This window comes from Oenanthe melanoleuca, chromosome 1 (assembly GCF_029582105.1).
Source record: "Oenanthe melanoleuca isolate GR-GAL-2019-014 chromosome 1, OMel1.0, whole genome shotgun sequence".
NCBI lineage: Eukaryota > Metazoa > Chordata > Aves > Passeriformes > Muscicapidae > Oenanthe > Oenanthe melanoleuca.
The window spans coordinates 103,801,442-103,905,422 of record NC_079333.1 but is presented as its reverse complement, the minus strand read 5'-3'; the positions used below and the strand labels follow the sequence as shown (position 1 = coordinate 103,905,422).

Sequence of the window (103,981 nt, the reverse complement as noted above, 5' to 3'; positions counted from 1 at the left end):
GGGTAAGTGCTGCTGGACAGAGTAAGGCTGTATATGCTGTATATGGATAATGTGGAAGAAGAGCTACATGGATAGACTTGCCTTTGCCATGTTAGGCAGGCTTTTCTTTGGAGTGCTCTAACCTAACCAGCTCAGTAGCCTTTTTTATATCATTTATACAACTGAATAATAGAGCAAACATAAATTGAAAGCAAGCATGCTATTTAGTTTATTTACAAAGCTAATAAAAATGCAAAAAATACAGTAATCAAATTATGTTCTCAAGTAAAAAATGAATCAATAGATTAATAGCTTCAAAGTGCTTCCATACCAAATTAACACAATAAGCAATCAAATCAAATGATGAGGCTGTCACTTTCACTCTCAGTCCTTGTCACTAATGAAGTTAGGCTAAGAGAATCAGAGGAAGAGTTGTTTTCAGCCCACAAGTGTGGTCTGAAACCAAACTCATCCAAGCCAAAACACTCCTTTCACTTGTCTGGGCACCAGCATAGGTCACACCACCTGTTTGGTCTGGACTTCAACCCTTACCAAACAAGAATGAGAGAGGTGAGCAATATTCCTCTTTCAACATAAGTAGTGCTCAGCTATCCAGGTGTAAGCAGTGATTCTTGCCATAACATTTTTTTAAAGTCCTGTGGCTGTTTCAGGGAGATGGTGTCATTACCAGTTCCCCTTCCATGAAGACAGTTTGTGGGATAGTAGGTCCACCCTCTAGCACAGGTGGGATTTCTAAATGCTGCATGATGGCAGCTTTAGAACAGCTTTTGTCCTCAGCAGAACTTCCTGACTAACTCAGCAGCAGGCTGACATAATTTATTTTTATGAAGCTGTGAAAGGTGTTTCTCCTTGAGCTGTACACAAACATTCATTTGTAACTGGGGGAGGAGGGTGGCAGGTGGAAGAGAGAAAATACATGGACTAAAGTCAACCTGGAAGTGGAGCAATTCAGTGTCTGCAGCTGTGTCTAGGAGCTGAGCAAGTGCTGAGCATGTGCTGGACCATCCCCAGAAGGCAGGGAAGTGCCCACTGGCCCAGGCTGGATCATGCTGAATCCCTGGAGTAGAACTGCTCAGATGCCCCTGGATTCACTGCTACTGACACACAAATTAACAGGAGACAGTATGGGGGAAAATAGAGAGAACTTTCTCAACAATCCCCAGGTGACTGTGCACTGGGGGAGGCTGTGTTTTCTGATGACCACAGTATTCCCCTACAAACAAAACTGAAACACAGTGAGTGCTGGAGACAAGAAGGGCTGGGTTTATTCTCTGTAGGGCAATGCTGAGAAAAACATTTCTGGATGTTTCTGTCACTAAAATATCTCACTAGGAGAGTACAAAGGCAGATACTAGTGACTTTATCAAAAGAAAGAGCTTTCAACCCATCAGGGAGCAACAATGTGCTGTCCAAGGAATATGAAGATAAGCTACTCTAATTTCATGCTGTGTTATTTTATTCCATAAGACAAACTATTACTTGCTTTCATAAATTTATAACGATGACCATACAAATTATGGTTTGATATCACAGTCAGTCTCTTGGCTTAGCTAGCAGGGGAGAGGAAAAGGTAATTGCAAAATGTACAATGACAATAAAACAGTAAAGCTAGGTGGTTATGTTAGCCATTATTTCTGATGTGTGAATGTTTCCACTACAGCTAATTTTCGAGAGGAAATTGGAAATTTATTTTAAAGAAAAATCCTTCCTGGAATCCTAATAAGGGCCAGAGGAAATGGTAAAGCCTCGTGGCAAGCTGGGTGAGCAGCACGAGCGAGCAGTAGCAGGGAAGTTTGCTGGGATGTCACTTGTTCCTTCCTGGCAGCTTCAAGGAGAGGATGACAGTCAAGGATCCACTGTGACAAGAGCAGGCTGCAGCCTGGTGGTCCTTGCTGGGGGAGTAGTTGGAGTGTTGCAGTCTTCAGATATGCAGTAAATGAACAATGCAAGAAATCAGTTCAACTCCTCTGAGCAGATCAGCACCAGCAACAGGAAATTTCTAGCAGATAGTGAGAGGAAAGCCCCCACATCAAATCTGTGTGGGTGGTCAGCAGGAGTGCAGTGACCTGCTTCTTTTGGGGATTGTTCTAAAATGTTGGGAAAACCTATCCAGGACAATGGCATTGACTTAGTAATTCTTTAAAGTGAAGATGAGCCAACAGAAGGTGGGTTGTGGTACTAAATAAAATGTTCTAGGGCATTCTGACTATTGGAGTAGGTGCTTGTTTAACATGGCTGGGAATACTGTTATTAAAATAAATATTTGTTGCTAAGATACCCTGTTAGTTCAATAGCCTTGAAATCTAGTTTGTGTCATCAGACTGGAGGTGCAGATATTTTATGGATATGTCATTGCAGGGATTGCAGGCAGACCTAGGAGGCAGGGAGGGAACTCCTCAAATACTAATAAGAAATAAAACAGCTGCTAGCAGCAGCTCTGGCCTTAAGGGCAAAGCTATCCTTGGAAAGCAAGCAGCTTGCTGAGTGAGAGGAAGAGCAAGAAGGAAAACAGTGGTAAGAGAGGAGGGAGAAAAGGAGCAGGATGAGCCAGGAGGGAAGGCAGCAAACTGCCTGATAAATGCCACCTCATTCAGGCTTTGTTCAAATCAGCCTGTGAGGAGGAGCAGCAGAGGCAGAACCTGGAAACAGAGGGGTGATCTTCTGGCAGCCAGAATTCCTCACCCTTACCACAGGACATTGAGTCTGCCCCTGGACTTGTCCCATGAGCTGAGGTCCAGTCAGCAGCTGGAGCACCACAGATGTAACCCTACACTGTGTCTTCCAGAGTGGGTGTTGTGCAAGCATAAACAAGCACCCAGATATTGGGTTCTTCCCCCAGAGGGTGCTTGGGCACTGGCACTGGGCAGTGGTCAGAGCTCCAAGCCTGACAGAGCTCAAGAAGTGTTTGAACATGCTGTCAGACACGGGGGGGATGCTTGGAGCTGTCCTGTGTGGGGCCAGGAGCTGGATTTTGATGATCCTTGTGGGTCCCTTCCAACTCAGAATGTTCTATGATTCTATGATCCAATTTAGGTCACCTCCAGCCTGCTTCTAAGGTCTCTAGCCCATGGTATAGAAGCTTTTATTCCAGCCTTCCTAAAGAAAATTCTCTCTAGAGAGGGCAGAAGGCATCCCTAGAAGCTTCCAGATATTAATTCAGCATCTTTAATTGAGCATCTCTCTTTCTCTCCATTGATAATTTAAGAAAGGAGTAGGAAATGCTGGATGACTCATTCCACCAGAGGTACTGCTTTTCTGAGGAGCATCAGCAGCTTTTTAAAGAAAAGGCAGTGGCATTAGCTCATGTTTTTCTTCATCTTCCATCTCACCATGTAATAAGACTAGGGGGTGGAAAATGTGCCTTGAATGAAAACAGCTTTGGCTCTGTGCTTTCCTCAGCCCCAGAAGATCTGGTTTTGTCTGATATGAGAGGATGCCAACCTCAGCATGGAGGGGAGCCAGGGAGGGAGCATGAGGAATCCTCTGTCCCTCCTGCTGGCAGGGGATGCCTTGCAATCCTTAAAGGGGTCTAGTTCCCAAAGCTCACAGGAAAGTCAGCAAGAGGGAGTCTGAGTCTCATCTGGGAAGCAGCAGAGGCTCAGTTCCCTGCAGGGTGTCAGTAATAACAAAAGTAGCCACTGAGCAGGACTTGGTGTTTTGGGACAAGTCCCTGACTGCCCTTTACTGGGGCAGTTTTGCTCTTGCCCTTTCTGATTCTGCTTCCATCACTCTCACCTTCCAACCAGAGGCTGCTCAGGGTAATCAGAGACATTCTTTGCATGTTCAGGTATCTACCAGAGCAGGTCCCAGGGCTGTACTGTTCCTGCTCAGGTGAGCACCAGAAAAGCCCCAGTCTGCAGATCTCCTTAACAGCAAGCCCAAGAAAGCTTGGAAAAACACCACATTGCTAGAGACTGGCTAAAAAGGGAAAGCACAAAAGAGAAAGCACCAGGGCTGAGTCCTGGTTTCAGCCACAGAAGTTCTGGGGCAATGCTGGCCCACAGAAGAAATTTACCACATATTCTCTCCATTTTTTGGTGCTTTAGCAGATGATATTAACATCTGTATTTCTCAAGTCAACATGTACAGTTTAATTGCAAAGGGTTTTTTCAGATAGTAACCCTTGCTGTGGCAGTTTAAGATGTTATTGCCTCCAGCTGTCTGCTCTGTCCCTCTGTTCAATCACAGCCTTTTAAGAGTCAGCAGAAGGAGACATGCACCCACCTACATCTGCTCCCATTCCAAATCCTGCATGTTAAAGCCTTCAACTAATGCCATGGATCAAAATTTGGAGCCACCAAAGAAGAAGTGACATTTCATTCACCTCACATTGCTAAGGGGGTGATAACCTTTGCAACTGGGAGTGAGTGACAGCTGGATCTGGTCACACATTAAAGCAGCTGCTCAAGTTTCTCATGTGTGGCAGTCGGAAGCTGTGCTGGCCCTAGAAGGATTTTTATTGCACAGTAATTCAGGTACAATGACTTGAACAACTCAGCTTGTTCTTGGGTGTGTAGCTGTATCACCATTTCTGCTCTTTGTGCTCCTAAAGAAAGCAAAGCCATATTTTATGAGCAAGCCAAACTATCCCAGAAAACACAAACTCTCGCCAGTGGAGCTGGATCTGCACCGGAGGCATCTGCTGACACACTTTAAGACAGTCCAGGATTATTCTGCTTTTCTCTCCTATCAACCCAACAGGCTAGAAAATATCTGTTGTAGGGAGTGGAATAAAAGCAGTCACAACAGTTTGTCTTGTCTGTGGTGCTCCAATTTAAACAGGATCACATGGGCAGCATCCGTGGGTGCAGCTTTACTGCAGAGATCGATTTCAGCACCCTGAAGAATTTGACCAGTGGTAATGTAGTGTGGCTTTAAAATTAGAAAGCCCAATTACAGCCAGGCTCTGTCTGCACAGCTTCTGCCTTGATGGTTGGGGCCACCAGCCTGTTCACATGAGGGTGGAAAGCTGCCACAGATGTCCCATGCCATCCTTTGAAAACAGAATATTGGGCGTGCACATGAAGAGGAGCACCCAGTTACACGTAGCTGCTGTGCTGTCTGCTTGTACAACCATTTTTACTCACAGAGAAATGATTCTGGCAGAGTATAAATGCTGCCATAACAGTTCTGAGAGCACTGCTGAAGGAGAAATATGTGGTTTAGCAAGGATGGCTAGTGAAGCACTTATGTTACCTCCTCACAGGCTGATGGAAATATTGTATTATTACCAACCTATCCTAGGAAATGGAAGCTCTCCATCATTTTCCTTGTCACTGTGCTTTACTAAGAAGAGTGGTGGACCATATGGTGTCCTCTACAGGCTAAGAATCTTTGGACAAATTACTAAATTCATTAAAGCCAAGCAGATAAAATCTTGATCCTACTACCTTCAGTGGGGCCTGGATTTTACTTTATATTCACAAACTTTTCCCTGTGTATAAAGTCCTTTTGTACTATGTTCTGCTCTTGTGTAATAGTTAACTTTTTTCCCCGTATTAATGTTTAACATAGATTTTTTTTTTTTTCCCAAAAAAATGTCTTTTTTAACATAGAGCTAATTGATTCCAGCTCTGCCTGAGTTGCTGGTAACTGAACCATACTTCCTTTGCAGAGGGGTGATGCATGGGGATCTTATTATCTGACTCTGGGACTGGGGGGCAAAGAATCCACTGTGTCACTGCCCACCATTCCTGCAGCAGTTTGAAGGAGCCAGCAGCAGTGGAAAGTTCTCCCACTCCCCCCTGGTGGCTGTGCTCACCTCCCAGGGGAGTGAAGAACAGCCCATTCTGCTGACCAGTGGAGATGTTCAAAGACAGCCACTTTCTCATCTTGCTTCTTCTATAACTCCTCAGTAGCCTTGGGCCCTTCACTTATTGTCCCTCCCCCTTTTCTCATATTTATAAAAGAGGGATATTTATACAGTCTTTCAGCTGTTGTGATGGTTATTAATTACTGTTCAGGCAGTGCTCTGAAACTAATGTACAGTGCAAGTACTACATATAATTTAATTATTGAATTTCAGAATTATTTGACTCTATGGGTTATTTTTAATTCTTGTTTTTTAGTCTTTATAGAAAACATATCTTTTTCTTTCAGTCTGCAAAAGTCTGTGTTAATGGCAAGAGGTGTCTATGACTTGAAGCTGGGTGTTACAGAAATATGAGACTTTTTGGATGCCTAGAAACCAGAGTAATGTTTGCACCATCTTCTATATCCACTCCTGCACCTTCTTTCTTCCTGTCTCTTCCTTTCTTTGCACTGAATGGTGTGGTTTTCCCACCAGTTGCTACATTAAACCTACCTGGAGATTCTGCCTATCTGGAAACAGCTTGGTCTTAAGATTGAACTGCCCCTAATCTTACCTTCAAAACTCATTCAATTCCTATCTTCTAAACCCTTGACAATTTATTAATTTCTTTTCAAGCTAAGAAAAATAAATTCTGGGTTTTTTTAATGATTTATGACTGAAAATCTTTGGGGATTTGGCTGAACTCCATGTGGAGGGCTCAAATAGAGGGTTTTATATTGCCAGATATGTCAGTCATGGTTGGATTGAATGAATGTTGCTTGGTCTGTGCCTGTCTTCACTGATTCATGGCATGGATTTTGTGTGTGTGTGTGCTTGAGAAAGAGGCAGAGAGCTGCACTTCTCTCAGTTTTGTCCTGGTCCCTCAGGAGCATGCTGAAAAAGCAGTGCCTGTGCTGCAGGGACCATGGGGACCTGTATTTGCTGGATTCCCCATGAATTTGCTGTATTCCCCATTGTCATTATCATACATCCTCTGCCTGATGTGTGCTGGGTTGTTTCCATAGTCTAGAGAAGAGCAGCCCTTACTCTGTGTAGAATTCAAAAGGACCTCATTCCCAATGTCTCCAGCAGACAGAGACAACAAGGTCCTAATATTTGTAGCCAGCTAAAAGGAAAAAATAAAAACCAACAAAAAAACAACTCCTATTCCAAAAGCCATAGCAAGGATTTAGGGGAATGGATGAGAGTTGCATGCTCAGCTGCTCATCTTTAAAACCTGATGGGATCAATGTTCAGACAGCAAAAGGTTGCAATAAATTTCTCTACTGGGTATTTCTCTTCTACAAACAGTTTTGGTGAGTCTACAGAGGCTAACTGAAGAAATGCCCATAATTTCTCAAATTCTCAAATCTGTGCACTGCCAATAACTATTCAGGGAGCACTGGGTAATATCTGAAAGGTTCAGTGAGCACCTCTGACACACAAATAGCACAGTTGCTGCAAAAGAATCTGAGGAAAAGGAGACCAGTGTGTTTACACCAGAGTGGAGGGAGAACCAGGAGTTTCCTCAGGCTCTCCTAACCCAGCTGCTGCCCCTGAGATCCCCCTGCCTCAGGGGAGAAACGATTTAGGATGCTGTAAAGCCATGGCCTCAGGCAGGATCTTTTTCCAGAGGAGATGTAGGAAGAAATTATTATTGTAGAAACTTAGGGACCAGAGCTGTCAACAGGTTCCTCTGACCTAGTGCCTGAAGAAGAGGCCAGAGAGGCAAACCCAGACAAATGACAAATTGCTCCACCCTTGTCTTGATTTATGCACAAAGCCAAAAGTTAGTTATTTTTCTGTGAAAAAAAAACCAAAACAAAAAAAAACAACCAAAAAAAAAAAAAAATAAACAAAAAAAACAAACAACAAGCAAACAAACAAACAAAAAAAAAACTAAACAAAAAAAAAACTGTACAATACTTTTTGTTCCAGAAAAGCCAAAATACCTGGAAAGGGCTTTCTTCTCTCCACTAGAGGGGTGGTTCTGAGCAGGCTGAGAATGGCAGGACTGGGGAAAGGAAAAGCCTTCAACTATATAGGAGCAAAAATGAGGAGAACTGATGGCTCTAAGCTTGTTAAGAGAAAGGCATGGAAAAGACAAGAACAAAATAGGAGACAAAAATAGCTGTATACTGTATGCAGTAGCTGCAGAAAAAAACCTCCTATACTTTGAAACAGTAAAGCTTCTGTCTTGCTGGCAAGATAAAACCAAGCAAAAGGGTTTTATACTAGAAAATGAAGGGATGGCCAGTTGAGAAGGGGGTGTCTTGGATGGCATCATGTTTTTTTCTTGGTATGACAGTTACTGTGTTGAGTCTTGAGGTATGAATCAGGCTGCAGCAGGACAAATAGTTAAATGGGTCTGAATAATTAAGCACATCTGAACAGAAAGGAAGGAGTGCTGGAGACTGAAAAACGGGAAATTGTCATTCCACACAGAAAAGGGTTTGAGTAACAGTGAGAGTGACTCTTTATACATTCCCAGCATGTCCATGCAGCAGCCACAGCAGTAATGTAGTAATCAGTTAGAGTCAGGCTGCATTTGAGCTGTTACAAAATACATGGTTTGATTTGGTTCCATACCACAGCTCTTCTATTGCTGTTATGGTTTCCCATCAGTATATAATATTCTGCCTAACTGTATTTTAATAGCACACTATGGGCAGCTCTGTGCTCTGCTGAAAACAAAATATTTAAACAAAGGACTGTGAATTTTTAACCCGTTCATATTTTATGGCTAAGTTTATTGAATTTTTTTATAGCACTCCAATAGTTTTCTGCAGAGGTCACAGTGGCCTTTTGCTAATGGGCAGTATAACAAGTTGGTCCCAACTTATAATATGGCCCATCTCCCAAAATCTGAAATATGGCAGCTGAGAAGTAGAAAGGTAGATAACACCAGGGATTTTCCCAGAGAGTTTTTGAGGGGTCAGACATTAATTATTTGTAACACAGGCAGGAATGTGCAGAGGTTATTGCTTCAGCTTCATACTGGTGCCTGAGTGGACTCATTCACTGTTTGGCCTCAGCCCCAGCAGAGTTCAGACCACACAGAGATGAATTAATGGGTCACTCCAGCTGGAGCACACTGCCCAACCCACTTCCCACACACCTCTGAGCTGCCTTCCAGCCCTGAGCTTGTAGAGGCTACACATGAAGAAAAATAAAGCCATTCATAGCTGGCATGCTGGGGAAGCTTGGAAGAGAAGAACTGTGGCTCTGGCTGCTGTGGCACTGCCATGGCAGAGCCACGAGCCTGTTCCAGCCCCTGCACAGCTGCTGTCAAATGCCCAGCAACAAGGTACCAAAAGCTGTCATTAGCAGCACTTAAACACAGCAGTTGGGAAGCAGCATAGGGAAACATAAAACCTCTGATTGCAGGAGGCTGGGATAAAGTCCTAGCACCCTGGGAGAAAGCAAAACCTGTGTTCTAATATCCCCTTTCAGCTCAAGTCAGGCTTTCAGCTGCTGTGGTGGCATGTGGCTGAGGATGCCATTAATGGAGAGGGTGTGACATCTCACTGCAGTGTCATCTCCAGGCTGAGCAGAGCTGGGTGAGCATGTCAGCTGCAGTTAAACAGGACACAAGCAGGAGTCTGTGTCAGAGTGTCTTCCTGGATGGCACAGTCAGGGAAGTGACCACCTGTCAGCTGTGCACATTTTGGGAATGTCGAAGGACACGTGACAGAGCATCAATCTGTGATGCTGCAGACATGCCTGTGGCATGACTAAGAAGGGATGTCCATAGACAAACTTGGCACATTCTAATTCAGGACAGGGCCAGACTTGAATCAAATCATGTGATGCCCCATTTAAGATAATTTTAAACCAATTTTTTAGGTCTTCTGATTTATGTGGATGTAGCTATATTTTTGCAAGACAGCAATTGTTCCTTCTATCTCCTTTGGGCTTTCCATTTTGTACTGATAAATGCAAAGCAAAATCTCGTTAGTGCCTTCTGAAAATAGTTCACAGACTTGCAGTTTCCATCAGAGAAGCTGATTTTGCATTCCAGGCTCTGTGAGCATCACACAAACCAGCACAGGGGCTTGGCACAGCAATACTCACCACTTCCAAGATGATTTGCCTGTCAGGCACCCATGTAAATGGCATAGTGTTCATGATAAGAAACTCTGTCCTCATTATCCTCTCTTAAAAGCCCAAACCACTTCCTGATTAATTCAGGAGGAGCAGATAAGGGCCCTGTCATTTTACATTGCTTAATGCTTTCCATGACAAAAGACCATCATGAGGTTTCACCAGGAACTTTCATATATTCAGTGTTTTGCCGTGGGGTGAGGGGAGCTGGATTTTCAGCAGCAGCAAAGCCTTTTGGCTGAAAGAGTGAAATTCTTGTTAGGTTTTTGTGAAGAGGTATATTGTCCCCAAAATATCACCCTTAATTTTAATCTTTGGGAAAGACTTGCTTCCTCTCCAGCCATCAGCTTTCTGAGGATAGGCTGTGGCTGTAGCAAAACCACTCATCTTACTCCTCCTGGGATGCCTCAGTATCTCTGCTGAAGCAATCAGTGATGGAAAGAGAAGCAGGCCAGGGGCCTGTACAATCATACATTATTCTGAACCCTGTGCACAGCACAGAATACCTTCTTTTCTGGGGCACCCTGTTAAACAGCAGTATTCCCCCTCCTCCCTCCCCACACTGCAGGGACCTCCTGTGTCCAGAGGTAAGCAAGGAGCAAGCTGGGCATGGCAGTGCTGGGGATATCCATTCCCCAGCCTGGAGGGGACACTTGGGACTCAGTTCTGCTCAAAGACAACTTGTGCTGTTTCAAATACCTTCTTCTATCTGGGTTTGAAAGACAGGTGTTTGTTAAAAAAGGCAGGAGCCTCTCTTGAAATGGAAAATGTGAACCCCCTCCCTCCAAATTGTTATAATTTTGAAATTAAGGGGCTCTCAGGCAAAAATATGGGAATAGGAATAACAGTTCTTTACTATGAAAATTAAGATAAAAATACAGTAATACAAAACAACAAAAACACTGACAGAGTCAGAATACAACCTGACACCCTGTCAGTCAGTCAGGGTGTTGGCAGCAGTGCCATTAAATGGTGGCTGCATCCTCCTGCAGTGGCAGATGTGGTTCAGCTGGAGCAGTGCTGCTGTAGAAGGTGCAGTTTTCCTCTAAAGGTCCAAAGATGATGTGGAAAGGTCTGGCTTTCCTCTAGAATCCAGTGGAAAAAGGCTGCTTTGGTGTTCCAAATCTCAGTTTTTATCTAGGTAGGAAATGTTTGGCTCCTCCCCTCGGCTGGAGCATCTCCCAGTGGGATGATGGAATTTTATCAGTCACACAGTGGGACACAATGGCCCATTAACAGAGGATATCCCCCTGGAGGAAGGATGGGCTGTGGAAAAGATAAAGAACACTGTCCCACCTGGTTTTTAACAGATGATGATTGAATACATACTTTTGGTCACATCCTGCTTTGGTCACATCTTCTCTCCTGCAGATCTCTCTGGGCTGAAGGAAAAGCAGGAGACCCACAATCTTCTGGAGAGGTGGCTGGAGAGTAAGTGGGGCTCCCTAGAGTGTGTAATACAGCACCAGAAGTCCATGATTCGGGAGCAGGTTCAGAGGCTCCTCTTTATCTCCACTTTCAGACACTTAAATATGCCTATCCCACTACAGGTGGAGCAAATGTCTCAGCTCCTGGAGCTGTCACTGGAGAGCCATCCAGCAGGACCTGGGGAGCTGTGAATTCACCAGACGTCCCATTTTAGGGAAGTCCTGTACACCTCAGTGACTACAGTGGCAGGATAGGTAAGTGTTTCTCATGTAGACAGGTATTCCAGCAGCACCCAAATTTTGGGGTCTGGGTCTGGAGGCAAGTCCCATGCTCTTTGTCTGTGTCTGGAGTTCAAGTCCTTCTCACAATGACAGCAGGTTGCTACAGTTACATATAATTCATTGTTCATAATTTTCCACTCCAGGGGAAAAAACAGAAAATTACATTTAAAAACAGAAACATGCAAAAAAATTATGTTACAAAACAAGTTGCAAAGTCAGACACTTGAAAATTAAAAGTTCTATATGTAGAATTCATTCTGCAAAACCTAATTCAGTTTTTTGTGAATATATTGCAATTTTCTGCACTTTACAGCATTATAATTTTTTGGTATCCACCTCTCTCTTCATTTTGCATTTCAATTTACTTTCCTCCAATGTGTAATGATACATTATTAATATAAATATAGCAATACAAATGTATTACAGATATCTCAGTACAAAACCTGTATTTATTTAGGCTGCATAGTCAAGCACTTGAAAGCCAGGAAATGCCAGATGTACACACTGCAAGCACAGTGAGATACATTCTCTATCCCAGAAATCTTATGAATCAAATTAACACAAGGTGAACCATCTGCCACAGGGATAGGATGGGAAGACAAAAATAATAGTGACTGGGACATGTTATATAACCTAGGTATGAGCACTGAGAGAAAATGAGTGATTGCCTTTGTTTTCTTCTAAGTGGTTTCAGGAGACCTCTCGGCCCTGGTGCTGTTGGCATTCCTGGAATAATGTTCTGCATATTGCACATATCCCTGGATCTTCTGAAATGGCATCATCAGGAGCAGTGTGCCTGTGGGGGCTCAGAGATGCCTCCCTCCAACACTTGTCAACAGACAAACTCCTGGTGTTAGGAATTTGTGACTCTAGCAGCAGAGAGTGACACTGACACTGCCTGTTGTCCCCACATGGGATACTTGAGACATGGACAGAAAAACAAGGAGATAAAACAGAATTAGGTTTCAATTTGATCTCCTTGCCAGTTGTTCCACCAGATCATTACCTCTGATGCAATTCCTGGTCTCTGTGTGATGCCTCTGTTTTTATGCTCATGCCAAAATACCTCAGCAGTGTGAATGTAGAAAGAGGCAGTAATGTGATTCCATGTCCCTTCTGCCAGACTGGCTGCAGGCCACTCCTTTGCCACAAGTGCATCTTTCTCCAGCAGGCTCTGCAGAGCATCCCCAGCTGCTCTGTGCTGCAGATTCCTGGTGAAGGTACTGGTGGAAAAGTAGGCTCCTGAAGAGCACTGTCTTTTCAAAAGCTGTCTGGACTACTGGCTCACCAATCCATCTGCTAATTTCAGATTCAGATTCGTGCCTTTTCTGTGGGATCCAGGGATTTCCCAGCTCCTGGATCTGTGTGTGTGCCTTCTTCCCACTTCCAGACCTGAATCACGACTTGGATGTTTGTCAGCCCCCTGTCCCCACATTCCAGAAGCCTGTGTGAGCTCCCAGAGAAGGAGCAGTGTACACTTTCCTGTACTTTGTCTGAAAGGAGAGGGGAGCCAGCCTGCAGAGCTCACCACAGCCAGCATGCCCTGTGCTCCCTGAGTAGCACCCTGTCATGGGCACTTCAAACTCTGCACAACCTGTTCTCAGCTTCTGCTGTGTCAGATGATTCATAACACAGAGGAGAAGAATAACTAAATATAAATGGCAGCTCTCACCATGCTGCTATTAATCATCTCAGAGTGTTGTTGTCCCACCACACTCCTCCCACTGGCTGATGCCCCTGCAGAGTGTTTGTGTCTCATGGGTTTGTGCAGCAAGGGGTAAACACGGGTGAAGCCATGTCCCTGCACATTTGCAGCTCTAATAATCAGAGTTCTCCCTTGTTACTCCTCCAAACTCCACAATCCACTCCCCACCCACGTGCCTGCCATCTGCTTCAGGCTTTTTGGTGGTGTTGCTGTACCCGTGTGAGAACAACTGCTCACAGCTCAGAGATGTGACAAATGCTGCTTTCTTTCCAGCCTAGGAGGAGGAACTGTGGGAAGGCTGTGGAGATCTTCCCTTTACTGGTTTCTGAAACTTCTGAAAGAGTATCTTTTCTCTAATGATCACAACAAAATGCTCTTTTTTCTTCTCTTTTATGTACACTTAAAAGCACACCCCTTGCCCTGATCTTTCTTTGGAGCATGCAGTTTGCTCCTAGTACTCTTTGCTGTTAGTATTGATCATTTTAATGTTTCCCAAGTTTCCTTGGTCCAGTAGGTGGAAAAACCCACCACTTCTCTGACCTTGAGAAATGTTTTTCTTAGCTCTCAGCATAACTCAATGTGCAAGATGTAAAAAGGGGTGGAAGAAGAAAAATCTGTGCTGGTTTGTAAAAGTGGAGTCATATGTCTGGAAGAAAGAAATTATATGAATAGAGAGGTGTGAATTTATCTTCTTTATGCTGTTTATTGTATGCATTCCACCCTGTCTTTTGGCCTGCACAGGAGCAGGCAGGTTCACACTTATCCTACATGGTGCCATTAGCACTAGAATATTCTCTGAAAACTTTAATTACACTAATGACTTCAACCCAAGCTGCCAAACAGAGAGTTCTGTAACTGCAGAATTTTTGTCTAACTTAATTGGCACTACTTTTAAAACCACCCCTAAGCCACCCCAAAATGCCATTAGTTAAAAATGGGATTTTTCTGTGTTTGGCACAAGAATGGAGGAAGGCATGTTCTCACTGCAGGTGTATTGGAGCTCCCCTGTGGTACCTTCCATTGCATCACTCACCAGGAAACTGCACATTTCCACAGCAAAAGGCCACATCAGTGTCAGTGCTGAAGCAGGGTGAGAAGGGAAGGAAGAAACAGCTTTCTTTTTAAACATGTGTATAGCTCAACTGGCTAAAATGGCTTTAGAAAAAAATACAGAAAAATTCTCTTCTTTATGAGGCTGAGTCAGAGGAATTGCTAAGAGAATTAGTCTGAAAGTTCAGAATTGAAATTACAAAATGAATAGAATATGTCCTGGACACTTCACAATGGAAATATTGTGCTATAAGTGCTAATTTACCATTGCTTTCTATCCAGGCCAAAGAAAAGTGAAGGGAGCAAAAAGAGAGTGTGAGAATAGAAGGATAAATTCTTCTGTGTGATGCAATGTTGTGATGTCTCTCTTAGCTGCCAACAAAAGCAACACTTTGAGTTTTGGCTGATAATTCAGCTGGGAGAATTTCAAAGCCATTTACTGATTAGCAGAAGAACAACTGTAGCATAAATACTAACACAGACTAAGCAGAACAATAGAGGGAGAAAACACAAGATCTCAATTAAAAAAACACTGTGCATCTCACTGGAAGACAATTAAGAGTCTGGAGTACAACAGTCTGTCCCTTACTTTGCATCCACCTCACCCAGGAAACACAAGCTTCACAAAAATGAAAGATGTGACCTGGGCAGATGGTTCACATCCCATCTTTTCTGGGGCTGCTTGGAAGGGGAGTTTTCTCTGCATCCTCAGCTGATGTTGGAAAGCAGCAAAGCATGTTGTTATCCTTTTGTGGAATCTCCTCATTATACACTTGTGATGCCTCACATGTCTGTTGAGATATCCTTTCTGCATTAATTAATTTATACCTGTATTTTTCTGCTCACATCATCCTCATCCTTGGTTGTTTCTACCTACAAACATAATGTCCCCATGGCTCCCTGGCTGCCTGGCTACCTACAAGTCTTCAGGTGCAATTTGTGAGAAATGCTTTTGTGGAGAAAATCCATCCTGCATGGGAGGGGAGGAGGGAGGAAGGACAATGTCATGTATTTCCTCTTTTGTTGCTCTTGCAACCCATTGATCATTGTTAAGATAAGTGATTTTGTTTCCCTTGATACAAGTTGACAGTGTCCAGGATAGAATGTGTGTTTTTCATAAACCTGGAGTTGCTGGAGACATAAGGGGCTAAGTGGTTTCCAAGACTGTCTCTTGAGACAGCATTCTTAAAAATCCATTACTCTTTCCAGGTATCTGTAACAGCTAGTGAGCCTTCAGCTCTTAAAAAAAAAAAAAAAAAAAAAAAAAAAAAAAAGCCTTAACAAAAACTATGATTTTCTTTGCTTCCCTTCCTAGAAGTAAAAGTGGCAATAGGAGACCCAGGCTGCTTTCAGCTCGTGCCTAATATGGGAAAAATCAGACAGCTCCAGAGGATTCACCAGAGCAGTTTTCTCTCAGCTCTAATAAGTAAGAATGAAAAAATAAGATATTTGCTGTTGCCTTCTGGGTCCATCGTTTTTCTTTGTTAGTGGACTACAATATCTGTGTTCATAGCACAAGAATGCAGCCAACAGATCCTAGACATACCATATATTTCTGGGGTTTAGCAACCCATAAAAGTGGAGTGTAGCATCTGATTTATCTCAGCAAATGGCTCCAACTGTTCTCAGAACATATTTTTTTCATCAAAGGAGGTGTTTCCTAGTTTAAGTCTTGATTTGAATCTCCTTGCCCAGGGATATATTTACAGACTAGTTATAAAATATTACCCACTTCAAAAAGCATTTTGAATGCTTTGTTCATGCAGTGACTCTCCCAAAATCACTGTTTCTTCCCAAAGGAAACTAGCAGGGTTATTAGTAATTGCTGGTTTATCAAACAATGCACAACCTCATTTTCTATCCTAAGCAAGTTATTGGAGTTTCATAAATGCTCAGTCACATGCATTATTCTACTGTGCTGACCTGAAGAGACCACCAAGGGGAAGGAAAATGACCCAGAGAGGGACGGAAAAATATTCACATTCCTGAATGATCTGGGACTTGCTTGCTGCCTGTGCTGTTGTGTGTGAATGCAAGGGATACCTGACCCCTGTGTCCCACAACATATTGATAAGAGAATGATGACAAGCAATGATGTTATAAATACCTGACATTTATCTTGGCTTGGTTTTAAATACTGGATTTAACCTTTACTCATCTGCATCCACTGAGCATGGCTGTTTTATGATCCCTCCCTTCTTCCTCTCCCACTTTCTCTACTTTGCCTCTGAAGCCTAAATCATGTATGACACAGAGATGAAAAACCTTCAGGCTGGTCTCCATCAGTAAACAAAATTCTACTGGTCTTCATAGGCCTCCATAAATCACTGGATGGCCTTCTTCCTTCCAGAAAGGGAATCGAAAGAGGAGTGTGGCAGATACATATTTTTGATTGTTTAACACTTAGTTTTAACCATTAGGTGAATGTACTGGAAAGACAAGGCAGAGATACATTAGAGGGATTCTTTTTCTGCAGGTAAGAATGCTGGTTTGACAAAACTGAATTTTTTTACTGGTACATATGGCTTTCATTAAAATATTTGCAAAATATGTTGAAGTATTCAGTTCTTACCTTTTTACTGCAGCTTTTATATTACACTGTTAGTTTACATAAATGCAAATTGAAGTCTAATTTAATGAGCCCGAAGGAAACAATTTGCCTTAAGTGTTTGAATGTTTGCCCCCATGAAAAAAAAAATAAAATCATTGCAAGTCACTTCTATTTATGATTCAGAATGAAACCAAATTGTGAAGCCTTGCAGCTTTCCTGAGGATGGGACTTCTGGTTTCTGGCTGCCCTAGTCCTGGTGCAGCTGTGAGACACCAGTGCTGATCATGGCACAGAAATGGGGCTGAAGGGATGCAGCACAGGCCATGGCCTGAGCTCTCTGCTCTGGACCACAGCATCCAAGTGCCACAAAATCTTCATTCAGCAGCAGCCCTGGAAAACTTTCTAACTCACATTAGCTGCTTTTTCTTTTCTTATTTACTGTTGATGGGGCTTTTTTTTTCCTTTTATTTTTTCCTCTTTTTCTTTTTCCACAGTCTTGTCTTGCTTTTTATTTTTTCTCTCTTAAATGGTTTGGTGAATATGATGCTCTCTGTTGGCAGTCCATGTGTGGGTTAAGGAATGAGGAGAGATGCTTTGCCCATGCCTAGGGGTGGGTAAATTGTCTAAATTTCTTCCTGGGAGACTGACTTGAATCCCTGCAGGAAGGTGGAAACATGGATGATATATGACTAAACTATTTCATGGCTTATGACTTTTACCAGCATGTAAATGAAAGACAGTGAGTGGCTCTTTCAAACATTCACAGTGAAAGTGTTCATTTGGACACATTATCAAAAAATGAGCAATGAGAAAGAGATGGGAACATGGCAGAGAGAGGCAGAGACTGGGATGTGACCAGTGTAGGAATGAGTCATCTGAAGCTTCACAAGGGATGTGGTACAGACTCACTTTGTGACCCAGGGAAAGCAATTTATACACATTCAAAGCAGCCATTAACTCCAGGAGAACAAATTGAAACAGTGTGAGAGGAATTTCTCTCACTGGAGATGTCCATGTGGGCTGGTCACAAATCCCCTGCTTACAGCCAGCAGAAAGCAGTAGCTGGGTTTAAGATATTTACCTCTTGCACTGCTTTGGGTGTTCACACCAGGACAAAAATGCATCTCTCAGAAATGCCTGTTTCTGCCCCAGCCTACACAGGGAGCCAGCCTGGCTCACCCATGCCCAGCTATCAGCACTGCAGGTGATGCCTTGGGTTTTAGCTTTTATATTTTTCAGAATCTCTGCTGCTTACTGTGTAACTCTGAAACTTCATATTAGGTGTTAGGAAGTTCTCTTCACAGGGTGGTTAGACAAAACAATTCCTATCTAACTAGAGAATCAAGGATAACTGGTACCCAAAAAGCAAAAACAATGGTGAGGGAAAGGGGTTAAGCCAGGGGGCTGATACTTCATAGCCTGGGAATATGGTTGGACAATTGACCCCAATATGTAAATGAACCAAAACTCATAAAAGTGCAAAAACTCGTGACCAGGATCCATCTTGGATTTGATTTGGGTGTAGCCCCACTCAGGCTCTGGCACTGCCCAGGGTGTATCCTTTCAATAAACACCTATTTTATCCCTTTTGCTCTGTCTTGCCTCTGTTCCAGCTCAGCCTTTCCAGGCAGCACAGGGGTCTGGAGTCAGGTGAGAAGCTGCAGCACCTGCCCTGCTGAGTGGTTGCAAACCCCCTAAGCTCAGCTGACACCTGTACAACGGGTGTTTTGGAAGCAAAACCATTTTCTTGTGATCTAGTACATGGATCTTGTAAAAAAAAAAAATCTAACAGCCTGTAATTTTTTTTTTTTCTTGAGGGGAAATATCCTCTCAGGATCATGCTGCTTCTGCTTCAAGATTCTTGAGTGTCAGACCCAAATTAAAAAAAAAAAAATGGAAGTGGGAAATGTGCTATTAGGAAATCACAGATACTGTTAAGGGCCTCAGCCATTCTGCTGTTCCTTTCAAACCATAATTCCTTAATCAAAAACTGCCTGGTTTTTAGAATTACAGCAAGGGAAAGGTAAGATCAGCATCTAATGGATGTGTTCAGTCTGGCAGTTTCTGTGTCATCCAAGTTATTATTTCTTATATTCATGCATAGCCATAAAACTGTTACAGGTCTTAAATAAGAAACAAGAATCCCTAGAACATTATAAGGTGTCAGAACAGAGAAATGGAGGATAGAGAAAATTCAGACTACCTTCCCTACCCATTCTACTTATCTTTCCTGGAATATAAGAATCTTGAAAAAATTAAAGAGAAACTTCTTAGTTTTCAAACAGCAACCCAGTGTCCTAAATGTGCATCCCAGGCCAAATTCAGCTTTCATGTGAGTGATTGGAACACTCCTGAAGTCAGGAAATTCATGGAGTCAGGCTTATGCCTGAATTTGACTTCCTATGTTAAATTGGGGAGCTCATTTTTTTTCCCTAGGAGTGAAAATACAGTTTACAAGCAAGATGTGATACATCTCTTCACAAATAATAAACAAATTCCCCATGACAGAAGCTCGGCCTCACCAAACTGAGCTCTGTGCAGCACTCAGAAGAAAAAGAATAAAGAACTGCTACAGCCTTACTCAAGCTGGGATGAACATGATGTGTACCTGACTTCTGGTTTGAATTCAGCAGGCTCCTCTCTTCTAACAGAACAAACAGATCTTGCTTCCCCAAGCATATGGTAGCAACACATGCAATTTACATCCCATATGGGATCTTTTCCAGGCAATGTCCGACTATAAAAAGTCACAAGAAGTCACTTTAGATCCCCATTATTGAGTGCAGACACTTAGCATTCCCTTTTGTGGCACTGTCCACAGCTCCAGGAGAGGTGCTTTTATTATAATTTTTATTTGTGCTGCATTAGTACCTGCAAGTTAGAGAGCACTGCAACGCCTCTGCCATCATGTTGTGGAAAATGAAAAATGTAGGATTCCTTCAGATGCCCACGGACTAATTTAGCCTCAGATGAAACCAGTTGGATTGACACATAATGAGAAAGAATGGGACAGGAAAAACAGCAGTGCATGGTTATTGCATAGCATATTTTATCACTTGGTCTCAAAGCACTTGGAAAACAGGGTAAGCAAAATGATCCCTGTTTCAAAGGTGGGCAAACAGAGGCAGGAGCAGGTGACTTGTCAGAGCATGCCAAAGCAGTGACAGAGCTGGCACCAAACCCCAGCCACAGCCAGCCCTTCACACTGCCTCCTCCTCTCCCTCTGGGGTCCCATTTACAGAGATCACGTCATGCCTATGAATAGCTGAGCCACACATGTCAGTGTGGGGGCTAAACACCACTCAGAATAGGCCTTTTCATCTCCCTGGCTGCCTGTGCCAGCTGAACTGGCACTGCTGGGGAGGCAGCACAGTGGAAATGCCTGCAAAACGCAGATTTTAAAGACTGGTATCCCTTCCTTCCACAATGAGGAAAGCATGTGTGCACTCAGTGGGAAACTGGGTATCCAGGCAAATGGGGCTGGGATTCCTGGCACTGCAGAAGATGGAAATCAACAGGGCATCAAAGTAAATAAATGGACAGAAGTCTGGAATGGGAAAAAAGAATATTTGTGCTTGATATATTTATAAGGAAGACAGAAGCAAAAAGGGATAGAGCAGGGAAGGAAATTGCTTTATCAGTGCACATGCATTAGATTTAATGGTTTTCATACTAGGAAGGCCAAGAGGGAAAGGGTTCAGAAATTCCCCTCACAGTGGACTATTACAAATACCATGTTGGGCACAGCAAGTAACTCAGGCTGTGGAAATTCATCTTACAGTGGACCTGAAAGACAGGGAGAGTGGTCAATGAGAGACTTCTGAGGTCAAGAAGAATGGTGATGACTAAGAGAAGGGAAGGAAGATGCAAAGCATGTTGATGTTTTAGCCTAGAAATATTACTTCCAGGTTAATGAATGGCTCTTATAAGCTCATAAGAGTATGCAGCTGGAATGCAGAGAGGATGAGCAATGTACTGTAGGATTCTTGTTTCAAAGGAAGAAGGAGAAGAGCACAGGAAGCCACTGATGAGAAGCATTAAAGGAATAAAGAGAGAAATAAAAAGAGCTCTTGAGAGGGACAGAACTGTCAAAGCCACAGAAGGAAAAGGTTTCAGCAAGGGGATAAAACTCCTGTCCCCAAAGCCAGTAAGGAGGATTAGGACCTAAAGATATGGACTAGCTGGGAAAGAAGAGATAACACAATGGTGTATGTTCCACCCACCAAAAAATGCACAAGCAGTGGACCACTGTTCATCCATTTCACTTACCCTTGCCAAGAGCATGGGAGAGAATTTTAGTTGTGTGGCAAAAACCTTGTCTGAAGGATCTTACCTCTTTTCACTGACCTACCTTACATCATGTTCCTCATCCACGCTGACAGTGCCACCACTGTTAACACCACTGGTTGGCATGGTAGTGCCATGAAATCCAGATAATTAAAAAATAAATGAAAATCCAAGTATTTCACAGCACATCACATAGCCAGTCTCCAGCCAGTAATTTGCCTGCAATAGTGTCCTCTTAGTAAGAATTTTAAAAATTCAGAAAACTTGGTCTGGGCAAGAAAATGTTCAGTGTAACCCTTGAATTTCCTGCAGTCATTAATCTGATGTTTTTCTTTTTTCCCTTCTAGTTATTCTGGTCCTTTTTAATGAGACTGTATATCAAGTCATCCTATGCTTTACCTTTAAGTTTGCATGTAGCAATATTTTGATGAATGTTTTTAATAAAATTTCTTTGGTTTAGTCAGGCAACAACTTCCCCAGTGCCAAACACCTACGCCCAGCCTGCTGTCTTTCCATTTAGTCCAGTGAACCAGGTCAAGCCCCAGTCAAAGCCTCATTCCTGGGAGGCTCACACTGGGCTATAAAACTGATAATGACATGAGGACAGTGAGCCCAGTGCTCAGACACAGTAATTGCTCAACAGTCCATAAGAGAAATAATCACAGTGTATAGAGAGCAGCCAGCACAGGGAGACCAGAGTCCAGAAAAACAAACATATTGTTCTCCAAATAAGACCTCTAGTTAACTCCTCTCTGCCTTTGTCTAGACTGGAATTAACCTTATGAATTCAGGTAATTATTCTCTGCCCTGACTCTTGTGTCAGTGGCTTCAGAGCCATCTCCCTGCTGCCTCCAGAAGCAGCAGCCCACAAGGACATTTCAGATATTAATTGGAAGGGAAATGTTTGCCAAAGGTCAGTCCAAGCAGAAGAAAAGCCCCTTTCATTGTGGCTGGGGGAAGAGCAGAAAAAATAAGAATCTCAAGGGAGGCACAGCCAGCCTTTGTGATTTATTTGGTAGAAGGCAGGTGAGAACCAGTGAATCATTCCCCTCTTATTTATTTTTGCCCAGCCTTTACCAACTTAACACATTTCTAGCCAGGACATAGATCACCTCTGCACAGTTCTCAAGACTGTCCCTGTTTTTCCCCCTAAACTTATGCACACACATGACAAATCACTCTGTTTATGCCTTTGTGTGGATTAGTGAACAGGAATGTTTAAATCAATGTTTGGAGTGGCTCATCTTACTTGCTGATGGCCAGCACCCAGTTTAATGCAAAATGGCATTCAGAGACCAGAAGGGCATTCTCTTGTATTTCCCATCAGATCCCAATGCCATTGGGGATGCAGGGACTGAAGTTTAAGAAGAAAAAGGATGGGAAATTATGAAGGACATATTGAAGATCTCCTGACAGTTCAAGGCAGATGCAGGAAATGCATCATAAATTATTTCAGCAAGGTCTTCTGCCACACTGGACATCTACTCTGCTGTGCAGGCATTTCTCTGTGGATCCAGACATCTCTGGCAGTTCTCATTCTGTTCCAGAATTTTTTCTCTCTGACAAATACAGGATTGCTTTGCTCTTATTTTTATGCTTACAGACAATATATGACATAAATGGAGCATCACATTGCATTCATTATTTAAGAGTGGGTGTGTCTTTTTGTAAAAAAAAATTTCTCATCTCAGGCCTTTGTTCCTCACTGTCTTCCATTCCTGGGTCCTGGTAAGCTGGGAGATGCATTGGGGATTCTAGGACTGAGAGAAGGGAATGGGCAGCTGGATTTGAGAATTCTGGCTGTGCTGAAAGTCTCTGAAAAACAGAATAAAGATCCTGGCTACAGGACAATCACTTGCCAAGCACTTCAGTGCCAAACACTGGAGGTGGCTCCAGGGTGCTCAGAACAGGTTTTCAGGAGTCAGAGGCTTGGGATAGGAGGATCCCCAAAGCTGGCAGGCACTTGGGTCTCTGTCCTCTCACCAGATAAATACTTGGGTTAAATCACACATATTCTCTTCAGCAACCTGTGGAAAACATCAAAGACAAGTAAAATTTCTTGGAAAAAACAGAGCTCTATTGTGAAAAACTGGCTTGGTAAAGTGTTTTAATATGGTCAGAACTGGAGGTGGAAAAATTGCCCCCAGTTTTTGCAGAAGTTTTGCTGCAAAGAGTGTTCTCCTGCTTAAGCATTTGCTTAAGCATGTCCTGTGTTTGCTTCTGCAAACAGCCCCTGTAATGCAAGTTCTGCATCTTCATCCTGGTATCAGACAACCAGGAATCTGTGAGCAATGGCTCTCCAACAACTGGTTGGCAAAAAGGGCTGCTGCAAGGAAAGGCACTTGCTACCTCCTCTGGAGACAGTCCAGACATTTAGGATGCAGAGGCTAATCCAGTTAAGCCATGTAAGGCAAATACCCTGCAGATTTCCTTTTTAGCTGCTTAGCTAACAACCTGCAAGGACTGCCTTTATTTTTTGTGTAACAGCCTCTGACACCTGTTTCTCACAGGCAGCAGTAATCTTGAGAAAGCAGTGTGAGCTTGCTGTCAGAGACAGTGAGTGCTTAAGGTCCATGCAATTCCTGTGAATTTATTTCTCCCAAGGGCTAGGGCCCATGTCTATAAATTAACCTTGCTAGTCAGCAGGACCCTGATTATTGTTACTTGCAATATACAGTGTTCAGAACAGTTTGTGATCCTTCTTCTGTCCATCTCAGCAATGGGGAAGAGTAGGAAAATGCACTGTGGGTCTGAGCATCAGAAGTGAGCACTAGGGAACAGCTTTGTCCCTTTGCAGAATGGGGCAAGTCCTAAAAGTTACAGGTGAAACAACTGCCCTGCCTAATCATGGCAATCTCAGAGGGTCACCTCTGTGGGAGGGAGGCTCCCATAGTCACCCACAGTGAAACAGTGAAGTTCTGTCCAGCTGCAGGGACAAGAACAAGGAACTGGTGACTTTTTCCTACAGTCAGAGCTAAATCCCTCCAAGTGGCAATAACTGACTGTCCCCACAATTCAGAATCCATCCTGCCTTTAGAAACCTCTAATGCAGGATGGACATACTGTCCTCTCAGAACATCAGAAAAGCTTTTCCTTGGCAGACCCACTTCTTCCTGCTATATGGACACCTAGAAGCAATTTGTGCATAGTCACTACAGTAGTTTTTCAGAGGAATTTATTTAACAGGCTTTCCTGAGTCCTTAGTTGCAGTCTTGTGAATCCTAGTTACTACCCTGAGCAAATCAACAGTATTGCTGGGAGAATAACTATAATCTCCTGGTTTCCTTTTCCCAGGAAGACAACTAGTAAAATAGATAGTTCTGCTGTACTGCAACTTCCTATAGCTGTTTTTGATTGCATTGTCCTTCCTAGTGTTACAATAAGAATTAAACTTTTCTCTCTGGTGTAGTTTTTGGATTCTCTCCTGCTGGGAAGATGCTCTGTAATGCCTAGTGATTCACAGCTCTGATATTTCATGTCTAATGGAATTATTTCTGGATGGAATTGCTACCTGTCCTGAGAGAGAGACATTCATAAAGCTGATAGGAGACAAATTATACACATCTTCCCCATCTCCTCAGCAGTGCTTCTCAAAATCAAATTATTTGGCTACACTTTTAAAAGTTCCTCCCATTGCAAGAATATGTGAGAAATTTAAAGAAAAATATGGGCCATTGAAATGACACAAAACACAGGAAATGTAAGGTTACAAATGGACTTAAGAAAGACCCAGCTGTGTCACAGCACAGAGGATTAAGACAGGGGGATCTGAAAGCTCTCTCTTCTTTCTCTGTAGACCATATTATCAATAGCTCTCTATTATAGGATTATATGCCTGTAAGGCATGTATATAGATCACCACATGAGGTGTGTTGTGTAATTGTTGGATTTGGGATTAAGACACTTTATTGCCTGAAATCACTGTGAGTTTAAAGTGTTTTAGACATCCTGCCTGTGCTCCCTTCAGAGGTAGCTGTGTCCTGTCACAGGTGGCAGTGCCCAGAGGAGCCCACAGGACTCTGCCACAAGGGAAATGTCCTGGAAAGGTGCTTGTGCCATTCCCCCCAGCACCCTGTGCTCAGGAATTCCCCTGAATTCTGACTGAAGTCAGAAATCTGAGCTGTGGGGTGGGTCTCCTAAGCCTGCTGATGAATCATGCAGGGATCCTGTGGTGCTGGCAGACATTTATTTTCAATTAGTTGGATTCCTAAAGTAAGCAGATATATTTCAAGTGCTATCAATTACAGACATTCCAGTCTGCCCCAGGACAAGAGCAGTGCACCATGTGTGGGGTTTCAGTCCTGGGGTTTGCAGGACAGGGACAAACCTGCCCCACTGAGGCTGCAGTTCAGCCCCAGGGCACAGGGCAGGGGCCTCAGGAGGGCAAGAGGTCACTGGATGGGATCACCCATCCCTGGGACAGAGCTTTGCAGAAACCCCAAGGGCTCTGCTGTGGCTGCAGCCCATCCATGGGGAGAGCACAGCCCAGACAAGCAGGAGAGCCTTTTGTGCAACCAGAGCAGGGCAGATCCCATCCTTACACCACCAGAGAGCACAGCAGGTGCCCTGCAGTAGGGACATGCCAGGAGAGCACTCTGACACCCTCATTTCTATCCTGGCACTATTTCTGTGTTTCTTGTTTCAGGTGCTCAAAGTTTTCCTTCTCTGTTACCCAGACAAGAACAGCAGCCACGAGCACTGTGTGTGGCACAGAACCCTGGCATTTGTGGCTGGTGGTCTGGCTAACACAGCCCTTTGGCACAGAGACATCCAGGCCAAGTTCACCTGGGCACAGCATCAGGAACAGGATGGGAAAGTTGCCCTCCATTTCGGGCCACAAACAGAATTTGGTTTGTGCCACCCAAAAGAGGTGTTTTAACACCACTGATCTGGCATTGCTGTCATCAGCCTCATTTTTACCTTCTAGACAAGGGTCCTACACTGGGGCTGCAGGGGGCTGTGGAGCACATGGGCCAAACCTGGGGGCATGGGGGGTATCCTGGTTTGAAGGACAGGTGTCTGCCAATAAAGGCAGGAGCTTCTCTTTGAAATGGAGAATGTAAACCCCCTTCCTCCAAATTATTATAATTTTGAAATTAAGGGGCTCTCAGGCAAAGATATGGGAATTAGGAATAACAGTTCTTTACTAGGAAAATTAAAAATAAAAATACAGTATTACAGAAAGCAATCCCAAAACACTGACAGAGTCAGAATACAACTTGACACCCTGTCAGTCAGTCAGGGTGTTCAGTCCCATTCAATGGTGGATCCATTCTCCTGCAGTGGCAGACGTGGTTCAGCTGGAGCAGTGCTCCTGTAGAAGGTGCAGGTTCCTCTGAAGGTCCAGAGATGATGTGGAAAGGTCTGGTGTTCCTCTGGAATCCAGTGAAAAAAAGGTATCTTGGTGTCCAAAATCTCAGTTTTTTTATCTAGGTAGGAAAGGTTTGGCTCCTCCCCCTGGCTGGAGCATCTCCCAGTGGGATGATGTAATTTTATCAGTCATACAGTGGGACTCAATGGCCCAGTAGCAGAGGATATCTTCCTGGAGGGAGGATGGGCTGTGGAAAGGATAAAGATGATTGCCCCAACTGGTTTAAAGTTGGCCCATTAGCAGATAATATGTGCCATGGAGATAAGGAAATCACTACCCCACCTGGTTTTAACAGATGGTGACAGAATACACATTTCTGGTCACATCCTGTATTGCAACCCAAGAGAGGAGTTGGGTTCCCAGCTCTCAGGGTTCCCACCCCACACAGCCACCAGCAGGGAATTGGCCACATGAGCAGCAAGGCAGCCACAGAAGGCTCCTCCAAGAGCCAAACAGGCCAGGAGTGGAACCAGGGAGAGCACTGACCTCACCCACAGGTGGTGGGTGGCATAAGTCAGTCAGGGACATTGGTCTCGCTGACTGTGGGATGGAGAGGGGCCTGTGAAATCTCACAGCTTCAGGGGTGGTGAGGCATGGGAACAGGTTGTCCAGGGAAGGTCTGGGTGCCCCATCCCAGGGAGAGTTCAAGGCCAGGTTGGATCAGGCTTTGGGCAGCCTGGCCTAGGGGAAGGAGTCCCTGCCTGAGGCAGGGTGGTTGGAACAAGAGGATCTTTAAGGTCCCTTTCAATCCAAACCATTCTGTGGCTCTGTGATTCTATAACCTGTGGGTAGTTTAGCTTTATCCCTTCAATCAATATTGTTTTGCACTTAAATCACTAAGCATGACCTGCATTTGCCCTGCCAACTCTTGAGCTGTTCTCCAGCTCACTGCTGTTCCTTACAGCTGGAATTAAGTTTTGGCTCAACGAAGTCAACTGATCAGCAAAGATTGAGGATCTTGGTGCTTGTCCCTCTTTCTAGACAGATTATGCTTGTGTTGGAGCCTACTTTGCATGAGTGCCAATCCCCTGAAAATAGGCCCATTAAAGAGCAACAGCATTCATTAATCCTCTAGCATATAATGCAGACCACAAGGAACTTTCCAAGGGATTTGGCAAGGGCAGGCAATGCTTTGACTGTGGCTGTGAAGGATCTGTTGTCTGAATGGAGGCACCTCAGATTTCCTGCCCCTAGAGAAAAATCCTCAGTATACATACACATGGAAGGGATCATCAGCCTTTACAGAGGCCACAAAGGTTTGGGATTTCTTCAAAAAGCTGGTAACAAGATTGTGTAAGAATCAAATAACCTTTCAAATAGTTGTATCCCATTAGTCATGAGAGCAAATGCTGGGCTGAATTAAATGTTGATTGTGGCTTATGAAGTGTCTCTGTACACATAACCTTGGGCAAGACCCAGAAATTCTGGGCTTTGCATTTGAAAGGCAGCTGGCTAAATAGCCATGGCAAAATAATCCAAAAAGCACTGTTTATTTTCTCAATACATTAACCAAGTGATTAGACGAGGAATGGGAGACACAGAAGAAAGAAGAAACTTTTCCCTTTGTGTGAAATCTGTTTTTCAGGCTTTCCACCAGTATTACACTTTCTTGGAAAACAAAACTAAGCTCAATGTATCTCAGCTCAGCCATGAAATCTTTCCCCAGACTGAATGATCAGTTCAGCGCATTGCTCAGACCTTCATGCAGCTCTTGTTCCTTCTCTCACAAAATTTGAAAGGCAGCAAGATAATTATGGATTACTTACAGCTCTGTCTTATGAGAGGCAAACATTAATTCAGGAGTTCTAGAGGACTTGAGGCAACCAAACCTTGGTGTTTCCTCTCTATTTAGTTATTCCTGTATTTCTCTTTTAGCACTCAGGCTTTCACAGGCGACTGCTTCTGCTACGAGACAATGAGTAAATCTGCTGTACGTGGTGTCATTCCTGCTGTAAGCTGGCTCAAATAACATATTTAATTCTGTTTGCAAATTTTTACTTTATTCTCTCCTGGTTGTCAAGTCTTCCCTCTCGGTCCTTCCTAAATTACACTAATCATTTGCAAATTCTTTCTGCAGGCCTCTTACCTGCTGTGGTTACTGTGCCCTCTTCCTGTAGTACACAGGAAAAAATGCTGTTCTTTCTCCTTGAGAAAATTATTAAGAAGATCTTTGTCTACCAAATCTCTAGTTAATGTTAGATAATTTTTGGAAGATCATGCACAGATAATCGAAGAATCCCCCCTCTGCTGTTAATGTGCTGCAGAACATGTATTTACAGAGTCTGTGAACTGCTAATAAGCATTGCTGCACTTTTCTTTCTAGGTGTAGAATAGGAGTAATCCTCTAGTGGCCATGAATACAGTGAGGGAGTGGTTGCCAAAGCACTGGATTTGGGGCCATCTGAGGTGCTGTAGGATGCCCTTGCTGGCCACCAGTTTCTGCTCTCAATGCCCCATCATCTGAGTCACATCTGCCAGATCTGTGCAGATGTTTCCAAGACTCTCAGCTGTCTAAAATGACATTAAGGTACCTCTGGGCTCCCCTGGCCCCCCATGGCCTCAGCTGGGATCAGAGCCAGATTTAGTACTGACTTTGCATCTCGGCACCAAATTCAGCATGAATATTCCCTCTTGGGACACAGCACAACCCCAGTGCCTGCCTGTGTGTGAGGTCTGGATGTGCCTGGCCAAGCAGGAGCACACAGCCAGCCCTGCAGGAAGAGGAGCAGGACAGGGGGTCAGTCCAGTCCTTGTGCCTCTGAGCAGGAGATGGATGAGGGTGGCAGCTGCCCCCACCAGTGCAGGGTCCTGGAGAGAGGGCAGAGCACAGCCACGTGCAGATGTGTGGGGTGAGATACTGGATCAGGGGATTATTGAATGGGTCAGGTGTGAGTAAGACTTGATAGACCTGAACTGACCCAGGGCTGTTCTCTGGGTCAAACAGAAGAGCAGGACTTTTGTGGAAAGAAAAGTCTAGGTTATCAGGAGCCAGGAAGGAGAATTTCTGTAAAAACACAGAGAAAACAACACCCTATCCTTCAAGTACACTCAGCAATGAAAACAGCACTCCTACTGATTAAAGCATAATAAATGCAGTGAAAAACATGGTAAGGTATTAGTGACTGCTACCTGTTATGCATTTGGTTTAAGCCCTTTGAATGCTGATAAACTGTTCTCCCCTATAGAAAATCTCCCTCCATTAATGCTGTTTCTCTTATTCATCACATTTGCAGTCATCACCAGTAAATTCAAGTAATGAATTAATGAGAAGTCTGGGTGGCATCATAATGATGTCTTGCACACCACCACAGCTACCACCCAGCAATCCCAGGATGCTTAACCTGCCCAAGTGTTTTAATCCTTGCAGTGCTGTTCTGCTGTATGTCAAGACAGTGAAAGTCCCTACAGGCACAACAGAAACCCTTCAGGGCACCATATTTCAGGGTCCACAGGGCAGAAAGTCTATTTGGTACAGATCCAATACCTCTAGGAAATGTCAGATCTGCTCTGTGAGCGCTGTGCAGACAGTCTACACATGTTCCATAAATCTGCCTGCTGGGATGCTTCTGGCTCCCAGCACACAGGCTGGGTACTGCACATGCAGGAGGGTGGAGGAGGCTTGGTGATTCCACACAGTGGAATCCAGTGCTCCAGTATTTGTATAAAGCACCAGAACAGCTCATGGTGTGAGCAGCTTGTGCAAAACAGAGCAGGGACTGTCATCCTCTGCTGTATATGCTCACAGAGGAATAGAATGGGGTGAAATTACCCTCCTGGAAGAGCTGGAGCCTCTTAGATACTGTGCAGCAGCTCTATGCATGTGTTATAAAAATGTCAAGGGGATTCAGCTGTCTGGCATCCTGCTCAGATTCCTGAGTACAAAAAGGGTCAGCAATAACCAAAATCCACATTAGCTCTAATCAGAGCACTGAGAATCAAAAGAGGAGCAGGATTGTTAAACTGTTCACCATGAAACATTTAACAGCACAGCTTTGGTATTATAAATGTGCATGACTTCACTGACAGTACATTGAGCAACACCATAAAACTGATATTACTGTGGTTTTTATGAAAGGACTAGCAAAGTGAGATGTCTTTCTCTCAGGCAGCACTAAAATCAGGTCAATAAGGACATCTTCAATTCTGAGCACATGAGCAGCTCACCAGGTCCAAGAGGTCCAAACATACTTCTACATAACTTGCTGAACTAATTCAAAAAACAGGACTTAGTGCAATATACTGTATTCCCTGAATTTCCCTCCAGAAGCTGAACTGGGAAGTAAAACATTGATTTCTAGCACATACCCTATTCCTACATCATTGATGCAGCTATATCTCTGCTGAAGTGTAAATGTTCACTGAATTATTGAAACCCTTGTAATGTTGCAAAGGAAAATGTTAATCTTAACAAGACATACACAAATGCCTGCAAAACCAAGAAAGCAATTGTAAATAGATAGACAGAAAAAAAAAAGTATCTTTATTTTCATTTCAATGATGTGTGGCCCTGCAGTGAACTCCAAATTAGAAAGGAACTGAATAATGCTTTGCAGCTGGTCAGAAAATGCAAACCTATTTGTAGATTTTTTTTTAACTATTGCAGACATTGTCCCAGTATTACAGTGGGAAAAAAAATAAACTATTTAGAAACAACAAAGAAGATGTTTGCTAATAGTTCACTCAAAGCTTTACCCAAAATTTGAAATGCACGTACCCAGATATCACAAAAACTACAAATGTCATGAATTTGTTTACTACTAAGAAGGATTAGCTGTGTTACAGTGCCAGGCAAAATGCAGAAAGTTCTGCAAAGAAGCTGTACAAGTTTCATCATGTTTGCTTAGGGAAAAAAAAAAAAAAAAGAATATTCACTTCTTTAGCCAAAATTCTGTTTGAAGAATTAAGGTCCTGGGGAGATAAGCACATAATTAACCAGTTCCTTCTGGCTGTCTCTCTTTGCTGCATCCAACTCTGTGGAAATGTCTCTATTCCAATTCCACAGCAAATCCCCCTGCACCAGCCCACAGGAATGCCATGGAGGAGGATAATGCTCACAAGGTCTCTGTAGTTTTGGTGTCAAACAGGAGTGGGATTTGGAGGTTGGCTGGAGAACAGAAACAGGAGCCAGGGTGCCCAGGAAGTGCAGGCAGCCAAGGCAAAATGCAGCACTGCTTCTCCATGCACACTTCCCAAAATCAGCAATTTAAGGGACAGTTTATGTCTGTCATATTCCTGCCTGGAATCAAAAGACAAAACTTTCCAAACAGTGTTAAGAGTGGTAAAATAAAAAGCAATTCTTTAATGGAAGCTTTTTTTTTTTTTTTTTTTTTTTTTTTTTTAATGGATGTGCAAATATGGCTCTGCTCATGCATGATACAGGATTTCTTTGATTTTTATAAAGTTAATTTATTAGTATATCTAGCAGGTACATCCACTCAGAGATCAGTTGCCCCAGTAACCCACCCTTGGGTCTGCCCCTCTGGAGCTGCTCCAGGGGATTGTTTGTCCTATATGTTGTTATGTCTCCAAAATTCTGGTGAAAAACAAGGTGTCCTTGTTAGAAATTCCCTTCTTGAGAATAAGACTAAAGAGAATTTCAAGAATGTGTTAGAAAGGGTTAGCTTATTGTTCTAAAATGTGAGTGAGGGCAGGGGAAGCACTAGAAATTATAAAACTATATATTAAAAATCTACAATGCCACAAATACATGAAAAAGCTAAAAATCTTTAGGCATCAATGTCCCAGAGTGCAAGCCCCACCACACCCACATCAGATTACACCATGCCTATGCTGCTGGTAGACCAACCATTAATGTACAACCTTGGAATGTTTTCCATGGTGCTGATCCCTAAACAGCAGGGCCAGCTTGGAGCATCCAGATGAAAAGCAGCTTCTGCAATGGTGTTTATTGTCTTGAACATTTTCACGGGTGTAATGCAATATTATACAGCTAACTATATGGTTTTATTAAAAAATCACTCATTGCCATGGTCCTTTCTGAAGAAGATCTATGTGTTTGCAGACCAGAATATTCTGCTGATGAGGAATATTTTTCTTCTGGCAGGAATCCAAGCATTAAAATGTGGGTTTTTGTAGCTGTGGTGAGTAATCAGTCAGCAGGGAAACCATGACAGCCTAGAGGAGGAAGAGAAGAAAAAATCCAATCACATTGGAAACAGATACTCCATAAAAATAAATAAGGGGGAAATATTTTCCAGTTCTGAAGCTTTGTGTTGAAAGTTATTATCCTGACAAAAAACGGCACACTTAGATTTATTTGCTAGAATTTCTGATGATGAATCAGGCAAGAGATGAAAATCAGTTAGGATGTTCTGTATTGTAGCTGATAGATTTTCTCAGTGTGGACAAAATATATTAATGGAGAGTTTAGGAGCAATTCACACAAGCATTTAGATCAAATGCTGAGGCCTTTTTGGCATGTTGTGATGTATTCTCAGCTACTTCTAGGAGATGCTGAAGGTACCCAGACATCACATGGGCTGGCTTGTGGATTCCAGCAGTTTCCATCAGCATCAGTGCCAGAGAATAAGGACTCTGAAATTTATCCCAGTTTAGCTATATAGTGAAACATGGAAAATCCTCACTGTGGCTAATAGTGTGCCATCTGCCCCTCCTGCCCTGCCTGCCCAGCCCTAGGCAGAGCTGTGACATGGCAGTGATGGGACTTCAGCCCAATAAAATGTGGTGCTGCTGTCCCTCCCACCCTGCGCCCACAACAAACCTCACACTGCCTTGGCAAGGCTTTCCCTGGTTCACACTGCTGTGATTTCACAGCAGGGTCTGACTGCTGTGGTGATTTTGGCCAGCCCTGGATTTGTGAGGTTTCTCCAGGGGCTGTGGTCTTGCTGCCTGTCCTTCTTTTCCCCCCACCAGTGCCCAGTGTGATGTGACAGGGTCACCCCAGGCACACAGAGGTGGCTGAATTCCAGCTCTGCAGCCCCTCAGTGCTGCCCAGTCGTGGTTGAACTCAGCCCTGCTTGGACCTACAGCTGAGCAAATGATCTGTTCTTCAGGAATGCTCTCTGTGCTGAAAGTGGTAGAAATTACTATATAAACAAGACCCATACATTCATTATTTTTATAGTTTGATAAAATACAAATATGGCATTTTCCTTTCCCCCCCCATCCCCCTCAAAAAATCTGGAACCCAAAGTAAAGGGCTTCTTTTCTTTTCTTTTTCTTTTTTTTTTTTTTTTTTAGTAATATTTAGGGCAATTAGAAACATTGCAAAATTGAAAAATCAGAGAATTTTGTTGAATTTTAAGAATAAAACTATGAATTTAACACAAATTTATTAGTAATTTTGACTGTGTCCAGTATCTGAGGTTTTAGCAAACACAACACTCAACCCTTTATTTATTCATTTGGAACACATCTAGACTTCATCTCAGAACTATGACAATGTCATCTCTGTTTTTCTTTTCACCTCTGAAAGTTTTCTCTAGCTTTTTGCAACTTGGTAGATCTCAAGCCAAAAATAAATAATAGGCTACTGAGATCTGGCAGTAATTTTTGAAATTCTAGGAATGCTGAGAGGGCAGTTATGGTTTATGTTAAATGCCAAGTGTCCTCTCATGGTTCCCATGGATCACACAGTGTTACCCACACCATGACTTTTCAGGATCTTTCAAATCTTTGCTCCTCGAGGATTTTCCCAAGGAAAGTTCCCATTAGTGTCAGCAGCAGCTTTTCTTGAGAGAAAATAACTGGTTTTAAGTGTTTGGGAAATGATATTTTCTAAGACTAGACCCTGGGACCTCAGCATTTAACAAGTTTTAATTGAGTAGCTGAGTTAATGATTAGAGTAAATCCAGTGATTTAATTACCAAAAAAAAAAAAAAAAAAAAAAAAAAGACAGTTTATATCATAGATTTCACTTAGTGATATAACCTGGGTCAAGCAACAGCAGATTATCACCAAGATAGATCACATTTGTATCCAGAAGTATTCATGCTACAATGTTATATAGTTAAAATCGTGATGTAATCTAGGGTAAATTTGAAACATATGTTTTAACATTCACTATTTATTGTGGAACCTGGTTGAATTCAAGCCTGTTATGTATGGCAGGACACAATTGACCCTAACCTCCAAATACTGTTATCTTCTTTTCTTTTTTTCTTACCATAATTGTCCATTTTCTGTTTTCAGCCTCCTGGAAAACCAATGATTGTGGAGAATAAAACACTTCATCATCAACTTCTTCAGGTTTTCTGGGTAAACAATGCAAAAAAGTCCAGTTGGAAGCAGCAGATTTTGCAGTCTGTAGATTAAAAAGAATAGAAAATAAAGACACATGTGAGGACATTAGTAAAATCCTTAACTAGTAAAAAGGTTAACAAATTTTATATTAACTCCCACTCTGGTTACTTGGATGATGAACTCAGAAGAATTCCACAGACTTCAAAAGAATTCCTCATCTGTGAATAAGATGGGAATATCTCCATGCAAGTCTGTAAGAGTTCAATGCTGACTTCACAAAAGTCAAAAAGTCACTCCAATTTCTCTGACTTTAGAAGGGGAGTGAAAACCCCTCTGCTGCACATGTTCTGGAGCTGGATCTCATTGGGAAGCTCTGAAAGGGGCCAAGCCATGTGGAGTGTATGACATAATTAAAACTTTATTATCTCTGTGAGTTTTTAAGCTGGAGGGAGCTTTGCATGTGGCTTTTCCATGGCCCCACTCAAACCCCCCCAAACTCATGCTTCGTTGATTCTTATAAATGCAAACTGCAAAAACATAAATAACCCCCAGAATCTCAGTTTTTACCTGCATTGTAATCTGATAACCTTGAAAGGCCTTCAGTCTTTCTTTCTTCTCCTCTTCTTGTCCCATGCTTATCCATGTGTCTGTGACTAAGACATTGGCACTGTCTGCAGCTTCCAAAGGGTCTGTTGTGAGAAGGAACTTGGTGCCATACTAACGTGAATAAAATAAGGAAGATCACTAAGACAAGGAACTTCAACTTCATTTATAATGAGAATAAACTCTATTCAAACTATTCTACTAGGCTGACTCTTTGGCTCCTACCTCTTTGGAGTTCTGTTCAGTCATTTTAGTTATCCTGAGGTCTGGTTCAAAGCCCTGACAAAAGAGATGACAGGTAAGACATCATGGAACTTGTATGAGATCTTCACTAATAATAAGAATGGTTAGAAAAATACTTATTGAACCATTGGCCATGGAAGAAGAATATCTTTCAGAACTGTAAAACTTGAGGAAATTAGGTTGATTGTGTTGAAAGTTTATTTTGGAGTTAAAGTGGTGGAAAATGTTCTAAAACATAAGAAAAAGGCAGTTTGACATCTACAGGATTAAATGCATATACAACATTTAATTTTTTTGTTATAAACTAATTTTTAAAAATATTTTATATTGTATTCTAATGCAACATTCTAAAATGCTGTGCCACAAATTTAAATGAAACAAGATGCAAGACTTCCACCCATTTGAAAAAGGCTTAATTTTACTTTTTATTTTGATGGGGAGAGTGCATTGGATGACTTTGTAAGGCTTTATCACATGGAACTGTGATCCTTCATGAGCTATACTCCTGTCATGTATTCCCATTTCTGATGCTGGACTCAGTAGAATCACTCCTGCTTGGTATTCAAATAGCTGGATTGGGATTTTGTTGCTTGGTTCTGCAAACAGGCACTCAGGATAGGTGCAGCTGGGGCCCTTGCCCAATGCCTGAGTGTGTGAGACAAGGCTGGGTGGTTTTGCCTTCCTTCCCCACGCAGGTTTCTCTTACCCTGGGAGTGGCAATCCTCAGGTGCACCCCCAGCTTGGCTGCACTGGCCATGAGGGACTGCAGGACGTTGTTGCCATCACCAATCCAGGCCATGGTGAGCCCCTTCAGCCCTCCATAGTGCTCCTGCCAAGGCAAGCACAGGCTCTGGGGTTGCATTTCCTCTGATGGACAGGAGGGAATGATCAGGAGGGTCTGTGCAAAGGCAGCTGGCTGTCTTCAAGTGCTGCCTGCATGGACCACACCTGGAATTACTTCTCCTACAGGATGATCACTGAGGGAATGCCTCCATGTGATACAAGAATGCCCAGGTGCTGCTGCTTCCCCTGGAGAAGTCACATTGGCACAGGTGCCATGAGGTGAGGCTCAGGCTGAGAGATTCAGCACCAGACACAAAGTGATTTTAACATCACTGATGTGCAGCTGTTCTTTGGGCCTCATAAGCATCAGTGAATGTTAGAAATCCTTAATTTACAGACAGTCCTAATGCCTGGAATAGAACTCCTTCCAGCTCTCCCCCAAATTGTGAAAATATCCCTACTGAGGTCTGGCTTGGTTGCCTGTGGCCATGGCTGTGGGTTCTTTCTGAGCCCTGGTGCTCTAAGGCACAAAACTCCAGAGCTCTAGGCTCCTACACTGAGCTCTTGGCTCTTACTTCCTTGGGTTATCTTAAATAAGCAAAGCAGCTAATAGTTAAAAAGGTTATTTGTTACAAAGCACATCTTATTACAAAGCACATCAGTCTCAGCAGGCAAGCAGACAAGCAATGGCAAAAAGCAATGGCAAAGCAGCTTCCAATAAGTGAATGGCTTGAAGCCCTGGCAAAAGCCAATGGCTAAAAGCAAGTGGCTAAAAGCCACAATGGCTAAAGCAACAACTCTCCCCAATACATACTCTTATATAGGATTTTTCCAACAAGCTAAGATGCAAGCTCAGACCACCAGTCTTTAACCTATTATGCTAATTTCTTAGCACACCAGGTTATGTATAACACTATGCATACACCCTATCTTGTTATATATAAGAAATGTAAGCAATATTCTTACTATAACTCTATTATGTCTAAGTCCTGTCTACAGCTGTGGTCCTGGAGCCTCTGCTGAAGATATCAGTATGTTTGCAACCTTCACTAGAACACTCACTGCTACTGTGGCATTTGAGACCTTTTACTTACTAAAAGCACTAGAACTCACTCTAAAACTTATTCAATCCCTGCACTCTGATTTCCCCTAACTCACTAACTCCAACCCATGGCAGTGGCCATGTCCTGGGAGTGCATCTTCACCCACAGCTGCACAGGACAGCAAAGAGCAGCACTCTGAAAGCAGCTGTGCCACCCATGGCCTGCAGCATTTGTTCTCATTGTTCAGACAAAGAGGGCAGGGATTTTTTATTTTTTTTTTAAATGTGGATTACACAGACTTGAAACAGCATTACAGAGTTAACTGTGGCTTTGCCTGATGGCACTTACAGCCTGGCCATGTGCAGTTACTCTGTCCTTCCACCCCAGCAGATAAGGCCTAAGGAGGAACAAGAGTAACAGGGGTTACATATTTACAGAGCAGGGCAATTTGAAGCTCCTTAATGAGCCTTGTTTTAAATATACATGTTTGTAGGCACTCAAACTGATACCAAAATTTTTACAAAGATATAACCAAATTCTCCTGCTCTGCAAAACTACCTCATGACTTGAAACAGTTTCTGGAGAGCCTTTTATTCTTAGTTCAAATCTGGGCCGTGCTACAATTGTACTGTAGTAGCTGGAAGCCAGACAGAGTTTCAACACTTTGTGTGACATGATTCAATGCTTGTCAGAGAGGATAAGCATCCCCATTGTACTAAGTGGCAACCTTGCAGGCAGTTGCAGAAAAGATGCCAAAAGACTGAACAGGGAAAGGGCTGGGACTACCCCTCCTCTCCTGGCAGCAGCTTCTCCTAAACAAATAGATTGTGAAGTTGTTCCAGAGCAAAGTTATTAGCATTTCTTCCAGTGACCACAGTTTTGAGTCAAAAATAGTAGTATTTGAAATATTGAAAGACATTAAAATGCTGTAAACATCTAAATCTGATGGAGTCCCAGACTGTTCAGGTTTAAGGGCTAAAACTACAGTATTGCAAAAATGCTTTTTCAGCCAAAGTTTGTTAACAACAGGCTCATTGGCAGAGGTTGGATGCAAGGGCATTTACAGGAGAACAAATCAGGACTTGGTGGACATGGAAGTTATTTCAGGATAACCATTCTGCAGGTCTCCAAGGATCTTTCAAAGTACTTCCACATCTCCTAGCAATGCTGCTCCTAGGAGAAGGCCAAACTGAAGCATTTATTTAAGGTGTTGTTTCCATTTAGGGCTTAGTGATAGCTGAGACCAGAACCCACAGCCAGAAGCAAGTGAGGCAGTCCTGAGTTCTTTTCATCTCACTGTTTAAAAATAGACATCTCAGCCCTAATACTCAGAGTATTGACTAGAGTCACAAATATACTGCTATGTTAAACAACTTCACCTTATTTCCAGTTGCTACCCTGCATTAAAAGAAGCTAAGTGCTTTCCTCTATTTTCCCAAGCTACAAGCTGTTACAGATAAAATATGGAGCACTGGATGTGTCTGCATAATGATCCCTGTTACACACTTCAAATTGCAAACCACATCTGCAGTGACTACTGTACAGAGTGGACATAGCTGAACTGATTTAATGAAGATGTTTTGCTAATGGAGGGAGTCACAGCAAGGCAGAATCAAGCTGTGTGTGTGCTAGTGGAGCCTGTTTTGTATCCTGTGCTAGGCTTTATGCTGCCACTGGTGCACTGCTGCTGTAATTCAAACCTCTTCATCTAAAGCCAGACCACTGTGACTGTGACTGTACTGCTTACAAGCAAACACACACACTCAGCTTCCAGCAAAGATGAGGGGACTGTTAGTCAGAGCCAGACAGCTTGGAGGAAATACAAAAGCTACAGTAAATGAGACACACTTCCCCTCCTGCCCACTCTCTCTTTTATAGTATGTGCTTATGCAATTGCACAGGTGAAATCCTGCTAAAAGTGTTTTGCCATGACAGTAACAGTAAATTAAATGAGAGGCTTTACAATATCTGCTGATCACCAGAACCCCTGAAGATATTTCCCCTTTGCATCTCTCCCCAGTTTTATGTTCTATTGATGTAGGCTTTACTCCTGCATGGGTGTTCTGCAGTTTCACTCTGCATTTGGAACATGACTCTTGGTAAAGCCACACATAAAAACCAATGTATTTAGAAAGTCAAGCCCTTCTCCCTTATGAAACCTGTTTGACAAACTAGTAAATGCTGCTGTAGTACCATAAAACTTGCCTGTGCTATTCTCATGAAAAAATCCCAGCTAAACAAGTAATACCAATTTTACATTAAATTTTCTCACCCTCATATTACTTTTACAGTATTTCATTCTGTTCTTATCCATGGCTGCAGTGTATCAGGATAGGCAACCCAGGATAAAAATAAGTATGCTCAGTGATTTGACCCTGCTGTATGAGTGGAAAAGACTGAGCTAACTAATTAGGGACATTTGTGTCTGCCTCTGCCTGGACTTGCTTCCAGTGAGACTGAAACTCTGACACCATTATAGATTAATTCTGAAATGTTTGACCACAACTGTCATAACAGCCCTCAATTAAAACAAGCTTTTGAATAATGAATCAATAATCTGTCAAATTTTAAAATCAAATGCCAGGGACTAATCAAAGCTTTAGCCCTTTGGGAGACAGTGCAATCCAGTAAATGAGAAACTGGGCAAACTTGGATCTTCCTGCTCTCAAACTGGGCTTAAGGCAGATGCTGGGCCAGTTATCTTTCTTACTCCCATGCTGGTTGTTGTCATGGTTATTGATACAGTATATTTTAGAGGATGGGGACAGATAATAGTTGGGATTTATAATTGTTAGAATAATAAAGGTTATAATGGTGATGAATTTAAAAACTAATAATTTGAGGTCTTGGGGTAACACAGCAAGGAGAAGTTGAGAATATATTGCAGACCTATTCAAGTTGGGCAACATTATTTGTTATGCTGTTTAAAAAGAAATCACCAATGTATTTCTTATGCCAACCATTGCTTTCTGAAAAAGAAAGTTCCCCCCAGAGCAGTGACATAAAAAGCTAGTGGCATATGGATCCACTCTAATTACCAGCCTGGCCATCCTGCAGTCAGCTACAAGTGAGCTGATTTGGCCAGTGACATTAATATCAATTGAATCAATGTCAATACCCAGGCTGTCTCTGGAATACAAATTGTGTGATGCTGCCCTCCAGCCACGCTGAGCAGAGCAGAGCTGAGCACAGCTCCTGCCCAGGACACCGAGAGGCACTGGCTGGACTCAGCTCATGGCTGTCAGCACAAGCTGGGCAGTAAAGGGGCTCAGTGTGTGCCCACAAACTCACACTCCATAAAGGCCAAATCCCCAAATCCCCAAAATAGAGTTCTTTATATGTTTGCAGACATTTTGAGTGGGTTATGGCTCAAGCACACTCAATTCAACACCCTCATTAAGATGGAAGGTAGTGTGTATATATGCCTAGGAAAATGTTTATCATGCCATAATAGAGGGGATTAACCCTGAGCACAATACTAGAGGACAGAGCCAGCTTAGACTTCAAACATGTGAGGGGATCCAGGAAGAAGGCTCTGGGCAGGAGGATGCTGAACCTGAGGAATCCCATCCCAATATTCATAGCAAGAGCACACTGCATGATCTGAAAAGAACACCCTGAACATTTGCCCTGAATACAGAATGAGAATTGACAGCCCTGAAAATAAACCAGCTGCATTGTTTGGTAGATGGAATGTACTATACTAAAATAACAGTGCAATAAAATAACAGTAAAATGCACCTGTGAAAAGGGAAACAGAAGCTATAAGCAAGAAAAGATTTTTCCAAAACAAACCATGCAATTATGTAGTTTCAGACCAAAGAGAAAGTACTTGAGGAGGGTTCAAGAAGGCACTCAACAAAATTAATAGGATATAGAAAATGGAAGAAGAAAAATGTGCTAAGCATGAAGAAGGCCAGAGTGCATGTAGAGCTCCACTGGAAAAAGGAGAAGGAGAAAAAAAGAAAACAAAAAAAGGTACATTTTGGGTATGTACTGACAGCAGGGAGGAACAGATCCAAGTAGGAAAATATTTATGGGGATAGGGAAGAGACATTTTTTAAAGAGAAATAAGCTGCACAAAATCTGTAGTTACATTTAAATATTAGGCTAGCAGTCTGTGCCACTACTGTAGTTTGCATATATGTATAAATCAAATAAATTGCCTTTGCATTGCACAGAAACAGTCTAAATGTTATATATGGACTTTCAACTCATTTAAAGAATCAGTGGCACCATTCCACATCCCTGTATTAATCTTCTTGCAGGCAGTACTTGGATGACATCTTGCTGAAAATCACACGAGAAACTTGATTAGGGGTAAGCAGCAACTAGACCCTGTGGCTCACACCTCTTCAAGAGTTAATCTCACTTCTGTGGCCTGGTAAAGTTCACTACATGATTAAAACGTTGTTTTATTATATGCCACTCCAGCCTTCTCCAACCCACTGTACAGTGCCAAGAGGAAGCCAAGGGAGCAGAGGAGCAAGTCAGAAAGGGAGAGTTCAGGCAGTGCCATCACCCACAGGAGCTGCTGAGAGTTCCCCTGCCTGCCCTTCTCTTGGATAAGAAAGCAGGAATGGAAAGTGAGTCAGCAACCAGCACTGCAACCTGCCCTTGGCATAGCAGGGTGGCCACCCAGCTGCCCTATAAAGATCTGACAAATTATGAGCTAAGGAACATGTTGGGAAGAGTCAGGGAGAGATGGCCAGATGGAGAAAATGGTGCTCTGTTTATTGGGCTGAGTGTGAAAGTGCTGCAAATTTTAAAAAACTTCCATGTCTGTCTGAAAGCTGAGCCATTCCTGTGATCTCTGTAAGTGCTCACTTTGTCATGACAGCTCTCTGTGTCAAACACATCTTCTGTTTGAGCACCAACTGCTATGGACCTGTTTCTCCATCACCAAAGATCCTCCCTGGTGTTTGGAGCAGCAAGGACAGCCCCAGCTGTTGGTGCTGCCCTTGGTATTCTACCAGGGAAGAGTGCAGCCTGTGGGCTCATTCAGCTGGAGCTTCTGGAGCAGCTGCCCTACAGGATGATGCAGAGGAGGAGGAGCAGAGGGTGATCTCACCCTGCTGATTCCATAGGCTTTCCCCTAAGGTCAGGGGAGAAAGAGGTGCATCTGCAGAAGGTGACTGAGATGCTCATTGATCTCTTTTCATTAACTGGAGGTGGAGTAGAGGGCAACAGCACTGAGATCCTGGGTACTGGAGTCAGTGGCCTGGATAAAACCAGGCTTAGGGGCAGAGATATCCATGGTTGTGCAGGCTGGGAGTCACAGATTGTTCCTGAAGAGTGCTACTCACAAGTGATAAAATGCTAATTAATAAGGTGTTTGCAAGACAGAACACTGCACAAAACACAACCAGAAGTTTCTTCTGACTTATATTAGCACACACTGTTTACAATGGAATTATGACATTCTCATTACAGCTTACTGTCTAATGCAATTTGAACACTGAGGCTGGCTCAATGTGATCTCACAAACCTCCCTTATCCTGAGGTCTGTAACCATTTTAGTCTGATGTTCATCAATTTTTGCTGGTCTCTTCACTGTGAATATAAAAAAATTACAAAAAACTTAAAATAAAAAGGTGATTTTCACTGAACACGAGTCTTTCAGTATTTAAGGTTTAAAGTATGACTAATTTAATACTGCTCTCACTAGATCTTTCCCACACACTGAATGTCCCATAGCAAAGTCCCCAACAGCTGAGAAACATAGCTGAATGAATCAGGAAATTATTCTGCCCTACCATTTTCAAGCAGTGTGGTTTTTATTCATTCAGAAAATAAACAAGGTCACAGGAGTTCATCATAGCTGTCAACCAGCCCTGCAGTATAATAATCTTTTTTATAAGCTAGATCCTCAACCCATTGTAAAACTACATAGTTCTTCTGTTCACAGATAAACATCTGGTATTCTGTGTGTAAAATGTTATCCTGCTGTCAGATCCACTATTACATAAGATAAAAATAAAAAATACCATCTCTTTTAACTGTTCTTTGATGTGAGCAAAGTTTAAACTGGTTGAAGTGCCTGAACACTAAATGTTTGCACTGGCAACATTAAATGACTTTTCAAAACAAATTTGTTCAATCAATTTCCTAATAAATAAATAGTGATTACTTTTAATTCATATATTAGGGAGAATCAAGAACAAACTGCTGAGTGTTTTTAAGTCAGTGGAAAAACTTCTGCTAGCTTTTCCTGAGCCAGTTCCTCATCTTTGTCTTAATATGTAGAGCCCTCTGTACATTCTTTGAGTTGCAGACCAATCCCAATGAAATACTTAATTTTATGCTTAACTTCAGTCCCACTACAGCTGATAGGACTATGTAATTGTTTTAAATTAAACAGGTCCTTAATTATATTGCTGGATGAAGATCTCTTTAAACAACAAGTGCCATGTAATTACTACTTTGAAAAACCTAGAGATAAATAAATGGTTTTGAAGCTGACTTCCCCAAACACTTACTAAGAATTAGCAAAAAAAAAAAAAATTGTTTATATTTTTACCTGAAGAGTTAGGTAATCAGCTAAAATCTGAAGAGGATGGTATAAATCAGACAATCCATTGATTATTGGGATCGTGGCTTCTTTTGCCATTAGGTCCAGATCATTATGGTTATAAACTCGAGCCAAGATTGCATTTGTCATGCTGGACAGCACCCTAGAGATGGCAGAAAATACTCAAGTCAAACATAATAAATACACCCCTATTGCACCCTTCACCATGCAACACATAAATATTAATGAGAAATGGTAATGAATCAATATTTCTCGGGTATCTGAATAATTTATCATGCCTGCAGAACAGACTCAAATGTTGTCATCTAACAAGATGCTAATAAGTAAGAAGTTTCACTTCCTAACACTACTATAGTAAGTAATTGAAAACTGCTGCTCTGTTTTATATTCTTTTCTCTTCAGCATTTCACAGTAGATGGAACATCAATACATGTTAAGCTCTCTGAACTAAGATAAGAGATTGTGTGATATGGTAACATTTGAAGAATTTGATAACCTCAGAAGAGATAAGGTATATGATTGTTTTCAGTCTTTTAACAAAGAACAAATGTAGCATTGACTGAATATTATAGACTCTGTGGTAGCCTGACTTTGTGAGGGTCAGCAATACAGACCTGTTTTAGACTACCACAATTGTTTACTGATCATAATAAACACAGAAACAGAACAGGCAGGGGATGCTGGCCTGCTTTCTCCTACCTACACACCTGTGTATTGGCTCACATGGTATCAGCATTCAAGTAATGCCCAAATTTCAAACTCAGTACAAGGGAAGGTATTGCAGGAGCCCCTGTACCACTCTGTCATTAACCTCACTTGCTGAAGTGTGAAAGACACAGAGATTAGCATAGTGGATTAGCATAGTATGCTCTGAGTTTTTTAGATAAATTAAATATGGATTGGAGCTCTTAATTTCTCTGCATTTCTGTGTTTTAATCAGGCCCTGAAGCCTGACTTTGAAGTAACATTTTGTGTGTTTTCACGTTATCTGAAATAAGACCTTAAAACAAAACAAGGGAGGACTGAATTAGAAATATGTGGAAAAAATCCTTGCAGTATCTGCCTTCCTGATTAGCCATGACAAATTCTTGCATCTCCTCTTGTGGAAATAAGGCTGTTAATACCATCATCAGCAAGGTCCCCTGGCAAAGTCAGTAACAAGTATTTTCTACTGACACCAGACATTCCTCACACCAGCAAAGCTCTTATAAAACGTTACAAGATTGTCTGTAGAGCTCTCTCTGCAGAAAACACTGCCAATAATACCTACAAATGAAAAGGAGGAACTGAGCAAGGTATTTACTGATTACAAAGTACTGAAACAGTTACTTTTGGTGCCATCATTTCTTCTTAGCTCACCAGTTCTTTTCTCTGGGGGAAACCTGTTCTGTTCTGAACTGGTCATCAGGGATGTGGTGCATGGTTCCTTTTGTTACCCATCTCACTGGCTAATTCACCCTAAACAAGGCACAGCCAGTCCCCATCAGTCAAGGGAAAGGGGCAATCACACTGGGAAATTGCTCATTTTCCTTACAGCACTTCTTTCCTTTAGGATGTCAGGACAGCTGATTTCTATTTGACACAGCTGATCAAGAAACTAAAGGAGATGGTTCCTCCATGGGGTATGCCATTAGGGAAAGTTCAGTCATAATCACCAGCTAGTGAAAACTGCTGGACTTTCATCTTTAGTCTGTTGAAAGAAGATATCAGACTCATTACCAGCAGGACATCAGACAGTCCTTCTGCCAGCATTTCTAGATGTGATATTTTACAGTAGGAAAATCAGCTGTAAACTGACTTTTTTCTTTCTGAAATCAAAATAAAACTAAACTTGGGCGGGAGGTCTCTGATTACAGGGGAATGATTAAGTCTCCAGTAATTGAATCAGTTTAAAGGAAACCATGGACAAAAATTGCATAGAAAAAAAAGGTCCTGAATATTTGAGTCTTATCAAAGGTGGTGTTTTGGAAGCTGAGGGGCTATAAGCACAGGTTCATGAGGTGACTACATTTAAGGTTCTTATTTTATCAACCACTAGGTCTTTCTCTCTCTTCATTCTTTTCCAAAACTGTGAAACTTTGAACTTCCAAATCCTGGAGCCTGAAAATGTGTTATATTGGAACACTGACTGCATTGGGATGCTGCATATCTCTTTTGGAAGTAATTTTTATTTCTACAGAGAAAACCTGAATTTGTTTTTCCTCGACTGTATCCTCTGAGGAATCCAAAATGAAACACAGAATATGCCTTTTTGGAATGGCAGACCTCTGAATTTGAAAATGGGGCATTTGCATGTATTTTGTATAGAATACTGCTATGTAAGCTAATTTTGCTTTTGTTTTGAAGGTTTATATCCATTCAAAAGCTTTAAACTTCTGACAAGACTACTTCACTTTCACTCACAGTCTCACAGGGACAGGCAGTGGATGTGTTCTCAGCAAAGTAAACCTGTTCCCCATAAAGGCAGAGATTAATGCCCTAATAATTCCAGTGGACTGGTAAAATCACACTATAAGTTCTTCAGGGCTGCCACTGAACCTGATGGCCACTGAGCTTCGGTGATGCCCAGTGGAACTGCTCTACAGTGGGAAACACAGAGTACTTATATTTCATTTCAGGTAATATATCAGACATGTTAAACAGCTCTGAAAGGCTGAGAGCTCCTTAATGGGCGGTAACTTTTTGCCACTGTGTCAGTGTAAATGTAAATGTCTTGTGAAGCATGGAGGAGCTGATTTATGAGCAGGTAATAAGTCACTAAAAATATATTCACAGCAGCAATGCTTTCAACCCTTACCTGCAGCAGTTCTAATAAAAACTGTGATTTTTATGGATCTGTGCCCCTTTCACTTTAAGTCTCAATCTCAAGTACTTCAAAGGCCTTCAGAGCCCCAGACACATGGCTGTAAATATTTGAAATACCCTCTGGGTCTACTACAGGCATTCTTTTTTTGTTCTTACTTTAACTGAATGAGGTTGGGATGTCATCCTTCATTCACAAGAAGCACCAAGGAATTAACACTCCAGTTGTTCTTTTGGGTAAACTGCTCAGCATTGATTATGCAGTCAGCAGTATTTCTGCTAATGAGAGCAGGAGTGGAGCAGAGCACGTGGGACTCTGTAAGGATTTGGGGAAAACCCCTGCCCACTGCAGCAGGTGAGAGCTGTGATTCAGCAGAGGAGTAAAATTCCCAGGTAAGAGTCATAAACAGGGACTTGTGCTGGAAGAGCAAGAAGTGACAAAGTAAAGGGGGCTGAAGGTTTGCTTGGGAAGTGGCTATTGAAGGAACTTTAGCCACAGAATGGGGATGCCTTCAGAACAGCTGGGAGATTTATGGCCTTGTTTCTTGTAGTTTATTGTCTGCCTTTTTCATTTTTTGATCCTGAAAAAAAAAGGCCATTCAGGACACTGCAAACAAAATATTGAATGTCCCTTTACTGTCACATTTGGGAAAAAGAAATGAAAACTGGCCTAAATTAAGCATATCTGGTTTTGTGTCACGTTTGCTCAGGGCTGGCATCTGAATGGCCCCAGGTGACAGTCCTGCATGGCTGCTGGGACAGTGCTGGTAGAGGTTATTGCAGGGAAGCACTTTGGAAGGGCCCTGACTTCATCCTTCCCCTTCCTGAAGCTGCTGGGGCTCACAGCCAGCGTTGCAGTGGTGCAGGTGAGGGCTGCAAGGTGACCAGAGGGAAGGAGCACCTTGCCTGCAAGGAAAGGCTGAGAGAACTGGCATTGTTCAGCCTGGAAAGAGAAAGCTCCAGACTGACCTAACTGCAGCCCTCCAGTGCCTGAACAGAGCCTAGACAAAAGGTGGAGAGAGACTATTTACAAGAGTGACAGGGCAAGGGGAATGGCTTCAAACTGAGAGAGAGTCGGTTTGGATTGGATAGTGGGGAAAAACTCTTTACTGTGAGGGTGGTGAAGCCCTGGCACAGGTTGCCAGAGGAGCTGTGGATGCCCCATCCCTGGCTGTGTTCAAGACCAGACTGGATGGGGCTCTGAACATCCTGATCTAATGAAAAATATCCCTGTCCATGATACAAGATGATATTTAAAGTCTCTTACAACCCAAAACATTCTATGATTCTATTGTTGCAGCTCACATTGATTCTGGCAGAGTTATGAATCTAGCAGAGTGAGAGTTAAGTACTTTCAAACCTCAAGAGACCAAGATTTTTACTTTCTACTATCAACACCCATATGTCTTCCATTTCAGTAGTAAAACCAAGGAAGTAAAATTTAAAATGTTCAAATGTTTGATCTTTTTTCTTAAATTTTCATTGGATTTCATCACAGAGAACAGCAACACAGCTCTCAAACAGTCTCTCCCACTGACAGAACTGTGGTATTCAGCAGAGGCAGTGGAACTCATCTGCCTGATTGCACATTTTGAATTGAGCCTGATGAGCTTGACACTGCATGTGAAAAAGAACAAAAAGGACACTCAGACACTGCTAACCTTCCAACAGCTGGGCCTGACTGAACCGACCCCAGGCTGCCAAAGGGCTGCCTAAAAAGCAGGATGAAGCTAAGGCTGGATGAAGCTTTAATAGCTGGAATGCTATGGAAAACAGCAGGAGCACCTGCAAAACATGATCTCATTTTCTGCAACATCAGAGGCAGTCCACTGCAGAAAAACTCTGAGCTCAGGACTCTGCCACAGCAGTGGAGACAGGCTGCTGCCCATCCCTGCTGTGGGACTGGGCAGGGCTGAGATCTTCCAGGGATGCCAGTAGGAGAAGGGAGCCACAGCCCACAGCAGTGGGGACAGCTGGGGAGGGAGTGCAGGAAATCTGAAACTGTCTGCAAAGTGTTGGTCCAGTTTTGTGCTGCTGAAATAGGGGGATCAGAAAGGCCCTCAGTGCCACCCTGTCACTGCAGGGATGCTCCTGCAGCAGGCTAAGGACCACCAGCAGCTGGTCTGACTGACAAAAATTGTGTCTTTGCTTTCTGATTTTGCTCCAAGGGCAGCAGAACCAGAAGGTTCGAGTCTTGTTTGAATATATGTGCTGTCTTCAGTGGAATTACAAGACTCTGAGGTTCATAAAACTGTTCCATAACCCTAATTAACACTCTAGATGCCAAAATAATTCTCAGTGTGGGAAGTGTAGGATAGCTTGAGAGGATGGAATGAAGGTTTACTGAGCTACAGATTCTGTGAGCTGATCTATAAATACTTAAGAAATTTGGACTACCTTCTGACATTTTCCAGAAAGAAAATAACAGCTTCCAAAATTTTGCAAGACAGCCCAATCAATTACCAAATGCAGTGATCAATCAAGTGACATTTTACCAACCTTGCTGTATCTGTGAGACTCTCATTAGTGCCCAGATGTATATCTTGTGTTGTAAGGAAGGAAGGATGTCCTCCAAGGAGAGCAAATCCTACAGTGAGGAAAAATTTAAAAGAAAAGAGAAATTAAACATCAGCACCTCATATTTACAGCCAAGATTCAAAATCTTCTTGATATAAAATATATTGACAAAAATAAAAGTAGAATTCAGCAGGACACCTGAATGTTAAAATGATTAGCATTTGATATACAAAATCTCAAATAAATGTGCTTTGGAACAAATCCACTCTAATGTATGCCTTACTGAAATCCTTAGCCATGAGCTCTGGTCTGTGATCACAGGAACAGTCATTCTAGCTCCAAGGCTACAGATGTCACAAGCATCACTGTTGCTCCCTGTTAAGAGCCAGGTAATCCATTCATCATGCTGCATTTCTGCTTCATGGGACTTTGCATCCCAGAAGAGCCACCCAAGTCACCTGGTGTACTTCCACATCCTTGCAAGGATCAACATTGTCTTTCATGTAAAGTCACTCAGACAGAAAACCCTAAGCCTCCTCATACACTGTAGCAAACTCGAATTTGGTCTCAAATGACCAAGTGCCTTAAAAATGATAATGTGAGAGAGAGAAAAGGGAAGGTCTCAGGCCCTGCCAGCATCCCTCTACCCTGCAATAGTTAGGAATTTGCAAGGAGGTCCAAAGAACTGGATGGATTAGTTATAAAGAGTAAAATCCATTCCTGAGCAGGAAACCATGGAAGAACTTGAGCATCATTTAAGAATAGAAAACACTTTGGGGAACTTCAAAGGTATCTGAACAGTGTTTTGGATGAAGACAAATTGCATGTTAAGGGCAACTCTCAGGTTATCTGCTTCTTTATTTTAATTGCATCACCAGGAAAAAGTTATGACAAGCAACCATCCAACAGAGGCAGGGAACAGAGCATCTTCTTTTCACCAACATCTGAGTCTCTCTGCTTTGCCTGGTTTAAGTCTGAAGCCTCTTTCTACTGAATGAGTGTAAAGTCCCTCATGGCCACTCATTGGGAGGATGGTGCCTGATGGGGCTGTTTTTTGAGCTGTCATAGCTGGTTTAGCACAACATGTCCTAGCATGGGGCACAGGGTCCCACAGCTGGGATGTACAAAGTGTAGGACTTGAACTGGGCTGTACATAGCCCTGCAAGCCATTTTCTGTGTGATAAGAACAACTCCCTCCCAGTACAGGAATTTTCTGCAGGCAGATCCTGCCCTAGCATTTCTGATGGAGGAAATTTCCAGAGGACTTTAGTATGGACAAACCAGCCTTGTTGAGACAACACTGTGGGGGTGTGAGTCTTTTATTGTGACAAAAATCTAGAAAAAGGCCATCTTTATATTTATACTGCCAGGAAGAGAAAGGCTGCATACAGCACAGAAGAGTAGAGATCCCCCACTTTGTTTACCAAACTGTGATGTCTTGGATGTGCTGATGAATTCCATGCTGTTAGGAAAAAAAAAAAAAATTAAAAAGAGAGAGAGAAAAATAAGTGGAAAAGGAAGAAAAAGCTAGAAGCAAAGGTCAAAAGCTGCTCAGGCTGGCTGTATCCATTAGATGGCACTGCTGACAGATTCAGCACGGTGGTTGTACAGGTCTGCCATGGATTAAAAACTTTGTCCCACAGCTACTCTTTAAAAGAGGATTACACCAGGACTGAACACTGAAACCTTACACAGATAAAACCAGCAGGTGCAGGCAGCAGGTCTGGGCCCCACAACTGGGCTCCCAGCACAGAGCAACCCTTATTAACTTCCACCTCCTGCTGGCAGCAGGGTTGAGGTGAGGTCCATTTCTCTCCATCAGTTCAGCCAGTCTCTAGAGTTTAAAAGGAAATAGATAAAAACAATACTGGCAAAGAATTGTCTTTGGACTGCCTTAATTTACTTAAATGTCAGATTAAAAGTAATGGTGCTTCAGGTCCCACCTGAAGGGCAAATTTCTGCTCCCTCTAGCCAGTGTGCACTCATTTCATTGAATGGACCCTTTTTAATTGCTTGTTGCTTTTGTTAAGTGTTGCTCCAACTCTCAACAATATTGCAAGTCACACAGAGAAAACTTTTAAGAATGAAGCATCATTTATTTTACTATTACTTTTTTCATCTCCCCGCTGCAGTTCAGATACAAACATTATTTACAGGAAAATGTCTTCAAGCTACACATTATTGCACTGTTTATTCAGTGCAAATTTTAAAATCAAGACCTCAAGGATGAATTGTCGTTGGCAGTAACTTCTCTTTCCCAAATTCTTGTGGAATTTTTTTTGAGTCATATACAATTATGTCAGTGATTTATTCCTGCAAGTTTCACTCAATACAGCAGCTCTGCATTTTAGGATTCTAAATGCATACATTCTGGTAGAATTCCAAGCAGGCTCCAATGGATATGTTCTGTTTTTCTATAAATGATGCCCAGGTAAAAAAAGTAGGAATCTGAACATTTATTCAGAATTGCCAGATGTCAGGCAGCCCAGACAGAGCTGCCACCTGGAGTCTGTGTGCAGAGCAGAGCCCTGATGTGTTGGGCTTTCTGCTCATGAACTGGCCATCTGAGCAGGGCCTGGGAACATATTTCCATCCCAAACTTTCCATCTGGAAATACAGGAGCTCTGTGCTCTAGCTTTGTATATAGTTGCAGAGACAGAATAATTTTCAGATTCTTTCATCCAGACTACTAGTAGAAAGTGAAAAAAATGATGCCTTTTGAGGCTATGCAGGCACCAAGTCAGCAAATAAACATAGGAGTGCTGTATTAAACGGGGAGATCTAATCTTCTTTGTTGTCACAACCTGGTCATATCCAAAGCCACCTGCTAAATATTTATAGGAATCATGGTATCTTCAACAAACTACTAAATGTCCATACTGCAAACCCAGAAAAGATTATTATCTCGTGTCCACACTTCTCACTGCTGTTAGTTTTCAAAATACACAGTTTCATGCTTCATGCTGACATTATTGACCCCACTTTTGCTGACTCTTTCAGACAGGACATGAGAGAAATCTTCATCCCATACTGCTCCTGCTGCATGGGGCAAGGGGGCCAAAATGAATCCTGTAGTTCACAGTTCTGGGGCTGTCACCAGGAGACACACACAGTCATCTTCTCAGGCTCAAAGGAAGGATCTTTTTTAGAATTTCAAGACATACGGATTTGCATTTATTAATTTCCTTATTGCCTGCCCAGACTTACAAAATAGAAAGTATTTTTCCATTTAGACTGATTACAAAGAAGTCTCCTAGGCAGCAATTACAGAATATTCCTAAAGCAGAAGCTAAAAACTGATAAGCAGTTTTTTAAAGTTATTTTTAAGCTACCTTTTTAAGTGGAGAGTAAACTAAGAATGCATTTGGTGGGCACTCCATAATGAGGCCAAGCTAAATAACACTTAGCCACTCCAACAGAAAACAGACCCTGTACCCCTGCCATGTAATAACATCCCCACTAATTTAGTACACATACTATGATGCAATTATTTCTGTGACTGTGTAGTAGTCTTCAGGCATGGCCATCATGTTCCTCTCACCCCACTGTGTAGGAGGAGTGAGTTGGGAGTAATTCCACTAAAGCCAGTGGCACTGAACCCCTGTAAGGCTGTTAAGATCTTGTCTACACCAGTGCACAGCAAAAGATAGGCTGAGTTTTCCTACCTGCACTGCTTCCTCTCCATTTCTACCCTGTGAAATATTGTCTGCATTCAATAACTGTGAAATAGTTGGATTTATTTATGACTTATTCACTAAAATATAACTGCAGCTGTATATTTTAAGAGCAACAGTGACAATCAGAATATTTTACACCAAAGCTATAACAAAAACAGGCCATTCACTTTTGTGCAATGCCTGAGGATGTTTATTTTACAAGTAATATATGACCATGTGAATAGTTCTGTTTTCAAAAAGTACACAAGGTTTTATGCAGAATGGGTATGGGATTCTGGCTGTGAAGAGGTGACATTTTCCAGTGTAATAGCAGATATGTCACATTTTCCAATAAAATAGAAATAAATCTACTAGGCTCACAGAACTGGATTTACTTTGCCACTACTCTATGGAAGCTACTTCTAGTTATGCACTAAACTTACAACATCACTACTTATCTTAGAAATGGTAAAATTATATGGGTTTCAGAAATACATATTAGGACAAGATTAAAGAGGCAATGAATTATATCCCAAGGAGCATTATATTATTCAGCACAGTTGCAATGTCATTAGAATAGACCAGGATGTTGGAAAACCTTAAATATAAATCGATCTATTACAAGGCATCATAAATTAATGTTTTGATAATCTTCAATTGATCTGGACAACCAGGAGAAATACCAAAAAGGCACCCCCTATGTTAAAGAAGGGCAAGAAGGAGGAGCCAGAGAACTCAGGCTAAGCTGCCTCACCTCAATCCATGGGGAAGTGATGAAACACCTAATCCCAGAAACCATTTCTAGGCAGATTAAGAAGAAAATTGTCAGGAGTAGTCAGCATGGCTTCACCAAGAGGAAGTCATGCTTGAGCAGCCTGATCTGCCTCTGGTTCTATGACTGGGCTGGTAGATGAGGGGAGGGCAGTGCGTTTTGCCTGCCTGGACTTCACTGTGCCCACTGACAGTGCATCCCATGAGATCCTGCTAGCCAAGGTGTGGATGCCTGGATGAGCAGAGTGTGGGATGGGCTCAGAACTGCCCAAATGGCCAGGCCTGAGAGTGGTGACCACCAGCACAAAGTCCAGTGGGAGGCCAGTGACAGCAGTGTCCCAAGGGTCCATTTGTGTCCAGTCCTGTTTAACACCTGTGCCAAGGCCCTCGATGACTGAGAGTGGCTTCAGCAAATCTGCTGATGACACAAAACTGGAGGAGTGGCTGGTACCTCATAGAGTCATGCTGCTGTCCAGAGGGATTTTGACAGGCTGGGAAAATGGTCTGACAGGAGCCCCATCAAGGTCAGCAAGGAGAGATGCAAATTCCTGCAGCTGAGGAAAAACAACCCCATGTACCAGGACATGATGGGGGCCCCCCAGCTGGGAAGCAGTTTGGCATAGAAGGACTTGGGGGTCCTGGTGGAGAGCAAACTGAGCATGGTCCAGCAGTGTGTGTACCTTTCCAGCAAGGGAGATGAATGGTGTCCTGGACTGCACCAGACAAATACTGCCAGGAGGTGGAGGAGGGTGATCCTTTATACAGCACTGGTGATACCAAACCTCGAGAGTCTGGATTTGGGGGCCTCAGTATGAGAAACATGGACATATTCAATACAGTTGGAATGTCCATAAAACAAAGGGTCACAAGGATGGCTGAGGGACTGAACCATATTTCATATGAGAAGAAAAGCTGAGAGCTGAGACAGCACAGCCTAGAGAACAGAAGGCTCAGGGGGAATATTGCTAATCTATATAATAAACATCTGAAGGGAGGAGGCAAAAAGAGAGAGCCAGGTGGTTTTCAGTAGTGCAATAGGCACAAACTGGGAAGATCCTCTGAATAATAAATTCTATTTACTGAAAAGCTGATTGAGTAATGGCATAGGTTGTCACAAAAGACTGTGGAATCTTCATCCTTGGAAATATTCAAAGGATTTCTGGACATAGTCCTGGACAACTAGCTCTAGAAGGGGATTGCAGATTACCTACAGAGATTACTTCCAACTTCAACCATTCTGTTTATTTATTTTTTAATAATGTTGTTCTTTATAGGCACAGGGAAAGTAGGAATCCTGCAAAGATTTCCATGGTGTTAATATGTCCCAACAAACTCCTAGACACTGGACAGAGAAGATTTCCAAGTGCTTTCCAAGTCTCTATTCTGTAATGAAATCCACTGATTTAGCTGTTCCTGAGAGTTGCAAAGTTTGTTTAGATTAATCTCATCCCCACAACCTTGTCCTACGAGTGACCTCTCTCAAGTTATTGAAGGGGCAACTCTTGGGAAGTGCTATTTGAGACGACTCAGGAACTTTATAAATAAACACTTCAATCCACTGCAATTGTCCACTTTCACTAGACATTAGAAAATTGGTATTAAATTATCTTGTTTAGTTAAAAGGAACACATGTGGCTCCACATTTGTTTTGAGTTAGAAATCCCAAGGAGGGAATCATTTATGTTTAAAAAAGCAGCTGAAATGTATAGAGTTTTTGTGGACAGAAAGAACTTGAGTCTGCCTTTGAAGCAAAGTTTTAAGCTTAACAGGCTTAAGACCAATTAACTGAAGGTGTAAAGTTAATGCACAGGAGCTAAACTGCATTAAATTCCCTGTGCAAGCTCTCACTCAGAAATAAATTTATTTTATTTCACTGGAGCTTAATTCTCCCTTGGATGAATTCATGTGCATTAACTCCCATCCTTAAGTTAATTCATTTGAACTTTCCTGAGCTTCCCCCTTCCATAAGCCTTCAAAAGCCAAGGACTAAGCAGTGTTTCCCTCAGAATACAGAAGAAGGAAGGATAAACAGATCCAGAGAATTCATTACCTGGCCATATCCCAAGATGGCAGGCAATAAGAAACTGGACTAAAAACTCAGGAATTAAAAGATGGGTGGTCTTCACAGAGAGGGGATGTACATTAGTAAGTCCTCATTATCTGGAGAAAACAGAAAGCAGCAACAAGTTTGCTTAAAGAGCAGGATCAGCAGGCAAATGGCTGTGCCAGACAATACAAAGGCAAATTAAAAAATGTTTGGAGTTAATGTATCTGCTTCTTCCTTCCATTATTTCTACCTTCTCTCTTACAGCTTGAATAGAAATGTGAATACTCAACAGGTTTCCTGTTCCTTTACTAGGAGAAGTGAGGGATGCTGGGTCAACTTAAATGAGAGAAGAGAGAATATGAGAGAAATGAAGAAGATGCCTCCTTGATGCATCACCAGCTCAGAGTTATTTCTTGCCATAAATGATTGATTGATTGATTGATTGATTGATTGATTGACTGATGAGTGATTTATTTCAGCAATGCCATTGAATTCAGAACATCTACCATGTCAATAAAAATACCATATGTACATGTTTCAATGTTTGCAGGACTGTAACCTAAAAGAAAAATGTTCCAGTGCCTGATATTTTTTGGCTAATACCCTTGTGTCTCCATCAAGTTATCTTCCCTTGTAGGTAATCATGTTAATTTTCCCCTCGAATTTATATCAAGGCACTACTGTGATTCCCAGCCTAAACACACACTTTAAAATGCAGCAATGATAATGTATATTACATTAGAAAAATATTTATTTCAGCTTGCACAAAATTAGATTTTTGATGCTTACTGAAACAGAGATTTAAAAATGTACATCTTGCTAGTACAGCTAGGAGCTTACACCAGCAATGCTTACTTCTGCCTGTTACTTTATTTCTGATCTACCATGTTTTGGAAAATTTTGACAAAATTTCAGTGACCAAAGCCATGTGCTTGTGAAATTAATATGCAAGGTGAAACACAAATAACCACCATTATTTTCTTATTTTTGCTTTCAAAGTTTAGGTCTCTCCTGAGCAGAAATTCCTAAATACAAAATTATGCAGCGTTTTTCAGTATATACTCAATGTATACAGTTTCATATAAAGTCTTACTGTGCCATTGCTCTGACCTACCTGTTTCTGCAGATAATCTTGTTCTTGTGCTTCTCTTCTCAAAAATCATGGCCAAAGATTTGCCTTGCATCAAAGGCAAATACTGAAACGTGAAGGTAATTCAATTTTATAATCATTATACACTTTAAAGTATGAAATACTTCTTGCATGCTTTAATTCACCATTAGAAAAGTTGCAAAAGTGGGTTTTTTTACCTGTGGTTTTGTTCTCCTGCCCTTCAATAAATTCATAAGCAGTGGAAAGCTTAAAGGCAAAGAAATAATTCTAAGTCCAAAAGCAACTGCATTTTGGCACTCAATTTGAGCCAGCATTAAGGAGAACTCAGATTCTAATTTAATCCCATGCAGGGAAGTATTTTCCATTTCCTACATTTACTGCTGCATGTACACTGTGTGTGGGTTAGCTGACAACAGGGAGTCAGCTGGACAAACCTGTTTAACTTTTCCACTCACAAAGTTCTCTGAAGTGCTCACAGAATATCTCTGGACATTTTACAGGAAGGCTCTTTCATTTGCAGCACGATTTACAGTATTTAAGAGCTCAGGAGATTTTGTTTGGGACAAGACAGCTGAAAGGCTTTTTCACAATACCCTTCAGAACAGTATTTATTTCAACATCTGAGGAACCTAAATGACAGTTAAGTCATTTTACCTCTCCTTTGTGCTTTATCCTTTGTTTCAAATCTGATGCCATCCACAGCAAATACTTCAGCTCATCAGCTGTGTAGTTCTGTAGAGTGAGGAGGTCCCGACCTTTCAGATGAACATTCATTTGAGCTGGAGTCCCATACCTGTGTTAAAAGAACCAAAAATGTGTAATTTTTGCCATTCAATGCTAAATTGAATTGCTAAAGCCAGTGAGCAAGCACCTGAAATCTCTCCCACTCCCCTCACATGACCCAGCTGGATCATCCTGACTGATTTTGTTAAGTATTTAAACAACTCCTTCTGTCAGATAGGCACAGCATGCCACTGTATGGCCACTGTAATAATGTTTCAAATTCTATTATAAAATACATATTAGATGTATTTTCTTCTGTCTTCTGAGATGCATATGGAAACTGCATGCTGCCTGTCAAATAAAGCCATTCAGAACCTGGTAAAATAACTTAGGTCTAGACCCCAAAGCTGCCCTTTCAGGGGACAGAAGAACAGAAATGGATCTCAGTGCTGTTTCTCCCTTCTTTTTGCTTTGTGCATGAGAAGACACTTGCCACATTCCAACCCCATTCTCACAAAAGGTGGCATTTCTATAAATGTGTATGAAGCCTCTTCATTACACTGGGAAAAAGGGTAAAAAAAAACCCAACAAAACAGCCTTACTATACCACACAAGAGACATTCTGGACATGTGGTATTTATTCAGTGTATTCTGGCCTCCATCCAGATTTAGGACTTCAGAATCACATGAGACTGGATGTTGATAATCACTCACAGAAGTTACATGATCAAATTTCCTCTAGCTTAGATGAGGCTAAGATTAACAGGGAAGTGTGGCAGCTCAGCCCTTCCTCTGCCTCTGTACTTACAGCCCTCCTCAGCACTACACAGCCCACACTGTACTCTTGCTAAGGTTTTGATGGGTATGAGCTAAACATGTCTTTTTATTTAAAGTGGAATACAGCATTTTTAGACTGATCTAATGAAATGGAGACCAAAGCACTGCAAAGAAGTGAACTGAATGCAGTTAATACTTCTCTATTTCCAATTATATTCGTGTTTTTAGCTCACATTTAGCTCACCATTGAGACTAGGTTCAGATGCAGTGCCTGCTAACTGCCAAGCCCTGAAGTCCACAGCTAGGAAAATATGCCCAGATGTGGCAAAGCCTGGGAGGCTTTGGAGACAGCCCCACGAGACAGCCTGAGCCCCACTCTGCAGAGCCCTGGCTTTGGAGGATGGGCTAGACAGGGCACAAACCATTGGCCAGATGGACACAGCCAGGGACTCGTGGGCAGAGGCTCCATGTGCAGCTGCAGACCAGGGATGAGGGCTGTCCCTCAGAGCTCCTGCTCCACTTGGGTTTAAGCTATTTCAAAACTTTCCAAATTCTCTATTTCTGTCCCATTCCTTTTCAGTAGGTTCCACTTTGGTTTTCAGAGTGCCACCTTCTCAGCTCAGTGCTCTTTGCGTCCTCCTTTCTCTTCTGCCTTTCTTTGCCTGCTCTGTTTCTTTCCTGGTGTCCATCTGTAGCTGTGGCAGCTCCAGCCAAAGAGCCTCACCACATCATTTTCCCAGTCCATGTGCTAAAACAGCCCTGGATTCAGTTATGGAGGCTGGTTGTGAAATGTCATTGTAAGATCTTGCTGTGCTTGGGTTTCAGAGCTCTGCCTTAGAGGGCAGGAACATCTTTTCCTTGCTGGAAACTGGAACTCCAGACCATTGCAGTGTGTGCCATGGATCACAGAGGGGAATCACTGATCCTCCTGGGCTGCTGGTTCTGCTGTGCCTCCCAAGGGAGCTGTGCAGGTGACAAGGTGACAAGGTGACAAGGTCCCAAAGCTGTGTGGGCTCCCAGAGCAGAGAGCAAAGCTTTCTCTGCTGGACATTTTCAAGCACATTTGCAGCTTGAAGCAGAGGGAAGAAGAAAAGGGAAACAAGTGTATGGGCATTTATGGGTCAGGTAGTTTCTACCACACCATGGTAAACAGCCCACCAAGACAAGCTACTGAAATCCACTCTTGAATACCAAGTTTATAATCACAGGATTTGCTTTAATTTACATTGTATATATTCTGAAGGAAAAGGGTTTTATAACTGTGACTTCTTTAATTACTTTAAGTTTTCAGAACAGGGATTTGCTTTTCTAACTTGTTTGTGGGAAAAAAAAAAAAAACACTTTAAATTGCTTTAAAATCTATCCAATTGCTTGCTGCTCCCTACTCTCCTTTGTCTCTTTGTTTCCAGAACAGCTTTGGGGCTGCTCCTTGTTTTTCTCATTTCAGCCTGCAATTCCTTCCAGGGATTTAGAGATTATCTAATCTCAATTTGCCAAACAGCAACTTCTGCTCATGGGTCTTGTTTCACCATCTGGCATGATTTAGAAGTGGACTGAGAAATAGAAATATTTGCCACTAATTTCTCCACTGGCAGATAGTGAAGCACTGAAATTGGTTATGTGGAGAGGATTTGGAATTACCATCCTTAAGTATTTTCAGGAGGTGGCTAAGCAAAGGTATAGCTGCTCTCATATGGTGTTTGACAGGCTGCAAGCAGAAATTTGGACTAGAGATCTGCTCCTGACCTGTTGAAGATTCTATTTTATTGCTATGACCTCCAAGAAATTTGCTCCCTTGCCTGTTATCCATATCTGAAAGAGGGGCAGAAATGGAAAAATTAATTCCAGAGAAGGAGCATGAGACAACATACCAAAGTTAAAATGTAACAGGCAGAATTGCAAGGTCAAGCAATTTCAGCTTCTTCCTTTCTGAGCAGGGACAGCATAACTTTGGACTATTAGCACAGACATTAGGTTATCCTGCAGTATCAAGCACAGTGTGCTTAGCTGGCAATACTCACAGACAGTGGTGATAGCTTATGCCAACATTATGCTATAAAGTTAAAAAACCCACCAAAAATAACAATGCTGTATGTGGAACTTAACAAATTGGATTACTTCCTTGGAAAACCAGTTTTACTACAGTTGTTTTCCAAACTTGTTTTTCCATTATCTCTCTTAACTGAATAAATTTCCCAATTGGCTGCAGTAAAAATCCAAAATTCATAAAAAAATTAACACACAGCCTTTAGGACTGCTCTAAAATGGCAAAAAATAAATCATAGAACTTGAAAAACATTTGGTTTTCTTACGATGTAAGAAATTATAGAATGTAGAAATTATAAACAAAATTACTTATTGCACATTAGGATTCCCATGAATGTGAAATTTCTGCATATTGTTTTCTAGAACTAATCACTTGTTATGTAACAAGTGTTAATTCTATTCTTATTAAATTGACTGAAAACCACTAGAAAACATGGAATTAAGTTTCAGTTCTAAAATTTTAAGCTGATTTTGGAGATGTGACAAACCTGAGAAGCAGCCTAGTGAAGCCCTGTCATACAGGAACTCTCCTGAAATCAGGGGGGACAGGCACAGTTATGTGGGTGCAGAAAGAGCCCAAAGCCAGGTCACAGGGACAGGTCTGCCTGCTTGACTTTGAATTTCCCATCACATCATGCTTTTCCTGCATGCCTCCAGGGTATATAGAGACACAAAATAATGAGGCAGAGATTCACCTTGCAGCTTCAAGGGGAGAATTCCCCACCCAAACTGGGGATGATATATGTCTACATGCAGAAATATTACCTGTACTTTATTCAGATAGTTGTTTACTGGTTACAGTACCTGCAGCACACACTGACCTTGACAATAAACATTCCTTCCTTAATAAGGAATAATTCCTTATTATCCTTATATCCTAAATATATATTTATTTATAATATATAATAAATATATTTATTTATATATATATAAATATTCCTATATTATCCTCATATCCTAAATAATTCCTCCTTAATAAGGAGGAAGAAACATTCCTCCTTTGCAGCTAAATCCCACAGAACAAATTAATGGTATTCTACAAACACTAAAAACATATAATCCTCCAGTCTCCTGAAGTCACAGAACTTGCTGCCTGGTGAGGTAAAAGGACACTAAAATTGCAGGGAAAACTTCCTCAGAGCCTTTCTCAAAAACACTCACTCCTTCACAGGATTCCACTCTTTTGACTCCAGGTTTCTGACCAAACACCACACACCAGATAAAACTACAGGATAAACTCACCAAAACTGCCTCAGCAGCTGCTTGCTGGTCCCTGCCAGTTTTGCAATGCTGATGAAATTCCTCCCATTAAACAGCATCTTCTCTTTGCATTAGGACTTCTCTTAACCAGCAAATAAGGTTCTGGAAAGGAAGGTGTAGGAAGCAGACAGTGAGTGTAAAAGAGGGACAGCCAAGAACCAAAGTCCTTGTTTTGGCTGTCCCAGCCAGGGCTGGGCCAGGCTGGGGCTGACCCTGAACCTTTTCTTTGTCAAACCCTAGAGATACAGAGATTTCTCCCAGGGCCCATTGCACAGTTTGTGCTCTTCTGTGTGGGCTCATCGTGTTATATCATACCTGTGTCAACACTATTTGGTGTTAAATATTTGTACAGGAGCTTGTGCTGATAGAGAAAGGCAAAATAAGACTTGCAGGATCAGCATGAGGAGGGTGGCCCCCCCTAAGGATGGGACTGTGGCCATAGGGGGCTCTACCACAGCCCTGAGCTGAGCCAAAATGAGGGTTCTGGGCCCATGGGTATAGAACTGGGCAGGGCATAAAGACTTATTCATGCTTTTGGGGCCCTGTCAATAACGAAGTAGTCTGCTTTAAATAAATCAACATTTTCCTGGGGTTTGGGATGGGGGTTTTTTGTTTTTGTTTTTGTTTTGGTTTTGGCTTTTTTTTTTGTTTTGTTTTGGTTTTTTTTTGTTTGTTTTTTTTTTTTTTTTTTTTGTTTTTTTTTTTTGTTTTTGTTTTTGTTTTTGTTTTTGTTTTTTTGTTTTGTTTTTGTTTTTGTTTTTTTTTTTTTGACAAAGTTTTCAATTATGCTGTGGTAGTGTTAAAGAATGTGGGGCCCAGAAAGTGAAATATTGCAGCCTGCCTACCTCCTTAGGCTAAACTGCTTGCTGTATAATCTGAAGTAGGTCAATTGCTAAACACTAAAGTGATTTCATTTAAGTTTCTACCTTCAAATATAATTGTCAGATAAGTTTTTATGCCACCTGCACTGTAGGTGGTTTTGAAATACGACCATTACTTTCTCATTTCTTCCTCCCTGCAAGGAGAGATGCACTAGTGTAAATCAAGGTGATGGCATATCTGTCAGAGAGGTGATACGTTGAAATTACAATGCAAGGAACTTATAATTAAAACATTCAGAGAGAAAGTTTGACTCCCTGGGAAAGACAGACAGCTGTGAAAAAGTCATGCAGAGTGATAGCTCCTGGTGGGATTTGTTCAGGACCCATCATGCTGAACCAAGCCTGAGATGCTTGGGAAATTAATCAGTTGTCAGGGGAAATGTCAAACAGAAGTAAAATCCAAAAGAAATTAATAGTAAAGGAATGGAAGAGAAGAAAGGGAAGAAAGAGAAGAAGGGGAAGGAATGGAAGATAAGAAAGAGACAAAAGAGAAGAAAGAGAAGAAAGAGAAGAAAGAGAAGAAAGAGAAGAAAGAGAAGAAAGAGAAGAAAGAGAAGAAAGAGAAGAAAGAGGAGAAAGAGGAGAATGAGGAGAAACAGAAAAATGCCAGGCCATGGTTTCCCTCTCCGTTGTCTTCTGGCAAATTACTCCCATGACCTTCAAGCCCCTGGAGGCTGAGCCTGCATCATTAGTGATGCCCAGGAGAAAAGAGCAAATGTGGTCAAGGTGCAAAGACCACCAGTGTCATCTTGCAGCCTCACAGGGAGGGGACAGGGCCAATGCCTCTTTGTCAGGTCACACCTTGTACCAGGTCTGGCTGAACTGGAGTTCATTTTCCCATAGCTGGGCCCTGCACTGGTGGCCAGAAAGGTGTTGGTACTACACTGATTTTTAGGTACTGCTGAGCAGCACTGGCACAGCACCAACACTGTCTCTCCAACATCCCACCACCCATCAGTAGATTGGGGGTTGACAGGATCTTGGGAGGGGACACAGCTAGGACAGCTGACCCAAATTAACCAAAGGTGTATTTTATATCATATGATGCCAGCTCAGATGTAAAAGCTAAGGAAAGGAGGAGGAAGGGGGAGCATTCATTATTTTCAATATGTGCCTTCTGGAGCAAAGATGAGGTGCTTAAGTCCTGCTTCCTGGTAATTGGCTGGGCATCACTTGCTGATGGGAAGAAGAAAAAAAAACTTTGTTTTTTCGCTTTGCTTTTGTGCATGCAACTTTTCATTTTTGCTTTAGCACACTGCCTTCTCTCAACCTATGCTTCCTGTCTTATTTTCTTTCTCCTGTCCAGCTGAGAAGGGGCTCGGTGGGCACCTGGTGTCCAGTGAAGCCCCATCCACCACACCCCTGAACAGAGGCTGCCTGATCCCAATTCCCACATGGACCAGTGTCATAGCAAGCTCCTGTGAGCAAGTGTCACCTAAGAGGAAGGGAGCAGCCAAGATTTACAGATGTCCACAGTAAAAAAGGAACAGCAAATGCCAGAGGGTCCAAAAAAAACTGTATTACAAAGTTTTATTAGTAAATTATACACGTAGCATGTAAATTGGTGTAAGTTAGCTCATTATCTCCTAGTAGTAAGAGAAATAAATGAATAATAATATAAAAAAAAAAAGGTGGGAAGAGAGAGAAAATGAGATTCGTCCTGGGTCCAGGATCGATCTGGCCAACAAGAGGCCCGGGGGTCCTCAGGGGCACCACCTGGGCACTGTGGGGATCGATTTTATGGAGAAGTTTCCCCAGCAGCTCAGGGTGCTGTGTTGGACCTGGTGCCAGTCCACCACCAGTGCCAGGGAGGTGGTGGTATTTAAGGAAAGATTGGATGGGGCATTGAGTGCCACGGTGGTACTGGCTGCAGGTTGGACCCAGTGATCCCAGAGGTGGTTTCCAGCACAGCCCATCCTGTCACCCCATGCTCACATCCCTGTTTGTCCCAGGCCTTTCCCTTGCCCAGCACAGCTGATCCTGTCACACAGTGCCCACATCCCTGTCTGTCCCAGGCCTTTCCCTTTCCCTTTCCCTTTCCCTTTCCCTTTCCCTTTCCCTTTCCCTTTCCCTTTCCCTTTCCCTTTCCCAGCCCATCCATTGATGCCATGCCCGTATCCCTGTCCCAGGCCTTTCCCTTTCCCTCTCCCTTTCCCAGCCCATCCATTGATGCCATGCCCGTATCCCTGTCCCAGGCCTTTCCCTTTCCCTCTCCCTCGCTCAGCCCATCTATTGATGCCATGCCCGTATCCCTGTCCCAGGCCTTTCCCTTTCCCTTTCCCAGCCCATCCATTGATGCCATGCCCGTATCCCTGTCCCAGGCCTTTCCCCCGCTCAGCCCTCAGGCGCGGCCCGTGCCGCCCCCGCCGGCCGCCAGGCGGCGCTGCCCGGGCCCGGCCCGCCCGGCGCGGCCGCTCCCGGCCGCCATGGCCGCGCCCGCCGCGGGGACCGAGCTGCCCGTGCCCGGTGAGTGCGGCCGCTCCTCCAGCTCCCGGGGCGCACTGAGCTGCCTGCGCCGGGCCCTGCCCGCCTCACCCCCGCAGCCCTCCCCGGCTCCCTCCCGCTGCCGGGCCGGTGCCTTGCGGCGTGGGGGGACAATCGCGGCTGACGCCGTCGGAGGTCGGACGGGGCAGCGCCGGGCGCTGGGGGGGCGCAGGTTAATGAGCGTTAATGGTTACTGAGGGTCGCGGTTCGGCCCACGGTACGGTTCTAAGAGTGCTCGTTGCTGGGACGACAGACGCCTCCTGTGTGTCCTGTGGGATTTAATTTACGGAGTTGATGGGTTTCAGTTTCCGAGCCGATGGCAGCGCTGAAGCACCGTGTGGGTCAGGCTGAAGGGACAGCAGGGGGTTATCCCGTCCCACCTCCCTGCTCGAGCAGGGCCATCCCTTCACACGGCACAGGATTGTGTCCAAACACAATCTGTCTGCAGTGAGGGACACTCCTCCCCACGCACGGTCACTGCACAGCAAAAAATTTCTTCTCTTGTTCAGGTGGAACTTCCCGAGCTTCGGTTTCTGCCCGCTGCCTCTTGCCCTGTTGCTCAGCATCACCGAGCACCGCTGGCTACATCTTGGCACCCACCCCCTGGGTTTAGATATTTATACACATCAGAAAGGTTCCCTGTAAGCCGTCTTTTCCCGAAAAGAGACCCAAATCCCTCAGCCCTTCCTCACAAGAGATGCTCCAGTCCCCCAGTCACCCTTGTTCCCCCTCCCCAGACCCGCTGTGTGAGCTCCATGTCTCACCTGAGCTGAGGAGCCCAGAACCGGCCACGGCAGCTGTGTGCAGTTGTGAGATGTTGTGGCTTAGTCAGATGAATGAGATACAAAAAACATTTGTAATGTTGAAATTTGTCAGCTTTTTGTATATATTGAATGAAGAACGTTTTCATATTAACCCTTCTGAAGGGAAAATAAACGAACCAGAGAGCTCTCCAAGTGCCAAAGAGGTCTCTAAGAAAGTTCAGAAGTGCGTGACTGTCCAGCTGGAGATGAAAACTTAAAACAGAGTTTTCAGATGCTGTTTAGCTTTTCTGTAGTTGTAGTTGTGTCTGGGTAAAATAAGGAAAAACTCAACTCTGCCATTAAAAAGGCTTGAGTTTGTCTGCACAAAGCTTGTTGAGCAAGTGAAAGTGAAAAACACATCTATTGAGGTAATAAGTACAATTTATACGTGTCTGCTCCATCTGATACACAAAATAACATCTTTGGAAATAGAGGAAGCTTTTTAATCAATAATTATTTTAAATGAAAATACAGTTTAAGAAAGAACTTTTAGGTTTTGGAGCTGGGGTGCATATTGTTGAGATTGTTTTCATTGAAAGTAAATGTGCTAAGATGAGTCAATGTAATTTTCAGAAAGAGTCTACTGTTATTGTGTGTATTTCATAACATTTGTTACATGCTAACAAAATTTACAAGGAAAAGATTTGGTTTATTCTTGGCTTTGTTTTTTAAAAGATCTTTTATAGCACAGGCTTTGACATTTTAAAATAAGGGGTCTAACTGAGCTTTTATATCTGAGCTGACATTGTCTGCAAGGATTTTGATTAATTACTTAACTTGTAAGTTCATTTATTTTTCTGTAGAATTAGTATTTTTTGTCAAACCACATGCCTAACCAAAAGCTGAGCAAATAGTTAACATTCTGTGTTTTGAAACAATGTTGATAACACTTTTGAAAGTGTGAAGAATTGAGAAAACCAGGCAGATTACAAAGCTTGAAGAGCTGCTTGGACTTTATTCTGGGGTGGTTTTGTTTGGATTTTTTAGATCATGGTCTTATCACTGAATCACAGAATGGTTGGGCTTAGAAGAAACCTCTACAGACCATCTGGTCCAACCCCCTTGCTAAAGCAGGGTCACCCACAGGAGGTTGCACAGGATTGTGTCCAGGCAGGTTTTAAATATCTTCAGAGATGGGGACTCCACAGCTTCTCTGGGCAGCCTGTTCCACTGCTCTGCCACTCACACAGGAGTTCTTCCTCCTATTTGGATGAAATGAGGGTTTTGCCAACCCGTGTTTTGAAGGCTGAGAGGAGAAAGAAGAGAAAGATGAGAAAATAAAACATGCCACTGAGTTGATAGAACATATTTATTTCACAACATATGAGAGGCAGAATTTGCTTTCATTAAACCTGACATTATCTTTTTGTGTTTCAGAATCAGGTGCTGTTTTCACATTTGGGAAAAGCAAATTTGCAGAAGATATTCCTAGCAAGTTCTGGTTCAAAAATGACAAGCCTGTACTTATATCATGTGGAGATGAACATACAGCTATTATTACAGGTCAGTATTGGAAATGGAGGATATGGAATCAGAATTGTTTAGTTTGGAAGAGACCTCTAAGATGATCAAGTCCAACTGTTAACCCAGTACTGTCAAGTCCACCACCAAACCATGTCCCCAGGTGCCACATCTACACATCTTTTAAACACCTCCAGGGGTGGTGACTCAGCCACTTACCTGGGCATCCTGTCCCATTTAGAAGTTTTTCCCAATCTCTGGTCTAAACCTTCCCTGGCACAGCTTGAGGCCATTTCCTCTCATCCTCTTGCTTGTTACCTGAGAGAAGAGGCCAACCCCCACCTAGATACATCCTCCTTTCAGGAATTTGTAGGGTGGAAAGGTCTTTTCTGAGCCCCCTTTTCTCCCACAGCTTCCCTGATAGGACCTGTGCTCCAGACCCTTCTGTGGACACATTCCAGCCCCTCAGATGTCTTTCTTGTAGTGAAGCTGACTTGTATGCTAAAGGGTGATATATTTGGACACCTTTGAAAGTTAGGAATCTTACTTGCAGGTAATCCCAAGGTAATGCATTAACTGAGGCTGGGGAGAGGAGAGAGGGATGCTTTGTGGGAACTCTTGGATGCCTTTGGAGTTAGTATGAGGTCGCCCAAGGTTTTCACAGGACATGCCCAAGAACTGTCTGAAGGAAGTTTGTGATAACTGAGTGTATGACAGGATTTAAACTAAGCATAACTTAGTTCAGGCTCAGTGTTTCTCAGGAATCTGACAATGTTTAATATGTTACATGTATTGTATCATGGAAGTAACAGTAACTGCTGAACACCACAAGTTCACTAGAAATCTCCTTGAAACAATAAATACAATTGTGTCTCTCCAACGAAGCTTGGAATTACTGTTAACTGTCAGATGAAAATAACCCTTGAAAGAGCAATTCAATAAAGCATTTCAGAAAATTCCTACAGAAAACCAAAAATAAATGGAAAAGGCATTTAAAGAAACTCCAGTGTAATAGAGGGAGCATTATTAATGTTTTGTTCTTTTCTTTGAAGTGATGGAAACAATACTCATTAAGGAATTTGTTAATTTTATTTTACATGGAAGGGGCTTCTCTTCTGGGGATGATCATATGTGTTGATTGTATTGACAGTCAACTGCTGACAGATAATAGGACTGTGTTGTTGAAAACAAATATGTGCATTTTCAGGGCTTTTAAAATTGGAATGTCGTTAATGCTTATCAATATCCAATTGGTCATTGTTTATTAAATAATTTCCTGAGGGTTTCTTGCAGTGTTCACAAGCAATATTGAAGATGTTGAATTTTTAGAAAGAACTATTCCAGGCAAGATAAAAAAGCCTCTAGATTTCATGGGCTGCAGAACACCCTGAGGTGAAATTACGTGATGAATTTTTCAAGCCTAACTTCACAGAAGATGAATTATACATTAATAGTTTATTTGGAGCAAAGCTTGACACTTTTTCTTGGATTGTACCAATAATATTAAATTACCTGTTGCATTAAATTAATCCAGATGTAACCTGGGGCACTGTGGCATTTTGCTTTTGCATTTACTTTTTGCATATACTTTTTTATGTCCACACCCAGTTTGAAATAACACAAGTATAGTTCTATGTTTAAACCAGTTGATTTAAATTGCCTGCCAGCATGTGCTGGGCCAGCACTGTTAACCCCAGTCAGCAACAATCCTCTAATTCCCATATCACTGTAATAGTGACCACTTAGATAAAGCTTTTGAAGAAGTCATCTTGCAGAGATTTTCATGCAGCACTATTTCTGTACAATTTCCTCTTCTCTCCATTATTTTAGTATGTTCAGCTTGTTTCAAAAGTGTCTCTGTAGCTTGCCTTAGCAGTTGTAGTGGGCAGTTGCCTCACCAGGGGGGCTTCTGGATGATCAGATCTTTATTTCCTCAAAGCTTTTCCAGGCAAGGAACTGTAGAAGCATGAGAAAAAGACTTCTTTGGTTTCAAAAGGTTTCCTGGGTCATTGTAAATTAAAGGCAAAAGTGAGGGTAAAGTGTGGATCAATAACAAGCAAAGGTAGAGAAACTACAAGAGTCGTACAAAAAAAGTGAAGAAGGGAAAAAGAAAGCTCTTCTCCCTCATTTGTTCTTCACACCAGTGCATGTGCATGTGCACCTCACATTTCTGTTAGATGGAATTGGATGATACAGTGGAATTAAGCCTTTGAGCTGCAGTAACACCTGGAATAAATGCCCCAGAAGTGCATGCTGATAATGAGTTTACTGAGAAGGGTACAGACCTTGTGGGAAACCAGGAGCTTCTTCAGCTGAGTCTGACCTGGAAGAAATAAACATCACTGAGGAAGGAAAAGTATCTCAAGCAGGTGTGTGTTAATGCATGCTTCATTTTACTTTCACAAAATTTTCCCCCTCCTATTTTATTCCACACCTTGAAAGAGGGAGTGGGAGCTATATTTGCAGGGGACAGTGGGAATTTGAGGTAGATTAAAATTTAGAAATTTGTCAATCTTACATTTAACATGGCTCAACAGTCGTAAATAAAACAATCACTCAAACTGATACAAATCATTCCTTAATGCTGGATTTGGGCAGGAGAGACAGCTACATCTAGCAACAAATCTTGACTGAATACTAATGAGGAAAATGTACGAGAACTGATATTTAGCATTCAAACAAAATATTCAGAACCTTCAAATACTTCTTTCATCTAATCCAGCATCAGTATTCCCATATGACTTTTATAAAGACAAATGTAAAGTAAATATAAAACACTCCATCCTGTGCTTTTCTAGGTCAGGAGTTAAGAGTCCAAAATTTTATTTACATGTTGTGGCTGCATGTTTGAATTGAAGGGACCAGGGATAGTTATTTGCTGACTTTTAGTTGGCTTGCTGAGCTAGTTGAAGAAATGTTTTCTTCTCCAGGAAGGAAGTTTGGGATTGAAATCTGTATTTCTTTATTCTTTTGCTGTCTGCCATTGGCATAACCTTGATTAAAATGTCCAAGCAACTGTCTTCTTTAAGTTTTTGATCCAGTCATGAACAATATATATTCCAGCATCACTTGTAACATACTTCATAATGATTCTTGCCTCATTTTTGTATTTTTTGATCCAAGAATACTGGTAGACCATTCCCTACATCTTCTATAACTGCAGACTTTGGAAAGCAATTAATTCATCCTTGTGGGAGCTGGTATGAAGAAATATGAATATGCGTGTTTTCAGAATCTCCTTCTTTATTCCTGTGTATTAAATTTTCTTTTCTACAAAACTCTTAAATTTAACAGCTGTCTCATTGTTTATTTGCCTTAATTAGAGTATCCTAGGCAGCTTTACCACATTTAATCAAAGAGACTGATCCTGTTCACAAGGTGAAAAATGTTTATGAAAGAAGACACCTTTTCTGAACTCAGTGCTCTGGAGAGAATTGAAGCCCCCAACACAAGAAGGCAGAAGGAAAGAAAGAAGTGTCAATTATAAAAGTGGGAATGAAAAGAAGTGCATATGGAACCATAATTTCAGGTTTTTTAAGGCATTAAACATTCAACAAAGAGACCTTGGAATCTCTCCAAGGTGTTTTGTCACCAGTTTTCTTGCATTTTTTCTGCTTACCAGTAGGTCATCAGAGCATGGTACAGTATTTTTTGCATCAACTGCAAGGAGAGGATGAGAAAGATTAGTACACATTTGGGTCGATGTATATGAGCAAGCAACGTACTGTACTGGTTTTGCTTGTGTGATACCAAATGTCCTAAGCATGCCTGTTCTTGTTTGCACAATAAAGTTTCTGAGAATATCATGACTTGTCTAACAAAACTGATGCCACTCCTATTTCCCTGGGATCTATTTGACTTCTCTATGAGTTTTAAATCAACTGTTAATATAATTTATTCACTAAATAGCTCAAATAAAAATAATAAAAAAATAATTGTGGTGCCTTGGCATTTGCTACTCTGTACAAAATGCTACCTTTTATGTTTTATTCAGATACAATTTCTCAGAAGGATCTTGTAGTAAATATTCAAAGACTGTACATTGCTTCCCCATCTTATTTCTCTCCCACACTCATATGATTTAAAAAGAAAAAGGGAGAATATATAAAACATACCTTTAAACATAGGTAATTAGAGCACTTGGCTGCCTGCTTGGACAAAGCATATGGGATTTCAGGTGGTATTTCCAAGCTGCCCAGTGAATGCCTTTAAAAGCACTTCATGAACCAGAAGTGCACATGACTGATGGGGTTGCCAAGAATCACAGTTGTGAAAGCAGCTATTCATGAGAAATGAGGTGGGAGACAATCTCTCACTGAAGTGTCCCACAAAACCTCTGTTGTTACACATGGATGTGTCTTGTGGCTTTCCTGGTAGCCCTGATTTGCTGTTGGTGAAATATCTGCTGGTGTACCTACCAGTGAATACATACTTGGGAGAAATACTCTAGTTTTTCTTCAGGATAAAGGTGGAGACTACTGTTGGATCACCACAACAGTGTGAGTAGGCCTTTTCCTTATAATCTGTTGTTTCCCTCCTGCTAAGAGTCACAGTCTTACTGTGCTGGACCTGTCTTGTGCCAGTCATTCCACCTGGCACATGGCCACAGTCTGGATGATAGCACCAAAGTGGAAACTAAAACCCAAGAGCAATTTGAGTTTATGAAATTTTGAAATTTCATCCTTGCCTATTTGTCTGCTGTTGGATTCAGTGCACCTGGGTGATGGCTGGGTTATCTCAGTATGCAGTTGTGAAAATTATGCCTTCTGCATACAAAATATTACTGAATTTCTTGGCCAGCTTAGAATGAATCATATCTCTTCCAAAACTTGATTTGCTGTACGGACTGAGAAACATTGCTTCATTACAAGTATTTGTTTAGGTTCCTCTGTAGTGCCTATTAATTCTCATTCTCTTTCTAAATTAACTGCTTCCCAGAATTATTATTTTCTGTTATACTCCTAGGATACCTGAAGTTATAAAAGGCTGTCACTCAGTTGTAAAAGAATGTGAAAAAATTCCTCTCATCTATTAAGCTCCTTGACTTACAAAGCAATGCCTGACAATTTAAAGACTGATATAAAACCCAGCAGATTATAGGATGAAAAGCATGACCTTGTTTGAATTTTGCATGGATAAAAGAGAATGTTCTTAAATTGAATTAGGGCAGCTTGGCATCATACTCCCACAGAAGTACTGCTGTCTTAGGAAAGCAGTTGGAAAGTGTAAAGCAAGGATACAAGGAAGCCATGCCAATATAGCATAGATGTCATTTGCTGATAAAAATCCTTTCTGTTAAGGTGTGTTTGCTGTCAGGGACAGCTCTGCATATGTTTGGCATGATTGCATTGTCAAAATTAGGAAGGAGATATAAATGCTGTTAGTAGAACACTGTGAGCATGAACTTGAGTTCTGCCTTTCTTCCCTTCCAGCTTTCTTTGAAAGACATAATATTGAGACATAGCCCCACATGCCAAGAATTACAATTAACAATTTGATTTGGATTATAGTTACCAGTTATAGTTAAGCATTGGTGCGGGTTTTTTTTTTTTCTTTTTAACTATGTGGTTATATTTAAGAAAATGAATGGATATTTTTATTAGAACAGGTTTTTTTTGGTAATATTCAAAACATTGCAATGTGATATTTCAAAGTCTCTGTAAATCATAATCAGAACTTTCACTGAGAACAGTCATATTATTTTGGCATTATTAAATGGAATTGCTATTATGGATTGTGGTTGTGGTTATTATAGATGATGAGGGTGACAAGCTCTATGACCAAATTACTGTTGAGGGTGACAACATGATGGAGTCTAATGTACAAAGCTCTGCAGACCTTCAGAAGTAAACAAGGTCCTTTTAATTCTTGTAAAAGGGTAGGGGTTTGGGGAGAGGATGTTGTTTTGTTGTGGGGTTTTTGATAAATCAGTTTCTATTGTTTTTCAAAGATTTCTGTTTGAACACGGATTTTGTTTTCCAGCAGCTTTAGAGCAACTTTACAGCTTTAGAAGATGTGATAGTTTTAAAAATAAAATTAAATTAATTCATTCTAAGATATTGTCAGTAGTCAGTTTTGGTTAGTTTTCATCCCAGATGACAAAATTCTCATCTGTTCATATACCAGCCTCAGAAATAGCACTGGTTGTTCAGAATTATAACAGTTCATTGTTTGCAATCATCAAATGTGCAAGTCCAATATCACATCATAGGGATTTCTGAAAGGTGATTCTAGCATTGGCCCTGTTGAACATTTGTAACCTAATGTTTGCATTTAGGTTTGCAAAACTCTCTGACTGCATGGTGGATTTCTGCATTCTGTCTTTATATTCAGAATAACAAATTAATACAGTTTGTGAAAATTTACCAGAAATGACATTTGATGGAAATGCATATTTTTAAATTATTTTAAGAGAAGACATTTAGCAGTAAAAGAAATATCCCACCCTAAACAATAAAATAAGCCAAATACTGTGAATTTGTACTTGTATTTATCAAACAGCTGCATTATTCGTCTTTGGGATAAAAGATGTGAGCGCTCAGTTAGGTGTGCTGTTATTTTTAGGGAGGCCTATAGATACTGTGGTCTGCCCAAAAGTACATCTTGTTTTCTGAAGAGCACTTCATCTGTGCTGTAATTAAAGATGAGGGTGTTTCTTCTTCTGGCTGGGGATTTCTTATTTAAACAATGCAATTACTATTTTTGAATTGTAAAATCACAGGGATTTTATTTGTTGTTAATTATTTGTGTATTAAAATCACAATTAATTATTGTTTACACTTATGTATTGAATTGCCTAAACTTAAAATTACATTAAAAAGGAAGTAATAAGTTCATTGTGAGTGAATGACCATCTTGTCTTGAGTGAGATATTCAAACCCTTGTATGGATTTTGTCTGTGATTTTTTTCAGGAAAAGGCAAACTCTATATGTTTGGCAGTAATGACTGGGGCCAGTTAGGACTAGGATCGAAGAACACTGTCTGCAAACCAACGTGTGTTAAAGGTTTGTGTGATTTTTCCTTTTTGCCTTTCTTTTGTTTGCCTTTTTGAAAGAAGACCCTTACAAAGAAGTACTTTGTAGGATGCAATTCCAAAATAACTGATTCTTTATTCATCATGTCTACACATTACTGCACAAGATCATGAAGGTGGCTCAAAGGGATCCCTTATTGATTTTCCATTACTTCAGATTCTTAGTCCTTTTGCATCTGAGGATTACTTCAGATACATAGAATCCTATCATTTTTGAGGGCTCTGACTTTATGTAGTATTTGCCTATTCTGACAGTCCACACCTTCATTTTTTACTGCAGACAATAATCAGATGCTTGGTCTCTGCATTGTCTGTGCGTTAGAAATCATAATTCCAGCAGTCTTGTGTAACCTCTGTGTCGTTGTTTTCTTAGCAACTTTGTAAATGAAAAAAAATCCGTCAGAAACTTTTCACAAGTACTGCTACATTTTAACAAGTATAAGAAATGCCCAAGGGGGCATAAATGTTAATACGTTTTTATGAGGCAGTAGAATAAATTCTTGTATTCTTTCACGTGTTGGAAAATATGCTTTCATTGCACTGTGATCTTCTTGATCTTTCCTAGCTGTTTTTATCTTGTCAAACAAAGCTAAGTCAATACTTTTCCCTATCCCTTTACTTATGTCAAGTCAGATCTATACCATTAACACATTTCTTTTCACTATTAAATGTTTATCTTCACTCTTTCTGCCAGCAGATCGATCTGTTAGCTTATTGTTAAAAACAAATTATCCTGCTTGTTCAAACTCTGTTCTTCCTGATTTAGTTTATTCTACTGTCTTTTATTTGCTCCTTCTTCCATCTCTTTTCAGATGGAGAATGCAGCTACTCTCAGGTACACATCTTCTGTCAGCCATGTGAGAGATTGATTCTTACCTTGGCTTAAATAGATTTGGTTTCAAGTTTTGGATTTGCCATTGAATTGCTATGGAGAATAAAAGGTTAAGAGAAGATGCCAGCATTTCAAACCAGAGCTGGCATCCATTGAAAAAAGTCAAAAGGGGGTGTCTTTTTTCTCTTGGCAGTAGACAGCAGGAGGAACTCCTGGAATTTTTCATTAGCCTTTGGTCATCACTTTGCCTTGGGAATGGGGTTGCAATCACACTTTTCATTTTATGCTTGGAGCCAGCTGCTTGTGTCTGCATGTTTTTTGAGAAAATATTTTATGAGACTTGATTGGAGAATAAGGAAATTGGTTATGAAAAATCACCAGCAACATTGTAAATATAGCATGTCTCATAACATACAATTGGTTAGCCTAAGTGGGAGGAAGTTTAGGGAGGACAGGTTTCTGAAGAGCTTATTAAGATCATCTCTGAAGTTGAAGAGTGTTGGGATGTAAAAATTGTAGGAAGAAGCCTCCATTGGAAATGTTATGGTTCTAGCCTGATGGTAGTTGTTGGTGTTGGATAGAAGGGCTGAATTTGATAGAGGAAGCTGAATTTGGACAAACTAAGTTTATATCTGTGTGATAGACCAGGGGCAGTTCATGCTTAAACTCATAGGTTTGTTTGGTGACTTGGTAAAAGGGACCTTAATCTGGATGTTGAAGAGCTGATGAAAGTTGATCTGGAAGAGCTGAAAAAGGGTGTGTGAAATGGATGATTGCTGTTGTCTTTGTTATGGACTAGTGCAGTGGAAAATCAATTAAAGATTTATTATGTAAAAATAATCCTGGTTTAGAGCATTGTGTAGGGTACATGGACATGACTGAGAGAAGATAATTTGTTGACAGTGAACAGTCACTGGAGCAAGGATGGAAAAGTCAGGAGACATTTTTCCTCTCTATTTCTGAAATGGAGTGCACTTGTCACAGGAGAAGAGGAACCTCTTCTATTCTCTCTTTCCTACCAAAATAACTCCTGACTCCCCTCACATACATTCCCAGTCTTTCAAAGTGACCAGACTGCAGGGAAGTGCATGCCATGGCACTCTCATTCGTGGTAACTCAGCTGAAATTGAGACAGGATGACACATGCAAAAAATGTAGGCACTAGTCCAGGTAGGGCTGCCCTTGGCAACTGAGGTCAGTGATCAGGAAGTGATCAGAACAGAGCAGAAAAGGAATGTGAGCACAACAAAGGGAGGTAGGGATGGTAAGAAAAGGAGCAGGATGGCTTCAAAGATTTATATAGTGGGAAAACTCTAAGAGGAAAGTAACATTACCACTGTTAATGAACACTGAAGACAGCCTAAATCATTAATTTTATCCTGCAACTTAATGTATGCTTTGAGGCATTTCCCATAAATGGCAAATTCCAGGGACTGTGACATGAAGTAACCATCATTAAGTTGAGTGTTTTAAGTTTTTAAGGTTTGACCTATTTTCTTATCTTTGGGGAATACTGATTTGATAAGTCATGTGCTAGATTCAAATGGGCAGCAAATCTTGTAATAATTCTGTGGGTAAAAATGTGAAAAGAAGATATCAGAGCTCCCTCTAGAGCACAGAACATTTTGTTGTTGAACCAGATATCAGTTTGTTTGTAACTTTCCCCCCTCTTTGGTTTTAATTCTTAGCTTTAAAACCAGAAAAACCAAAACTTGCTGTTTGTGGAAGAAACCACACTTTAGTTTACACAGGTATGTAACCTCTATTTCATACACATTCAAGATATGTTTCTTCCTTTGCTTCTATGCTAAATTGCATTTGGAACTCTGGAAGTGTTGAAGAAGAAAAAAAATAAGATGGGTCTTCTAAAACTTAGGAGTTTAACATCCAATTCTTCGAATTTTTTAGAATTTTTTAGAATTTTTTAATTTATTCTGAGCAAATGCATTTATAAACTAATGTTAGATAGTTTCCTAGTAATAGAAATATGGAAAAATTTCTTGCTGGCATTTGAGATGTAGCTAACAATTATGAATATTTCCTTTAAGCCCTCTAAAGATATATTGTTATTTTTATATGCATCTGTACTCAAATTTACCTTTGATAAATTATCTTTATTTGTGTGAAGTTACATATTTGAATAAATATAATAGAAGTGAATGTTTACAAGTCTTCAAATTTTGTTGCATTTTTGGTTATACAACATAGACTGCTATTTCAGTGACAAGTTGCTTTATTAAGCTATAAATAAATAAACTGTAAATTTAAACTTAAAAATAAATTTGTAGAGACACAGTGTACAGAGAATTTATGAAGGTTCTTGTCATGCTTCTATAATTTATGTAATGGAATAGCCACATTTGTGGTTCCAATCTTTTGACTTTCAGTAATGTTGTAAAGAGGATTGTTTGATTATTAGGAGGTTTATATATATGGAGACCCTGAACAATGTAAATAAGATTGTTAGAATAAAACAGAACATATTAATAACAATCAAGTATGCAAGACTGCACAGGGTAAATATTAGTCACCTTTGGTGTACATGCTGGCTAGATAATTTGTGGCCTTTTATAAATTATATGTCAGTTTATTTATCACATTTCTGTTTGGTTCTTGTTTATTAATAGGCTGTATCTGTTTGTTCATAGATGAGCACTTTAGATGTGAAGCATACTAAAATTAAAAATATAAATTTTAAAGTTCTCTGAAGTTGAGAGTATCTGTCATCAGTGTTAAATTCAAGATTCTAAAAAATACCTCGTTAATTAAATTGGAAGTTATTTAAATATTAAAATAAGTAAAATATTTCTAATAAAAAACTAAGTAGAATTATATTTCATTCACAGTACTCAAAGCTATCAAGTTATTAATGTCTTTAATTAACAAACTGATACAACTTCAGTTTTTCTTTTGTGTGACATCATCCACCCTTTTCTTCCCACTTTAACTCAAAATATACATTATTTGTGGAAGGAGCTGCTTCTAGCTGCCAGGGTTACTGGTAGTCATTTTCTCAGAGCTCTTGCAGAACTTCCAATCACATTTATTTTTACATCAGTCTCCAGAATGGTGGGAAATGCAGTCTAAATACATATAAGGCCTTTAGGAAGTTGTGCTCCAAGTGTGTGCAGGAAAACCTTGCAAGCTACAACAAAAACTGCTAATTTCAGCTGGAGGGTGTTTCAGCACAACAGACTCTAACATTTTTGTGATGTTTTCTCCATTGAAAATTCAATTACCTGCTCTGGTTTCTTCTTTCTGTGTATTACCTGTGCTTTTCTGCATGCAGAAAAAGGAAATGTCTATGCTGCTGGAGGAAACAGTGAAGGCCAGTTGGGATTAGGTGACACAGAGGAAAGGACCATGTTTCATTTAGTTAGTTTTTTTACCAACCAGCACAAGATCAAGCAACTATCAGCTGGATCATACACCTCAGCAGCAGTAACTGGTGAGAGCAACTGCTAATAAAATCTATTTGTGTGTGTCCAACCTGGTTCCAGGAAGACATTTAATCCAGAATTCTGTCTGCATATGTAGGTGCGTTTTCTGTCTTCACCGTCTCTTTCCTTGGTGCCATAGTCATTTTTTGACAGCCAATTGCCTGTTTTAACAGTCTGGTAAGGGATGTGAGTCTCATTAACTTCTTACAGTTTTTGTGAAAGTTTAGTAGAAACACTAAAAGTTTATTTCCAGAGAAAAGCAGCTACAAAGCATGAATCCTATGAAAACTAAGCATCTCTAATTCCACTTGTTACTGCAACTATTGTGGTCCATTGGCACAGACTGCACAGATGTTCCATTCCTTACTAATTCTGGGAAAGGCTGAGCCTCTCACCTGTTCCTCAGGTGGCAGAATTATACTAATCATACATCACAACCTGCTGAAATCCACACAGTCACAATACTTCCAGTCACTGGGTGGTCCTTTATTGCCATATAATGCAATTTTTCAAGTCTTGCTGTAAAGCAGTTTTTTCTGTACCTGTTTAGGGTAAGTTATTGAGGCTGTAATTTCAGAACTTGAGAGAGATGCTAGCCTGCTTGTTTGGTTTTTGGTATATTTTATGGCAATTGCTGACATTCTCCTGAGATTTTTAGGACAATTTTGAATTATTTTAGCTCCTAACACCACCTCAGTAGCACTGTTGGTGATATTTTTTTTATTCAAAACTTACTCACTAGTAAGAAATACACATAGAGAAGACCTTATCTCTTTTAGAAGACTTTTCATGTTGTTCACTTCCTTTTTTGGTTGTTTGGTTTGGTTGTGGGTTTTGTTTTGTTTTTTTGTTTTTTTTTTTACTGTTGCCTTTGGTCTTTGTTTCAGTAGAAGTTGGTCTTAATAAATCTGGAACATTTACTAGTTTAAGGAAAGCAAAATGAATCAATATAACCACCTGTGAGGAGAACTGAAAGATAAGGCATGAATAAGTGGGATGCCTACCAAAGTCAGAACAGAGAATAAGTTTGGAAAAATGAGAAAGGGGTGACTTGCACCTAGAAATGAGAAGATGCCTTAAATTCTCTGTAATATTTTCATATTGACTTTTGACAACTGAATTGCCTCACTCAGTCTTCCTCTGTCTGAAGGAATGTTTTTTACATAGTACTTTTTAGTTGGTATTTATGGACTAGCACTGGTTTGTGTGTAAGTGTTCTGGATCACTTTTGAAAAGCTTAAGGAAAACCCTCTTATTTCCAACTCCTTTTTCTTCATTGTGCTAAATGATCATTTTATATCCTTGAGATCATGACATTCAGTTGTATCTGTATACTGAATTTCTGAAATGCACTTCAATAAATATATTCACTTTTAATTAGTTTTTGTTCTTATTCTAATAACTATCCATGTCTTCATTGTAGAGGATGGGCAGCTCTTTGTGTGGGGTGATAATTCAGAAGGTCAGATTGGCCTGGCCAGTGAAGCCTCTGTCAGTATCCCCTGTAAAGTGGATATTGGAAAACCTATTTCCTTTGTATCCTGTGGATATTATCATTCTGCCCTGATTACAGGTAAGAGAATGGAAATAGAGGTTAGTGGAGACAAGACAGTGGTTTTCAAATAGTTCTTTGAGACCTGATACCCTATAGTTGTTAAAAACTGCCATGTGACAGAAAGCCTCCTATGTAGTTTTGTATCACACAGAGAGAAAAAACTTGCAGTTAATTTTCTGCATTTGCTCATTGTTGTATGAAAGTATATTAGAAAGAGTGAAATATCTGATCACAGTTTGTTTTCATAGAGGTTATCACATATATTTTGGATTAAAACTATGGTTTCAAAAATCTAACTTTTTTGAGATTATTTTTCTTATGATCACATAAACTTCATCTTCTCTAGAAATATCAATATTGAACTGAGTTGCTATGTTATGAAAACAAATTAATCCTGTTAGAAGTAAAAGATTGTTGTCCAAGTTGGTTGTTCAGTCTTAAAATTTCAGTTTTGAAGTCAGTTAAACTAGCAGTATGTGATATGAGGAGAAGGAATGTTGTCTAAACAGTGAGCTGTTGTCTAATCACCAAACCACACCACCTCCCTGTTGCTTTCCACCTCTCTCTTCCCAACTCTCCATTGGTTTATAAAGTGAAGTTCCACTCATCTTTTAATAATGCCAGTATGGATGAATTATCAGCCAGTATTGATGGCATTATGTATGAGCAGCTATGAATTCCTCTCAGCCATATAGATTTACATTATTAAACTTTACTGTTTGGTCCCCTAAGAGTAGTTAAAGATTTCAAAGGATCAATAGTTTTGATTGTAAAGCTTTTAATGGGTACCCAGGAGCTATTCCATCAGATACCTTTCCCAGATTACTTGATAAATGTTGTTTTTCCACATACAATATCTATATTGCTGTCTGAGAACATGCTGTTAACAGAATGAGAGCTTGCTACAGTGGACAAATATTAATTAGGTGTTATGCTAGTAGTGTGCAACTTTTATTACAAATGCTTTATTACAGTAAATGGATTAAGTGTCTGGGGCTGATCAGGGCCTCAGCACCTGTTAGGAAAAATACAGCTTTGTGGATTCAGAATAAATGGGGAGGAAAAAGATACTTGCTTCAAGGATATAGTAATAATGTGTGTATCTCTGCCTTTGAGCCAAGAGCTGGATGTCCAGGAGTGCAGCAGGATGTCACAAAAGTTCTCATTAGTAGAGGGTTGGGGACAAACATCTAAGAGTAAAGAGAGAACAGTGTGTGCCAAGTGCCCTAAGGAAGTGGAAACTTTTAATGGAAGGGGATTAGAAAAAAAGGCTTAGCTTTGTACCTGGTTAAGAAAAATGTAGCTTCTTCAAATATTAATAGGAAGAATGAACTGGTTATCACCTGTGAAAATTAGGAGTTGTTGAACCTGTTATTACTTAAACAGGCCTGAGTATGAGATGGAAAACCTTAAATTTCAGTCTTAATATCTGCAAGTCTTGCATGAATTAGGTTCAGTCTGTGTCACTAAAGTTACTGACACACACATGGCCTTCTTTGTGGCTGAAGCATAAACTTTTAAATTAATTTCCTTTGGCCCCTTGCCAACAGTTTTATTTGACTATACTTCAACTACTGTGGAAATTTAGTAATGAACATCCAAGTACTTTTATAGAATTGATTTTCTGTTACACTGCTGTCAGTGTGTATCCACATAGTGTTTAAAAATTAACTTTATGCATTTATTCTGACTATACCATAGTCATGGGATGTGTTACTTATCAGTTATTAGAATTCTGTAGAATTACCACATTTTGATTTTTAGACATCTAAGAATACACAATCTTTAATAGTGTAACATATTTGCAGGATTTAAGACTTGGCAAATGCTGTCAGACTGAACTGATGAGCATGGCACCATATGGCTCCCCTTCTTAATATGTTTTAAGTTTGACATAAGGTGTACACTGGCTGAAAAACCTGTTGGGAGCACAGGCATATCTGGGTTAAAACTAAAAGGTGGCTCATGAGGGCACTAGAAAACATTGTGTGGACACAGAGTGCCCTCTCCAGGGCAGGATGTTCATTAATAAGAGAGTTTTGAATAAAAAGGTGGTGAAGTATAGATTCTAGCTTTTTTTTTTTTCTTCTTTTTAAACTGAAATTCTTATTTCTTTGACCTTGCTGGGTTTTAGAAAATTTCTTTTTAGTAGGCTTTTATTTTTAAGGTGTTTAACTGCTATAAAGCCAAGAGCAATGCCTCTTATAGTTCCAAAAGGATGATGTCACCCTTCTTCCTTCTGCTTTCTAGAAGGCCTTCTTTGCAGACAATAATTTAACTGCTGAACATGTGTCACCTGTATTATGCCATGTACAAAGTGGTTGTAGAATAGAAGAACAGAATAAATCCTGAATATTTTAAATAAAAAACCCCACTTCCGAAATTTAGACTAGGCACATGCACAGACAATGGCTAACTCAATTCCATGTTCAAATTAGGAACTAGTTTGATTACTCAGTTCATATTTGAAAGATAGTTGTTTGCACCTTTTCCCTCTCCTTTGCAATTGTCAAAGAGTTCCACTGAAAAGAAGTTCTTAGTCTGTAGCTTCCAGCTCTCCTTCGGATTTTTCACAGTGTACAACCCTTCCTCTCTTTTTGCAGGCTTTGGACATTTAATCCCAGTGTTAGGGTTATGTCTCAAGCAAATCAACACAGAAATAAACTGCTGGAAGAGTGTAGTAACAATTTTGGGCACTTATAGAGATCTTTACTTGTCTTTCCTTTGACCACACTCTCAAGAGGGGACAATTTTTTGGGAAGCATTAAGCTTGGCAAGCATGTACAGCTCATTTTTCCACTGCAGGAGATGGAGAGCAGGAAAAGCTGACATAGCTCACCACTGCTCTGGGTTCTAGAGCAGAATTAGATTTGTGGAAGCAGAAAGGAATTGAATATATTAGACCCCTTCAAGTGTTTCCCCTGCTTGAACTGTAACTGTAATCAAGGTAGATTATTATTGAAAAGATGTCTTTTCATAGAGAGCTTTGCAGGTTACTTGAATTATTTTTTTAATGTATTTTGTCATTATTTGGACTGGTTTAAAAATCATTCATCCCACAAACACTTCCAAGCTCTGAATTTCAGTGTTTGAGTCAGTTTTAACCAATTTGGCTCAAAAAATATTTATTATCTTTATCTTCTTTATTTATTCAAGAAATCTTAGAGTTATCCAGTTCTTTTGTCCACTCACTTTTGTCCCTCATTTGCCACCAGCCAGGTGTCTTATCTACTCCCAAATGCACATTTTCCTTTGAGGGACATTTTCCATTCACTTGTCCATTTTCTTGATCTGCTCCTGTGATTTTAAATTTAGTGAAACAAAAAATGTGCCACATTAGGCAAAGTTCAACATGTGAGTGTGACTCATAAGAGAGGATAAAATTAAACAACCAGGTTTTGTTGTGAACAGAGTGTCCTTAAAATTCAGGTGTGCTGCACACAGCACATTATGTCCTCAGCATGCACACATACTGCACTCAAAATTTATCTCGGTTTGACTGGGTTGTGTTTATGCCTGATTGCTATTTTTCATCATTTTTAGACCACTATTTGCCTAAAAGGGATGTGTAATGTATTCAAAAATTGCTTTGGTAAATGGTTTTATCTTTGTTAGCTGGATTATTAAGTGGAAAAAATGTAATAAACTTGATTAGTTTGGGAGGCTTGGCCATTTGAATCTCTAATCCTCTTAATTAGATAGTGATTGGATTAATTTTTTCAGTGCAATAGTGTTTAAAAAGGACTGCTGGTCTCTTCAAAGAGAACTGCATAAGTAGTTATCTCCCAAGTGCTTTTGGGGTTTTTTGAACTTGTTTTTAGAAATATATGGCTGATCTAAGAGTATTGGAAAAATAAAAACGTTCTAAAAAAACCAGGATTCTTTTTGTTGTATGTTTTTTTTTCTTTCTTTCCAGTAAGAATGCTTAATAAAATCTCTTTTTGTCAGCAGAATTTTGGTTACAGAAAACTTCACACTGCAGTTGATTTTTATCTTTTTAATTGGGCTACTGTTTTAGAACAGAAAATTGATGCTGATGCAAATAACAGCAAAGTATCAGCCTGTTCAGAGTATTTCTGCACATAGATATAAGAATAAAATCAGAATTAAAACAGGAAATCAAACTGAGCAGAGGAGCCTAAACATGGTCCATAGGTTTGGAATTAAAAGAAATTTAACTTTTTTGCAGCTGAGGTAATTTGCTGGTCTTAAGAACTGCAGACAGATTGAAATGACTGCAAAAAACTCTTAGAAAAGAGGTATAGGAGAATGTAGGAAAATCTGAGAAAATGAGGCTGAGGGAGGATCAGCCCTGTCAGTGTCTGCAGGGAGGGGCAGAGCACGGACCAGGCTCTGCTCCCTGGGCCCAGCAGAGGGACAGGAGGAACGGGCAGGAACTGATGGCCAGGAAGTTCCACCTGAACATGAGGAAGAATTTCTTCACTGTGCAGAGACCAAACACTGGGACAGCATTCAGAGAGGGTGTGCAGCCTCCACCACTGAAGATATTCCAGATATGTCTGGACACAATCCTGTGCCATGTGCTCTGGGATGACCCTGCTTGGTTTTCCATCAAAATTATTTTCTGTTGCAGTTCAGTTTCTTATAAGCAACTTCAGTTGACTTAAATACTGATTACAGAGGGCATTACCACCTCTCAGAAGCAGGATGTATATGGTTTTGTTTTTCCCGTGGCTACATACCTTTCAGGCAAAATACTGAATCTGGAGGGGACTAAAACCTAGCACCTTTGTGTCCCATCAAAGCAGAGTGCTTTTCACAGCTGTTTGGCCATTATGCAAAAATGTTCAGCTATCCTGTAATGTTCATACACTTTTCTGTCTTTATAATTTGTGTCTGAAGCAGTCTTGACAATCCATCCTTGCTCCTGAGTGTGTGCTGGAAACCATGCTCTGTTCTTTTCACAGGAGATGGTGAGCTCTATACTTTTGGAGAATCTGTGAATGGGAAACTGGGATTATTCCCTGAACAGCTGAAGAACAATAGAGTCCCACAGCCTGTACTGGGAATTATGGATAAGGTTAAAAAGGTTGCTTGTGGTGGAGAACACACTGTGGTGCTGACAGGTATGCAATTTAACTGGCTTTTCTTACAGCCCTGTAATTTAAACTCCATTCTAAAGAATTTACATCCCACTGAAATGCTGGATGCTGATCCTAACTGGAAGACCATTGTACACTAAGGAGGTAGAAATCCATGTACCACCCAGATAAGGCAGACCTGTGCTACACTGCCCATGTCCCTTGGCTGCAGGATGAACTTGGCCAGGTGATTTTAACAGAGGGGCTTCCAGGCAGCTCCTGGCTGAGCCCCCTTGCCTGTCCTTGCTTTTATCTGAAAGTTCAGCAGCAAGTTCCTATGTGAATGTCCTTTTTATTCAGTATAAAATGCTGAATTTATCAGTATAAATGAAGTATAGAGTTGTTTTGGATGTAAGAAAATGCTGTAAGAGCTCAAGCTGAGGTAACCTTCCATGGATAGGATCTGCACAGCATGCTGGGGTCCTTTTCAATTCCACACAGCTCGGGATTCCCAGCCTCTGAAGGGACAGGAGGTTATTGATCCTGTCTTCTTTTTCTTTATAGTCTTAGTTCCAATAAATAGCATTTTAAGAGAACTTTACATAGGCTGAGTGCCTTTCTTACTGGAATTGTAATAAACCTGCACCACCTGGTGCAACACAGATGATTGATGTTTCTTTCCTCTAAGGGGCTTGAAATTGTTATTGCAGTGAGAGGGAAATTGAGGAAAGCTTCCATTCTGTAATAAATTTAAATGCTCTTGAATATTTAGGAAGGTATGCAGGAAGTCACTTTTCAAATGGCTTCACTATCTGCTGCATGCCTGAATGGATTAAATATCTCTTATTGTGATACAGAATTTGCTTGTACCTTTCAGCAGAATCTTTAGCATAAATATGAAACTAGTACAGACATATACATTTGACATATTGTACAGGTTATGAAAATGTCAGCAAATACAACTGTTACATATTAGTTCACAGGGCCACACATAAAGTATTTGGAAAATGCTGTGTGTTACTGAACTGTTAAACAGTTGTCTCTCAGTGGTGACTGAGCTTTTCCAAGGCATACATGCAAAGCAGTGCCAGCCATTTTTCCACAAATTCTATCCTCACCTAGAGTGGTGTAGAAGCAGGAAAGGTAAGTTTGACTTTACCTGAAAAAAATAGTTAAAAAAAAAGTTCAAAAATATTAACTTTAGCTTGTAATGAATATAATATGTGTAAAACTGTATAGCCTGTAATTTTTATTTCTGCCAAAATGAAAAAGTTGTAAAACCAAGTTGGATGTATAGATATCAGTCTTTAAATCTGTATTCTGCAGGTTCTCTATAGTTGGCTCTTGACAATCTTGTGATGTGCCTTCATGGCTATGTAGCCAAAATTTTTAAAATATAACCTGAAAATCTCACTGAGGGGGATTATCACTATTATGATGTGGTGTTGTGCTGCAAGCCATTGGAAAGAGTAAAAGTGGAAGTGAAATGCTGGGAAAGATCATGTGTAGTGAGTCAAGCTGTGAGATTCTGGTTAGGTTAAAATTTCTTTGGGAAAACTATGAAGAGGAAATAGCAGTAGCCAATCCAGGAAATAATGTAAGCACTTGTCTACATTTCAATGCCTTTGTCTCCCTTCTTCCACCAACATACTTTCTTACCCTGACTGTATTCTATGTCACAAAATAAATTCCTTTATGTGAAATCACATTATCATTATTAGTGAAAAAGCTACCATAAATTTGGGACCAGCAAATGTTTAAATCATAACATTATTTTATGAGTGGTAAGGTGAAGTGTTGTAGAAAGAACTTGATTATTGTCATTGATTATTTTTGTAGCCATAAATCTGAATTCAACCAATAGATATTTTGATTTAATGGTGTTTCATGTAATAAAAAATCATTATAACCAATGACTGTTAGAGATTTAGAAGAAAGATACAGACCTGGATGCCATCATCATTATAGTGAAATCTGTACAAGAGCTAGAACAAAGAGGGAAATATAAATGCCATAGAAAAAGTGCAGTGAAGAAAATACAATAAGTATGCATGTACATAAGATTTACTTGCTTATGGAAATAAATTCTTTATTAGAAGGTAAATAAGAAAATTAGTGCTGGCTGAGCTGGTAGCTGATGATCAAAGTGTTGAGTACCAGATGACCTAGTTGAGTTACAAAAAGAGGAGAACTATATCCCCCCCAAAATACATTTCCTAAAGATTAATAGTTGTGATAAGAGTGAAAAGTCAAATAGATTTTTTTTTAATGTGATTCAGCTGTTATTAAGTAGGTAACAGATGTGAACTTCTGACTAAGACCCTTTGAGTGAAAGAGAAGAGGATAGTGGAAATACTGTCTCAAATGAAAGATACTTAGTCAGTAGTGTTGACATAGATAAAATTTTCTGACTCAAAGCAAAATTTGTGGAAAAAATTTTGAAAAGAGGTAGATATGTATACTAAAAATTTGAAGTGAGTGTGACACACATCCATTAATGACTTTGCACCAGAAACTTCACTTGAAATTAGTCCTAAATTACGTCTTGAGGTGGTGTGACCAGAAACTGAGAATTCTGATGATTTATCTTTGAAGAGGAGCAGAACCATTTACATTTAATTTACATGAAAATGAGCTTTTAAAGTCATTTTTATAAATTAAGAACATAATGCGATTTTGAAGAAACTCTGAATTTCAGATGTCATCCTCCATGAAAATGGGTGCTGCTTGCCTTTAGTAATATATATATATATATATATATATATATATATATATATATATATGTACTGATGTGGTTTACATCCTTTCATCATCATTCCAGATTTTAAGGATGTGACGTTTCAGTCTCAAGAAATGAGAATTGAGTGTGTAACTATTAAATATTCTCTTGCTTCATCTATCTCACTTAACATAGGAAAAAAACAAGAGAAAAATATCATATGTCACAACAGCAGAAAACTGTTACACATCTTGGCTCATTTCTTGACATCATTTCTACTTAGAGTTTATCAAATTAGAAGAAAACATAATTCAGTTATCTTAAAGAGTACAATGCAAGTTTCTTCCTGCCTCCATTGTGTAATTAGTCTATTCCAAAGCACTTAATTTGATTTCTTTTTTATGACTGTTATCTATTCTATTGGCAATTTTGTATGGTATGAACCACGGTTATATGGGTTATTAAATCAAGGTACTGTTTGCAATCTCTACAAAAAGTATCAGAGTAAAAGGTAGAAAGTATATTAAAATAATTCTTCAGGATTTTTTGCTCCAAAATTCCAAAATGAGAAACTCAATTATTTTTCCCAGAGAACAAGAATTAAATTGTGGAGAAAAATAATTAAAAAAAAAAAAATTTAAAGATTGGTTTTAGAAATGTTGAGTTTGGTATTGGAAACCATCTTCTTCACAAGCTCTGTTGTTACCTCTGCCTTTAACATTTGCAATTGTTCTAGACAATAAACAGAATTGCATTTAAAAATTCTACCGTGCAAAATCTTGATAGCACAAAGTGATTCATTTCATGGCAGTCAGTCAGTCAGCCAGTCCAAGATGATCCTGTCCTCATCCCAGATTCTCTCAGACACTGAAAAAAAATGCACCAACTACCCCCAGTGCTTGCAGGTACTTTCTGCTGCAAATGAAAGCTGCTGGTGTCATCACTTTCAAATGAAATATGCAGGAGCAGCAATCCCAGTTTGCATGCTTTTTCAAGAAGGTGTTTTAAAAGGTAAAAAAATAATAAATTTGAATCTAGAAATTGGAGAAGAACAAACAGATTATTTGGAGTGACCTTAATATCTTGCAGTTTTTTTCAGATGAGGACAGATCCTCTGGGAATAATTTTTTCTATAGTAGGATGTATTACTTCCTTTCTTTCTCTGAGAGGAGGGAAAGCAAAGATAACTCTTCAAAGGAAAAAGTGAAGCAGACCTTTGAGAATAGAACATTTGACATAAGAACATTAGTGTATTAGTATGTAAAATGTTGGATTTTTCATCTTCTGTCTCAAGGTCTTTTAAAAAGAAAAGAAAGCCAAGGCACTCTTTTAAAAGAGGACAAAAAGGATGTAAAAGCTCTACCTTTTCCTGGCAGAACTCATGATTCAGACCATATAGGATTATTAGACTTTTCAAACCATTCTTAAGTCTGTATAATATTTATACTGAAATCCCCAAATCCAGTTACTAAGTCTGATAATTCTGAACATTGTGTTGACAGTTGATTTTTTACAGTAACATTTTTCAGCATAAGCTGTTTAAAAATAAAGCTATTTGTGAAAATGAATAGTTCATTGGCATAATAGTTATAGTAGTAGTAGTAGTAGTAGTAGTAGTAATAATAATAATAATGATAATGTTCAAGAGAAATGAATTTATGTGGACAGGACACCAGCATGATTAGAGGGATGCAGCACCTCCCCTGTGAGGAAAGGCTGAGAGAAATGGGGCTGTTCTGCCTGGAAAAGAGAAAGTTCTGGGCTGATGTCATGGCAGTTTTCCAGTGCCTGAACAGAGTTTACAAAAAATAATATTTACCAGAGCCTGGAGTGACAAGGGGGAATGGCTTCAAACTGAAAGAGAGTAGGTTTAGACTGGATATTAGGAGGAAATTCTTTACTGTGAGGATGGTGAGGCCCTGGCACAGGTTTCCAGAGGAGCTGTGTATCCCCATCCCTGGCTGTGTTCAAGGCCAGGCTGGATGGGCTCTGAGCAACCTGGTCTAATGAAAAGTGTCCCTGCCCACAGCAAGAGATTGGAACCAGGTGATCTTTAAGGTCTCTCCCAACCCAAACCATGCTATGTTTCTATGATATAAGCTTACCTATCTGCTTCCTTTTTGGTTCTGTGGACTTTTTAACTCATCTGTAGCCTTAGATACATAGCATGGAATACATGATTCTGAAAAACATTCTTTGGGCTCACTCAGTTCTGTCAGCAAATGGCACATTCTAAAAAATATAAAAGCTATATAGCTTTTTGCCTAGGACTGTTTTACTGATAGTGCAAATGGTCATAGAGATTTCAAAAGACCCTTGCAAAGCTGGAAGATAGCACAGTTACAGGGAAATATCCTGTTCTTCCAAAAAGGGAAGCAGCTCTTCCAGCAGTCAAGTGCTGAAGGTCACTTGGAAGAGCAAAGCCATTGTCTTCTATGCAAGCTCTGAAACCATTTCTCTTCATCCTTCAAGGGCCCTCTCAGGGGCTGCTGCTGTGTTCAGAATGATGAAATTCACCTCTGTCATTTTAGCAATAAGTGTGTGAGGTTGCTCTTCCATACACTTCTCTTTCTGTGCATTTATAAGGACAGATTGGAGGAAATACCTAATTTCTAAAGGGGGTTATTAATGAGGTTTGACCTCACTTCTGTACCAGAGGGGTGAATCATTTAAGAAAGTTCCAGAAGTTCTTCCTCTACCCTGATAATTCACTAAGAGACAAATTTAGGGGGTGCAACATTTAGGTGCCTGTGGTATATAAGGGCAGCAGAAGAAATTATTCATCATATAAAGGCACTCTAACCTGGTTTGGGACTGGCCTTTGTACTCATTTTCAGTAGAAAGAAAAAATTCCCTGAATTTTTAAAGTTAACATTTGAGAACATCTCCCTTTCAACACAAATGCAGAAGATGTTGTATGTTTCATGCTAGGATTAAAGAAAAAAACTTTGTAGTTCACTCAAAGTAATTATGTTAATCTGATAAAGCCATGTAGTTACAAGACCTGCCAGTTTCCAAAGAATTGTTAAAGCAAATGCAATTCTAAACAGAATTTTTGGAATCAGCCATTCCAAGACAGCCATTTACTAAAATAAAGATGAGACTTTTGTTTGCTTAGAGAAAGCTGTTGTCTTTCACGTGTAGTTTCTTGATTTTTATGCAGGAGGTCTAAATATTACAGGAGAAATCTTACTACTTCTTTTGCTTTATAAAGCTCCTGAGAAGTTTTTACTTTCTTGCACTAAAATTTCCAGCAGAGGGAGCTTTGCTATTACATTTAGTAAAAAAAAAACAGGTTTACTCAATATTTTTCACCTATAATTAAAAAAAAAAAGGCGAGACCATTGGGCTTTTTTTAAATGATGAATTTATGACATCTTAGTATGGACCAACTTACAACGAACAGAAAGGAAAAGACTTTCCTAGAAAGACCTAGAAAGTGTTACTATTTCATCACAGTTCCTTTGAAATTGGAAAGTTCTTTTAACTTAACATGGAATATTATTTGTTAATTCATAATCTTTCCCATTTTTTCATAATAATTTTTCAAGCACCTTAAGTAGAATTTCTCTCACTTTTCCTTTATTGCCTACATGCAAAAGAAAAAGGGGCAGGAAACAAAATTCTAGGAAAACTTCTCCTTTTTTCCCCATAAAACTTTCCTGTTCAAGCATGACCTCATCAAGATTTCCAAGCTTCACAATCTTCCCCTCTTGTGATGGTGTGCCAGGGATGGACACACTAAGAATCTTTATTGCTTTGGAGAAGCTCTTATTCTTTTTCCTGGCACAGACAGTCCATTAAACAGACAAAATATAAATGTGGAAAGATGATTATGCTGTCACAAGATAACACAATTATAGTGTTCTCTGTATTTATTGCAGGGATGATTTGGTAGCTGCACAGAATACTGAAATCTATTCTGTTACTCTTCCAGTCTCTTCTTAGATACAAATTATGAGGTCTTGTCTATTAAATTAGGGTCATGCAATGTTCGTGGACCTAATGAGAAATTAAGATGAGGCTATTGTGAAAATGCATATTTATATATATATATATAAATATTGTGGTCTTGAATTGATTGCAGTATGTAAATTCTCTTACTTTTTTTAAGTTTGTGTACATATGATCAGTGGATTATTTTCCATTTATGTTAGAAAATATGTGTCATATTGAACCATTTAAAATTCTTTTCTGTGTATACTTTAGTGTTTCAATTCATGCTTTTTTATTTTGTTTAATATTAATAAATGATAAATCCAGTTTAATAGTTGGTACATTTTTTAATTGATTAACCATTTTTAATGATTTTTATGTCAGTGGCCTTCCATTCGGTGAACAGAACATAATTATTATAAATAAGTAAACAAACAAATAAATAAATATACATATCAGTGTATTTGTTGTTAACTTTGCCTGTATAATTTCAGAGAAAGCTGTTTATACTTTTGGACTTGGACAATATGGGCAGCTGGGACATGGAACGTTTGTCTTTGAAACTTCAGTACCGAAGCCTGTGAAACATTTGAAGAAGCATAAAATATGTAACATTGCATGTGGGGAAAATCACACTGCTGTGATAGCAGGTATGGGAGTGCAAAATTCTGGAACCATTTCTAGAACTCTCTATTGTACTGTGAAAGCTTTCCTTGTACAATGAGCAGTAGCAGACATATCCATTACTGGTTCTAAAGGTGAAATGAGCCAGTGAAAAAGGTGAATTCAGTAGGAATTTCTGACTCACAGCCATGCCATGCATAACTCTGTATCTCCTGGGGAATTATAACCTCCTAATCATGCCTTGCTAACAAATATTCTTGTTTAGAAACCTTTGTTTTTCTGTACAGTTTAAATTTTATTATTCTACTGGGATGGATTTCTTTTACAAATTGTCTAGACTAACACCTCAGACAGTATTTGTCTGAAAAAAAATGCATATTTTTTAATAATACTCATCTGCTGAAGATCTAAATATAATGTTCAGGTTTTGCTTTTGGAAGGGAAATATTCCTTACTTTCATGGCCTGTTATTTTGTTTGTAATGGTTCTATCCTGATTTTGTATTGAATCTTTGTTTTAACATCCTTTCTAATCCCACATGCAGAGAATGGCCTCATGTTTACTTTTGGAGATGGACGACATGGCAAGTTAGGATTTGGAGAAGAGAGTTTTACAAATTTGTTTGATCCCACTCTGTGTTACAATTTCTTGAAGTTCACAGTCCTTTTGGTAAAACTTTTCTTCATTCTTTTCAAACACCAGATATTTATCTTTTTATGAAACACATTATTAGTGAGAGCTGAAATTATTTCTCTCTATAACATTTAAACAGTGGACAACACAAACTGAAGGAAAGAGGAAATTATATATGTTTAGCACAGTGTTCATTTAGTTTAGAATGTCTTTGACTTGAGCTACACATAGAGCTGACTCTTCAGGTTTTTATTCAGTACTCGTGCCATGGTATTTTTGTCTTCAGAGCTGTGGTAGCTTATAAACTGAATTATGTATTGCTCTTGCATGGTTGGAAATATTGGGAAATTTCTTTTCTGTGAGCACCAGAGAGTTATCTTTTCAATTCTGGCAATTTTTGTACAGTAGGATATCTTTAAATCTTAAGAAAATTTGAGATGTTAGGTTTTTTAATGCAAACCGGAGAAAAAACCAGGAATAGTCTTTTCTTTTGAGAATTGTGTAAGGGAAGTTTTTTCATCAGCTTCTTGAGGTGCAGAAGAAATAATTGTCACAGAATGGTCAGCATCAAAAATAATTCAGGATTGAATAAAATTTGGGACAAAAGTCTGTTGATCACTTCTGTTTGTTTACTGGAATTACAGATGAAGGAAGTTTTATTGGAAGCAGTGAGTGTTTTAAACATTTTAAAAAGTGAAACCTCTGATCTTTATGTAATAATATTGTGTCTACTGGAGGGTGTTGAATTTGTTTTACATTGTGCTGATTTTGTGATAAAACATTTAGGTTTGAGTCACTGAAACTATCAGTATTGCTCTCATTTGACTTGTATCAAAATAATTAACTAAAATCTCTTGAAAATCAGTGGAAATATTTTTGCTATCTTCTATATCAAAAATTTGATAGACCTGTCTTTTTTCTGTTCAATACAAATATATTGTATTTAACTAACTAGAAGTGAATGTGGATCACTAGTCATTAATAAACATAATTAAGCACTTTTATCTTGCTGGTGTAATTAGGAACTAAATTTGAAGCCATTTGAGATGTCTTAATTTACTATATCTTTTCTTCTCATCTCAACCCCTAGAGATAATTGTAGCAAAAATACATCCTTGATACTTGCAAATGAAGTAATGAGACCTTTTATTGAGCTGTAGGTTGCTTGTGGTGGTTGTCACATGCTGGTTTTTGCTGCTCCAAGACCTAAAGGATCTGAAGTACTCTTGGAGGATTTATATGAGCCTCGTTTGGCTGCTACAATCCCTCAAACCAGTGGAGACTTTGTACTAGCAAACACCTTGCAACTCTCAGCAGCACGAATGCGACGTCGAGAGAGGGTGAGTTCAGAGATATTTAGAGTTGTCACACTTCTTTCAGGAAACAAATCACTTTTAAATCTAAAATCACAGCATATGCCAAGCAGTTAAATATAACTTCTTAAACTAAGTTTTTCATTTTAATGTATAATATGAAAAATATACATTTACTCTGGTCCCAAAAATTGATGCAGGACCAAAAAAAAATAGGTATTGGTCAGATTTTGCTTAATTATTTCTGTGGAAGAAATTCCAATTGGGTTTGTAAATTTTTTGTTCTAACATGTAGAATCTGTTCATTTGCATTTTTAAAACTACCTTAGAAATAATTTTTTAAAATAGCAAGAACCTGACTCTTTTGCTGTTCCCTCTGAATCCTTGAGGATATGAAACAATTTCATGGTTTATAAAATATCAAAGGAGAATATTCGATGTAGCTACTTAAAACATTGCTTTCTGCCTTTTTATCTCCACTACACATTCCATATGATTTCCTTAAACAGCATAATGGATCATTTCACTTACCTGTCTGAGAATTAACTCTCCCAAAACCTGAATTTATTCTGTAAAAATGTATGGATTTTGTGGCTTAAATACCTTGATGTTATTTGAGAGACTAGTTTTTAATTTTAAATTAAAAAAAAAAAAAAAAAGAAGTTTTTTTCTCCTTTGTTTATATTTTAGGATTGTATAGAAATTAATTTTAAAATCCCACATGTACCTGCCCACTTTTTAGGACTATAAATAATTAAAATAGTAAAGATATTTGTTTATGCTTATTAAGTTGCAATACTGTATCATCAACTAAAATTAAATCCCATTGATAAGTATGAGAGATTGCTTACATTTTTTTCTCCTAATATTTTTCTCAATCTATTGTTTTTCAATCTTCTAAAGGAAAGGTCACCAGAGCAATTTGCTAGAATGGCACAAACTCTGCCTCCAATGGGGGAAAGCTTCTTAAAGTCGTCATTGCCTGTGACAAACAACACCAGCCCATTCTGGTTTTCTGCAACAAGTCGTCCTAAAGCTGAATCTGGGAGGGATGGAGACCATGAAAAAGGTGAAGTGTCCCCACATCTCACTGCTGTTTTCTGATAAGAATGGTTTGACTCTCATCATTCATAAGCAGATGTGCAGCTTGAACCTGAAAGAAGATTCAGGAGGATCTGGTAGAATACAGGCATGGATGCTGAGAAATGCAGACAAAAATTGTCTCACACTGTTCATGCTTGCAAAACAAGTTTAAAGATTAAGAGGAGGTTTCAATTTATAAATTGTACTTGTGGCTCCTTAGGCCTTTACAAATAAGATTTCACAAAAATACTGTGAGAACATTAAATACTTACTTTGTTTTCACACACTTTAAAAAAAATTACAGAAAAAAATTAGGAACAGTATTAAGGAAATAGATAAGTCTACAAGGAACTTGGATAAGAAAAGATAAGAAAAGAAGTCTATTAGTTCTTACAGGACCTTTCTTCTTCACTTGGAAATGCAGAAATACTCTTCACTCTTTGTTATCTGAAGTAATAATGATTTATAATATTCTACTTGATGGAAAAGTCTGGATAACCATAATACAGCCCTGGACTTTGGCACAGATTCTCTAGAGCAGTTCTGGACTTATCTGGAATCCTGGGCCACTGTGATTTCCTAGAAAGAGCAATGCTGAAGAGTGCAGAATGCAGAGCTTCTGTGTGTAAGAGTTAGCTCAGATTTACTGGACAGACAAATCTAATTTAAAAGTAATCCATTCATAGAATGAAGATGATTTTTTAAAAATCTGCCAGCATGTCCATTAGCATTTCTGGTTCCAGGAAATCTAAGCAGTGAAATTTGAATTTCCTTTAGAGTCTAAAACCTCAGGTTTTTCTGCTGTACAAAATAGTCATAGATCTGATGAGCTTAATGATGTAGGGACATTTTTCTAATGCTGCTTTATATTCACTATCTCTCCATCCATTGCATAGATAATGTACAATGGAGATAACATGACTGCAGCTAATTTGATCTAATTGTTACCCTATTATTAAAGAGATTATCCAGAAGAATGTTTGTCCCAGGTAACATTTAGGCTTTGAAGAACTGCAGAAATGGTCAGAAACTTATAGTGCACTGGGACCAGATTGCTGAGCTACCTCTGTTGTTAATGATGAAAGGAGATGGAAGTGTTTCTGCTGTGCCTTGGGCTGGGGGAATGAAGATTTTGAGGACTTCAGTTCTATTTTAGTAAAATAGGAACAATCTCTATTTTATAAGAGCGGGATGTTCTGTTTGCTATATAGTTCTTGTTCCTATGACATTGTTTATTTACCCCCTGTTTTACCTTGCAGAAAACAATCATCAAAAAGATAAACCTGATGAAGTCTCTTCAGAACAAGATTCAGATAATGAAAATACTGACAGAAACCTTGGGGATACAAGTGACATCCTAAATATGGTAATATATTCCAATAATGGATCTGTAATTCAGTAATTTTTTTGCAGGAGGAGATAAAGAAGCTAAATTGTGTTTCATGTTCTCTATCTCTGACCTTGCTTTTCTTGATGATTTCCAGCAGAGCATTGCAGGAAATGAAGCAGAAGATCACCTTTTCCTGTTTTGAGAAGAGGTTTTTTAATACAGGTGGATCACATTAAAGAGAAGGCCAAAATCCAGACATTCTAATTATTTGGTGATCCTCCAGCTTGTTCCTACATATTTCTTTTATTTAAAAAACATGTTCACCTTATCACTTGTACAACTTTACAAAACATTTTGTTAATTCAGCAGGAGGGACATGTCCTGGCCATAATGCAGCTACAGTTATACTGGAGGGATTGAACATCTTAGAGGAATTATTATTTGTTTCCATTTAAAAGTACTTAGTAATCTAACATCTGTTTGTGCGTGCCTTTATTTAACTTTTTAAAAGTTTATTTTGATTTACAAGAAAAAATGTGATCAGATCAAATGCACAGCATGGCCTTCATTAATTTACTGAAGCATTATTTACATATTGCACACTTTATGTGCTAGACTTCCTTCTCCTTTTTGGTTTTATACCTACCACAAATCAATTTTAAAATATGTGAAAAAAAATTTAAACATAAATTTGAAGAAAAGCCCATCAGGAAAACTTGTCAAAATACAAAATAAATGATTGCTCTTCTTGGATCTGAATGAAAACAATCTGTTACAGCATAGTTTTTTTCAATGTTTTCTAGTGGCAGCACACATCTTAGTGACAAGAGGAGGAAAAACCTTTAATGTCATACTGGTGATAAAAATTATTGGGAGTCTGAAAGCAGAACTGTCCATGCTCACAGTGTTGAAAAATAATATAGTGGTTAAACCATGAGCAGTTAACAATCAGCAGCAGAGAATATTATCTTGTCATTTGGAACATACAGCAAGGGATGAGCAAAATTTCATTATATATTCCCACCTAGTAGTATTCTATGTTGTCTTTTGGTTTCTGCTTTGTGTGGAAGAGATAGTGGCATTAGATTCCAAGGAAAATTTCAGCTCTGTGACATTTCTTGGAAGATGTTCTTTCAAGGCCGTGGTACCAAACTGGATGTTGAGTTGAAGTTTGTGATGATGATGGGGTAAGGTTCTATTTGTAACCTCCCAGTGAGTGGAAGGATCTCAAACATACCTGTGGGCTCTAAGAAAGGTCAGGGTCATGTTCAGTCTCTACAGTTTAGGTGTTGACATCTGAGCTGGTCACCACTCCTTATAAGCAGTAAATGACAGACTGGAAGTGAAATAGGTGAGCTGAATGATCATACAGGTTTGTCTCACCTGACTGTGCAATAATATTAAAATGCTAATAAAATAGTTCTATTTAGTAAAACTGGGCTTTGATGCTGCTTTCTATATTAAATATATTTATTTTTTTAATAGAGATCTTATTTTTTGCAGACACATGCAATGAAGTTGAATCCTGGTGACTGGTCCTTAAAATTATCACCACTCCAAAAACAGAAGGTACTGTAGCTAATTACATATTTGTATTTTGATATTGATGATTTAAAAATCTGCAGTTCTTGTATTATCCTAGTACTTCATTATTTTGCTTTGAGTTTTTAAAAAGTCAGACAAATTTTATAGACCTCCTCTTGCTAATTTTGTGAATATCCATGGCCTAAAATTCTAAGAAGCTGCATAAAGGCAGAGAGAATTTGGGCAGGCCCCTAGAACTCCACATATCCAGTACGGTTTGAGATGAGGGTATAATATTTCATCAGTTTAAGAATGATACTGGTGTTAATTATGAAATTAAAGTACTTTGTAATAGCTTCCTATTTCACTCCTAAAGTGCTCCCAGCTTTTCAGCATTTTCTTACACTTTATTAACATTTTATTCTAGATTTTTGAAATTATTGTTCATAGTTTGTTAAATAAGTGTAGAATTTAAAGCAGAAAGACAACAGATTTTCAGACTTCTTAGAAAGGGCATAACAGTGAGTCCATCAGAAGATTTCCAAGGGAGGAAAGTGTAAGAACAGTATTCATTTCCTTCTGCTTACACAGCCTCATGCATTGCCCCTGCTCTGGTTTATGGGATGTGGCACTGCCTGCACAATTCTTACTGCAGTTCCTTGGATAGTGAGAAAGGTGTAGCACTGCACAGGATGTTACATTTTTCTAATATGTGCACTTCTTAATTCATTTCATGTTAAATATTCTACCTTTTATGCTGTCCTTTAATCCCCTCTCACAAATTGTTTCTTGTTCAGATGCTTTTGTAACCTTTTTCTTTTGCTGCCATTTGTCTTTAATGCTTTTTTTCTTTCTTTTTAATTTTCTGCTTCTCATGTGGAATAGAAGAACAATAAAAATGTGAAACTGAAAAGAGATGGTAAGGGTGGGCTGAAAAACAAGGATTCTGATTTCACAAAGAAGGGCTCAAAATTCGAGTCTGGCTCTTTACAAAAGCAGTCCTCAATTTCAGAGTCACCTGGACAAGATTTAGAAAAGAGGAGTGCCTTTGTAGGGAAGCCTGTGGCCAAAAAAAGTATAAAGAAAGGTAAATTTCAGAATGCACGAAGTGATACTACTTTGAAAAGTGATGCTCAAGAAATTACTGGGGACAAAAGCATAATAGTGAAAAGGGAGAAAGAATATGTGGAAAATCCTGATTTTTTTAGACAGGATGCAACTTCTAATCTTCCCACTGAACATCAAATTCTGACTGAAAAAATAAGTTCTTCTAGTAAAAAACCAAAAGCTATTAAACCTAAGCAATCCCTTAAAATAGAGGTACTTCCTTCTGCTCCCAGGGATCAGCCCCACACTGATTCATTAACTGTGCAAGAATACAATCCTGTTAAAAAGCAAGGGAGTCAAAAAACAACAGAAAGTCAAAACAAAATAAAGGATGGTGTTGAAAAATCTGACAAGTGTGAAAGAATAAGTGTCACAGGACAAGAAAGTAGTGCAGAACAGAAGGAGCTTAAAAAAATGCATCAGTTTTTGAAACAAATATCTGTAACTTCATCATCATCTTCAACTGAGGAAAGTACTAATGATCTCCAAAAATACATACTTAAGGAAGAGGTCCACTATGAACACAGAGTTCTCCAGAGGACAAGGAGAACAGTGACACATCTGGACATAGAAAAAGACAGTGAGATTGAGGAGATGCAAGCTACAAACAATGAGAAAGAAAGTGTAGAACAGACTGATGTAAAAAGCCTGAATGAGGAAGAAACAAGCTCTGATGCTAAATCTGATGTAGACAGGCCATTAGAAATTAAGAATGAGGAGGAATCTGAGCAGGAGCAGGAGCAGGAGAATGAGGACACTGAAAAGGGTGAAAGTGAAAAAGAAAAACTGGATGAAACAATTGACAGTGAAGGTAAACTAGGGGAGGAAGAAGAAGAGGGTGAGGTTGAAAAAGATAGAGATGAAGTTTCAGTAGAAAAAGATGAAGAGGGACAAGATAATGAGGAAGACACTGAAAAAGAATCAGAGGCTGAAAGAGACAGTGGGAATGAGGGTGCAGAGGAGACTGAGGAGGTCAGCCAGGGAGATGGCAAAGGAGATGACCAAGGCAGGTTGATGGAGGAAGAAGAAATGGTGAGTGAGGGAGAAAAGGAGGATATGGAGGAGAAGTATGAGAAAGAGGAAGGCACTGAAAAAGAGAAAGAGCAGGTTAAAAGTGAGGGAAGAGATGAGAGTGAGGAAGGAGGGGAAGATACAGAGGAAAAGGAAGAAAAAGAGATAGAGGCAGAAGAAGAAGGAGAAGATGAAAAGGAAGATGAAGAAGAAAAAGAAAGGGAGAATGAAAAAGACAAAGAAGGTCAAGAGGAAGAGTTGGGAGAATCATTGGCAGGGAGGGAAGAAGAGATATCTGAAGAAAAACAGGATGAGGAAGATGCAAATACAAAAACTAAGGAAGTGGGTGAGGATGAAGTGGAAGAAGGAAAAGATGGGGAGGATGAAGTGGAAGAGGAAAGAGAAGATGAGGAAGAGGAAGGAGCAGAGGCAGAAGCAGAATGGGAGGAGGGTGAAGAAGATGAAAAGGAAGAAGGGGAGGGGGGAAATGAAGAGAAAGGGGAAGGTAAAGGAGAGGGAGAAGGAGTGGAAGAAGATGAGAGAGTAGGGGAGGAAGAAGAGAGTGTTGGAGATAAGGGAAAAGAGGGAGTGGAAGAAGAGGAAGATGAGGAGGAAGAAGAAGGAGTGGAAGCAGAGGGAGATGAGGAAACAGGAGAGGAAGAAGAAGAGGTAGAGGAGGGAGAAGAGGGAGGGCAGGAAGAAGAAGAAGGAGAAAGGGAAGAGGTGGAAGAAGAAAAAGAAGAAGAAGAAGAGGAAGAAGAAGAGGAAGAAGAAGAAGAAGAAAAAGAAGAAGAGAGTGAAGAAGAAGAAGAAGAAGAAGAAGAAGAAGAAGAAGAAGAGGAAGAAGAAGAAGAAGAAGAAGAAGAAGAAGAAGAAGAAGAAGAAGAAGAAGAAGAAGAAGAAGAAGAGGGGGAAGAGGACAAGGAGGAAGAAGAAGGAGAAGAGGGAGAGGGGGGAGAAGAAAAAGGGGAAGAGGATGAGGAGGAAAAAGAAGAAGGGGGAGTGGGGGGAGAAGGTGAAGAGGAAGAGGAGGAAGAAGAAGATGAGGAGGAAGGGGATGTAGGAGATGAGGAAGAAGAGGATGAGGGAGAAGAAGATGAGGGTGAGGAAGAAGAAGCAGAGGAAGAGGAAAAAGCAAAAGATAAAAGGAAAAATTATAGTAGGAAACTTCCAGAAAAGAAAAGCAAACCCAGGAAGCCAGAAAAGACAGAAAGTTCTGCTTTACCAAACAGCTCTAAGCAAAACATGAAATCCAAACATCACTTAGCAAATGGTTTACATAATTCAGAACAATTTTGGAACAATGTGCTACCTCATTATTTAACACTAAAGTAGCATAGACTACTGGACAGACATTTTAAGCCTATTCAGGAAACAAATTGATTTTTATTAAAAGAAAGTTTTCAGGGAATCAAAGCATAATATTATGCATATAATGTAAGTGCCAATTTCTTGAAAAAGGTTGAAGAAAATATTTACATTTAGGATACTTTTATGAGAGAAATCACATGTTTTTGATACAATCATTTTCACAATCATGTTTATCATGTATGATATATAAAGAAAATTAATTGCTGAGGAGGTAAACTGTGTTTGCCTCTTAATCAGTGTAATCTTTGCCTTTGAATCAGCAATACACCTATTTTAGCTGCAGGACGGTTTACTTGATAATGTGCCTTCCATGAAAAGAGTTTCAGTAAATTATGAAATATACCTATTTTTAAATTTTGGTATCACTCCATCATTTATTCCCCCTACTTTTAATCTGTTCATGCATTGGTAAAATGTTCAAGTACCTAAATTAAAGAAAGGACAAGTTGCCAAATTTACAGAGGTCAGTGAATGGCAGGTAAATGGAAATGCAGGCCTGGGTAAATGATGGCTTAGGACTTCTCAAGGGCCTTAAGGCTGACTTCTTATTTTGGTGTCAGCACACAATTTTGTGCAAAAATACACACACAGATCTTAGATTCTGGCTTAGATTACATTAGAATTGAGGGATAATTTTTTAATATCACACTTGGTGATAAGATAAAACTAAAAATTTGAAATATACACCTCTAAAACATTATGTTATTTGTTTGTACTGTGCAGTACACAAAAGATTCTATATCTGCCTGCAAAAGACTACATCTCATTAGTCCTCTAACTCTTGAGGTACTCCAGGAGGGGGAATATATGTTGTTGCTGTGTGAAACACATGTTTCAGAGCAAAACATTTTCCTCATTGGAGAAGATTTATAGTTTTCCCTCCTAAAAAATCCTATCTATAATCTCCAAAAAGAGGTAAACCAACAAGCCAGATGGAATAGTAAAGTGTCAAGAAAGTCTGATTTTTTTTTCAAAAAGACAAAGGTAATACTTTTAGAATTTCCTTAAAATACACAAACAAATCTTGCAAATTATTTTTGTAAGATAATGTATCACTCTTTGAACCATCAGGGACTGAACTGTCAAATGGAGATATAGGGACACATCATGCAGCATTGTTACTTAAATATTATGCCAATGGATGGTCTGAGAAATTTTTGTAAACAGATCTCTAGAAAACTAGTTATTTAAAGCCTACTTGAAAATGAGGAGAGAAGAAAAAAGGAATCAAAATGAGTAAATGTCATTCAATAAAAATGTGAATTGAATCAATACGTGTCTTGAGCTTATGAAACATTTTATTATTGTTTTGTAAGATACTGGCATTAAATGATCTTTGACATGGTGTCTCCAGAATTTATTTTCTAAGAAGCCTGTAGTAGATCAGTAGTTTGCCAGTAAATCCTAGTCCAGGTCCAACCTTCCTGCCTCACTCACCCCTTCCATATACTGCATTTGAAGGTAAGATCACTTCAGTCACATGCTGTGCCTAACTACAGCAAAAAGTTACCCCAGTGACTGTATTTTGAAAATACAAAATGAAATTTGTGAAATTTGTTTCAAACTTTGGAATTCGGTGGAACACATTGTCTTAACAAAGCATGTGTCTTTGGGGCAGGGTAAGTATCCTCATATTCTGTCTGAGAATATTTCATAATTTAAATGCCCTTCCCAAGAAATCAGCTGTCTCTAACAATGGAGTCATTGGATATTTTGCCAGTGTGCTATCACTGAACTCCTCTGAAAACACTTCCCTTTGAAACTAAGTGGAGTTGTGGTGTGTTATTTTATCTTTCTTAGGAAAGATTAGTGTGTTACTGTGATTAAACTTATTTTGAAAAGTATTTTTATAGGCCTAAAACTGGGTTTCTTGGATATGACATCTACTTTGTGGTTCTAAAATTCATCGCTGGAAGAGAACTGGGCTGTGAGAAATGAAACAACCCTGTTATTTGTAGTTTAAAATATTTCCTAGAGAGAGGGAGAAAGAAAAAAAGAGAGCATTTTAAAGCAAGTGATTTCCAATTCCACATAGGAATGGCCCTTCATTTACTGTTTGATTGCAGCATTTATTATAAATTCTTAGGCAGAAG

The 103,981-nt window shown here is 40.2% G+C and overlaps 2 protein-coding genes across 2 annotated transcripts; one reads left to right on the top strand and one right to left on the bottom strand.

Annotated features, from left to right (window-relative positions):
• Positions 1-32,643: 32,643 nt before the first annotated feature.
• On the bottom strand, positions 32,644-61,764 carry OTC (ornithine transcarbamylase). The gene is made up of 12 exons (XM_056491995.1): positions 61,688-61,764; positions 61,211-61,215; positions 60,544-60,602; positions 57,554-57,697; positions 56,903-56,984; positions 49,297-49,384; positions 43,984-44,137; positions 36,344-36,466; positions 35,620-35,673; positions 35,359-35,508; positions 34,715-34,852; positions 32,644-32,703 (listed from the first exon to the last, which is right to left on the bottom strand). Exons 1-12 carry the CDS (start codon positions 61,762-61,764, stop codon positions 32,644-32,646), a joined length of 1,134 nt encoding a protein of 377 aa, XP_056347970.1.
• Positions 61,765-64,992: 3,228 nt separating this feature from the next.
• Positions 64,993-103,091, top strand: RPGR (retinitis pigmentosa GTPase regulator). The gene is made up of 15 exons (XM_056497733.1): positions 64,993-65,052; positions 67,251-67,376; positions 74,247-74,339; positions 76,889-76,951; positions 78,490-78,648; positions 80,064-80,213; positions 85,124-85,282; positions 92,387-92,542; positions 93,061-93,185; positions 94,310-94,489; positions 95,366-95,531; positions 96,805-96,911; positions 98,379-98,444; positions 98,908-98,955; positions 99,285-103,091. Exons 1-15 carry the CDS (start codon positions 65,013-65,015, stop codon positions 101,850-101,852), a joined length of 4,206 nt encoding a protein of 1,401 aa, XP_056353708.1. The 5' UTR covers positions 64,993-65,012; the 3' UTR covers positions 101,853-103,091.
• The last annotated feature ends 890 nt before the right edge of the window (positions 103,092-103,981 follow it).

Bases quoted from the DNA above. Each gene is read 5' to 3' on its own strand.
- RPGR (XM_056497733.1), top strand. From the start codon at position 65,013: ATGGCCGCGCCCGCCGCGGGGACCGAGCTGCCCGTGCCCG. The intron at 65,053-67,250 runs GTGAGTGCGGCC...TTTGTGTTTCAG, and splicing joins GACCGAGCTGCCCGTGCCCG to AATCAGGTGCTGTTTTCACA. The intron at 85,283-92,386 runs GTATGCAATTTA...GTATAATTTCAG, and splicing joins ACACACTGTGGTGCTGACAG to AGAAAGCTGTTTATACTTTT.
- OTC (XM_056491995.1), bottom strand. From the start codon at position 61,764: ATGCTGTTTAATGGGAGGAATTTCATCAGCATTGCAAAACTGGCAGGG. The intron at 56,985-57,553 runs GTAAAATGACTT...TTCACGTTTCAG, and splicing joins GGATAAAGCACAAAGGAGAG to TATTTGCCTTTGATGCAAGG. The intron at 49,385-56,902 runs GTAGGTCAGAGC...TCCTCACTGTAG, and splicing joins AAGATTATCTGCAGAAACAG to GATTTGCTCTCCTTGGAGGA.